Raw genomic sequence first — 132,288 nt, forward strand, 5'->3', positions numbered from 1 at the left:
CCTGGTGTATAAAAAAAAAAAGAAAATAAAATATCTTTGATGCACTTACCGTATTCATCTTCTGTCGGTTCGCGAATCGGATTAGAAAACCAACGAAACGGCTTTCCCAGCATGCTCTATCGATGATAAACTGGGTGACTATATAAGAGCAGAAGAAAGCGACGAAACTTTCGGTAATGCTGTGGCCCGAGCAGACGACGCCGTTCTCTTACGTTCACTCGCGGTATCTAGGTCCGCGCGACGCACCGCCGACCGAAATCATTGCAGTTGTCGTCTTCATGCCGTATAGATGTCTAAACGAAGTCACAAGAGCTTTTCGTGCGAAGCTTGTTGCGAAGCTTTTTGCATCAGTTCAATCGCGCAGCTGCTGTCGGTGGTGCAATCGGGATGCGACGTAATCATAAAAATGTTGAACAAAAACGGCGCGAAACACGGGGACAGAAAGAAACATGCACGACGGGACAGACGGTGACATGCAACCACGTGTATGTTCCTCTTTTGTCTTTGTATTTTGCGCTGTTTTTGTTCAGCGTGTATCGACAACCAACTAGCCGAGCTTTCAACTTTATTGTAATCATATAGAACTTGTTCCTCAAAACAAACGCCAAATATCTAAATAAAATAAAAAATAAACAAGAAAAGTACGCATTGTGCAAAAAAGGATAAAAAGGTAGACTTTTTTGGCTTTTGCCAAAGGGCCTTTAATAACATTCGGTATAATTTTATCCTTAATTACTTTCCAGAAATTAACGTTTTATTTTGTAAATTTAAAGGTATAGTTTCATTTAGTAACTTTCTGAGCATCATCGATATAAGAGCAAATATCGCTTAGTGCTGTGACCGAATAAAAAGTTTGAGCGTTTTACAATTCGATGTACAAAAATTTGTGTCAGAGCGTGTTTCTTTAGAATTCGTGGCGTCGAACACTGCTCTAATATATCCCAATACAAATGTATAGTACCTGTTGACATAGCAGACCGCTAATATAGGGCACGTATTTACGCATATATTGAATGCTGTGAAGCACGCAGAGTGAATCAGCTTGGCAAAACACCCAAAGGGTTCTAATATATGCCAAATTAAATAATCAAAACAGAGGGCAAGAACGAAGCATGGAGTTATGGAACGAAGACCACCTGCTGGATTAGTAACAAACTGTGCATGCATTTTTTTTTTTTTTAATAATAAAGCAGTAACGTACGTAGTGTTGTTGCTCTGAAATAAACACGATTGTCGTTGCTCTAAAATAACTAACTTTCATCTTTGAGAGCTTGTATTGACATATCATGCTGTACAAAAGAGACCTGGGCCTCAGTTTTTGCTAACTTAAACATCGCTCAATAAAAAAAAAATTAATTAAATACATTACACTTTTACAATGCGAATAAGGCTACATAGTACCCGTTACAAGCAAAGAAAGTGCGCCGACTGCTCTTATTCCCTGGAGAAGAGGAAAATATCACGTATGTTTTCCCATAGGAATACACAGAAAGGCTGGAAAATTAGATTGATTGCTGTCCGCTTCAATTTCCAACCGGAAGTTCGTTAGAGACTAGCGCCAGCCGAGCCTGTAGCGTTTATTGTAATAACTCTATGGGGTCAACTAGAGATATACTAAATGAGCTGCGCTTAGAGTATCGGCACTCTGTTCCGCGACATTGTCGCGGGCGCCGCCATTTTGGTGCTTGTGCAGTGCAGACACAACTGCCGATCGTCATGATTAAAAAATGCGACTTCCTCAGCATTCCATTCGGTGTTAGGAAGCTCATGTAATATGGAGGGCGGAAAGACGTTTTCCGCGACTTTAAATAAAGCTTCAGATAACTGGCAACCATGATTTTAAGCCAAAATATGGGCAAGTGTCGTTACTCTGAAGCGTAGCTTATTTAGTGTCACGGGCCAACGGCCGGTGCGAAACACGAGCAACGTACTTAAAAAAAAAAAAAAAAAAGTGCCTCCGATTTTTTACTGGTTCTGAAGTTGGAACCACGTGCACGTTCGAACCATTCAAACCTCTATTTTGTGAAAACCCTATTTTCTTATGTTGTTGTACGTTGGTTAGCACCCAGAGTTTTCAGCGTCTGCCAGTGCGTCATTTGTGTCCAGATGAAGTCACTCACGCAACTGACGCCTTGACATCTTGAATTGGCTTTGACGGCGTTCATCGCTTGTTTTTCGCATGGATTTCGGTTTTCGACGAATACGCGGCGCCGCGTTGTAATCGAGTTTTGCAGCGCGAATTTTGTAGTCAAGCTTTGCTCCACTGAGTTCAGCCTTTAGCTGCGAGCCTGTAATGACTAGCTTCAGATTACGCACGAGTCACGATCGTAGGTAGTAGTGCGACTAAATAAGCTACGCTTTAGGGTGACGGCACTTGCCCATATAGTGGCTTAAAATCATGGTTGCCAGTTGTCTGAAGCTTTGTCTGAAATCACGGGAGACGCTTCGTCCTCCACAAATGTTTAAGCAGTCCGCGACAGAGCAAAGCAATATTACATGAGCTTCCTAACACCGAATCTAATGCTGAGGAAGTCGCACTTCTGACTCATGACGATCGGCAGTTCATTCATTCATTCATTTATTACCCCTTAAAGGCCCGCCAGGGGCATTACATAAGGGGGGGGGGGGGGGGGCAATACAAAGAAGCACACAAGTAGAACGTTTATACAAAAAACAAAAAAACAAAACATAGAAACAAGATGGGGCTGAGCACTGGCCATAGGTAGGAGCATCGCACTGATTACAGATTAAATATAGACGATACTGCATGTCTGAAGAGGTCGGGGTCACTGATGAGCACTACACGGTCCGGTAGATTGTTCCACTCTATTATGGCAAGGGGAAGAAATGAGTTGTTAAAGGTGACAGTGGAACCATGGATGCGACGTACACTAAGGGAGTTAAAAAGTCGTCGGGATGAACGATGCGGTTCTAACAGTAGAGACTGCCTGAGTAGAGGGTGGTAATAAAAAATCTTCTGGAAAAGACAGATGCATGATATTCTTTGGCGAGAAATGAGAGTGGGGAGGCATAAGGAAGCCTTCATGGCCGACACACTGGCAGTGCGTGCATAATTAGAAAGAATGAATCGGGCAGCACGATTCTGAACTGTTAGTGAGGTAAATCTGGTGTGGGGACCAAATGGCAGCAGCATACAGCATAGTGCAGAGCATACTTGCGTCTGCTCTGCACTGAGCACCAAGATGGCGGCGCCCACAACAATAACGGGGAACATAGTGCCGATACTCTAAGTGTAGCTCATTTTGTGGCTCTATATGGAACTATGCATTGGCTTCATAGCAACGTGCCGCTTGCTTGAGACCGCATGCGGCCGAGGTCAGCCTCGCCCAACGGCTTTGCTGAAGAACTGCGAGATTTCATTGCCGCGTAGAGAATGATTTTGAGACGATGCATGTAGGACGAAGTGATGCCATGGCAACGCGCAACGCCTTGTTTACGCTGTCGCGTGACTGCCTTTCTCTTTCTGCGGACGGTGCCGCGAGTTATTCCAGAGTAACTATAACAGCCAGTTCAGCACCACGTGACCTAGAGTTCCGGGAATCGCAAGGAAAACCCGGACAATCACATCCACTCAGTGATAGATTGACTCTAGTGTAGGGTGACCACCCGTCCCGCGACTCGTGGGACTGTCCCGCATTGAGGGATCGTTTCCCGCGTCCCGCGAGAGAGTCCCTAACCTACAAAATGTCCCGCATTTCACACTGTTGTAAAATTCCCTCGGCAACTCACGCTGCTGCCGAAAAATAGGGCACGGGGAAGTGCAGAGGTCGCTAGTAATTGTGTGAATCGAAGTGGTACGCCATGTTCTATTATCTATCCAAGCATTGCGGGAAGCGACCGTCGTTCTTACAAGAGAACCGACGCGCATGCGCCGTTGTGCCTCTCCCTTTGGTGGGAAAATATTGTACGAGAAAGTTCTCGCCAAAAGTTTAAATATAAAATATTGTAATTATTTTCAAATTGCCGTGCCAATGCGAAAGGTGTGCTGTGGATTTCTTTTTTAATTTTTTTTTTAGTGAAGGCAGCCCCACATGCAACGGTCGAAAAAGAACATAATGTTAAAAATTTGTGTAGGACCATGTTGATAGAAGTAAGCGTGGACAGGAAACAATAACCAGAAAAATATTTACTGTTTCTTAATTCCATTTGATGCATTGAGTTCTGGTACAGTCGATTTTTATGTTTTCAACTTCGGCACACGCAATACCATCTTTGGCATTCAAAATAATCTATCACTGGTAGTGAAAATTATTTGAGCTTAATTGCTGTAATACAATTAGCAGGTGTATAAGCAGTACGGGTTAATATATGTGTTAACAGAGAGAGCCTTGGTTCATTGTGTGCGTCTTAATAATCCCCCCCTCCCCCTCTGCCCCGCGTGTCCCGCATTTCGCTAGCAGGAAGGTGGTCACCCTATGAGTCAATTGTGGAGTCCGCGCATTTCGGCAATTAAAGTGAGCTATTTTTTATGTGTTTGGGGATTACACAAACTTTTGCATCCCTCGGCAACTGTGCATGGCAGACGCCATAACATATATATTCCGTTTTTGTTTCCTCTTGTTCCTATTACTATAGCGCACTATATTATATTTATCGGAAAATGTGTAAAAGGAAATGAAAAAAGAAAACACCTTGCTTACGCTCTGGATCGAACCTGAGTCCACCTCGTGTGAAGGGGACACCTTTCCACTAAACTACTCTACAGCTTTCTCTTTTTTTTGCAAAAGGTATATTTACATGGTTACACACTATGACACTATTCTACAATGTATACATAAAATGAACAAGGAACCGGTTACACATGTCGCACACTACACTCAAGACGTTGGGGCACATCATTTTCTAAAGCAGTTATTTTCCATTGACATCAATGGAAAATTCGCCTCAACTAAAACCATAAATTTTCTCATAAAAAAATATTTTTTGTTATTGTATAAGCTAAATATTTTGAATATAACCTAAATGATGTCGGGTGAACGACTCAGGCTTTGTACAACTTCTTTCCAGTCATCATATTCTTCATAATTTTCGAGCATGTTTTGGCCTACGAATATGGCTATGTTTTTTTTAAGTTTACCCAAGAAGGTTTCGCCACACCTCCATTTGTATCAACTTTTCGAGTTTTCCGTAGGCTGTATAAACCTAACATGACGAGTGTGTCAAGGACTGAATCCAGTTGGCTTCCGAAATGCAAGTATCGAAGAATTCACTCTTCATTTTCGAAGTCCTTTTTCAGTATCCTCTTGAAAACGTCCCAGAAGAATACAGCATCAACGCACAGTACAAAAGCGTGAATGAATGTCCCAGTTGTCTAGCATAGTCTACTGTTCATGCTCCAAAATATGTCAAACCCACGGGATTCGCGCCATTTTTTTACAGGTATGGTTTGAGAGTGGAAACGGAAAATGAAAGTGTTCCACCTATAGGTGGTATTGGCATACGTTCAATTCGTTTCAGAACATCCTGCTTGCAACTTCGAAAAGCCGCCAATAAGCGATACAATTGTTCGGGAAACAAAAGAGATACTAAGCTCTTTTTGGAGCATGACTCTCAATAGGCCCTGAAGAACCGTGCATTGAAGAAATCGGTAGTGTTAGCAACTTCTTTATAGAAACTACGTAAAGTGATTGTATCGCTTGAAAACTTTTGGTCTACTGTGAATCTTGTGTACCTCGCCAAGAAGAACTCTTTGCAGCTTTCTAGAAACGGGTGCTGTAAGTTTCCAAAAAATGTCCATCTCGCGATTAGTTGTCTCACAAAGATGGCCAAGGCCGAGCCCGCCGTCCTCAGTTCGTCGAAAGAGGTTAGATCTCCTCATTAACGCATACGACGAATTCCCAATCAATGTCGCAAACATTTTGTTGAATTCACTAACGGTAACTGAGGAACAATGGGTAACTTGGAGCAGATATGCAAGTTTAGACAAAAGGAAAATATTACAAACTGTAGCTTTTCCTAATATAGAAATGTACCTTAGCTTCCACATGCGAGCAGCTGACTTAACATTAGTTCTTACATAGTCCTATATGAACCATTGTCCATAGCGCTCAGTGGTACGCATAAAAGTTGGGGTTTGTTCGTCGATCATTGGAAGTAATTAATGTTGTTCCCCACGTCCCGCACCAAGATCCGCTGCCTTTCTCCTTATTCATGGAGGCACCGGACAAAGAGCAGTAGTCTGCAACACGTGACATTGCTGTAGCGATGCTTGGCCTGTCGGTGCAAATGAGGACCAAGCCGTCTGCATACGCCAGGAGCTTTACTTTAAAGGCATGAATACGAAAACCTTGATGGATGTCAGCGACCCCGGAAGTGTATTCTACATGGGGGGGGGGGGGGGGGGGGGGGGGCGGGCTAGGGGTCGAAATAAAAAAAAAAGGGGGGGGGGGAGTAAAAAAAATTAGGTTAAAAAAAAACTATTTTAAATATTTTATTGTTTATAGAAATTTTATTATCTCTACCTATACGGTGAGTCCGTACATTCAGACTAGGACCAGTACGGCTCTTTAAAGTCATGAACATTCCAACCCGATATCGTTTCATGACCCCTTTAATTACTGACTTTTTTTCAACTCATTTATTTACTCCGATCTTACATATGTTGAACAATAAAGCAAAACATATAACAAAGTAATCTTGATGGTTAAAGTATTTAGGGCTGAAACCGCCTCGTCCAGCCTCTTCTAATAACTGAACTCTCGTGTCCCAAACTAACAGACTTCTCCATACAAATAGTTAAAGAAATACTGTAAACGACTTACTTTTCGCGGGCTCAATATTTCGCGTTTTAGGTCAAAGCTGAAGTTTTGGAATAATTCGCGGGTTCTAATTTTCGCGACGCGGTGGAATCTAAATATAGGTTCCAACGTGTTTACGTTTTACCGGAATTGTTCGCGGGACCTATTTTTCGCGAATTGGAGGCGATTCGCGAAATTCGCGAAAATGAGGCCCCCGCGAAAATTAAGTCGTTTACGGTAATTAAGAATTAATGCAATTGTAATATAGCAACCACTGTCATTTTGGGCACATTCACGGGCATCTCTCATGAAGATCAAGGAGGTATTTTCGAACTCCTCTCCTACATGCTGTCTTCTAAGTTCACAACATTTAGAGCTTCACAGCCATTTAGACGTATTACTCTAAGCCAAGGGTGGCCAGGCTGACCCGGCCTAAAAGTTGCAAACAAAACCACTAACTTCCAAAACCACCTAAAAACAAAAGGCAGAAAAAAAAAGCGGGGGGGGGGGGGGGGTTAAATTTTTTTAGACCATTAAATGAAACTTGAACTACTTTAGAACCATCCAAGTCAAAAGCAGTTCAACTGTACGTACGTATGGTAGCGGTAGTCTCGATTTAAAACTCGTTCCTTTTCTCCTGGGGAAGCGCTCATGTGGCCGGGAGGGAGGCGGGAAAGGGGGGGGGGGGGGGGGGATTGTTAGGTATACTATGAAGCCACGAGCCGCAGTAACACGCAAAGAGAAACAGCTTATCCACCCCTGCTCTAAGCTAAGAATAAAAAGTCATACCTCAGAGGCTCGAAAAGCAAATCGCAGCGGTCATATCACTCGAAGGCAGAGAAGGTGTCTCGCACTGGCAGATCAGACACGGGCTCAAGAGCAGTTGCTTGCAGTCACTGCCTCTCGAAAACTTTTGGGGGACATCTCAAGAGCCGGCTTTTCGAAACGCCTGTTAGTGGTTATAAAGGAATGCTTCGGGAGGTTCACCAATGTTTCTTTTTGCGTGTTTTCAACTTGTCGTTTCGGAGGAAACGTTCCATATGGAACTACACTAAAAGACCAAAGATATATTAAAAAAATAATGTGTAGCATGTATGTTGCTCGTGTAGCCTCTGGCAACACTTGCTTGCCTCGCAACCCACTATTGTCCGTACAACGCGTCGAGGGTGCCCAAGTACAATAGAGGACTCCGTGGCCGTCCTTCCGTCTGGTTTCAATTAGAAGAGACCTCAAAGGGACCGCCAGCGTCGACAGCTTTGCTCCCTCCGACAAGAAGGGTGGGAGGCAACGCTTACATTTTGTTGCTCTAGCACGGTCTTTTTACAACGAGCTCACAAATACCAGCTCGTCTAAATAGGGTAACTTTGTGGCATCCCTGTTTTCCCGTGGAAAAAATAAAATAAAGAGCGGTTGGGGTGGGGGTGGAGGAAATGGCACGACGTCACAAAGTGAGGGCCCAGAGGCTTTTCTGAGTTTTGTTCCACTTTTAGGTCCGAGCTATTCTAAACTAAAACCGACTAGCATTTTTTTTTCCAAATTTGCGGGGACCAGCACGGGGCCACCCGGGGCCCTGGGCTGCAGCCCCCTCAGTCCGTACTTTAATTCGGCCCTCGGGGAGAGGGAGGCCATGAACCAAATTTGCACGGGGGCTCAGCATATTGCCCAGCACCCCCTGGAAAATGACAGCGGGGGCTCAAGCCCCCGTTGCCCCCCCGGTTCCGGGGTCCCTGATGGATATCCCTGCAAAAAGGTTCTAGGTAAACATTGAATAGCAGCGGTGACATCGGGCAGCCTTGGCGTACCGATCGTTGAACCATGATGGACGTGGAAAGAGATCCGTTAATGAGTAGCTTCGTTGATATGTCCTTGTAACATAACTTCAGTCCATTTTCAAAGCTACTCTACAGCTTTGAATATTCATTTTTGCAAATCGTTTCATGCGAGACCCAATACGGGACAACTGCCCGAGCGATGTCTTCCTGCAAATCGGCTTGGTGGTCGGGCTTGTCGTACGGAAGGAATCCTAATTGTTTTGATCGGTCCAAAATTTCTCTTGTGAAAGAAGGCAAATTCGCCGGTCGAACGACAGTTCTCAAGTAAAGATCCCCGTCGTTCGCAACCATCGACGTCCATCGCGCGCGAGTCCCACGATACGCGATACGACGCCATGTTCAGTATTACGCAGTGAACGCACAGAATGCTTCCGGTTCTCTGTGCAACTTTTTTTTTCCTGCCCGTGGTGCATTGTGCCAGCTTCGTTGCTGCAACAGAGGCTCTGACGAAACCCTCCCTGGGGCGAGGCTTGAGCCCTAGCTCTGGGACTCCACTCAGGAAAGAAGGGGGGGGGGGGGGGGGGCATAGAGGGGAGTAGCGTCTCCTAGCCTTCCCCACTGGAGAGGGGGAGCCCCTGGATCGGAGTGGTCAACCGATGGTTGAGGTGGCCTCTTTAAACGAAATTTTAGCGCCGATCTTGTTGCATAAATATGGGCTAGGGACAGGCACCACCTCGGAAATATAAATATTGCGCTGTAAAACACAGGAGAACTAATTTTAAACATAATTAAACGATTTCAAATTCTCATCTGGTGGATGGGGGGAAGTTCTCGTGACATCACTTGTGCCAAAATAGCAGCGCCGTTCTGCGGCAATACGGCGTGCCGGCAGAATTCGCCTAGGCCTGAACGCGTTTGCAAAGCCTTGGCGGAGAAAGTCAAAGCGTAGTTGGCCACAGTGAGCTCGTTCTCGTTGCGGCTCTTTGCACGACACGGCCCGAGCATGCTTCTGGCACGGCCGGTATTAGTTGCTGCGAGTCGCGAGCTGCAAGCCGACGTTAAAAAGGATATGTTTGAACTACGAGGGTGTCAGCAAGAGCCACGCAAATGCCAAATACCTGTTCACACTCGGAGCGGACACGCGCGTTTGATCGAAGTGCTGGATTCGCTCTGTTAGACCGCGTTTCGGTAAGCGCTTCTGGACCGATCTTTTACGATTGCAACTCGATACTGACATGACACTCGGCAAAGAAAGGTTAGACCGACATCGCGTAGCTCCCACGAACTGCTATAGCTCGACACTGACGTAGCGTCGAGTCAGAATAAAAATGGCATACTAATAACAGAGTGTACATACCGAGTTGCCAAGGTAATCCGTGTGGCGTTTATTTGAGCTCTATATCACACAAAACAAGGAGATAGAATCAATAAGAGTCCCTTTTCGACGACAGCGTTCGTCACCGCTGTCTCGGAAAACAAGGAGATCGAGATGGCAAGGGGAAAATATTGACCTCTGAAATTTAGTTCAGGGATCAAACTACTCATCCGGTAAAAGTCCACAAGGGTCGCGCGGGCATATTCCATTCAGCAGGCCAGCCGGTCATGGACAGACGGTCTTGGCCAAGGACCGCCGGAGCAACGGTGCGCCGAGTCGATGTTGCTGCTAGGCCTACTATATTCTGCCGAGCTCGCTCGGTCGGCAGAATCGTGGCTGTTGTAGCTCTTCTCGTGTGTTTGTGGATCCTGCGTTCTTGATCGTCGTGGTCTGTTTTAAGTACTCCTTCCTTCTTTCTTGCTGGTTGAAGTCGGGACGCACGAGAAGAGCACGAAGAAAAATAAATGTCCGTTGGTGGCCGATACCAAGTAACTGAGCGACGCTGTCGGCCTTGTTGATTTGATCGTAAAAAGTGCGTAAGACAGCTTCGGAGCTGTCGTAGGATTCTGTCGTAACCTGCGCAAAGGTTACGACAATTTCGTTTCGAGAGCACGGGTTTTCTCTCAAATTTTGTCGTACGCAGTTTTTTCGTCGTGAATTCGCTTTGAGAATCCGGCCTCAGAGCTGGTTTTGTCAGTGCTGCCGTGGTTGCCGACTTGCCGTGGTCCCGTGGTGCAGCGTGCGTGCAGCCCTTGCACATCTCAAACGGCCACGTTGTCACAGGTCGTATATCGTCGACGCGCCACCAAGTGGCAACGCTCGTAACCACAACATTCACGCCGTAGCCTTTCCCGACCGGCACAAGTGACGTCACGAATGCGCCCAATATCCCAAGACGCATCGCGCTCTCCGATGGCCGATTTTTGAGCGCGCGCCCAATCGGGCCCATCAGGGTGAAAAATATAGCCATCCGTTCAAAATACAAACGCGCGATTATGATTTATGAATATCATTGATCATATTGAACCTATTTCTGACCATAATAGGTGTATTTCAAGTTTCGCTTCAGTATCCCTTTAAGGGGAAGGCTGGCATAAAGGGTAGCGTCCTCTCGAATCTTCTCAAGCAGGGTGTTAGGGTGCCTCGTCCCACCCTCTGTTTCCTTAAAAGGGCCCTCGCACTGGGGCACCCTTTTCGTGGGCGCCGAGAGATATAAAACTAATCACTGCGCTGAGAGCGCTCGGCGCATGGTTGCCTTGCGGGTCCTTCGAACCCACTGTGATTCACGCTCATGACCCAGTAGCGGGGTCGGACAGGGGTCGAGAACTGAAGGGCTCTTCCCCGCTGGTTTTTCCCAGGTTGTTCCTTTGGCCAGTCCCGCTTTTTTTCCCCCTTCACAATTGGCTTTTTGGTGAAATTCGCACTTGATCCTAGGATCCAATTAATTTAATTCGAATTGGCTTTAAATCGGCTGTGCCTTCGAGGCGGTACCGATTGAGGCATTTTTATTTTTCAATCTTTCTGTAAGGCCTCACCTTAAATAATGCCAGTCAGAGTACGTCGACGCCTTTGGATAAGGGCATACGGTCATCCATATCACTCGTGGAGAGAACCACATTCATGCCACTCGTGAAAGAAACCGCGTCAATATTACTCATGGAGGGAACCGCATCCATCGTTTTAAATCACCGCTATTACGCACCGCTATTACGGAAACCCAGAGCTAAGAACAACCGGCGACGGCAGAGCAACAACCGAGCACGCCCGCATTCCAGCGCGCCGCGGCGTGTCCTCCTCCCCGACCCTTTGCCAGCAATGAGCGTGACTTTGACGAAAGCAAAAGTGCTCGTTTTGACGAAAACCCGGCGGTGTCTGCCAGTTTGTCAGCGCTGTGGAGAGAGGGAGAGGTTGACACGTGCTGAGTTCAGCGCTTCGGATTAGTGGGAGCGTCGCACGCGTCACCCTCCCTCCCTTCTCCCTCTCCCTGGCGCTGACATACGAAAGACACCGCCGGGTTTTCGTCATAACAAGCGTTCTAATGCTAAAGCTTAAAAACAAACAAAAAACAACGGGGCTATGTGAACTAGCTTTTAGGGCCACTAAATAGGCGATATACGCTTCAGGGTAGCGACACTTCAGCCATCTTCTGGCTCAAAATCAATGTTGCCAGTTATCTGAACCTTTATCTGAAATCGGAGGAAGCGCTTATCTGTCCTCCAGAAAAGTTGAAACAGCAAAAAGCGGTATCGCCTGAATGTCTTGACACCACATCTAACGCTCCGGAAGTCATCCCGTTGCGCACTAAACACCAAAATGGCGGCATCCTCAAGATTATGAGGGAATGGAGCACCGCTGCCTTAAAGGGGCCCTGCAATGACTTTTTGACTGGTTTTAATTGGCACCGAACATGAACGCGCTGAACGTAGTAACTTAATCAAACTTTTCTTTTCTCAAATTTCGCTTTATTTTAAAAGTTATAGGCGAATTAGAATTACAAAAACAAGCAAAAAATAACCTCCTTGGTGACGTTGTAGGTCCTGGCTTGAGTGGCCGTGAACTAGAGGAGAGGTAGTGAGCTCATCGAGCGTTCACGGTTTCCGCACTCCGGGTCAACGGCTCGAGAGGGCGCCACTAAAGCATATGTTGGATAGGCTCTATGAAGCGGGCGGCCGGGGCGGCTCGCATTGCATTTGCTGCGCGATTAAAGACTATTTCGGCATAACACTTCATGGGCCACAAACGACAGCAAACACGGGGTAAAGATCAGTTCATAACGGGAGCCACTTCGCGCTGCCATGCCGCCAAATGGCCAAATCGTCAGCAGGGCCCGCGCCGAAGGCCTTCGGAACGCTCGGAACCGGTCGGATCGTTGAGCCGGTATACGACCGCAGCGCCGCCGCGTACATCCGGGGCTTTTCTACGCTGGCCGTTCGTCGTAGCCTCATCCCACTAATTCTTTCTAGTATGCGCCGTTTTTTCCGCCACTTGGTGGCGGGTATGTCGACGGGTCTTTTCTTGTTTCCGCACTTTATAAACTGCATTTGTTTCTTTTCTGATCTAAAATACCGAACAAAAACTTCGTTTATAAATAATTGAAACGGTTCGCGCCACTTATATTTTGTATTTCGACTACGAAAAAGCTTTTAGCGGCTCTGACCAGTAGTAAGCCTAGGACCAAACACGTCACATTTTGCGCGCTTTCGGTACCGCGGGTCGCCCTCGTCGGTGGAGGTGGTTTCCGCGCCGTCCGGTTAAAATATGACGCACTGATATTTAGTTACTCTCTCCGTGCCCGCTGGCTTGCCCGGACTGCTATCGACTGAGTGTATTGTGATCTCTTACGACGAGAGGACACACTGGCGCCATCTATCGGGTACTCTGGAACACTTGCAATTTTCATATCCTTGTTCATATATAACACACCAAAACTACACTTGAACATTGTTCACTAACGTCGAACCGACGATACTGACTTTAACGAGCGGCTTGATAGCTGTGTGATATAACTTACTAAGTAGATAATGTACGTATAAAAAAAAAAAAACAGGTTTTGCAGCAGGGCCAACAAAACGTCGTGTTTTTTCCTGTAGTCTTTAATACATGTATTAGCTATTTTTATAAGTGGTATCACTCGACTATCAAGCCGTTCGTGAAAGTTGGGATTGTCGGTTCGATGTTAGTGGACTGAATGTTAAATTGTGGTTTTTGGAACACCACAATTTCTGAGAGCTTACTTTTTTTTTGCGCATCATTCGTCCTTTATTGGCTTGAAATACTTTTAACAATGTTACGAACGACCGTTTCTCGTAAATAGTACGTATGTTTGATTTAGCAAATACCGCAAAACCTTCGCTCTGGTGAAATGCAGTTCCAGGCTCACCTTATGGATAGCGCTGCAGCGTGTTCTTTTGTCGCGTGAGATCACAACTCCGTCATAAGCAAAGGCAAGTGTATGAACCAGTAGCGTTTAGCGACTACTCCGAGCTATATACCTATTAATACACGAATAAAACGCAATTCCTTATTTAATAGAACGTCCACGTGTAAAAACACATTCTGGGTTTTTTTCTTTTTTTTTTTTTTGTATTGTATATTTATGTTGGCTGCTTATGGCGTCATCTCGAAACAGAAGAGTTCTCTGGGCCCTGGCGTTCATCACGTGGGTTCGCCTCAGGCACGGAGGAAACGGTAGACGACGCTGATGGTTGTGCCTTCGACGATGTTGGCGAACGGTCGTCGTCCGCGGTACTCGAACTCGGCGGGACTGGTTACGTCGAAGACGTGGAAGTCGAGCCACCGCTGAGTAATCACCTGCAATGCCGAAGACATCGAATATCGAGCGGCATCTCTGCACCGCTTAGGAATATTCACGTTCCTTGTGTAAAGTCAAAGGCTTTAATTGCAACGTTTACGAAAAGACAAAAAAAAAAAAACTTTTTTTAATACTTTTTAAAGTCATTTGTAAATGCATGCGACGATCTCACCACCTCAAACATCTAATACCTCGATTCACTGCTCTGGTCGTACGTGTTCTTACTGCGAAATAAACTTCCGTGCTTACAATGTCATGCCATGCGGAGCTCTCCGCGGAAGAATAACAAGAATAATTTCTGCAGCCGCTCACAGTGTCCCATATCCCAGTGTCGGCGACGCGCGACGGAACGCACTTTCGTTTTCTCAGACCGCTCAGCAGGTCGTCGCGGTCCGTGGTCTGCTCCTCGTGGTCGCCAATCTCGCCTTCGTTTCCCTCACGTACGCGGAGCGCAAGTTTGTCTGCTTCTTTAGCAGGGGTGGTGGTGACGTGAGAACGCCGAGCTGTGATTGGCTCTGGTCGGAGGATAGTGGGTCGGCCTCAAGGCAGCTCGCTTTGACCCATCATCCTTCAATCATCACCAATCAGAGCTCGGCGCTCTGACGTCACCACAACCCGTCCGAAAAAAGCAGGCGAACTTGCGCTCCGCATAGTGTGGGCACTGCGCATGCGCCGTGTCGACAACAGCGCCACCGCTGCGGCCTAACGCCAGGGCCATGTGTCGGTCTATAGCAGTTTTTACCTCTTCGACTCTAAAGCGTCCCATAAGCTGCTGATTGATGGCAACGTGCTTTGGACTGCGTTCCCGGTGACTGGAGTTAATGTAGTGTTGTAAGGACCCGCCGTCAGGATGCGCCGATAAGCGACATGGCGGCCTCACACTCACATCGGTGACTACGTGCGAGTTAAGACTGCAGATTCCGGCGAAGCCTCGGTCCCTCGCATCGTGCAGCATGTTGGCCACGAGCACCTGCACAAGGGCCGCGTTGTCGGCGGGACTCGTCTCCATGGACGTTCCCACCATGAAGCAGAGCAGCATCCTGTGGCCCCCCGTTCGCATGGCCTCCCGCAGGGTGCCCTCGAGCTGCTGGTGCATCTCCATGATGGCCCTGTAGCCTTCTGCCAAGTCATCCGACGCCTGCAGCGGTTGCACGTGGATCGGTTTTTATCGCGATCGTCTATGCACCAACGAACGTTATTATAGATCAAGTCGTTTGTGGAGCTCCCGGGGGGAGGGGGGGGGGGGGGTTCTTTTCTTTCCCCCTTAAGTCCGCCACCCCTCCTTTGAAACGTCCTCTAGATTCTAAAGGCTTCATTTATAACAATTAGTTTATTTCCCTCAATTATGACAGGGGGCCCAAAAGGGAAAAAACGCTGGACTAAACAGCCTGACTGGTCCTTGGTCACTGGTCAACAGCAAGCACGCCGAAAATGTACAAAAGACAACCTATACGGTAGAATCATCGCACATCTATGGTTGATGTGCATACCAGCAATAGGTTCACCTAAATACAAAACGTGAAACTAAAAAAAAAAATCACATACAAAAAAATAAGCGCATACTTTTGAAGTTAAGCTGTCAAAATCAATATTATGAATTCAAAACTATTTAAAAAATATCAGAGTGGAATTTACCATTTGATAGCCATAATTTGTTTGTTGCGCGGCAATCCTCCATTTCTTTGCAATACGTGTAGGGTACGATAAGGAAGGAGTCTTCCTAGAAAACCCAAGCCCCTTATTCATTCGCTCTTAAAACTAGCACAGAGACTCTGCAGGTACAACTTGTAGATATTAATTATCTTGCAGCTCTGAAATAACTTGGCAGAATGGCAGTCATATGGCACATTACATAATCCTCAATATTTTATTCTGCAGCATACTCACTTTTTCTTTTCAATATTAGTCGTTGTTGATGTGCCCCAAACCAGATGACAATACATTAAAACTGCATTCTTCTGAGACACTACGGTGAAGCGTCATCTAGACGGCGTGCTTCGAAACCTGCGTAATTGTAGTCACCGTAGCAGCTGTCCCCCCAAAAAACGGTGGCGGTCAGTTCCGTAACTGAGTTGATCTAATAGCAATGAGTGCAACTGGGCTTTCTGACATCACACCACAGAGGTGGCGCTGCTGTCGAAACTGCGCATGCGCAAAGCTTCCCCTCACTCAAATAAGTTTTCTGCCCACGTGCTGTGTTCCAATCTGGTGTTGGCAAACGTCGGTTTGTTTGTAAACCGCGCGTTAGTGTTTAGTTATAGAATATAGACTATTCTAGTACTCGCCTTCTGCGCGCTGCTATCTTTGTCTACTGGGCTGTGTAACGCGTTCTGAGCATGCGCACTATCTGTCTTGTGCGGAATAGCAGACGCTGCAGTTGCACCAGCCCAGTGACTCAGTATTTTTCGTCTGGGTGACAAGCGACGGTATACAGGAGCTCCTTGAAAGACACGGAGCCACAGCGAAGATACGTCCCAAAGTTAGTGCTATGCGTGAAGCAAGTTCGTCTGCTTTTTTGCGGAGGGGGTTGTGGTGACGTCAGAACGCCGAGCTCTGATTGGCTCGATTAAAAAATGTGGGGGGTGGACCTGAGGGTAGCTAGCATTGAGGTCTACCCGCTATACTTCCAATCAGAGCCAATCAGAACGCGGCGTTCTGACGTCACCACAACCCCCTCCGCAAGAAGCAGACGAACTTTCGCTTTGCATGGAACCCGCCAATTCGCCTTTTGCGTTGCGCTGTGGCGACATCCCACGGGGGCGACGAGAAACAATATAGTTGGCCTCGAAGTGCAGACGGCGCACGCGCAGTCGGACCTTGCGAAAGGCGATCGCCTTTTGCGTTGCGCTGTGGCGCCATCTGACGGGCGCGACGAGAAACAATATGGCTGGCCTCCAAGTGCAGACGGCGCACGCGCTGTCCGATCTTGCAAAAGGCGAATTCGTTATGCTCTACGGGAAAAGGCAAAGTGAAAGAAAAACGTGTTCGTTCTTGTTTAGGGAAAGAACCATACGCGCGAGCTTTTTTACTTTTGAAATACTATATCTTCCGCGGGAACATCTGCGCAGCGGAAGCATGCACCAGCCAGGTCTGCCAACTTTCACTGGTGGCCTTTGCCCAGACTAAAGCGAGGCAGAGAACAGTTGGATTTTGAGACAGTGCTCCTAAATCTATTGCGGCGTCGGTCTGTCGTCCTCTTGTCACATCAAAGCGGTGCCAACTTGACCGCTTTCTTCAGTTGGACAAAATTTTTGAGAGCCGTCCAGAGATGTCTCAAACCTGTAGTACTTGAAAGCATGCTTCTTTATCTTGATACGAGCCACACTCCAAAGCCAGACATGAAGCGACTTTATGGCGAACAGAATTTCAGAAACAATATGTATTCGTGGACCCTAACCCTGACCACCGGACTCTAAACAGTAGATGCGAAATCGGCAAACAAATTTTTGAAGCAGCCTCCCAATACGTAAGGAAACATTTCTTAACTTCGAGGCCCCCCTGAAGTTCTTGACACGGGAGGTAGATCGCTCCCTGTAGACGATTTCTGCTCATGTCTTTTCGTCAGTAGTTTGTTTGACTAAAAGCGCATGGAGAGGCGGTTGACCCCCGGTAGCAAAAAGATAAGCCCTGTGCGGAGGAGAAATCAAACTTCCCGTCTGTTCCGCCGATTTAAGGAAGCGACTTTTCTGCTGTCTGGACAAGTATCACTCCAATCAGCAGCAAAAAATGAGCGAACCACCTCCTCTGTTAATCATTCGCCATTAATGTGGTGGATACGAATCAGTTGATTTCGGCCATCCAGTATAAGGCCCTCACTCCAGAAAAGAGTGCTCCGGGCTCGCTCCAACAACAACCATATGAGCTAGGAGCTGCGGAATTAGATTGAGCCCATTACACAGAGTTTCAACTTACGATGGACTGCAGCGAACGCTACAAGCCATCCCAGCCAATACAATGCTCTGAACACATCACGTTACTGCGGGCTTCGCGGCCCGCGGTCTGCGCCCCTTCCGAAGATCACGTGACACTCTCGTGGATTAGCTCCGATGGTTTGTAGCGTCTGTTGTGGTTCATTGTAATGGCTGGTTCGCACACTTTCGACTGCTTATGACCGAGTACGTGACGGCCTTTTGGGATATCTTACGACGAGAGAGCATACTTGCACGCTGGCTTCATCTATGGGCTGGCCCTGGAACTACATTTGACTAGGGCGAAGTTTCTGCAGTATTTGCGATATCAAATGTATACACGTTAAATCTATCCCAAATTATGGCTTATAACAATGACAAGGTTTTCTATTCAACCAAGAAAGAATGGTGAGCAAAAAAAAAAAAGGAGGAAATATACGGATGTTGCAAATGCTTCACGGCTGCCGATAGATGCCGCCAGTCATAAGAAATCACAAAAGGTTTTCACGCACTCGGTCGTAAACAGTCGCAAACGAAGTACAATGATCGTCCACGCACCGTCATTTCAGAGCAGAGGTCCAAGCCGAGTGCCACCGCTGCCACGTGACCACTCTCGTCGAGAATGACTCTGGATGTTCCCTGTTCAACTATTAGAGGCCAGATGTGCTTGAGGGCGCGCATGTGCTGGTCCTCTGTGTTGCCGACGGCTAGGTCCAGTCGGTTCTTGGCCACGAAGCACTTGGCGAGAACCGAGGCCACGCTCTCAAACGACGTGGTCGCGTCCACGAGGGGGCAGCGCATCTGACGCGGTCCTTGCAAGACCAGGCTGCAAGCTGCACGCTCGACGACTTGGGACAGCGGCTTGGACAGCAGGTCGTCCGCGGACACCTGCAATCCAAATGAAAGGGCTCAGGAGCTAGTCCTGTACGCGCTATGAGAAACTTGGAGAAGAATGCTGAAAGCCTCAAGGTAGTGGCTGGAAGCCTCAAGGTAGTGGCTGGAAGCCTCAAGGTAGTGGCTGGAAGCCTCAAGTATAGTGGCCGATCAACATTTCGCTAAATTACGTACTGTTTCTCCGCAGCTCTGGAAGGTAGAGTTTCTTCGCGAAGCATCGGCTGACGCTCTGAGCCTTCCATCTTTTTTCGTGGTCTTCCTACGGTTACGGTTTCAATTAAAATGAGGCCATGTTTGCACTATGAAAAGTGCGTTCTTGGACCGCTTGTCTTTCCAACCTCGGAAATATTCAAAGGGGCGGACGCGATGCGGTGTCTAGAACAGCTCTTGATATCTGTTTTACACACGACTATAGCAAATACGACTCTGCAATTGAACTATTGAACTATTGAAGTTGGCGGATACGATCGTCCGGACATGTGTTGCATAAAATATTACAACATTGGCGACGTTCTGCTTGACGCCTTGACGCATTATGACGACCCAATGTACGGCGCGTCAAAGACTACCCAGGGGTAGAATGCAAAGTTGACGTTGGTTGAGAATTTTGTAATTTCAGAACGGCAAAGAAGGCAGAAGGAAAGCAAAACAAAGTACCTGATGACCTTGTTTCGTGTTCGTTTAATTTTTCGTGTTTTCTAAACTCGCAGTGGTCTGAAGGAACGGATAGTATCGGTTCCAGGATATCCAAAGTGTCCGAATCGGCCCGAGCGTGCATTGGAACAGACCCACAATCCCCTTCGCCGCGTAGTAGATTATGGGGTTTCCCGAGGTCTATTGTGCATCATCAACTTGAAGAATCCAAGATGGCGTGCACGTCCTTTGCAGTAAAGCGCTGGATAACGAACCGTACAGAAGCGTATTCCCCACTGTCTGCTCTAAACTTTCGTGAACTTTCGATCAAGCAGGTATGCTGTAGCCTTTCTTCACATCCATCAGTGCGGCAGATTCAGCGCTTGACTTACCTTTTAAAAAAAGGTCAACTGATTCCTCATTCGAATAACCTCATAGCGGGCTCGCTCAGCTTTCGCCACACTGCCAGTACAATGCTACCGTATTTATTCAAAAATAGGTCGACATTTTTAATGGACAGGCCTGCGTGTTTACTTTGCTAAGGAACCCACGGAGACCAATCATTAAAGGGGCCCTGCAACAACTTTTTGAGAACTTTGATGGCGGCACCCGGTCTAAGGACGCCGCCATCTTGCTCAGTTGGGGTGCGCTTGGGCGGCCATAATCCGATACGACGCCTTAGCAAGGTTTCGTAATCGGATTATGACGCGTCCAAGCGCACCCCAAACGAGCAAGATGCCGGCGCCCTGAAGCCGGACTTGCAAACGCGTATATACGGCGTGCAGATTCGCATGCTGCTCGCGCACCTTATGCGTTTGTTTACGCCCCCCCCCCCCCCCCCCCTCTCCCCCTCAAATGCTCCCATGTGCTTTTGTTTACGCCCGACATCAACCAATGACGGTGCGAGCTTGGCTACCTAGTTATCGCGCGTTACCTACCGGCTCTCTCTGTTTCCATTCGATCGCCGTGCCTTTGTTTACGTTCCGATGCGCCAGAGACGCATTTTGGATCACTTGCTCGCCGTGTAGTCAGTGACAGCTATTGACCAACACACTGTTTACAAACAAGCCGCGTTTGCCCACACCGTGTGTGGGCACTGCGCGCGCGAAGAAACCATATTCACCCGAGGCGAAGCATCTGCGCATGCGCAGTAGTGACAGCAGCGCCACCGCAGCGGCGTGGCGTTAGAAAGTGGAGTTAATTGGTCTCGAGGAAACGGAGGGTGTGGCATATTGGGTTCGTGCTTCTTGCCTTGTGATTGGTTCTTCGGCGATCTGACTGGCAAATAACGCATTCTGACTGGTTGCAGAGCGTCAATAAGATGGATGGGGGTTCGGGGGGTGCGCCACGCCCTTTAGGCTGTCAGCGACTCCAGTATGATGACCCAAGCGTATACTCCAACGAGGTAGAGGGGCTTAGAGTGATAAACCGGAAGTTCGGAAGTGGCACCCCCCCGGTTGCCGCCATATTTTACGCAAATGTGACCACTCGTCACGTGACCTCCCAAGAGCGGTGACGTCACAGGTAAGATGGCAGCGCCCAGAGCTGGCGGATGCGAGTTTGTTCGGTGCGCGGTAGCCGTGATGTGCAGCTGCTTTCCGACGACTTCAGGCTTCTTCGTGCTCGCTGACGCAGGTATAATGTGAAAATATGAAGGAATGAGACTTTATACCGTTTTTGCGCAAGATCACTCTGGATCATTTGGATATTAACGCCTGTGAGACAGCATCAGCTCTGCATCGCCGTACCGGTGCTCGGATTCCGGGATGTGTCCGAGGACCGATAGAACTTTGAGTGCTTTTAACATGAAATTTTCGAATTCTCTTAGCTTTGTTTCAACGTTGAAATATCTGAGAATCTACGCGAAATGTATACGTCGCGTTAGGGCCTAAGGGAAGTTGTTTCAGCCCTCCGTCACCGAACAACCATAGCAACTTTTAGCGAGGAAGCTCCTGCGATTCTTTTGTGCTAATCCACGATTCTACATTCGATCGCTTTTCTTCCTTTTTTTTTTTGTGTGTGTGTGAGTGCGAAGTGCACCCTTATTTTCAGCTACGAGCATACTTGGGTAGTAATTCAATTACAGTAATTAAATTACTGTAATTTAATTACTTTTCCTAGTAATTTGTAATTGTAATAATTACTTTTGGCTGAAAGGAATTGTAATTTAATTACTTTCTAGCATCAGTAATTGCTAAATTTCAGGCACAATTACAATTACTTTTGCAAGATTTTGCGGCGGTGGCGCTTTTCCCCCCTGGCCACGGCGACGAGAGCACAACCGAAGCAATAAAAGAGAGAGTCTCCCAACCTGCTCAAAAAAAGGGAAAAGGGAGGCTGGGATAGAACGGAATGAAGGATTTTGTAGACTGCAAAACGATTTAATGAAGAATTTCAGAAATAATTTGATAAATGAGGGCTTCATTCGCGTCCGTTTTCGTTCCTGTCGTAGTTGAATCTGACTCTTCGTCTCGTTCGCTTCCTGTTGCTCCTGTTTCTAGGGGTCTTTCTTATTTCTCATTCCCACACGGGGGTATGGGGGTCGAAGTCGAGCTGGTTGGCTCCGATCACATCATCCGGTCGAGGCGGGGAGGTTCGAAGTTTTCCTTACGCGTCTTCGCCGCTAGCATATTCGCTTACATATTTCAGTCAAGTTTGGGGACTTTTTTTGTTCATGTAATTATTCTCTTTTCTTTATGAGTTTTCACGTCTTTCTCCTCTATCTCGTATGTTGGTACCACTAACAGAGGGTCGTGCTACTCTAATATCGAGGCGAAGAAGCGCAGTTTAGCAACAACAGTTGGAAGTAAGGCAGGGCGAGTCGTGTTAATTAGACCTGCTGTTTCTTTGCTTCTTCGCCTGACATGACGATCCTAAATTTATTATATATCTCAGGAGCTTTTTTTTTTTTTTTGGTGTTACCGTGCACTGAATAACCCAGAATCCCTGGCAAGAGAGTTGCTGCTATTGTGACACTAGTTTTGTGGAAGCGACCGCAGTTCGCGTGCTACGGTTACCCACATCCGACATGTTACAAGTCCACAGACAGGGAGAGGCAGCGAATCATCGAGTTTTATGATACCAGTACTGTCGCATATTTGTTTCCTTGTATTATTTTTAAGTTTATTTTTTGTTGGTTTGACTTGGATACCATTTGCACAAGCTCTAAAGAGATTCACCTCGCACCTGTGAATTTTGTCGCCATTTATTTTTATTTTTTGAGAATATAAGAAATCAGAAGTTCATTACTCCAAACTATTAAGTTCTATAATCCATTTAACAAATTTCATAAAAGAAAAGTACAATGCGTGACATTTATACAGCGGCCATATAACTCGTTTACAGTTATATGGCCCAAGGTGGGTAACTCTCAGAAATAAGTAATTGTAAAGTAATTGCATTACTTTTAAAAAGTAATTTGTAATTGCAATGAACTACTTTCGCGTAGTAGTAATTGTAATTGTAGTTAAACTACTTTGGGGGCTAAGTAATTGTAATTGTAATTAAATTACATTTTGAAAGTAATTTACCCATGTATGGCTACGAGGATGGCGTTTTATTGAGTATGGGGAAGAATAAATCGTTGCAGGCACCTGCTTCAAAGCTATTCGACTTGCTATAAAAACAACTGTTTTGGTGCATGCATAGATTAACAGCGCATTTTTTTCTGTTTTGTAGGATTTATTGCAGCTATACTCTTTTCCATCAAGAGTGCATTGTATTAGTCGGTCAATTATTTAATTGTTCTAATTACCTGGATAAGATGATTCATATTTGTGTTCATCCCTTGCCTGGAGAGCAGTCTTGTTGAAAAATGTTGACTACCATTCCTTTCGGTCTCTTCAATAGACTCTTTTTAAAAGTGTGGGCTGTCTATACTTCGCATTACCGTAATTTGGAAAAGGCCAACCGCCACAGCCCCCTCGAGCCAATCAGAGAGACGGAGCGAAGGTGTGTGACAAATCTGTGCAGACGAGCACTCTGGTGATATGTTGTCATGTGCCTCTCTCCAATGTGTGTATTGACTCACCGAGACCGTAGCCTTTGCCGTCTGCCAAATTCTGATGAAACAAATTACAGTAGCTACTACTGTAATTACCCCAGGCTTTCAGACTTTGGGCATTTGTTCGACAAGAATGTTATGTCCGCCATCCCTGTGAATTCGGCTCAGCACCTATTGGACTCAAATGCTGCATTAGCGTTCGACGTGAACTGGGGCCCATTCGTGTGCTTTACGCCGAAAAAAAATGGTGACAGTTGTGTTGCTTGATAAGGTTCTGCAAAGGGTCTATTTTGTCATACATATAGGAAGTGTCATGCTATATAACAATGCATCAACACATATTATTAAACTATATGCTCAGAAGTGTGTTTGTTTTTCCAATTAACAAGTTACAGCAGTGTGCTTTAATGCTATTATCATGTGTGTAGTTTTAAGTATCCTCTCTGCAATGCCTACGAAGGCCCCTGGAAGGAATAAATTAATAACATTTTCACATCACTGGAGTTGGTTTTCGGATGCACCACATGTTCAGGAAAGATTGAACGAGTGCAGCCCCTTGCAAGAAGTCTGCCAGTCTGGTATGACCCCTTAATTAATATTGAAGGGTCAGAGATGGGAGTGTCCTCGTAAGGTCCAGAGCGTGCAGTGAGCAGAATTTTTGGTGTATCGACTCTCAAGGCGTGAAGGCAAGCGGAAATATGTTTATCTGGTTAGTGTATCAAATATGTTTATTTCCACTTGATTACATAATTATTGATTCTTAGTAAATAGTTCCATAACGAGTTCTTTCTGTGACAGTCTCGCGTCAGGCGTTCAGTCGTAGTACCTGTGGACCTTGTTGTCGGATGACGCTCCTGGCACGTCGGTGTTCAGTTTGGTCGAGTGGCAACTTTGACCGACTGATGCTGTCTTGTAATCATACGTCATGTGTGGTTACTGACATCTGATGCACTGAAGCTGCAGGGCTGTCTTCTAATCCGAAAATTTACCTGGTAGTTTTCGGCATCAATGCAGCAAGCTCGGGCATGCATTGCTTACGTGGCTGTGCCTTTTGCTGTACCGTTGACTTTATAGCTGGCAACAATTTTTGTTTGCTATTCAAGTCTGGTGATGCTTGCAGTTCACTTTTGAGAGCAACCAACCATTCTATTCCTTCAAGTCACTCAGGGGCATTCTCCCTCAAAGTTGGAAATTGTGTGCTTCGTGGAGTGGACACAGAAAATTGGTGTCAGCAAATTTTTAGGTATTGTCCTTGGACGACAACTGACACCAAATCCACTGTCACTGCATTGCCGCTCACCTGCTTTGTCGTGCTTGCCTCTTGTTGAGGTGATGGACATGAGGAGCTTCGGGGTAATCAGGGATTTAGAATCTTCGATTCAGCACCTTCGGCATCAGGGACAAAGGTCGCCGAAGGTAATCCTTAATCTCCCGTGGTCGCTCCTCGAGACGTAATCGAGGGTCGTTTGGCACGAACCCTCGCAGACCAATTCATTGGTACAAGCTGCTTTGGTAGACATGGTCGGCTTCATGCAGTGGTAGCAAAGTGGTTTTCGGTCGCACATTCGCATCACCTACGCTTTCCTCGGTGTACTTTGTTGAGCACAGACCTACACACGATGTCGGGAATGCTTCAACGTTAGAGTGTCTCATTGAATTGGCATTGAATACTAAGGGGCAGCCGGTGGCGGTCGTCGTGCCATTGTGGCGTAAGTTGCCCTTGGTTTGTCAGATGCCGCTTCGCTCGCAGAAGTCTCGGTTGAAATACCTGTCAAACTTGTTCCGAAACAATCTCGGCAATCAAAATAAAAGCCGCGCAACTGATGGCAGGAAGTAGCTTCCTGATCTCCTCCCAGACAATGTCGTGGATGCCTGGGAGGCTGGCGTCGAAGTAGTAGCTGGACAACTCGAGTGTCGAGACGCGGGAAGTTGTTCATAGTGGCAGGCTGGGGCATGCAGTGCACATTCCACGTTGGAAGCCTCGGTGATATGAACACTTCGACTGTTGTTGGAGGTTGCGGACAAGGCTGCCGAAGGTGTTGTCCCTCACGTGAGGGGCATGGGATTCTTAGGTTCTTGTCTTCTGTAGCATCAAGGTCGGCGTGGGCGTGGGCGCTCGATCAAGCGCAAAACATCCTCCACGAGTGCGGTGGCGCTCTCGCTGGGGCAGTGTCCTGGACAGAAGCAAGAATGCGGCTCTCTCTCGTTGATGTTGGCTGATGAATGCGCGCTTCAGCTCGATCTTGCAAACTTCCCATGACGTTAAGGAGGATCCATGGTTCTCAGACCAGCGCCGGCAGTTTCTTCCACGAGAAGTATAGGTTCTGCAGGAGCTGGTTGTCTGTAAACCCAATGTGGCGGGCGACACTCTCATATTGTTCAATCCAGTCCTTGAGGTCTTCATACAGCTTGCGTGAAAAAGCGCGGAGTGTGATTTGCGACGGGCATGCAAACAATGGTGGGAGGGGACACGGTTTGCTGCTACAGGTTTGTCATTGTTGGCTTAGTCAGCTTCGGGTTTTCTGACAGGAGACCGAATTCCGGTGGTTTTTCCTGGTAGCAGCAACTGGCTCGGATTTCAGGTGCTTCGTGGTGTATTTCCGAGGTTACTCCTTGTGGTATTCGGTCGTCTTGCGGTTGTTCTGCCAGGCTCGGGTCAGGACTTTGCTTACGGCTCGACGGGGGTATAAGACGCAGGATAGTCCGCCAGCCGTGTCCCATTATCGAGTAACTCGGCTGAAGAGCCGCCGGGTTCACACAGAGTAAAGGGCTATGGGTGCCCAGCACCTCCACCAGAACATACGATTACAGCTGAGCATGACCTGCAGTGTCCCAGAATAGTGAACATTGATAGAAGATAGGACTGGAACAAGGATCCGTGACAGTATAACAAAACTCGCAGAAGAGAATCTATCCTGACCACTGAAGAAGCTGCATTGCTTTAGTGGCATTCTGTCCGAATAAATCCTCTCCTTCGGGGTTTGGCGACTGCCCTGGACAAACTGAACTGAAATGGATGTGGGACCACTTTTCTGGTAATGAGCCACTGCAGACTGTTGCCACAAAGCGGCGTGAGCTGGGTACGTAACACGCTCGATGAAATGTCCGGACAGCTTGCAATTCGCGTAACGAGTGTGGATGAAACGTTTGTGTTGACGAAACGTGCGACACACCAGCGGGATCAATACCAACTGCAACACCTGTGCTCCGTGAAAGTGCACGTCTACGCCGGAACAATTTCGGAAGCAGCACAGCATCACCTAAAGCATGGCACAGGAACTACCAGCTTGAAGGCAGCTCTTCGGTGCGCCGCACACCTGTGCTCCGTGAAAATGCACTTCTACGCCGGAACAATTTGTAAGCAGCACAGCATCATTCAGCACGGGACGGGAACTACCAGCTTCAAGGCAGCCTTCCGGTGCACCGCACAACCGAAGTGAGCCCTCGGTCATTTGATCGAAGCTGCACCGGCTGCACCACGATTGCACACCGCCAAGCACGACTCACGCAATTTCCGTCGCTAAACTGTGTATCCAAATATATTGCACACGCTTCACTGCAAACCTCGAAGATTCCGATGGTCAACGAGAGCACAGAAACGTCGCCTTAAATTTTATCCTGGCGGTATCCGAATCAATCTGAAGTCCGAGCAACGTAGGTCAGATTGTCTCTTCCGTGGCAATGTCCCGGTCGGTCACCAGCGAAATGCACACCGCTTCTCCGTATTTTCACGTTATACCTACGTCAAACACCACGCTGAACTCTGAACTCGCTTTCGACCTGCCTCATATGACGGCTTCCGCGTCTGAAATCAAGTCGCCGAGACGAACGACGACCAACAAAGCATCCGACAAGCTCCGGCCCAGCTGGGGCCAGCCGCTGCATGGGCGCTGCCATCTTTCCTGTGATGTCACGTATTTGGTTTGGTCATGTGACGTGTGGTCAAATTTGCGTACAATGGCAGCCACCTTATGGGGGTCACTTTCGAGTGCAGACCGGAACCCCGGTTTATCGCTCTAAGCCCCTCTACCTCGTTGGTATACTCGCATGCAACACGAGAGGCCACGCAGCGTCTTTCGCGGTGCTATTTGAAGGATAAAAGCGTTACTGCATGTGGCTGCGAGTTGCAACTGTCTTGGCGTTCAAACTAACAAAAGAAACAAATATAACGCGTGTGTTTTTTAAGCTGTCCCCAATAATTCATTCTAAACGGTATTAAGTGAATGCACGAAAATTGTTCCACCCCTTTAGAGCTGTACACGCGCATTTTCACCCCCTACAGAAATGCCACAAGTGTTCTGCGTAGTACTATTATACTACTATAATATTAGTAGTCATCAGCAGATATTGCGTGTCTATATTAGGTGGTCTTCTATTGGTTCCGACTGTTAATTAATTGGGTGATGCGGTGATTTTATTGACTGCCCAGTGATGACGAGGTGATCGGTGGTGACCGTTAAATGTTGTTTTGTAGGTTCCAATAAGGACGGCCAAGAGTCGCTGTGCGTCATCAAAAATGCTACCGGCGCTTGGATGAGGTAAGGGTGAGGTAAGTCTCACCGGACGCCATATTTGAGAGCGATGTTTAGAGCGCATGCTCAGAACGAGCTCACATTAACGGCCTGCTAAGACAGGCAATCTTGAGGGCGCGGTGTGCACGTTACACAGGAACTGCGAGGTTCGCCGTCCGTCAGCACGCGCTCATCAGCCGCGCACACAGCTATGGCCGCCAGTGAATAGGAGAAGATGCCGAACCGGATCAGGCGCCGATCGGCCGCCGCGATTGGTCGGCCCCTGCTAGGACTCCGCAATCTTCCGGACGCGTGAATCTAGGTGTTCACCGCACGTATTAAAAAGTATGTTTAGCTGGTCTCGGCGCACCACGAAGGGAGGGAATTTTCGATCGGTCTTTACACACGTTTGTAAGCAACCACGCTTCGAAACCTTGTCTCGCGACCGTGGCTGAAAGAAAAACTTTGTCTTGGGCGCCACTTTGACAAATGTAGGCATGCCTTGGGAATCATGTCCACCGGTGGGTCCGGTGTTGGGGGGGACGCCGACATGGTTTGACCAGAGGAAGATTGGCGACCCCCTCGACGAGAGAACGACGGGCTGGGGGAACTTTTTGTTTCTTTTTGTCCGATCCCTTAAATTTCACCCTGGCGATAAATCTCCCAACCTGCTGATATATATTTACGGAAATGCGTTAACTTTAGAGAAGATGAAATATATTTTTTTTTGCTTTGTTTTTAGGCTAGGTGACGCAAGCTGCCGCCCGTTATAAAATGTGCAGCCCTTAATATCCATCCATCCATTCATGCTTGACTACCAGACAACCTATCTTCCGTCTCACACTAAAATTGACTGGAGCCCAAAGGCTGGCAAACAAAGATCTAAAGCAGCGGTCTCCAAACCCCGGCCCGCGGGCCAAATCCGGCCCGCAGAGGTCTTCCGACTGGCCCGCAGCTGGCCGCGGTACTTCCAATGGAGCCCTCCTCGCGGCCCGCTTCCATCATGGCCCGCTGTTACAGGCGCAAAAATAAGCGCGCGCGCAAAAGAAACTGCGCCGCAACGCGGACCAACCGCGAAAACAGATACCAAAAGAAGCCAGAGAAAAATGGTTATCATAAGGTGTGTCGTCTCGTCATATTATTAATCGGATATTGTCAACACTAGCATCACCATTCCAAGTCTCCTCTTTCTAGCTATGTATGTTAAGTTCTTTGGAGTTCCCGTGCATATTGGGCTTGCTGTACTGCGTCGTATAGGTTGCATATTGTCAGCATCAGTTTTATAATTATCATTGGTATTCTGCCCTGTTAGAGGCCAAAGTTCATGAACTTTTGTTTATGCCTGGTGAGTTTTCTGGGTCCGAATGATTTCGCGATGTCATAATTAGCTAAACATCGGATTTACAAATAAAGTGGTTGTATTCATCTACCTTCTATTATTCTTTTTTAATCTCTACTCTCAATTTTCAACTTTCAATTTTACTTGTTCTTTTTTTTAAATTTATATTCACTTATTTGTTTTCTGGCCCTCGAGGCAGCAATAGATCTCCAATCCGGCCCCTTAGCCAAAACCGTTTGGAGACCCCTGATCCAAAGAAAAAAAAGTTCCTTTCTGGTGAAAACAGTGTCCTCTGAAACAAATTGTAGTATGGCCAAAAAGATACAAATAACAACAGCACTGCCGTTTAATTTTGCTGCCATGCTCTTGTACATTGTTAACTCAAAGAATAAAATATTTATTTAAAACTAAATTTAGGGTTTGACAGAAAATATTTTTGTTTTCCTATATAGCCATTACAATCTAATTCAGTCCAATTGTGTGTGTGTTTCACGTGCATGGTGGAGCTCCGCGTTTTCCGCTTGGACGTTTTGTCGCTTCCCCAGTGGCCAGCGATTCTGATCGTCCGGTGTCTTGTCAAAAACTATTGACCGATTGCGTGATCTGCAAAGTTCAGTGCATCGCCAACAACTTCACCGCAAACTCGTAACTTGCATCGATAACCCCGATTCGTCAAAGCTCGGGTTTACGTTTCTGACATTCCTGCTACAGAATCGCATATATGGTGTATGAAAACGCACCTGGAATATGTCAGAAGCTATTAATATCCCCTAGAAGACGAAACCGTTCCGGAGCAGTGATGCACGCGTTGGAGCAATATAGCACGTGGTTTCTATCTCTTGTGATTGGACCCGGCGGCCCGTAGGTTTGGCGCTTGGTCTATCTATTATGGATGACAGAGAGGATGCACATGCCAGCAGCGGCGACAAGGGGCTGTGCTCCCACACGTCTATTGGTAGTCCGTCCACAGCGGCTCTCACCTGGTAGCCGATGCGGCCAATCAGCGAGGCCGCGCTATGGCACGTGACTGAGCTGGCGCCTTGGTTCGCGTAGCTTTGAGACAGGACCAGCTCAGAGACTCGCTTCCGCAGCATCCTGGCGAGGGCCACAAACACGTGGGCGGCCCGGTGCTTGTTCAGCTCTCCGCAGGCTTCCAGCTTCATCAGGGCATCGCCGTAGTCGCGCAGCAGGACGCTCGGCTCTGGTTGCTTGGCCGGAAGCGGCCCCAGCGGAAAGATTCGCGGGATCCAGCGCCGCGGAAGCTTTGCCGTCAAGGGCCTCAGGAGGTCTCCTGGAATGGGACAGTTCGCCAGAGAATCGTACGTCACCCTCACTTCGTATGTCTAGCCTGCGTTGACGTCACGTCAGCCGCCATTTGGAGCCATTTTGACGAGACTCTGAGAGGAATAACTCCCCCACTAGCCACACCCGTACGCAGTGGAAGAAGAGAGTGGTGTCCGAACGGGCACCGCCTCGCCACAGAGCAAGTGTGGCAAAGGTTCGCTCACATTTCTTACAAACGCTGTGAGATGGCGCAGCATGTAAGGAGCCGATGAGAGCCAATCCAAGAGCTGTCCTTACTCACGCACACGTTTAGAAGACCGCACGGCGTGCGACCGTGCTTGCGCGAAGGCCCCAAAACGGGCTGTGCTACTGCCGAGAGATACACGAAGCCTAAGCAAACTTTTCTCACCTTTGCTGGCCTTGTTCAGACACCTCTCTTCTTCCGCCGTGGACTCTACACACTGGACCTACGTGTTGACCCAGGGGGCGGTGCCAGCGCCCGACTCGATACTGAGGTCCGTGGTCACCTATGCTGAGAGCACGGGCCTCTTTCACTTCTAACATTTCATCAATGATATCTCACCACCATCGCCACTGTTTGATCATGCTAAATAGTAACCGTCCAGCAGCACCCTGTCGTTCAATAAACCTTTATTCACCATTCTGGCGTTCTTTAGCCCCAGGGTGGTGAACAGGAGGCGCCTCCATTGGGTCCAATGACCCGCTCGACCTTTTTCTTCATGGTGGATACGGTTGCCAAACCGCTTGTTTTGTACTTCATGTTTTTATCTTTCTCTTTTTTTTTTAGTTTTTTTTTAGCAATCACACGAATAAATTACGAAAAAAATGCATATAAAGATTAATAAAATCAAATTTTAGGTTTTCGTGCGCGTCACCATCGAAGACCATAGTACTTCAAAAACAAGAGAAGCAAGTATCATAAAGTGTACCAAAATAATATAAATAGTTTTCGCCATATTCAATTCACTTAAAACTGATTTCAAAAGACGCTTTTAAAGAAGCTGTGCTCTCCAAGAATAAAAATAAAATAGCTCGAGGATAAACGACTATAGGTTTGCAGCTAACGAGGCTCATATGGAGTGGTACACACCCATGAAGTAAACGAAGAAAATGGGTGCGCCGTTTCTCATGAGATTTTGAGGAAGCCATAACTGTGAGGCAATCTTAGGGTTTCCACGCCTTGTTCACACGTCGGTTGCTCTCCTTTACTTAAAAAATAAGTAGCTGTGTCGGCAGTGGCGTCACTATAGGGTCAGCGGCACCCAGGGCAGCAGCCCGCTGCGACCCCCCCCCCCCCCCCCCCCTCCCTTTCTCTGCACAGCTGCACCCCCCTGAGCGCTGCACCCGAGGCGGTCCGCCCCCCTCGGCGAGAACAATACGTAGGAACGACCACCAGCATGATCCGATGACTTCATGTCCAAGCCGTCCATGCTGGTGGTCAGTAGTGTTTTTCAGTGGATCGTTCCGATGACTCCGGTAACGATACCCGGTACTCCGCCGCCGCCTTTGCGCGTGTATATCGTATCGTTATCGGGGGCATCGGAAGTATTGAAACAATCTACTAAAACTCTCTATTGATGCCTATTGTTCTTAACGAGGAGAACAGATTCGGTGGTCCGGAATGTGGCTACCAGAACGGCAGCTGATGTGACGTCATGTGGAAGCCGTGTGGCAAAGTTTTACTTCGCCTTATACTCTACGATGGACTACAGTCAGAGCTACGGGGCGCCTGGTCCAGTCATGGGACACTTAGAGAAACCAAGTGGTGTATTCCTACGACCCTTGAATCGTTGCGCCTCTCTGATACGCACGCTAGATATATGTATACGACGACCTAATTAGTGGTTGCTCCTGTAGGCCCCCAACTTTGGCTATAGTCTATCGCTGAGTTAAAGCCAATTAAATATAGAAACTACTTCTCCAGGCGATCACCGAAGAAGACAGTTCAAGTCGATTGCAAGGTATAGCTCAAGGGAAGTTGATACTCCTCCTGTAAGTTACGATGATAGTTATGCGAAGTGTAATATTACCTCAAACCTTACTTACTAAGTCATACGTTTACATTCACTAAAAAATGCAATTTGTCTTTTTTTTTTTTTTTGCTCGACATTGCCAGGGACACGAGCCTGAGCGTGCTGCTTTTTCAAACACTTTAAACTATTGTAAGTGCCTGTGAGAAAGAAAAAAAAATTCCGCTGATACGTTCCTGTACCTATTTTTCACAGTGCTGAACAGAACTCGTTAAATTGACAATAATAATGATATCCAACACACCTTTTCTTCGCAGATTTTACCTCAAATAAACTCACCGTTTTACATTTTGTTCAGGGAAGTATTTTCTCAATAATTTTACGTGACGGTGCGTTTTATAGCAAATGCGATTATGTCTTAAACTCACTCGTTACAATCGCTATATTGGTGTGATATCTGCATTAATGGCTGCTATATTTTTGAGACAAACTCGCTCAATTACAATATGTAATTTAAGTAACTTAGATATCTCATTTATGATCATTTCGCACTCTATCATGTGACCATGAAGCGGACGTGTCGTATTAACTGACGCATTAAAGCAGCAAAAATATTCAGCCTTCCGAAGTCCAGGACCGATTGATATACGGTGGAATGAAGGCTGTACACGTGACTAACCCGATGTGTCCCCCGTAGTCGAACTCCAGTAGAAGGCAATGAGTGACGTTATTGGCTGGCTAAGGCACTCCCAGCATACCACTGTCCCGTCCACACCAGGAATGGCGGAGATGCACTTGGAGAGTACGGACAAGTCCACCTGCGAAGACACGTACGTGCACAGTGTATCTCGACAGAAAACACACGATTGGTTGCGAGTAGCCGTATACTTTAACAGAGAATAGAACCTGATTACGAGCGAAATCAGTTATCAAAAAAGTTGCAACGACCTTTATGTCTAAAATTCTATAATGCATAAAATGAGGTATTTAAAGAGTTATCGTTTCAATTTTTTAAAACAACCTAAACGGTCGTTTTCAGCGGAAAAAAACTATATCTTTTATCAATTTTCCTGATGACATCAGCGAAGAAATGAAATAGGCGTAAACGTCACTTGAGGTAATTTACCTGTTAAATTTAAAGGGGCACTGACAGGTCAACAACATATAGTTTTTTTTTATCATTATTCGATATGATTGAAAACGATACCTTGACATTATCCTCAAAATTGGGAACTTGAAAACTCAATATTTGTAAAGTAAAAAAAAAAAAAAAAAAAAAAAAAAAAAACAATTTCCAAAAGCCAAATTTGTGCCATTTGGGAATTCGGTATCCGTGAAGTAAAAATTCACTATTTATTTATTTTATTTATTTATAAATACCCTCAAGGCATGAAGCATTATAGAGGGGAGTGGTACAGCAAATACAATAAGTAAAATGGAATAATAATTGGGAAAGCATACACGAAAGAAAATTTAAAAAAAAACAAAAAAAAACAATGGTTACAAATGATTAATACACTTTGATACTATATTGTCCACTAGCCTGAAACCGGCAAACACAACGCCTTCTACTAGTACAGTTAAATAATCAATCAGATATATTTTTTAAGGCAGATTGAAACAAATCATAATTAGTAATAGTGGCTATCAGAGAGGGAAGGTGGTTCCAGTCACTAGACGTACGTGGGATGAATGAATAAAAAAAGGAATTAGTGTTGCATGAAATGACTCCTACTTTATGTGGGTGATCCATCCGTGACGACATGTATGAAGGTGATGTTAACAGTTCACCGCGTAAAGTGGTGTGGTGGAAAATTTTATGAAACAAACAAAGTCGTGCGTCTTTGCGTCGTGACGCTAGGGAAGAAAGACCTAGGTTAGATTTCATGGAGGATACGCTAGCAGCTCGTTGGTAGTTAGAATATATAAATCGAACCGAGTTATTTTGAATCATTTCCAACTGATTAACGAGAGTTCCGATGCCAGGATCCCATATCGGTGAAGCATATTCTAGTTGTGAGCGCACAATTGTTTTGTAGAACAGTAATTTAATAGAAGTAGGGGCCGAGTAAAAGTTGCGTTTTAGGTACCCAAGCATACGGTTAGCCTTGTTAGTAATGGAGTCGATGTGAATTTGCCAGCTAAGATTAGAAGTAATATGGACGCCTAAATACTTGTATGATTCGACAGTTTCGAGTAGACTACTATCAAGGTGATATGAAGGTAAGTTAGCGGAACAACGAGAGATTCGCATGAATTTGCACTTGTTAACATTTAGTGTCATATGCCACGTTTTGCACCAAGAAGTGATAGCGTCAATATCAGATTGAAGTGCATGCACGTCATTGATAGAGGTTATTTCCCGGTAAAGAACACAATCATCTGCGAATAGATGAATCGAAGATGATACACAGTTTGGTAGATCGTTAATATAGACAAGGAAAAGTAATGGCCCAAGTACAGTACCTTGGGGTACGCCAGATATTACAGGGTGAAGGAGAGAGCTGACTTCATTCGCGGTTACAAATTGCTGACGATGTGTGAGAAAGCATTCAAGCCATTTTAGTATGTTAATATCAATACCTATTTTTTTTAGTTTTAGTAGCAGGAGCTGGTGAGATACCTTATCAAATGCTTTCGCGAAATCCAGATATATACAGTCGGCGGATGATCGGTTATCGAGTATAGATTGCAACTTATGGGTGAATAAAGCCAGTTGTGTCTCGCACGAAAAAGATTTGCGAAAGCCGTGCTGTGCGCGGTGAAAAAAAGAATTTGATTCCAGATAGTTCGCGATATGGGAGAAAAGTATGTGTTCTAGAATTTTGCAAGGAACGCTAGTGATTGATATGGGTCTGTAGTTGTAGGGTGAGTGCTTGTCGCCAGATTTGTGCACGGGAACCACCCTCCCTATTTTCCAGTCCTGCGGGAGCTCACCAGAATTGAGGGATTGCTGAAAAATTTTAGCGAGGGCGACAGAGGTATAGGCTTTCGTGTTTTTTAGGAACATGGGAGTAATACAGTCAACACCAGAGGAGGAGAAAGGTTTGAGAGAGTCAATAATTTTGGCAACACCATCAGTCTCAATCTGCACAGGATACATGGGTAAATACTCAGGGTTACTAAATGAAGGCAAAACGTCAGAAAAAACACACGAAAAAGCGCTGGAAAACACGTTGTTAAGCGTATCTGAACCCTGTTTGTCATCAATTGGTTCACCGTCCAAATTCGTTAGTACAATTCGCGAACTATCAGCCGGGTTCACTACATTCCAAAATTTTCTTGGATTGTTCAGCAACATATTTGGTAATGTGATGGTTAGAAAATTTTCCTTCGCCGATTTGACTGCCGAATTATATTCATCAGCCGAGGTACGATATAGAGACCATCGATGTTGGTCACTAGACGTTTTTGCACTTCTATACATGCGTTTTTTTCGATTGGAAAGGCGCCTGATAAATGAATTATACCATGGTGCTTGCGGATTATAACAGATTACACGAACTGGAATAAAACGGTTAGCAAGCTCTGTCATCTTCGTTTTTAGAAGCTTCCAATTATATTCAACTGAGCGTGCTTCGAACCCGTTTAGAAACGCTTGTAGAAATAAAAACAGTTCATCATTGATTTGGTTAAAGTCAGCATTAGGATAATTACGTATCACTTTAGTTCTATTAGAAAACTTTTTTACAGGAATAGTCACAGAAAAATTTAGTAGAGAGTGATCACTTATTTTCGGCATGTATGTTACTTCTGAGCATAACTCGGGACAAGTAGTTAATACCAAATCTAACAGGTTCGCACTTGTCGGTGTAACTCTGGTTGGTTCGGAAATAATCTGTGTAAAGTGAAAGTATGAACATAACTCAATAAATTCCTGGCAAACAGACGAGGACGAATTTAGTGAAGTAAAAAAAAAAACAATTTCCAAAAGCCGAATTTGAATTTCCCGCGCGTTTCGCGCCATGCAGTGACGTCAAAGATTGAGTCGTCCTGCAACTCGAGTTTCTCTCACGTCTCCGTGTCGTGTTCGCCCGCGTCCCGTGATCAACCGCTCCTTGTGAGCCGCCTATCGCTGTGAGCACACGACGCTTCACTTTCGAGTATGAAGTTCTTTTAGGGCCCTTTCAGCGATCTCAAATTCTTTGAAACGGTGTGAAACTTCGAAGAGAACGCGCAGTGGACTTTTGTGAGCGACGTGAGGAGCCACGTCGCGCCGGTTCTGCGTGGAAGGCTGCCCCGGCGGAGTAACAACCGAAACTACGGTCCACGGCCACCAAATTCAGTTGTTCTGTCCGTTTGACAATTTCCTTTTCGAAGTCTGCGAGGATGAAGGGTACCTAAGAAAAAGAACTTCGTCCGATTCCTCGATTCCCTGATTCACCGATCATCCTCAGTGCTACATGCGTCGAGCGCCGCCATGTTTTCCGATTGCGGATAAGAAGCCAGGAGGTGACATCACGCCGGACTTTGATTTTCGGTATTTCAAAAAAAAGAGTGTAATGCGTTCGCAATTGCGTTAAAAAAAAAAAAAAAACATGTTTTACGAATGCCGTTGTTAAACTCTATAAAAATGTCGCTTTCAAAGCTTCTAAATTTCATAATCGATTACATCACAAATCAAAAGAATCGAGAAGGTAAAAAGCGGGAAAGAAAAACGACAAAAAAAAAAAAAAAAGGCACGTGCGCGCGTGGGTAAATATTTTTTTCTGAAAGTTTATGACTACAACTTGCATCGTGTTTGACAACAAAAAAGCTCGAGGTACGCCTAAACACATATTATGAGTTGTGAATGCGAAAGCATGCAAGCCGCTCGTCCGCTCTCTTTTTCGTCTGCTGCGTGCTTTTCGTCGCCGGTCAGCGCGCGTGCTCCCCTGGGCACGCTGACCTTGGACCATAGAGTTATTATAATGTACGCTAGAGGTTCAACTGGCGCTAGTGTCTATGCTACTTCCGTGACGCAAATTGAAGCAGACAGCAACCAGTCTACTTTTACGGTACTCCTGTGCATTCCTATGGGAATACGCACGTGAATTTTGTCTATTCGCCGTAAAATAACACGAATAACTTTTGTTATTTCGGTTGTACCGGATAGTATGTACCTTTATTGATATTGTGAAAGTGTAATTGATTGAGTTAGCGCATTTTTCTTCATCAGTGAACGATGCTTAACTTCGCTACATTTCAGTCCAAAACGTGTGTTCCGCAGCAGGTGTAAAAACAAGCGACGATTCAAAGCAAAATTACAATCGAAACGAATATAGAGTGTGTTCAAGGCTCGCCAGCATTCCGGTGACGCTTGTATATTGATAATATGCCAGTCCTGTCACTATATGAAAATGATCCCGTTGTGCATGAGCGGATAAAAACCTTCAAAACGTAGAGAATAAAGTTTGTGGGCTATGAAAGGTGTCTCTTCGTATTGTTCTCTACCGGGCAGCTTTTATCGCGCACTTCTTCTCAAAGATATCGACCGCGCGGGTGATATTTTGAACGTGGAACAAGCAGCTTCGCTCAGGGCAGAAAGAATAAAGCAGTATACTTACTTACTTAAAATCGGAATAGATTACGTGGCCTTCAATTTATATTGATCGTGCATGCACTGCGAGTTACTGATCCAGTGTATACTGCGTAGTTCTTGCCGCCGCTCTTCATTTTCAGGTGTCCTTCGTTCGTTTGGCATCTAGTATATCCCCCATGCTGGAAATCGCCGACGCCGCGTTCGCGCTTACAGTGTCCGACAGTGCACATAAATACACGTACGAAGCCGTTTTAGCACCGTTTTTAATGCGATGAATTCGAAAGAAAAACGCCATAACTGACCAATTATTTCGTCGGCCTGACTGAGAAATGTTCCAAGCTACGTAGTACGTACGAATTATTTGGGATATTTGCTCTTATGATCGAGCGCAGAGAGCAAATGCACTCACTTTTTCCCATAGGAATGCATTACCGGAAGTCAATTTTCGACTGGTTGCTGTCTGCTTCAATTTGCGTCAACACACTAGCGCCACTTGAACCTCTAGCGTACATTATAATAACTCTATGCCTTGGACGCTCCGTGTTAACGGCGCGTTGATGGACACGCAGCGCCATGGGGTGAGCGGTCGTGGAAACTGACTAGCGCAACGGACAAAGGGAGCCCCGTCGACGCGCGCCAGCCAATGGAACCGAAGACGAAATCCATCAGCTTTAGTTTGCTCCTTTGGGATCGGGGAAACTAGGTGCCGTTTTCGCGCCTCAAACTGATGACGTCAGCTCGCTCCATGGGACAGTAAATTCCTTTGTATTAAAACAAATATAACCTTAGGGGTATCTGTGCTTTTTTAAGCGGAAACTAAATTGCCGAATAGGCCACGTGACGTCTATTTTCCCGTTTAACTTAGCGGGGAACCTGAATCAGTGCATAGGTCACATGACGTAAACATGCTTGCTAAATTTAGCGGGGAAATAGAGTTTCTGTGTAGGTCACATGACGTCAGGTCATCCGACGTCAATTTTCCCGCTAAATGTAACGTGAAATGCACGGACGGATGGACAGTCAAAATTTTTGTTAAAACATCTTTCCGTCAGTTTGTGGACCTAGTTATCACCTAAAAAACATAAAACTAACTCTACTCACAGACATAATAAAAGCAGAATGTTGGTAACGTTTATAGCGTTTTACTATCGCCAACTGGCAATGTACTTACGGATGCGCTTTAAGATACGAGAAGAAATACCTCACAGCCGCTCTTCGTGGTCCCATACCTTGCGTCCACCGAGTCTCGGCGTCGTCATGGCGGTGAGCACGAGGTTTCCCTCCGCGTTGACGAAACCCGAGTCCCCCGTACTGACGAGCACATGGTCCGCCTTTCCGCAAAGGTTGATGGACCCAGTTTCTCCTTGCGCGCAGTCCCGGAGAAATTCATCCCTAACAACGACATTGCACAGACCCACGGGCTTTCCGAGCACCACCAGGTCACCCTCGAGTATCGTGTGGCATTGGGGTTCGCAGTCACTGGGGGGACATTGGTACGCGCAGCACAACCCCGCGTGCTCGTACACGTAGACGAGCCGAGCGTGAGGAAGGACGATCCGGAATAGGCGCACCAGGGGCGACGTCAACAGACCTTGCGAACACTTTACCAGGGTCAGCTGGGACAACGGAGCATGTCGGTGCTCGAGCCAGGCGCGCCTCAACAGGGACAACAAGCAGTGTGGGCTGAGTTCGAGCCTAGTCACGGCTTCACGCGACAAGAACTTGAGCAGCGCCGTGGGAGACCGCTTCTGGGCAGTCGTGGGGATGACCAGGGTAGCTCCCGCAGCCAAGACCCCGACGACGTCCTCCCAGAAGCGCGCAGAGTCCACGTCATTGACTACGGCCACCACGTCGTTTTTTGCAGCGGGGTGGGCCTTCCACTCCCATCTGTATCGACTGAGGCACTGGTCGGCCATGAGCAAACATCGCTCTCCTTCTTCGCTGAGGATCTGAAATAGCGGTCCCGGCAGACTGTAGCTTTGAGGAGGTGCAGGTGTCATGACGCAGATGTCGTCTTCGGACTCGGACGCTGAAAGAGACGCTAGTAGACTGCCGATGTCGATGGTTCTAGCCGGCTCGAAGCCCGAGAAGCGACTCTCCGTCTTGCTGTCCACGACTACGCAAGACGGTGGCACCTCGTCCATGACCGCGCCCAGGACAGAACAGGTTGGGGACACGGGTATGCAGCACGCTGAGAGTCGGAGAGTGGCTAGGGCTGCTACGATGGCGTCATCCGGGCACGACACGCAGACGACGACGTCGGTAGGTGCCTTGGTGTCCGCGTTCAAGAGATGGTTCGCCAGATGTCCCGACAGCCGATCCAGCTGGGCGAAGCTGCGGGTCCTCCTGCCACATTGTGTCGCCACTTTCGTATTGGATCGTGTGGTGTGAACATCCAGGACCCGGATGACGTCTTCATAGGTAGATACTGCCATGTCCTCTGCACAAAAATCAAGGAATGAAATGGCATCCCTAGTACTTTTGAAACTTGAGATACTGTAGGTCACATGATGGAGGTATTTATGTTCCCTGTAAGAAACACAAGGCAGTCCCGAGAATCTTATTATTGTTCCCCAACCAATCGGCGGTATTCACTGGGTGCCATACTTGAGCGCAACATTCAGAGCCCATGCTCAGAACGAGACCCCCTAACCTTCTAAAAAATACCTACACTGTGCGTGTGAAGGGATAGTTACGGAAGTCTTGTGGAAGCTCATCGTAAGCTCACGCTCAACAGCACCGGACTCAACTATGGCTACCAGTGAATACTGGCTATAATATCCCGGTATCAACCGCTAGAAAGCCAATACAAAACTTGAAAGTATAAAACAGAGAGGACGAGGACGGGAACAGGACATCTTTCAAAGATGTCCTGTTCCCGTCCTCGTCCTCTCTGTTTTATACTTTCAAGTTTTGTATCTATTAACCAACACGCTCGTTTTCAATTGAGAAAGCCAATGCAACATTCGTTTTCAGTAAATACCGTTTAGATAATTATTTCTTGATATTTATAACTAAGAAACACTCGCTCGGTTGTCGTCACCTCGGGTGCCGTGCGCGAGAAATACAAATCCCGACTACGTAAAGTTTTGCGAAGGAGAGACTGAAAGAAATCACCCTCTTTTATCCTTGAAATTACAACGCGGCCGAACAGCTTCTCGATCAGTGGCGTCGCGTACGAGCATATACTTGGGTCCCACTAGTGCCCGAAAGCTAGTGCAAAGCGCGAAACATACTCGTGCGTACTTAATACTGTTGCACAGACCCTTTGAGAACACTGAAAGAAGGGTAGCGAAGCAGTATGCACGGTCATAATATGCTCTGCCCTACGCTTCTTAATCAAGCTTTCACTGACTCTCGGAAATCACGCCGTGTTCAATTGATACAAACTCCAACAGCAATCATAGACATTTCTCATCAATATACAACTTGGCAGTCAGGCCTTCGATTGCCAGGGGGCTATGTTGCACGTTTTGGACTCTTAGGAAACTAGGGAGCAGGAAGTGACTTCCACAACGCTCTTTGGATGTTGATTGGTGGAGTCGATGATGACGCGTTGCGTGGTGCTGCTAAGATACGTTCATTCACACCTACGTCACTTCCTTCTCCCTAGTCGCCTGGGAGTCCAAAACGTGCAACATAGCCCCCCAGCTGAAGCATCTTTGCATAGGTCGCACTCGAACTAAAATCCAAGGTTAGATCTCCACGCTGAAAGCTAGAAAGCAGCTGGTAGTAATTGTCGGTATAGTGAAAGCGAAAGAAAAAATACATATACAGGTACCGTTATCGCGGCTTTTGGCGCAGCACAGGGCTTCCATGATCTCCATCATTCTGAATCGCTTGCTGACGCGGCACTACCGAACAACGCCGACGGCTCTGGAGCTGAGATCGCGTGGCGCGCGGAGTCCGAGGCTCGATGGCAAGCACGCGGCGTATGCGCGCGACCGTCAGCTCAGGAGCCACCTTAGCTGAAGTAAAAGCAGAAGGGCTGAAGCGGGCTGAAGTATGCCACCATAGCTGTAGCTTTCAGCGCGTGCTAAATTTGATCCGCCAGTGCTGACCACAAAAGAGCGCGCGTTCATTGCTGTGTCTGTGTGTTACGCGAGCGATGGTTGGACTGTGGTTTAGCGCGTGTGGGCTGTGATTTTTTGGTGACAACGGAAACGTGCAGAGTCGCGAACAACCTTCTGTGGCGTTTCAGATGAAGTGAAGAGCGCGCATGCACGCGCAGCTTTGATCGCCACTCATGGCACGTGAGCGCCTCTGCGCCCACAGCTTTGACTGCTGCAGCCACAGAAAATTATTTCCGAGTATAGAGAGTATTCACTGGCGGCCATAGCTGTGTGCGCGAATGTTGAGCGCGTGCTGATGGCGAGCTTCCACAGTTCTTTTGCAACGTGCATTCCGCACCATCAAGAGTGCCGGTCTTAGCAGCCTATTGATGTGAGCTCGTTCTGAGCATGCGCTCTAAACAGCACCCACAAATATGGCGTCCAGTGAATACTCCCTATATAGACCCACTAAGCGCTTCAGGGGAAGGACACTCAATCAGTCTAGTTGCTTAAAATTATGGTTGCCAGTTATGTGACGCTTTATCGCAAATGGCAGGAAACGTCCTTCTCTCACCCGGAAATGTTAAAACGGTCCGCAACAGAGCAAAACGATATCGCCCGAGCCCCCGTGAGACCGCACATAAAGCTGGGGAAGTCGCATGCTGGAATCGATCCAGCCTGCGCTAAAAAACAAAATAGCGGCGACCACAAGAAAAAAAAAAAGGAGAACTGGAGTTTCAATACTCGAAGTGTAGATTGCTCAGTAGTAGATTTTAACCGAAGCGCGGGCAAAGCCGATGACAAGCACGAGCAGGTTTTGAACAGCGCTTTCATTTCACGGGCGATGGCAGCTCAATGGGTTGCGCTTCGCTTACACTTTTGGCGAAACCGACTATTGGCGCGGAGCGCGACCGTAAGCGTCGCTGCAGTCAGCCATCCGTGATTGGCCACAGGCCCCCTGTGACGCCTTTAGCAGTATGTACTCTAATGTCACCTACGGAAACGAGGGCGGTGGCAGAAAGTCACGTTCGCGACGTTGTTGCAGTAGAGCATTAGACGACTACGCAAGCTTCCGTCGTGCTCATGGGCGTACCAATCGGGGGGGGGGGGGGGGGAAGAGAGAGAGAGGCAAGGGGGCGCTTGCCCCTCCAGATCTCAGAGCGGGGGGGGGGGGGGGGGGGGGGGGGAATGCAAAGCATGTGTTTTGCCCCCCCCCCCCCCCCCCCCCCCCCCCCCCCCCCCGGCCTAAAACAGCCGCCACGGGCAAACACTGGCCGGCGGCGCCCAAGAGGTTCTAAGGGCACCGCTCCCCGGCCCAGGGAAAAGGGGGGGGGGGGGGGTCTGGTTTGCCCCCCCCCCCCCCCCCACTCAAAAACAAGTTGGTACGCCACTGGTCGTGCTCTTTCAACTCACCGTCGAACTGATGATTAATGATGAGGGCCACAACTCTTGACGTCACAGCGAGGCGAATTCTAGTAATAACGTCACGGAAAGTAAATATAAGAAGGCTCCACCGAAACATTGCGTCTAAAGCCCCTCGATAAAAATTAATCTCTGCACTAATCGCTAGTACGGGTACAAACTGAGGGAGGAGACGAAAGAGTGCAGGGACCTTCAGAACACCGAGCTCTGGTCGGAATGATTCGAGGGTAGCCGTATTTCTAGCTGCCTTTTGTCTCTGCTCAAGGCTGGTTCACACACTCGCGACTGCAGCTTGCGACAGGAGAGGCTAAAAAACTGTATTTAAGTCTCTCGTGACGGTTTATGATCGGCTGCAGTGCTGCGCAGCCGGTCGTAAGAGGTCACAAGTGGTGTAGAAACCGGTCGTATTGCAGTCGGTCGTTTAGTCAAAAGCAAGCGTGCGAACAGGCTCTCCCTCGTCGAACGCGTTCCAACAGTAAGAAGTGACAGCTACGCGGAGAGCAAGTCATCTGCTTCTTGCGCAGGAGTTGCAGTGACGTCAGAACGACACCGAGCTCTGATTGGTTCGGATTCAAGGACAGTGGGTAGACCTCAAAGCAAGCCATTTTGAGGTCTACCCATAATTCTTCATTCAGAACCAATCAGAGCTCGGCGTTCTGACGTCACCACAACCCCTGCAAGAGAAGCAGACAAACTTGCCCTCCGCGTACCTTCGCGTCTACCCTCTAATCATTCCAGTCAGAGCTCGACGCTCTGGCGTCTCCGCGCGCTCTCTCGTCCTCCTCTCCCTCGGTTTTTACTACCCGGTTCACAGACTTGTGTGAACTTTAGTGTCATTTCTGTGGTGTGCCACGCGGCTTCTTCCTGAAGAACACACTTTACTTCATGTGAGTTTGACCAGTTTGACGAACTCACTTCACTCGATCGAGCGCGTGGCCTCGATGGCAGTTTTTGAACAGTGAAACAAAGCAACATACAAGTCATCAACGCGGCGTAAATTTTATTTTAAAAAGAACAAGAAATTCGTGAAGGAAAAAACAAAAAGCAATGTCATTGCAAAAAAAAAAAAATAGTTGGGTGGATTACGGTTGGACTGAATACGCGCTCGCTGTCTTATGGCCTCTCCAGTGAGGCTTGATAACAGCTATGTTTCCGAAGCAGCACTGGCACGTAGTGTGCCCTAAGCGTCACTGGGTGGTCGGGTGCTGCGCCACACCGCGGCCGCATGATGTGTCACAACTTTCTGCAGCTATGCATGCAATCAAAGGTGTATCGTTCTATTACGAGCGCCTACGGATGATGGACTGTACGCCAGGATGAGATAGGAACCATAGGAACGACTGACTCGTCGTCGTCTTTTATTCCCGCACCGCGAGGCTATGCTCGTGGTACATCCTCTTTTCTCTGCATTTAAAAAAAAAGTGCAAAATTAAGATGACACAAAGACGCTAGTCAAAAATAAAAAAAAAGGGACAAGAGAGAGAAAAAAAGAGAAGAAAGAAAAAAAAAACTACGGCATTTGCTGGAACGACTCATCATAACTTAGTCTCCGTGGAGGCTGTCTGCTTCTGCCCGATCGGCGTGATGAGGGCCCCTGCTGCGTCTGAGCTTGCGGTGCTTCCTGGTCCTCTGTCTCTTCATCTGTACCGTCTGGTCCAGGCGACTGCGGTCCCCCATCGTCTTCCGATTCCGAGTCGTCGTTTTCTTCTGTTGTCCTTGAATCATATTCTTCGTCAACTTTCAGGAGATGTTGCCTGTTGCGACGGAACGTCCTGCCATCTTCTGTGACGACGCTGTACGATCTAGGAGCGACGTAGGACTCGACAGTTGCTTTCGCAGCCCATTTTCCATCGTTTAGGATACGGACGGTGTCTCCTGGCTGCAGCGGCTCTAGATGTCGTCCTTTTTTGAGGTTCTGGGTGTGCTTTTGAACAGGCGGTGCTGGATCCGAAGAGAAGTCTGGAAGCAGGCTTCGAATACCACGACCCATCAAAAGCTCCGATGGAGAGCGACCGCCTTCCAGCGGAGCCGTACGGTAGCTAAGCAAGCCGAGCCAGAAGTCCTCTTTTGTTGATTGTGCTTTTCGGAGTAGCCGCTTCACCACCTGGACGCCTTTCTCCGCGAGGCCATTGGAGCGGGGATACCCAGGGCTTGACACTGTATGAATAAAATCATACCGCGTTGAGAAGTCTTTGAATTCTTTTGCAGAAAACTGTGGCCCTCCGTCTGTGCAAACTTCTAATGGTATTCCATGACGTGCAAATATTTCTGACAGTTTGGAGATCACACCATTAGCAGTTGTGTCACGAAGCTCCTCCACTTCGGGATAATTTGAGTACGCGTCATACACCACTAGGTAATGTTTACGACCAAGTTCGAACAAGTCAGCCCCAACCCGACCCCAAGGATGACCAGGCACCTCACGTGTATGCAGAGGCTCATCCTGGTGTCTGTAGGTGAAAATTTGGCATGTCTCGCATTTTCTGACTAATGCAGTAATATCCGCATTCATACCTGGCCAGTAGACTAAGTTCCTTGCTCTTGATTTACATTTGTTGAGGCCTAGGTGACCCTGGTGTATTCTTGTAAGTATTTCTTTGCGCATTGCTGCTGGTATTACAACTTTGTTTCCTTTCAACAAGACTCCATTGATGACCGAAAGCTCTGTCATAACGGACTTCAGCTCACCCCGAACTGGAGTTCCAGCTTCTAAACTGGCAATTGCCTCCTGCAGGACGGGATCGCCTGCTGTGGCTGCCTGCAGGCTGCCCAGGGTCCGGCTGCCTACCAGTGTTGAAAACACTGCATTTGCATGTATTTCGACGTCGGTCGTGTCGTCTTCTGCTTGGGAACCACCGGAGATTCGGGAGAGTGTGTCCGCGATCACCAGCTTCTTTCCAGGGACAAACTGTAAATCAAATTCGAACTTAAGCAAACGAAGAAATAGTCGTTGCAACCTTGGTGGCAGGTCGCCTAAGTTTTTCTTTGCAAGAGCGATCAAGGGTTGATGGTCAGATTCAACGAATATTTTTCTTCCGAGTATGAATTCGGTAAATCTTTCGCACCCAAATACAATTCCCAGAGCCTCCTTTTCGATCTGAGCATATCTACGCTCTGTGTCTGTGAGTACTCGTGATGAGTACGCCACCACTTTCCAATCTTTTCCATCATGCTGGAACAAGGCAGCACCGAGAGCAAATGCAGAGGCATCTGTTGAGACTTTGGTGGGTCGAGAAGGATCAAAAATTGCCAGGACCGGTGCCTCAGTGAGCAATTTTCGCAGTTGTTGCCACTCAGTTTCATGAACCTTCTGCCATTCAAAAATAGTGTCTTGTCGAATAAGTTGACGCAACGACTCTGTCTGCGTTGACAGGTTTGGCAAGTACTTTCCAAAGTAGTTAACAGCTCCTAGCAACTGCTGAACCTCTTTCTTACTCGTTGGAGTTGGTAGGGCTGCAACACATTTCACAAGTTCTGGATTTGGCTCAATGCCAGCTGCGCTTATTTTATCTCCTAAGTAGGTGATTTCTGTGACCCCGAAGATGCACTTCTCCAAGTTAAGAGTTAACCCTTCTGTTTGTAGAGCATGAAGCACAGCACGCAATCGTTGGTCATGTTCTTCCCGTGTTTCGCCCCAAATCAGGACATCATCAATATACACCCGCACACCTGGAAGTCCATCCAACAGGTAACTCATAGTGCGCTGAAACACCTCGGGGGCTGAAGCGATTCCAAAGGGTAGTCTGAGAAACCTGTAGCGACCAAAAGGAGTGCTGAAGGTGCATATTCGAGATGTACTGTCGTCCAACGGTATTTGATGGAAACCGCTGTTGGCGTCGAGCCGGCTAAAGTATGCGGCATGTGCCAAGTCTGCTTCAATTTCCTCTCTCCGAGGCAGCTGAAAATGCTCTCGCTTGAGTGCTTTGTTTACGTGACGGGGATCCATGCATAATCTTAAGTTGTTGTTTTTCTTTCGTACTATAACCAAGGGGCTCACCCAGTCGGACGGTTCTGGTGCCTTCGCGATGACACCTGCTGTCTCCATTCGGTCGAGCTCTGCCTTCAGAGGCGCACGTAGCGCGTGCGCCACCCGGCGTGCTGGCTGGATCACCGGTGTGGAGTTGTCGCGAAGAACCATCTTGTAGGCTCTCTTTGTGCAACCGAGACCACGAAAGAGACCGGGGAACTCGCGCTCTACTTGTTGGCGCTGCTGGTTCTCGTGCTCCACAGTGTTGACCCGGTTGACGAGGCCAAAGTGCTCGCATGCTTTCAGGCCCATGATGGCTTGCCTGCCCTTCTTTACTATAAAGAAATCGATGAAACCTTGTTTTCTGCCGACAGATACCGACAGGCGGACTTTTCCCAGATGTTGTATGATGCCACCTCCGTAGCTATGCAGAGTTGCAGTCGTGTGTTGAGGCCGCTGCTTTTGTTTGATCTTCATAAACAATGTTCGAGGGAGCAGATTGGCCTGTGCACCGGTGTCCACTTTAAGCTCTACCTGCTTCCCTTCTATCGTAGTATTCACGGTCCAGTCACGGTTGCCGACCGAATGCACGCTGCTGGTTGACAAAATCTCAAGCACATCAAAATCGCTGCTTGCCTCACTGGTTTCTTCAACGTCATGTACGCCAGACTGCTTAGTCTTGCAACATACTGCAAAATGATTTTTCTTCCTGCATTTTGAGCATGTCTTTCTGTAGGCTGGACATTGCCTTGGCGCGTGAGCTTGGTTGCAGAAGCGACATCTCGACTTGTCTTTCTGCTGCTGCTTGACTGTCTTAACGATTTCCACCTAGCTTGGCCGCTGCTTCACTTGACCCTTTAACTGCCGCGTCATTCCATGTTTTGTTGTGGACATTGGCTGTTTCTTCGGCCTTGCAGCATTCAACTGCTATTTCTAAAGTCAAATCCTTTTTCCGCAGGAGTTTCTCTCGAATCTTCTTGCTTGACGTTCCATACACGATCTGGTCTCGTAGCATGGAGTCCTTTAGGTCGCCAAATCCACAGGTCGCTGCTTTCAGCTGAATATCGCGGTAGAAATGTTCGAAAGCTTCTCCTTCCTCTTGTCGCCTCGTTCGGAACACATAGCGTTCGAACGTCTCATTGCATCTCGGAAGGCAGTAGGCTTCGAACCTCCGTACCAGGACATCGTAGTCTTGGGCTTCTTCAGCTGACAAACCAAACGTGTTAAATACCTCAATGGCTTCTTGCCCAGCGACGTGCAGAAAGATAGCGGCTTTTTGTTGCTGGTTGCGACCTTCCTTGGGCTCTGTAGCCAGAAGGAAGAGTTCCATCCGCTGCTTGAATTTTTTCCAATTCTCTGCAGCGTGCTCTCCCAGCCGCAGCGGTTCTGGTGGCGGAAGATCAGTCATGGTGCGTGGAGACTGAAGATCACTTCTGACACCATGTATCGTTCTATTACGAGCGCCTACGGATGATGGACTGTACGCCAGGATGAGATAGGAACGACAGACTCGTCGTCGTCTTTTATTCCCGCACCGCGAGGCTATGCTCGTGGTACAAAAGGTACAAGAGCGCGCGCTTGAGCGCTGATCAAAGCTGTGCACGCGTGTTGTCTTCTTCCTCTCTTAAGAAATGACCCAGAAGAAGCCGACAAAGAAGAAGCGAACGCGTTAATAGTTTGAAAACTATCGCGGAGCCGGCTACCCCCTATTCCTTACGTTTGCCGGAAATGCGACATGCGCGTAAGGTGCCGCTAGTTTCTCGGTGACTGGCAGTAACGTTATTTCTGACTAGGAACTCTGAGAATTACTAGAGGAAGCATACTTCCTCTAGTAATTGAATTCCTCTAGTAAAACTGAAGAGCGCGAGAAGAAGAAGAAGCCTGTGAATGGGGCCAGCTGAACATGGAAAACACACAGAGAAAAAATATAACATTCGCACCGCTGGACTAGCAACATTTAATAATTCCTCTTTTTCCTTTTCTGCTAATCCTTGATTCCGGTTTCCTTTTTCTTTACACTTAGATTTTTTAATTCTTTACACTTGATTTACGTTTTCTTTTTCTTTACGCTTAATTCGGAATTTCTCTTCCTTAAACGCATTGTCCTTTCTGCCTTCGGAATGTTCTCATCCTCTCCTGGAAGCCCTAGCCTTCGAAGAAAAAGGCGAGGACTGTGTTAGTGCCCCTTCCGTCGCACTACACAACTCCGAGAAGATTTTCCTGCGGAGTGACATGAGGACCAGGCAAAAGTAGAAGAAGAGGAAGACCGTTTAAGGGAGACAGAAGAAAAGGGATGAGAACATTCCGAAGGCAGAAAGGACAATGCGTTTAAGGAAGAGAAATTCCGAATTAAGCGTAAAGAAAAAGAAAACGTAAATCAAGTGTAAAGAATTAAAAAATCTAAGTGTAAAGAAAAAGGAAACCGGAATCAAGGATTAGCAGAAAAGGAAAAAGAGGAATCATTAAATGTTGCTAGTCCAGCGGTGCGAATGTTATATTTTTTCTCTGTGTGTTTTCCATGTTCAGCTGGCCCCATTCACAAGCAATGAACCAACATGCTCAGCTTCAGCCAATAAGAAGAAGCCACCTGGGCGTAAGACGTGTCTTTTCGATCGTCAGAGAGCCAGCCAAACCAGTGCCACAGACCATGTCTTCGATCGACAGGGGGTTCTCAGGCTGCCCAGTTACAAGCTGGACCGCAAGCTGGGACACTCCAAGGCCCGCTTTCGTAAAGACCGCCGCCTGGCCAACACCGGCGCCAACCCCTGCGGGGGTGCTGGACTCCCTGCGCCGCCGGTAATTCGGCCGGCTCGAATGCAAGTATGGCACGTGAAGAGCCCTCTCCAGGCGCTTGAGACCGGCCTGCCAGAAGTAAGCAGCCCATGGCAGCACCGCGAAGACCATCACCGCGAAGATTGCTGCTAGGCCTAACACACCATAACTTTCATCTGTACATTACACCATCGCATAATCACCATCACTAGACACGGCACCGCGGGCCTCCTTGGTACGGGCTCTTGCCTTTCTGCGGTGCCGCGGCTCTCCTGAGCAAATAAAACATTACATTACATTACATTACTTACAGCGCTGGTTGAAGACCTGAATGCTGACTCTCCTTGAGGTAATGCTACGGCACAAAATCGCGGGGTATGAGCATTTGCTCGATACTCTAAGCGTAGCTCATTGAGGGGCTCTCGTCTTGTCGTCTCAGACAAGCCCGTGCACAACTTCGTCTTCTTTAACGGTACGTCATCACACTCTAATGGCGCTCACCCGACAGTGCGTCTTTCGACGCGTTGGCTGGACACGATTTCCAGCCGAACGTTGACGCTGCGCTCGGGTCCAATTTTTGTCTGCAAATTGGGATGACATCGAAATTCTAGTGCACAGGCTCTGATTGTTTTAGGCGGGTTTATTCAGATTCTGTAGACGGCAAGAAAATCTTGCAGCTATCCGGAAAAAAAAAAAAAGAAACGATTTCGCCCGCGTCCAGTGTTAAGGTATACGGCGCGTGCCGTGCACCATTCTCTTAGCACAAATGTAGCACAACTTTCCCTGGCTATGACGCCAGTGCTACAGGCGCCCGTGCAGTCGCGCAGCTTTGAACGTCGCTCAAAGCTTTACACACGAGTTCTTCACTTTTTCAGGCTCACTAAAGCACACTATACTGCACTATGGCACAATGGAAAAAAACTAGAGACGCTGTACCATCGAGGCGATGCGTGTAATCACCGGTCTACCAGCCTTCACGGCTCGCCCAAGACTCAAGGACAAGGCTCAATGTAACTCGTACTACGACATGGTGCAGGCACAGACTTCGGCTCATTGAGACCGAATGCAGCACATTAGACAAGGCAGAGAGATTTTTTGCCGATTCGAAAGAGAACAGGAAAATAGGACAGAGCTCATTGAGCAACTTCCACCCTGGGAAGATCTGCTGGACATCGTAGAACACAAGGCCCTGGGAAAGCTTAAGAAGGATGACACACAAAAACAAGAGAGACTTGTAAAAGCACACAACAAGATGATCGGACGCTGTACCTATCCAAGCATTTTGCTCGCACCCTACAGAAATCTCGCCGTCGGCGACGACAGTTCCGGGGCGGCGGTAGCCTGCTTTCCAGAAATCCGGTCCGCTGTGAACATGCAACTCCCAATATGTACGACAATCCGACAGGCACGTAGCCAGGAATTTTTTTTTGGGGGGGGGAGGGGGGGGAGCTGTATGAGGGGGAGGGGGGAGAGGAAGTTCCAGCAAAATGGAAGATTTCGGGGGGGGGGGGGGGAGCCGGGCCCCATCCCCCCCCCCCCCTCCCCCCCTGGCTACGTGCCTGCAGTCCGAGGAGGCGGACTAGCACCCATTCAAGTGGCCCTGGAGTCTATCCTGCAGAACTACGCTAAAAGACCTAAGGAACTGGGCATCTTCTCCAACGGTAAGGAGGCAGTCATTGATCGCAAAAAAAAGCCAACAGCCTCTGCCGACGGGTGAGGAAATTAAAGAAACTTGCCGCTCGCCTTCTTTTAGAGGGGATGAAGACCGTCATCAAATGGGTTTTGGATCATGACGGGATTCAGGGTAACGAGGAGGCACATCAGCTCGCTCGCTTCGCCGTTTCATTTCTCCGCAAGCAAGCTGCTATGCCCTCACACCAGCAAGACCACGGGTATTCCATCACTTGTAATCAGGCACAGGAACCAGTGGGAGAAGATCACTATGACCCCGGTGAAGGAAAACTTCGCATCAAAAAGCACTACAAGAGCCGACTGTGGGAGTGTTTGCCCTCAAATCAGAAACTCGGAGGAAGAGGACGAGTAATCCTCAATCGCATACAAGCCAACGCCAACCCTACTCCGGCCCGGATTGCCCGGTGGGGTAAAGGGCGAAGGTCAGGTATTTGGACCTGGTGCAACAAACTGCCCAGACAGATACTATCCACCTTCTATGGGACTGCTCATACTAGCAAGATAACAGAAGTAAGCACAAACCCAGATATCACATCGCTGGAGGAGTGGGTGCGCCCACCTCCATAACTACCACCACCAGAAGAGCGTCTTGAAGAGTCTCCTAGAGTACGTCTTTGAAGTGAAGCTGGATGTTCACATGTAGTGTGTAGTGTGTAATGTGGTGCCAAAGTGTCCATGCCGCCGTCACCGCTGACACCGCCTCCCCTTATTCTCCATCCCTAGTATTTGGCTAATAAACGTTTTCAATCAATCAATCAGCACGCCCACCCACGTTACACGCGAGCAATAAACGTGGAATAAAATGCGCTAGCACGACTCCTGGGAAACCGCACACACGTCACCTTTTGTGAAACGCTACCACTCACCCCTTCACTTTTCTGTTTTCGGCTTTCTCTTCTGCTTCTTCTAGTTTTTGTTGCCGGTTTTGGATACGCGCAAGACGCTGGCGCATGCACAGAAAGGGCACGTCGCTTAATTCGTCTTTAGAAAAGTTCAATTGCACATGATTATAATGCAATTAAATGCAAAGGTGCAAGCGAGCTGGACAAGTATGACGAATATAATCCCTGGAGAAGGGGAACAAGAGGGACAAAGGATAAACACAAATCTCCAAACGCAGATAGGTGACTGGTGCGCGACCAAAAAAAATAAATTCGCATGCTTGCTGCCACGCGCCTCAGACGCGGCCATTATGGTTTCCCATAGCGAGAAAACCATGTAGATATAAAATATTGGTTAGACGTAGGATCTAACCTGACAAAGAAGGATCGAATGTTACGGTAGCGAAAGCGATAGTCGCGCTACCGTTACTGACAGAAAAATAATAAAAAAAATATGACATCATAATGAAAGGGGGAAAAAAAAGTATATAAATAGAGTTCTCTTCCTCGTTGAGGAGATAGCTCGAATATCGATTACTCCTTTTTCATCCTCATCTTCCGCGCAGCCGCCGATAGAACGGTTGCACCTCATTTGGAAGTCTGAGCGCGCATTATTCGGTTACCACGGAAAGAAGCTAATACTTTTTTTTCTTTTTGGTCTTATTATTCTTTTTGTAATAATTCCAGCATTTGAAAGAAGGATCCCCCCAAACAGGGGTTTATTGGTTGATGAAGGGCTACATTGAGATATTTATTTATCTATTCATTTATTCATTTACTCATTCATTATTATTTTTTGTAAGGATGGTTGTTTAAGGATATTCCTTTGCTTTGAGAAATATATTTCGCGGGTGATCAAAACTTTCTCCCACTATACTGGCGAATCCAGCGAAATCGACAGCGCCTAGCGACTAGAACAGGAAGCTGTTGCGGCAGGATTGCTGGACAGCCTTTTTGAGCGAATCGAATATTTACAGCTCGTGGCAGTCCAGCGACGAAACCGTAAAAGTAGGTTACAAAAAACATGTGGTGGAAATCGCTATTTCTCCGTTCACCCCTAAACTGAAAGCAGGGACTCAGACCGTAGAATATATCGTTTCGGTTACGGTTACCGTTTCCTGTTCATAATGGTTTCGTTTCGGTTTTTACGGTTTTAATTTTTACGATATCGGTTTCCGGTTGGTTACACGTTCGTAAAGACGTGTTTTTTTTCTGTTTCTCCAATAATCTGTTTTATTGAAATGTTAGACAACCGTTTTATAATAAGCGGTTTAAAGTAGTCCCAAATATCCAGCAACGAGACGTTCACTAAGAACAAGAACTCAAAAACGTCTTAGTATACTTCTAATTGGTAAAAAGTTGCACACGTTTTTAGCTCCAACACTTGTTCACCACATCTATTTGCATTATATAGTTTGATATCCGAGCACACATGTTTTTTTTCCGCTACTCGTGAATCCATCGCATTTTATATAATAAAAATAAATATAAAATTCGCTACTTTGTTGTTCGGCAGCGTTTGTAAACAACCCCCAGGAAGTTCCCACTGGTTGCTGGAAGAACCATTCGCACCTTAGTGTCGCTATAGTTATTTGCAACCTAAGATATGCAGAAGAGGCACCGTCCATACTGAAAGAAGGAGCAGAACTATAGCCATCTTCTAGTAAATACCGCTAAGTGGAATAAAGTAATAATATTGAGAGCTGGTCTAGTTGCTGAAAGGTAAAAATAATGTAAGTGCAATAGCATAGGAGATGAACGAACAACACAGAAGGCTGTGAAGGTATGACTTGCGTTGTTCGTTCCTTTCCCTAGTCTTCCTTGCTGTACGCCGTTACACGTGACCTACGTCATGTTTTCTATTTACAAGCAAACGTTTCTTGCTGTCCGATTCTGTGACCCTAGAAATCATTTTCTCGAAGCTTCTCCTACAGATATGTTGCAACTAGGGATGTCACGAACTTTCGTCGAGGCGGATTTTTACGTGGGACTGCAACGTTCAACTTGTGGACAGTATGGTTCTACAAGGTTCGACTTTGGGGACAGTGTGGCTAGACTTCAGTGCAAGCACGTCTTAGTTTGGAGAAAATGTTTTTACGGAACAAGTTGTTTTATTTTATAGATATATAGTTTCAATCAACGGAACATAATTTTAATAACTTAGAAGTTAATAATGCTTAATGTGGTCCCTCAAATTCCGCCTGATGACGTCGTAGAAGTGTCGTGCTGTCGCCAGTCCCGATCATGGTGGCGTCCCAACAGCTGTGATTAGGCTTGTCGCGAACTTTTGTCGAACCGGATTTTTAGGTCGAACTTTCGGGGTTCGACTGGGTTCGACTGGGTCGAAACGGTTCGACGAACCTTCGAAACTTTTCACCAGATTCGACCGGTTCGACTTTGCGGACAGTCTGGCCAGACCTTGATAGACGCATGTCTAGGTTTGGAGAATTTATTTTTATGCAAATGGTTATTTTATTTTATGAACAGTTGGAATTAAAATAAACCACTTCTAATCACTAAAGACGTTAATAACTTAATTTTTCTTTTGTACTGTATTAACTGAAATAACCAACCAGCGGTGCCCTGAATTCATCCATTAGCCATTACCATCCAATCCGAAGCCAACTGGCCAGCCTGTCGCGCATGCGCACACGAGTCGAACCTCAATACAAGGTTCGTCAAAATTTCCACGAAAAGTTCGAAAAAGTCGAACCAGGTCGAACTCGAACCTCGGCCGGTTCGCGACACCCTTAGCTGTGATGTATGTGGCAGACACCTGTTCTCCTGCAGTTCGCTCTCCAGTGTGGCCATCCACGGAAGCTTCGGCAGCCAGAAGATGGGACGCCGTGACGACAGCGACACTCGCCTTCGGTTGTGATACTCGCAGCTTCTCGTTGGCATTTCTATGACCAACCGCCAGGATCGCGACATGCAACAACATAGCACTTCGGCTTCTGTGTCGCCACCACTTTTGATGTATGGATGCATGGGCAAGTATTAGCCCCGAGAAGTTCGCGTGGCGCCCCCTTACGGCGAAACGGGGTGACGTCACGGCGAGGAGAGAATTTTTCCCCGACTCGGCCCGCTCGCCCTGTGGAGGCTGTGACGACGCTAGCTGACGGCGCGCTCGTTTCTATTTAATTTTTTTTTGGCGTGTTTTTCGTAGGAAGTGTAAATTTTTATATGAGCCTTTATTGAGGTATGGCCTGTAGCTACAGGCGAAACTTCAACCAACATTTTAAGCATGGTTGACAGGGCAGGCAACGCATGAATCACAGCTGGTATATGAAAATAAAGAAATATGGCCACAATTGCAGGATCATCACTATAGATTTACATTTTGCACAATAAATGCTGCTTATGGTCTGAATGAATTGGCAGGATATGCATATTATTTTTTTTTTTTTGTATCTCTGTTTTTAAACAAGATCGCCGAAGCAGAAAAGCTGCATGCTGCTCGAGCAACATGTTAAATACAGTCTGGGCCATGAAGAGAGAATTACAACTAACTGCCCAAGTGCAGGGGCAAAGTAAAAAAAAAAAAACAAGGAACATTTATTATATACATTGCTCGCATTTGACCTTTGCGGAATTCGGGTAGTATTTCAATGGACTACACTGGTGGTATCTGTGGACTTGTTTATATCAACTCTCAAGTAATGTATAACAAACGTAAGCGAAAGTGTCTAGCTCGTTATTAGCCCCTTAAGCCCTAAAATTGAAATTTTACTTAAATCGAATTGTCCTGAAGCTAAAATACCAGAAGCTTTTCTCTCGCAGACTGTCGCCCTTCACAGGTTCCACATTTTCTGCTGCTAGTGCTGCATCTACCACTGGACAGACGTTCGAATGCTTGCTTTTACTCCTGTTTGCCTCTGATGTCAGAGAGTCCAGCTGTACGGAGTTTGGAGGTTGAGGAAGCTTTTGGGGACCTGCAGCAGTGTCTCTTTCAATTGGAAATGACAATTCAGACTAAACGGTATATTTTCTGAATACCCAAGGCTGGGAATAAAGAATGTCAGGAAAAAGTATAAACATTGCATATTACGGCACTATTGCCGTGCATAGTTTGGCAGTTCAATACATAGCATACAGACAACTGGGGGCAATTCGGCCGTTTTTGCTGCTACCATACAAACTAATTTCCAGTAATTGTGCAGCTTCTAAGAAATATGCCTGCATGCGTGTGTAAACTATATAATTAATTCACGAAGAAGCTACATTTATTGAAAACAACCCTGTTCCACGAACACTTTCAAGATCATCAGACGCAGGGCCTTTAAAACATCTGCGAACCAGCGCATGCAGAGTGGCAGCGCAGAGTCAGGGTCGCGAGCTAATTTGCCGACCACTCAAAGGCCCATGATATAAATGCCACTTCAAATGCCTTGAAAGTGGGATGTAATATCGTCTTAAATCATAAACGTGCAAGGAACAGAATTCCAGCGTCTGAAACACTCGCGCCACCGCTTCACCGACCCCTCGCAAGATTGCCTTGTGTCGTGTGGACGAACGGGGAGGTACATTGGCGGAATTGCGTCCGCCGATAGCTTTCGGGATTTTTAACCCAATTTTAAAGTTAAGAGGGACAAGCAGGCTTATAAAATGTACGGAAGCACGTCAATATCGGCTTAACTCAACGTCTTGCACACCAGGTAAACGAAGTCCAGCTCCTCCGAAGAGCTTGCGGCACACAACGCCAAACCAGGAAACCGGTGCTGAGAAGCGAGCCGGTGCGAGATCGCGGAGCGGAGTACTCCCCCTGACGTCACGGTACACCTCACCCAATCCGGGCGCGGCGACCGCAGCGACGCTTGTGTTCGCTCTCGGGGCTAATAGGACGCTAAACACACCAGTCGAAGACGCGCTTCAGGCACCATACTAAAATTAGAATGATTGACTTGATCATTTGGTCATCACCATCCAATCCAAACCCAAATGAGCCAGCCCTTCGCGCATGCGCATAACAGTTCAACCCTATTCAAACTTTCTCGAACTTTTCAATAACTGTTCGAAAAAGTCGAACCTGGACGAACTCGAACCTCAATCGGTTCGCGACGTCCCTAGTTGCAGCAGGAACATCGGTGGTTTTGAAAGAACCAAGTTGGATGGGCATCTCAGAATTCTAACTTATTAGTTAATACCATGAAGACTACACGTCCTGAATGCATGTAGCGATTGTAGGAGTGTGGCAGATTTATAAATATAGACTTTTCATTATAAGCTTAACCACTGATTTCAACGAACAAGTCTTAATCCTCACTTTAGATTGATCGGAAATGTATTACCAGATGCAACACTCGCTGACGAAAACTCTGTCAAACGTCCACGACACTTCAAGATCCGTCCTCGAAATCATTCTTGAGAAAAACTAATAGGTTTAGTTTTCAGTTAATATCGGTTAACATCGGCTGCCTGTAAATAAATTACGGTTACGGGTTTCAAAAATTTCAAATAACGGTTTCGTTCCGCGGTTATGGCTACTGAAAAAATTTCGTTCCTAAACGGTTTTTGGTTTTGTTTACGGTTACGGTTTGAGTCCCTGGCTGAAAGTGCAGTGAGATTCACTTGCTCGCCGGACCAATCAGCCGCCTCATCGCCTGACCCCGCCTCCCGGTGTCAGTATGGGCCAGAGTGTAATCACGTGACGATAGGAATGGTCCGACGAGCTCCTTGATTACACCATGCACACTGTCAGCTTAGGGGTAAATGGAGTACTTTAAAATGGCCGCATGGGACGTGTTCATTCGATGATAACCTTATGGATTATTACAGAAGGTCGTGGTCACGACTGCGACTAAGTTAAATGTAGAAAAAAAAAAGCTTTCTGAAACAACAACCACACATATACGGCCGGCTCCAGACAGGTCATTTTACTCGTCCTGAGACGTCTTACACGTCCGGCAGGCATACTACAATTAGGAAAGTACATCAGTGTTCACTCTGACCGGATGATTTAATTTCGATTGATGCCAGTGAAATTCGAGCCTCCTATAGTCGGTTACAAGGGGGGGGGGGGGGGGGGGAAGGGGGGGGGGAAGGGAAGCTGATCCCCGAAAGTCGTATTTGTTTTTATCGGAGGGGGAAAACTCTAATCTTCTCTCGTGGCTTGCACAATGCTAAGTCAAAGTCGAAACATAAAGCAAATATCTACAAAAAGGCAAGACCCTCCTCGCGCGTTGACCGCGACGTCACGGAAACGATGGGACGCTATTGGATGCAGAGGTGGCGGGAGGGATATATGATTCCCTTTGAGGAACATTTGCCGCTACCTTCTTGACCTGCAACTTACTATAGCCATGTGAAGACCGAGTGGAGTCTGTTGACACCTGCCTTCTGGTACGCTTGCCTGCGGTTGTTTTCTTTCGTTCCTTTCTTTTACGCTGCTCAAGTTACTTTGACAAATGAACAAGCTCTTTCGTAATTGATCAGCCGTCGCATTTTGGGCCCAGTCACGTAGATTCCCTGTTGTCAAACGGCATACTCCTCGAGAGAGTGATCTCTAAAAGCACCGTCATTTTACGGCAAAGCTGTATGTCACTCGTTGGTCGGATTTTTTTTGTCCGTCGACATAACAGTAGTTGACAGAATAGTCGACAGAAAACCAGCGCGCGTGCCTTTATCACCGTTCGCGGGCGCCTTATCTCTTTTTACGTGGTTTTGACACCTGTTTCAATAAGAAAACCACAAAACAAGTGTCAAAACCACGTGATAGATGATAAGCATGTAGCGCTGCCCGCATGCGTTTCGCGGTAAAGATTGCGGTCGCATAAGTTGCCGCTGCAACGGCAGCGTACGAAGTCTTTCTTGTATAAAAAAAGTTTTGGTACAGTGCATTTACTTTTCTTTCGTCAGTCGTTTAGTACAGACCCTTTTGCTGTTTACAAACATGAACTGCCGCTTGCGTCGTAGCAACTTCTGGTCGCACCGTCTTTGCAAGCCTGTGGAGCTCGCTTATGTCACCAGTACTACACGGACAACAAAGTTTGTGATTTAACGAGGACCTTCGGCCGTGCAATATTACATCTTGGAAGAGGCAAGTTGGTTTACGAGAATAGTCGAAACATTTTAACGTATCTCGCACTCCTTTGTTCTTTTAGCGCTCACCTGGAAAATCGATGGTTTAACGTTTCATCCACATTTCAAGCAGCGGTGTTAAGGTGGCCTTAGTGTATGCTTTTTATAAACCGGAAGTTCTCTGGGACGTCAAAGACTGGAGCACCACCTGGTGGCGTTCGCCATAAACAGGGTCTATAGTGCATGCGCAGTGGGCAATCGCTGCAGGTGATACCACAGCTTCGCTGCCCATCCACCTTCGCGGCGTGGATTGGAGCCTTAATTTTTTTGTTATACGCCGACACGCTGATTAACAAGCAGACCCGCGTTTTCCCCGCACCAGGTGCGTGTGCGCAGGAACCACATCCGGCGCCAGAGGAAGCGTCTGCGCATGCTCAGTGGCAATAGCAGCGCCACCGCCTGTGGCACTACGTCAGAGCGTGGTTTATTGTGTTCACGCTTCTCGCTTGGTTCTTTGGCAATCGTATCGGTCGGCCGATGCCGCAAGCTGATTGGCTCCGGAGAAAGAATGTGAATCTGGGGACTCGCCACGGCCCTGCGTTTCTTATACTGTCAAAAGACGGGAAAAAAAATAAACACAGAATCGGCAATAAAGAGTAACCGAAAACACCGAACCCTATTTAAAATGCGTAAACAATGAAAGAGCTAGGTCTTTGTTTCTTTGTGCGCCACTTATGCGGTGACCCTGGAACTGCATTTCACTGGAAGGAGGGTTTTGGTTGTATTTGCGAGATCGAGTGTACAGTGCTACTTTGAGAAATGTTCGTTTTTTTAACATTCACAAAAGTTTTTCGAGCTAAGGAAGAAAAAATGATAAAGAGTAATCAAATATACGGGACGGCCAAGTGTTCCGCTCCTTCCCGATAGGTGGTGCTAAGGAGGTTTCATGGCACTCGGTCATATAAGGAGTCGCAAGCGTGTGAGCGGGCCTTGAAGGCCCGTTCACACACTTGCTTTCCAAACTTAACGCTGTCACTCAGCTGTCTCTGATCTATTGCCGCCTACCCGAAACTTTAATCATTTGCCGGGACCGGCTGGGAAGCCCTCCTGGGCCTAAGTGGTGGTCGGAGAGGTAAACTATCACCACGTATATAGTCATTAGAGAGTTTGCGAATAGTAGATCTTTCCGATGACTCCGATAACGATACCCGATACTCGCCGCCACCATTTGCGTGTACATCGTATCGTTATCGGGGGTATCGGAGGTATCGGAACGATCTACTAAAGCTTGCTACCGATGTTGAACTCTTTGAGAGTCCAGCGCGAGCTTTCCCTCCTTTGATAACACTTCGACACATAACACTCGCGCGTGCATGCGCTGGCAGCACGACGGAAGATAACGACCGCACGCTAGAAGACCGGGCGTTCGAAAAAGACGGCCTGCCCTTCTCAACCTATTAGCACCTATTGCGAGAAAGGTAGCACCAAAAGTTCGAGAAGCGTGCCGTCTCGTGGCGGCGTTACGTTTGCGGAAGAACCCCGCTTCATCGCTTATACCATACACCCCGTTTCACCTTACAAATAAGCCGCGCTAGACGCTACGAGCCATCGGAGCCAATCCAATTCAGTCTAAGCGTCACGTGAATTTTAGGAGGTGGGCACAAAAACTCCGGTATATAGCGTAGACCGTGACATGACTTCCTTTGATTTCCTTGCTCCCAAAACTCTGACTGACTGACGTTCGCAGCGTTGGATTCGCCGAAAGGGAGCTTAGTTCGTCTGCTACAGAACTTCGGCTCTTGTTCCCCCGTAAAAAGAACAAGAGAAGCCGAACAAGGTCGGGCGTTCCAAACATCCTACGAGGATACGACTCACAACACGGCGCGAATAGAGAGAACATCTGCTGACCTGACACCGAGGTGCTGCAAGACGTGTCTTGGGCGCTTGCCTCCATCGCGCGAGGAGCTCGCACGGCCACTGATGTAGTTTCGACCGGTGAGCCAACGAGCGGTCGTCTGCTACAAGCGACGCGCGCCGGCTCTCTAAGAGAGCCTCTTTCGCATCGACCATAAGAAAAAAATAAGAGAGAGAGAGAGAGAGAGAGAGAGAGAGAGAGAGAGAGATCCGCGGCTCTCTTTACCTTGATTTCGTTCGTTCCCTCCATTTGGTCCCCTGTTTCATCTTCCGCCTCTTCGCCAGTTTTCTTCTTTTTTTTTTTTTTTTCCATACTTTTTGTTGCCGCTGCGCTGCAGTGTCCGATCGTCGACTTTACTCTGTGAAGCTTTACTCGACTCGAAAACTCATCTCAGACAGAAAAAAAAAAAAAAAGTACAATGCAAAAGAATCGGTGAAAAGAACCGGCCATCTGTCTCCATGGGCAACGTTACTTTTATTTATTTTATTTCTTTTCATTCCACTTCCTACTTGAATACTCCGCATCATCTCGCGACGGACCGCACCGAACGCTACCAGCGATCCCAGCCAATACAGCGCTGTGACTGGACCTGACCACGCGTACCTACAGCGTACCGTTGCGCCCTCGTCCTAATGGTCACGTGACAGCCACGAGGCACGGGATTGGCTGGGATGATTCTTAGCGTACGCTGCCTGGTCCACCGCAAGACGAAACGGGGTATAGTAACCGTTAATTTCCGACGTAACAACCTTCCGTGTAGTTATTTTTCTTTCTTTGTTCTCCGGAAGGGTTGAAATTTGTTTGCTGGATTCATCGGACTTTCCGCGGAAAGAGAGAGAGAAACAAAAAAAGAAATAGTAAAAAGAGGCATAGATATCCACGAGTGTTCCCTCTTACCCGGAAGCGACATTTGGGCTCGATCGATTTTTGGATTGGCCACAAGGTAGCCCCTTCTCCGCATTCCTCCTTCCTACAAAAACCATGCTCCCCCTCCTCTCTCTCTCTCTTTCGCATCCTTCTTCCTTTCTATTGTAGGGTTCTCTTTCTATCTATCTATCTCAGCCCGATTCAACGAGTCGCTCGACGCCCAATCGCCCGCTTAAAACTATACCGGCCCACAGCGTTTCTTCCAAACCGGGAAAAGCCCAGAGCCAGGGAGACCCTAAGCTGACAGTGCGGGGGAAGCTACGTGCTTGATGGACCAATCGTATGCCTATCTTTTGCCACGTGATCACGCTTCCACTCTACCCACGCATAGAGATAAAGAGAGAGAGAGGGGTCAGGTGATGAAAGGGAGGCTGTTGATTGTCCGGCGAGCGCGTAGCTCTCACCGCACTGTCAACTTGGGGGCGAGCGGGGCGTGGTCATCGACAGGATTAGAACGGCGGGGAGCCGTTTCAGTTGTCCGGCCTGCAGCGCGAGCCTCCTAGCTTTAATGAAGCTCGCGCGCCTCGTGAGCTTCGAGGGTGCGCGCGCAGCCAATGCACGGCCGTAGCCTCCTATGTATACTGGCCAAGTCTGGCAGATCGCTAGGAGACGCGGCCGCCGAAATGGAAAAAGTGGAGTGGCAGGCAACGGATGAGAGGAGAGCCACGTGACTGGCGCCCCGCTGCGGCGAGACGCCGATACACACTTCTCCCGAGCGATGGAGTGTGTTTCGAGTCCTCGCCGCTGCACAAGCTGTGCGCTGACGTCCAGGTTCCCCGAGAAATGGCTCTTTGATGCTCTGTGCTAGCAGATCCTCGCACTCCAAATCTGCGACCGGGCACTCTATGGCTCCGTCGTCGAACTGTTATGCTTTGTGAGTATTAGAGGAGGCTATATGGCACTGCGGAACGCAACGAGCGCGCGCGATCGAGCAATTGGAAACTCTCTGCAATATGTAGGCTCTCTATACGTCCCAACTCCTGGCACACCGAAGTTCCCGTAGACTGTCAAGCTGGAAAGCGACCTACAGCAGAACAGGCGTCTGACACATTCACCGCCGCTGCTCTGACACCACCAGGATCGCGGCCGGCGACAGTGTGACACTTTTGTGACGTCATCAAACGGAAATCGAGGGACCACTATTTTTTTTTTTTTTTTCAGACACAATCAACACTCCAGTCGGAAACCGCGTTCCCTGTACCGCACTAGCAGACAACGTTTTCATGCTCGAAGACGCGAAATCACCACGTATGCAAAAGTTAAAGGGGTCGATCATGAAACGACATCGGATTTGAATGTTCATGGCTTTACAGTGGGTCCTAGTCTGGCCCAAGTATACTCGCACAGGCCGCCACTGATTCAGAGGCTTCTTGGTCGCGGTGAAATTCCGAGGATAAATGGGGACTATTTCTTCCAGTCTTGCCTTCGCAAACCTTGATGACGTAATTGTCGGATCGAAACCGCCCGCCTGAGGACAGTCGAGCGCGGCTCATGGATGGGATACGAGAACTGCGTGAGCGCTCGACTTCGGCTCGAAACAATCAATACCTCGACGGACACTAGGTTAGTGGCTCATATCCAACCACTGCGGTGATGAGAATAGCCGAACTCTAAAGGCCTGTTCCCACATGCAGCGGAGCGCTACAAGCATAGCGCTTACCTCGCGCTAAGCGCGTGCTGATGGGAGCGTTCACCAGCTTTGTATCGCACCGTAAAAACGGTTGCTCATGGCAGACGATAAGTAGCTGACGGCACGTGAGGAGCGCTACATCAGCGCTTCGCTGCATGTGAGAACCGGCCTTAACAATGCCTGGAGCCAGCACCCGTTTTCTACTTGGCCAACCCCAGCGCATGGGTATGATCAGTGGGTATGATTAACGTTTCCTGTATAGGAAACGTTAATCTCCGCCATCTTGGTGCTTGTGCAAAGCAGACACATCTGCCGATCGTCATGATTCCAAAGTGCGACTTCCTCTGCATTAGATTCGGTGAAGCTCATGTAATATTGCTTTGCTCTGTCGCGAACTCTTTAAACATTTGTGGAGGACGGAAAAGCGTTTCTTGTGATTTCAGATGAAGCATCAGATAACCGACAACCATGATATAAAGCCAAAATATGGGCAAGTGCTGTTACTTTGAAACGTAGCTTATTCAGTGGCTCTAGTTGGCGGCATAGGATAGGCACCAGGCCACCACGTGGCCGCTTCTTCTAGCTCCGAGTTGAGGGGACGAAGGATGCTATTTCTCGAATTCATTTACCGACTGCCATAGCTTAGAAAAAAAAAAATAAGTCTCCAATTTACGCCGTGAAAGTGGTCGGACAGCAAAGCTGTGGTATTCCCTGCAACGATTGTCCACTGCGCCAGAGACCCTTTTTATGGCAAACGACACCAGGTGGTGCTCCAGTCTTTGAAGTGCCAGAGAACTTTCGGTTTATAAAAATAACAAACAAGGGCCACCTTAATACCGCTACTTGAAATGTAGATAAAACTTTTAACCACCAATTCTCAAGGCGAACGACAAAAAAAAGAAAAAAACGAAGTTAAAATGTTTGGAGTATTCTTGTAAACTAACTTGGGGGGGGGGGGGGGGGGAGGGGGGGGGGGGGGCTCTTCCAAGATGTAATATTGTACAGCTGCAGGCCCTCGTTAAATCTCCAACTTTCTTGTCCGTGTAGCATTTACGCTTTCTAGCACTGGTGACATAAGCAAGCTCAACAGGCTTGCAAAGACGCTGCGACTGGACGTCGCTTGGGTCACAAGCGGCAGTTCGTGTTTGTAAACAGCAAAAGGATTTCTACCAAATGATTGACGAAAGAAAAGTAAATACACTGCACCAAAACTTTCTACATATAAAAAAAAACTTCGTACGCTGCCGTTGCCGCGGCACCTTATGCAACCGCGATCTTTACCGAGAAACGCATGCGGGGAGCGCTACGTGCTTATCATCGTTCGCGCGCGCCTTATAATCTATCACGTGGTTCTCACTATTGCTTTCTGGTTTTCTTACTGAAACAAGTGTCAAAACCACATGATAAATGATAAGGCGTGCGCGAGCGGTGATAAAGCACGCGCGGAAGTTTGCAGTCAACAAACACACACACAAAAAAAACGATTTTGCGAGTTATATACAACTTTGCTGTAAAACTAAGGCGAGTTCATTCGGTTATTAACGTCAGGGAGTGATTCTGAGTAGTATTTAGCGAAAGTAGAAAAATCGTTTCATTACCCTTTTAAAGGGATGCTGATCCAAACATTTCAGTGTCTGTAATAAGTGGCGCACTATCTTTCTATGAGTCACCAGCCGCCAGTGTGCGCGAGCACACGCAACGAAATTGATGTCATCATATATCCCCATTCGTGCTTATTAAGCGTGAATGTGGGATATGATGACGTCAATGTCGTTGTGTGTGCTCGCGCACACCGGCGGCTGGTGACTCATAGAAAGATAGTGGCGCCACCTATTACAGACACTAAAATGTTTGGATCAGCAACCCTTTAACGCGCATGGCACCACGCTGTACTCACTTCAGCCCTTAATTGACAGTGCGGTTGGAGTTACGCGCTCGCCGGGCCAAGCAGCCTCCTCTCTTTTATCGCCTGCCCCGTTCTCTGCACCTGGGGCTTAGCGAGACCGTGATCACGTGAGGAAAGATGGGCGTATGATTGATCCAACGAGCACGTAGCTTCCACCGCATTATCAGCTTGTATACCGTATAGTTTAGCGTGCGAACGCTGTAAGCAGAGCTGCCCAATAAGCTGCGTTCAGACCATCTTCACTCCATCCCGCTTTCTTGAGGGCTCCTCCATTTTGGTGCAGGTTCAGAGCGGCGCCCACAAGGAAATCGGGGAATTAAATTTAGCGCCTTTAGTCCAGCAGAACATCGTCCGGTGACAAGAACACAACTATAGTATGCTGCAGGTTAAGAAAAGAGGGTGAAAGGAAGGAAAGTGGGAGAGGAGGAAGCGGATGCAACGCTAGTGAGGGGAGAGTTTTTCCTCCCCTCGCTAGCGTTGCGTTCATTTCCTCCTCTCCCAGCTTCCTTTCCTTTTCCGAGTTGTCAACTAAATGTGTACGTATTTTGTTAAAGAAAGAAACAAAACTATTTTTTTTTTTATACTAACTCTGTTATGCTCACGTCTGGAATCTACCGTGAGCTTTCGTGGGATTTCTTGTTCTTCAAGGTCAGTTGGACTGTTCTAAATTGGTAAACGCTCCAATCTCCATCTGCTATTAACATGTTCATGCATTTAAATATTTCTAAGAACTCAGCGATGCCGGAACTGTTATAGAATAAGTGAATTTTTACTTTGTTCAGTATGTTATCTATATAGTGTTAAACAATTTTGAATGTTTCTTTTGGCCTCTGTTGTGATGTATCGATGATCAAAAGAATTAAAGGTATGATGCCCGTTGGTGGGCATCGTCAATAAACAAACAAACTCGCAGGCACTACTCGTGATCCGCTAAGTGGAACACACAAAAACGCACACACTTTAATCGAAAGTTTCACTGTAGGAACCTGGCAAATGACTTGACCCCTTCCGAAAAGCGGGTGTGCTGTCCGATGCCCAGGTCCCGCAGCCTGCCGCACTCGAGGCGGGAGTCGTGCGGCCGGGGGGCCCCCTGGCTGGGAGCCCGGTCTGGACTCAGGTGGTCGTGTCCGAGGTTCAGGACCTCCGCCATGATCAGAACCATCTGGAACTTGGTCAGGGGCTCCAGACCGCACCAGTGGAAGACGCCGGCCACGCCGCTGTCCTGCAAAAGTCACTGTGAGCACTGCCTCTGATCCCAGCAGTTGCACGGAGCAAGAGAGGATAACATACATTTCCTAACAGACTGAAACCCCAAGACTTAAAGGGGCCGTGCAACGACATTTGCTTGGAATGGTTTTCATCGTGCACAAGCTAACTGGCAGTAGTGCACAAGCTAACTGGCAGCTGTCCGGCCCAAGCGCGAGCGCTCTACCTACGTTAACACTGCGGCTCCTCGGAGGCTTGGAACGTGCACGCGCAGCCAAAGCACAACGGAAGGCAAGGAGCGCATGCTCGTTGCCTTCGGTCGTGCTGGCCATTAAACGAATCTTCTCTTTCTGCGTTGACGTCCTGCGCCGCCGCGTGAAAGAGGATTCGAGAAAAGGCAGCAGCCTTCAACTGCTCGTTTCGCTGTCAGAACAAGCGGGCAAGCGATCTGGGTCAATCATGTGTCATCCGCGTGGCGTCCAAATCACTTGCTCCAGACGTTGTCAGCGGAAGGACGGGAAAAATTATATGTTTTTTTCTTTTTAGACTTAGGCTGGGTGGCGCAAGCCACCGCCCGTTACAAAGGGTAACATCCATCCATCCATTAGACACGATGCACGTGATTTGATTCGAGTCCTCGCCGAACGCTGACGTAACGCTCGTTTTCGAATACGAGCCGAGCCGAGTTCACGCCGAAGGCTGACGCACGAGGCCAATAAAAGTTTTTCATACGAGGTCATCAGCGAGAGCTGCAGGTAAAGTAACTTATCGTCTGTTGTGAACGACTGTTTTTACACGAGATATGTAGAGTTAACCATAGACGAAATGCGGTTAATTAGGAAGAAACCCCACGGATTACCAGGAGTCGCCGTTCCGAAAGTTGCACAACAATGGAGGCGATGTCCTGCGTGTGCGATGGGTAGCGAATTTCGTAGTCGGAAACCTTGGTCTTCTTTGTGGAGTCTTTGAACAGCTGCAAGAGGACGGACACCGCGCTTTCGGCGTCGTATTCTTCGCCGCCGTAGAGGACAGGTATCCGCAGGATGATGGCATCTGAACGAAGAAAGCATTGCGTTTTTCATAAATCAGGACGAAGCCTCTGCTACGTTTTTCGCAATGAAGATGTCGCGACGGCGCATGTGCGCACTAGTCTTGACTCTTGACAGCAGAGTATCCGAATCTCCTAGCGAAAACTCCCCAATAGGGACTTTTCGTAGATCGTCTACCGAGGACTTCGTGGCCTTGCGGGCGCGTGGTTGGGGCCACGGCCGCCCACGTCGCTACTGCCTTGCCGCTTCACCAAAAGATGCATAAAAAAATGAAAGCCGTTTACAATTCCCTGTAACGCTGGATTAGAGCGCAGCTCTTGAGGAGGAAGATGAAAGCGTACTGAGGGATAAATGACACCTTGAGGTCTAGTGACCTCAAGGGGGTCACGTGACCTCAGGGGCTCACGTGACCTTTGGGGGTCACGTGACCTGAAGGGGTTACATGACCTCAAGGGGGTCACGTGACTTCAGGGGTCACGTGACCTCAGGGGGTCACGTGACTTCTGGGGGTCACGTGACCTCAGGGGGTCACGTGACCTCAGGGGGTCACGTGACCTCAGGGGCTCACGTGACCTCGGGGGTCACGTGAGCTGAAGGGGTCACATGACTTCAGGGGTCACGTGACCTCAGGGGCTCACGTGACCTCGGGGTGTTACGTGACCTAGGGGTGTCACGTGACCCCTTAGGTCACGTGACCCCAAGAAGTCACGTGACTTTAGGGGGTCACGTGACCTCAATGGTGTCACGTGACTTCAGGGGGTCACGTGACCTCAGGGGGTCACGTGACTTCTAGGTGTCACGTGACTTCAGGGGGTCACGTGACCTCGGAAGGGGTCACGTGACCTCGCGGTTACGCCGACGGCGACGGCGACGGCGACGCCGCTCAAGCCGGAAACGGGCCCCTAAGAGCTGCGCTCTAAAAACAGGAATCCAGATGGATTTCCTGAGTTCGTCGCTGGAGACGCGGCCTAGCGGACAGACGCGAGGGTTGCCCGGGCCTCAGCTCCCGGTCGTTCGACGCAGGCTACGTTGGCCGCTGGTCAGCGCCACCGGGCCCAAAACTACTCACTGTGGCCATTCTAACAACTTGCGCTTCCCTGGCAAAAAAAAAAAAAAAATCTTTGAGTCGGTTGTTAATAGCGGATCCGGAACCAACCGAGCGGCCGAGCTTGAGCAAACCTCGCGCGTCTTGCCCAATGTGCGCTTCACGAGTTCGGCTTCTCCACGGTGCACCTGTGTGATGCAGGAAGCGGATTCAACGGAGCTTCCTATCTATGTATAGGGTTCTGAGTGCTATCTCAATATTGGATACGGGGACATTACTCGAGTCACTAAACTCGTTGAATTGTCCCAATCAGTAGAGATTCTGCCCAACGTATGCCCGAGAACCAAGAATGCTGGGAACGTAGACGCACACACCGCGGGCACTCGCCTTATCGGCACTATAAAATATTTGAAGTAAATAAAAACAAAGATGCGATGACGAACCCACGTGCGAAGTGGCGCCATTTGTTTTCAGCTTTTAATTTAGAACGGTAACTGCCGCGAACGCCGGCACATGCAGCGCAAGTAACCACAACCACAGCACGCTCCTCGGTGATTGAGTGATCTAGCAAAAGGTCGATATCTCAGAGTTCTGAATAGCCGCATATGTGCACCGTAACGACGCGGCAATTAAGCTGTGAACAGGTTCCTGCGTTCGGTTCTAGGAGGAGGAATTACGTTCATTGCAAATTTTTCAGTTCTTATTTTATTGTTATCACAGGTCGTTTTTTTTTTTTTTTTTTTTTGTTTGCGAGCAGAAGGAAGCAGGGTGAACGTCGTGGTACAGCTTGGCGCAAACAGAACAGTAATCAGGCCACATGATAACACAGCCCAGAATTAGAGAGGCGGGTACAGTCTTTGAGCACCTCGACTTTAGCGTGGGAAGCGCACGTGCACAGCGCAACGCTTTTATGACGAAAACGACATGGGCGCTATATTTCGCAGTATATTTCTCAAGCCTACACGCAGACCCTACGTTTTACCACTTCGATTAGTGAGCTCAATCGATCGCCTTTCTCCAAACTAGCATTCAATCATTATAACCTTTAAAGTTCAAAACAAAAAACAAAAAAGAAAAAAACAGAAGAAATATACTGCATCGTTGCCGTATCCCGCAAATGAACTGCGGCTACGACCGAGGCACTTCATACTCTGCTGCACTGAGACTGCACACAATCAAACTAATCATGACATCAGAAGACATCGGCTTCACGAGACGTAGTGGTATCGCGTGCCGTGACGTCACGTCATAGTGCCACGCGACGGCACGCGACGTTTAGCTGAAACATTTCGCCGCCAATTTTAGCGAAGTGTTTTCCGCTAAATGTAGCTGAGAAATTTTCGAGCCACGCCGACCCCACGGGAAACACACCCGGGGATCCGCCGCAAAACATCGCCCCCAAAGAGTTGTAGTAGAGCGTTCCGACGCTTCCGATAACGATACTCCGCAGAGTACCCGCCGTCGTTATCGGAACGATAAACGAAAACGCCCCAGCAACGGCGGTGGCTGTGAAAACCGGCGATCGCGCCTGTTCACGCTAGAGTGCTTCGGCGTCGCACAGTGTAGTCGTGTGGCGCATGTAAGCAGAAAGCAAGTTCGTCTGCTTCTTTTGCAAGGTGGTGGTGACGTCAGAACGTCGAGCTCTGATTGGCTCCGACTGACGTCAATCAAAGCTCGACGTTCTGACGTCACCACCACCCCTGCAAAAGAAGCAGACGAATTAGCGCTCCGCATACACTGTGCGCCAACAAGTGCACAGTGTTTCGTGCGCCCCCGCGAGCAGAAGCGTGTCAATATGGCTGAACGAACCTGGCTTTGCGGCGAGCACAGCTTTCTCAGCTTCAGCCTTGGTTTTGCCGTACTTGTTCAGCGGGTTGGGCTCGTCTGCTTCTTGATAGGGGGGACTCCGGCCGTCGAACACGTAGTCGGTGCTGATGAAAATGAAGGCAGCTCCTTCTGCGTCTGGGAGGGGAGATTTGTTATCAATGCGTACCTGCATTCTGTTTGCCGGTGTATCTCCCGGCGGTTCACTCCGTGGTGTAGAGCAAAAACCATCTCTAACGTTCCGCGCAAATAACTGCCGTGAGTTCGTCCTAACTTCGATGATTCAAGGCCGATTTTGCGCGCAGAAATAGGATGAACAGGCTCGAAATGTAAGTGAGATGAATCGCATTCATATACTTTAGAAGCGGCATGCAGTTATTACTAAAAATAAAAGTCGCGTTGAACGAGAATAAAAAAAAAAAAAAAAGGAAAAGCGACAGGAAAGGTTAACGGGAGTCGGTTGGAACGCCGGAGCTTTCTCCCCACGGAGCCGGTCACGTGACCTCAAAATCCGTAATGATCCGCATCCATTTGCAGACGTACCGGCCAAAGTTGCTAGATTTTTGGACGCCGTCACGTTGAGCTCGTAGCTAGCGGCGTAGTCGTTCTCCACCTTGTCCGGGAACCGTTGGGCGGCTGAGTGGACGATCACGTTTGGCTGTGGCCGAAAAGAAAAACAATTACACCCGCAGATGCGTAGCACTGAAAGGAAAAGTCGACACCACTGGTCGCTAACGGTGTCAAATATATATATATATATATATATATACACTTTTTTCTTTTGCGCGCGCGCTGAGAAAATTGTTTTTGCGAAAAGTATGCATTATACGGAAAAAACGTCGATGTTTTATTTGCTGCCAAGGGGGTTTTCCTTGGCAGTGGCCAATGCATCAACTGTGCAGTGTGTGTGTGTGTGTGCGCGTGTGCGTGTGTGTGTGTGTGTGTGTGCGTGTGTTCTAAAAATGCCACCCCCCCCCCCCCCTTTTTTTTCTTTTTCGCACGCGGCTACATTGCAGCGAAGTGATATGTGGACAATCACAACTTCTACTCCGCGGGTGTCGCTTCGCCGCAGTGCACAGGCGCGCTGCAAGAAGCGCACTCAACGGAGCTAGCCAACTCGCCCGAACAGATAACTAGCAGTGCCATATAATAATCACTGTGTGCTGTCTGCTAGTATATTGGAACGAATGGAAAAGTGTAAACAAATGTGAAACTGAACCTAAACTTTCAGTGAGGCGAATCTTGCGTCGAAGACGGAAGCTTGACAATTCCGGAGAAGCACGTTACAGTTGGTACGTTCAGGACCGTTCTGTACTGGGTCACACGCTGGCAGTGAAGAACGAGCTGGCTTGCCAGAAGAACATTGACCGATAAAAGGAAGCAACCAGGCCGGGCGGGGTTCGAACCCCGCGTACGTTGGCAACGCCGCAACGCACGCGGCAATATTGCTTGTGTAAATAATATTAAAAAAAAAAAAGAAAAAAAATTATATCTTGCCCGTAAAGTAAAAAATGCAAGAAATATTTAAATTCGATATCTTCAAAATACGATTTAGCTGCTTTATTCGTGGTTTCTTATTTATTTTCTCCTGGTTTCAAATAGCTCCAAAAATAATTGGTTGGCCACGCTCTAGTAAACTTTACAAACACGACCAATAAATGCTAGAACGAGGTTTCTTTCTTCTTTTTTTTTTTTTTCATAAAAATAATGATTGCTATTTTCTCACTAGCTATCTCTCACCATATCACTAGCACGAGGTTTGGGCAAGGGGGGGGGGGGGGGGGGGGGGGGAGGGCACGATAAAGAAATTAATACATAATCAGTGGGCAGTTCGACGGATTTCATTACGTGGTAAATTAGGTTTATATTCGTTTTAATTTCACCTGCCTGCAATTTCTGAAAGGCAGGTTAATTAATTACGGAGTCCTCGTTGTCACCTATTTTCCCGAATAAACCTAACGACAAGTTTATTCGTGGTTCGACACCGGGTTTGCTTTAGTAGTTCGCTAGGAAAACAGAACACGTTCTTGCGTAATTTATAACACACACGGATCCAACTGTAAATAATTGCGCGCTATTTTGTATTTAATTAAGTTGTAACAATATTTTTTTTTTAATTTTTTTTTCGATTCGCACACCAGGGACCTAGACATTTTGCCAAATTAGCCAAGCAGCAAGGAGAATGTTGGGAACGACAGCTACACGCGCTTGCCCTATCTGTGTTAGAAATTCGAATGAAATAACCAAAATGAGGCGTTGACAAACGCACGTGCAAAATGCCTTTTTTTTTTTTTTTTTAGATAAAAAAGAAACTAGAACAGTTATTATTGCAGACGCGTTAGCACGCGCAGCGATTGTAACTACACCCACGGCATGCTTGGATAATTTAGCAAATATTGCATGAATCGTTTAAGGTTTCTCCGACTATTTTTCGGTCACCGCGCATCATAAGAATTCGCACAATACCTTATATTTCTGGACGATGCGTGCGGTGTCCTGCACGTCGGTCAAATCGGCCTTCACAAGCTGACCAGACACCCTGCTGTGCGCCAGCCCGACCACGGTCCACGACGCCGCCGCGTCAAAAGCCCTGACCAGCGATCGGCCGAGCAGTCCCGAAGCCCCCGTGATCAAAACGCTCTTCATATTTCCTGCAAAAGACCCAAACGTCGACAAATCACACTTCTCTAACGATTCGTCCCGTCCAAACTTCCCGGTTTTCTCACGCGTTGACCTCGAACCGCAACGTCATCGACAAAAAACGCAGCGTCTCCCTCGTTATTATTTTCAGCGAGAGACAAATTCGACTCGGTAAGCTTTCCAAAAAAAGAACTAGTACGTTTTACGCAGCCAAATCTGACAGAAGAGCCCACCTGTACCGAAACCTGAGTGCATTGTAGGCTGACGCGGCCGCTCCAGCCGCTCGCGGAGGAAAAACCGTAACAGGGCGAACAGGAAGTCGCCCGTGGCTGTTACATTTGGAGGAATTTCCGTTTTATGAAAGGAGGAAAAGAGGCCATGCGTCTTTCTCCCTCTTTCTCTCGCCATCCTTTGCGGGCGGCTGCTGTGTCAAATTTCGCCTCTAGCCAGACAGGATTTTGCCAGCCGATGGCTCCGAGGACTAAGGTCGTTCGTTCCTCGCAAAACATTCTCTCAAGATTATGATCAGTGCAACCCGCGGGGCGCGTCAGACGGGCGACGAGCGGTGCAACGGTCTCGACACTTCTCCGCGTCTCCAACATAGGCCGCGGCTCGCTCAGCTGTGAGTACGACCCCTCTGTTCTAAGCATGCACGCTCGTCACAAACGCCGCGTGCATTCCGTACGGTCAAACGAGTTTCTACAAGCTCGCGGACGGTGTGGCCGAGTGACGACGGTTCGAAGTTCGATCCCCCTTTGTTTAGAGAACCGCATTTGTTTGTTGTTGTGCACTGTTGCGAGGCGCGGGCAGGTGTGTAAATATAACGCGCCAGTCCCAGAACTAGGCTAATAACGTTTGGCTGGAACCGTCACGGCGGCATCGTGACATCACCGACGTTTCCGTCGGTTCTTGGACGAAAGTCAGGAATAGTTCGTCGCGTTGTTAGTTTTTTCTCTCTTTTTTTTCTTTCTTCTTAACTTCTAAACTATTTCCTTGTGGCTACGAGAGACACGGAACTTGACTCCGTGGAGTTGAGGACTTACAGATTTTCCGTGGTTCGAAGACGATCCTGTCACTTTTGTGAGTCGAATGTCCCCACTACCGCTTCCCGGCTTTTATGTGTGATCGGGTTTATCAGACCCACGTGGTTTGACGGTCGTAGCATCGCCAGACAGCAAACGTAACTTGCAAAAAAAAAAAAAATAAAAGAGACAAAAAAAAAAGTAAGTAAATACGGTGTTGAGGTGGGTTGTACATAGAAAAACCGAGAAGACGCCCATGGGTGTTTTCGCAGGATAGTTTGGACAGGGACGATCTGCGGGGCGTTTTCCTACATTGCGAGCCTTTTTTGTTCTTTTGTGATTATGCTAATTTCTTAATCGCTCAGTGCCACGAAGTTGTTCTACTAGAAGCGCTCTTGTGCGCGATGCATGTCGTGGATTTAAATGAGAACAGGCAATCAAATATGCGTTGCTAGCTTTTTTTTTTTTTCGTTATAATTCTGGTGCATCGATTGGGAGCTTCATTGTTGTTCTCGTGTAGTGATAGGAAATAGCTGTGAGCGTGCAGTTTATACGCTGGGTTTCTTTTTTTTGTTTTTTATCATCTGTCAGTGAAGGACAATTTTGGCAACCTGAAATAAAAATTGTCAAAACATATATATTGTTTGAGCAGTGCCAATGGACACAGTCATAGCAGTCAGCAAAAGCCACCAATTCTATGTACCTCTGTAATGTTGACCAACTCACATGCTCTCAAATTGGCCTGTAAATGTTGAGTTATGCTGAAAACTAAACACCACTGCTGAACACATTATTGTAGTTTCAATTGTATGAGCCATGAGATCACTTGAGGTGTCGTTCCGATTTTTTGTCAACTTCCAGCCCCAAAAACACTACAAAGTGGAAGTTAAGATTGTTAGACTTTCTCAGGGGTTTTGGAAAGTTTTATGGTCAAACCGTTGGTGGCTGTTCAGCATTAATCCTGAGTATTTATTTTCTTGTACTCAAGATACTGTCTTCTAGTCTTTCCATGCTCTTCTTCTTGCCCATGAACGCAGCCTATGCAGAGAGCAAGTCGTCTGCTTCTTGTGAAGGAGTTGCGGTAACGTCAGAACGACGCAGAGCTCTGATTGGCTTTCATTGAAACGATAGTGGGTAGACCTCACTGCTAGGTGCCTTAAGGTCTACACACAATTTTTTTTTTTTTTTTCAACCAGCCGATAAGAGCTTGGCATTCTGACATCATCACAACCCCTGTGCAAGAAGCAGACAAACTTTTGCTCCGCATTTCAGAGTTTCAAAGGCCTCATTCTCAGAAATTGGAGATATCATTTTCCATAGCCACTGCTTCATAATGACAGAGTGGTCAATCAGTAGCTTGCCACTAACTTGAGCCAGCCACTTTTCATATAAGACCAGTTTGCATATACATCGCAGCGATAAAGGAAGACTATGAACCGCTCTGGTGCAGCGCTGATTTCAATGTAACTTAGCACTGATGCAGTGCTGATCAGCACCCTACTGCTAATATATAGAGCCCTGCACGGGTAACAGTTTAATCATTCACATCCGATCTGCATCCACAGACTTCATAACTGCATCTCAACCGCATAATTGTATCTGACCCACATCCGCAGACTTTGTATCCGCATCCGAACCGCATCCGCAAAATTCGGAATTGCGTCCGAACCTCAATCCACGCATTCACTTTAAATCATAAAATCAAGCATGAATAAAAATTAAAAAGAGCATCTGGACGGTATCATATAAGCCGTCAGCTTAGCTTTGTACAAAAAAACTCGTGTCAGAATACAATGAAAGTCATTTTATTGTATTTTGTTTTTTCGTATTTATATAATAAGCTGCCACCTTTCCATAGACACTTTGCATTCCTGGAAAGATGATTGCAGTTATGAGGTCGTCTTGCGAGTCTGTGACACTGACACTTTTCCCAGAAGATGCGCTCAAAAGGAAATAAATTTTTATATTTATTTTCCTTTTTGCATTGTAAAACTCACATCAAGCAGACACATATTTTATGAACATGAAAATTAACAAAGGACAGACTAATAACATTGTGTTATAGTATTTAGGCCAAACAATAAAAATGTGGAAGAGGAAAGGCGCTCACTCACCGCAGCAAAGTGCTTGCGTATGTGTGGCAAGGGGCGAGTACACGACTGGAAAAATATCACAGTGTTCAATAATGGCAACACCTCCTATTGTTTTCAGTTTAATCATGAACCCTCAACTGCATGCTCGGAACCATATACTTAAAAACAACTCACTACCAACTGTCGAGAAAAAGAAAACACACACACACGCAACATTTCACTTGTCGAGGTTGCTGTGTAGAAGAAACAGAATATCGTCAACATGAACAAATTCAGACTGGTTCACCTCTCTTAAATTAATACCTGCTAATAAAAAGTCTCTTCCGTTGGTGCACTTGATGCTGGGACGGCATGCACGAACTGCGCTGCGAGAATGAGGTGCGAAAACTCATGCTGGCACAAGTTCCACCACTTTAGATGATCGGAATCAGTCTCCTCGATCTACTTGTAGGTAAACAAGCCACTTGCAGGCTTCTTCTACTTTTTTGTGGCTTGTACGTTTTCGGTTTTCTTGGCCCAAAAGCATTTTCCACTCTTTCCCTGCCAAACAAGAACAGGCTTTCCCGGGACGACTGATACTCCTGCATTCTTTAATTTTTCTGGGGACAGCATTTTTGGTGAGATAGAATGTTCTAGAGCGATCCTTGGTGAGAATCAAATTTTTCTTGACATAACAGTTTTTTCATCGATTGACACCTTTTATCTAATACATTCGATGATGTACTTCATAGTATCACTTACTTATTCACTCTACACTGAACGATTGCACGTGTTCATGGGCTGCCTCGTCAAAAATGTACATCTGAACCCGCAGATATCCGCATCCGCAGCCCCTGGCATCCGCATCCGATCCGCAATCCGCCAAATTTGCTTCATTTTTATTAGTATCCGCCAGTCTATGGCGGATATCCACGGATATGCAGGGCTCTACTAATATAGTATGAAGTCAGAGTTCCATCAGCAAGGGTGGTGTGTCTGTGAACAGGCCTATAATGTCTCGACTGTGCGTGCGGGACCAAATCTCCAAATACGACCAAGTGTCGTCAAAGGTTTCCCTACTTGTTGAATAGCTCGGACATTACAGTGGCGTTCCAAGGCTGTCGTTGTGCCCAGGGGCGGATTTAGAGGGGGGGGCCTGGATGTCCTCCTCCCCCCCCCCCCTTCCACATATATAAAATTTAGGGCGTGAAACAAGGGAGAGGGGGAGGGGTTTCATAAACATATGGTATGCTGACCAACACCTGACCCCCTCCCCCCCCTCAGGAAATTCCTGCATCTGCCCCTGGTCGTGCCCAGCATCGGTAACGCTACCACATTGAAAATCTTGCAGGCCGTCTCTTCTGCTGGGATGACAAGATGGCAGCGACGGACGAAAAGTCTGTGCTCGAGGCCCTCATGCTAAAGCGTTCTCAGAGTGCCACCCGCCTCAAGTCCGTCAGCTACAAGCCCCGGTGGTTTGTGCTCACCAAGGCTTCTCTGCGATACCACGACGGCAACTCGGATGCAAGTTCTTTTTCCTGTCGTGTCATCACCTCACATCGGCTTACTTAGCTAGCAGACGAGAGATTGTTTCTTGCTACCAGCTTCCGACATCCAAATCACACTCTCTGAATTTCATTATGCCAAGTGTACAACAATTATATTTATAGCCATCTGCATCTCTGGAGTACTTTCCAAACTCGTTAGCTTGATGTTGGTATTTTGGGCTATACACCATTCACCCCTTAGCTGACAGTGTGGTGGAAGTTGCTTGCCCTTTGAACCGGTCGCACGTCTATTTTTTGCCGTGTGATGATGCTCTTGTCTGTACCCGTGTGCAGAGGGCAGGGTCAGGTAATGAAAGAGAGGATGTTGATTGGTCCGGGGAAGACGTAGCTCCCGCCGCACTGCCTACTTGGGGGCTGCCGGGGTATAGTAAGATGAGTACAAAACATGCGCCGACCATATATAGCTCATTCTAGTGGTCCACAGATCTGTTCTATTTCACACTAACTTCTCTTAGAAATGCCTCATTGCGTACTGCCCATTGTGTACTTCACTGTCAATGTTAACTGCCTGTAAAGCAAATTTCCTCGTCCAGCTTGCAGTCTTTTTGTTTCCGCTGTGCGTTGACTTCTTGGAATTTGGAGAATAAACGTTGCGTGTTAGAGTTTTGTATAATTTCGGAAGTATATAGTTTCTGACGAAATAAGTTGTTTTGGTTTGCAATGGTTTTTGTTTTCGCCGCAGGGTAAAGAAAAGGGTCGTCTTGATCTGCGCACTGTTAGGTTGGTTGAACACATCGAGGACGGCTCACTCGAGAGGGACAAGGCATTTCAGGTGAGTGGTTAGTGTAAAATTGTTTATGATCTGTCATGGAGCAAGTGGCATAGCTCTGATCCTATAGTGTAAATACATTTGTTGATGTTACGGGTCACTTTCATAACCTTTTGTGGTCCTTACAGAGGGGAGAGTCAAAATATGCAATTGAATTAACCTTAACTGATAGAACAGAAGGAATGTTACGAAGTTGCCAAGAGTAAAAAATTTTTGGCAGTGCCAGGATTCAAACCCTAGATCAAATATGCTAGCCACTTCATAAAAAAAAAAATGTTTTATTGCATTGCAATACATCATTTTGTCTCTTGGCATTCCCTATATGGCTTATGAATACACTCAAATGGACTGCATCCAACCAGAAACATATGAAATGCTTTATGTGAGTGAAATGTAAAAAAAGACATTCATCATCTTGCATAGTGACTATGCTGATCAGTGTCGGCTTGCAATAGCTGAACACAGTCACCCGGTTTCCACTGCCCTATCGAGCCAATCATTGTTCCTTGCATCATTTGCTTTAGTGGAAAACAGTTGAGGCTGGATTTGAAGCCTAAAACAGAAACATTCAGGATGAGTTGATTGAACTGCCAGTGCCTGCTGTTGTTTTGCCTGTTATTCAGTGAGGTTTAAAATTTTAGTGAAAAGTTTCACTATGAGTAGGGTGACCATAATCTCCACTGCTGTAAACGGGACATGGGGCAGGGGTGGATGGGGCAGAAGGATTGTTACGAATCAGTTCAGCGTAAAAAGGCGCATTTTCTGGATATCGTCGAGAACAATAGTGCCTTCCCACTTTCAAAGACTGCATGGAAAAGAAATGTTGGCAACCAAAACATGCCAGATTTGGTAATGTAGAAAAATTCTTTTGTACATATGTCTATGCAATGAAGAATTCATAAAATGTTTGCGGATGGAATCGCAGAAAGAGCTTTACGATAGCTAACGTTTTGATTTACTTTGTTTCACCTGAAGTATGGGTGCTGCCAGCGCTACAAGGTGGGTGGGACCAGTCAAATAGCGTCAGACTCAGGACTCAGGTCGCTGGGCCATCCCTGTACATGAATGATTCAGCGAAGATGAAACATATACAGAAACGGTGACAAATGCCATGATGGTGCACTTTTGATGCCGTCTGATTGGTCCCATCAGCTTGTAGCATTGACTGCGTCCGGACTTATTAAAACACTGAAAAGGGAAAAAATTTTTTTTTTTTTTTCAAACTATTTGGAAAAATTACGAACATTACAAAATAAATTTTCCGCAAGAAAGATTTTTTTTTTTTTTTTTGTAAAATTATTTACAGCGCTAACCTTGTTTTAGTTTACCTCTTTCAAACGCGCGTGCCAGAAATGGGTACGTAACGTCATGACATGTGCACGCCAAGGGCAGCGTTCTCATTGGCTACCTTTCCTCCCTTGGCCTCTCCGGCGAGTGATTTCGCTACACGAAGGAAAGGTAAGGGGAGGATGAGAATGCCATGTAACATGCAGTGATGTGGTGGTGATGTTATGTACCTATTTATGGCTTGCGCAATTGAAAGCGGTATACAGGCGGAACAGCGCACCCGCAGAACAGTCATTCAAATCAACATACACACAAAAGAAAGAAACACTTACTCAGCGCTGAGTAAGTGTTTCTTTCTTTTGTGTGTATGTTGATTTGAATGACTGTTCTGCGGGTGCGCTGTTCCCCCTGTACATCATGAGCAACCAGCTCGCCCGAACCTCTGTGTTGAAAGCGGTAGACTAAAACAAGTGTAGCGCCGTAAATATTTTTTTTAATATTATTTTTACTAAAAAAGTTTTTTGTAATGTTTTTTCAACTTTTTTAGGCTGTTCAAGATTTTTTTTTTTTTCAGTGTTTTTAAGGTGAAACTTAGTATATAGTATGTCTTTTTAAAATAAAATTTCAGCTGTGACGGTACATTCTCACGAAAATGGGACCTGAGGCTTTTCTCAGCAAATACGACGAGACGGCAGAAGTGAACCTCTAAAACGGGACGTCTAGTCACTCTAACTACGAATAAATCAAGAACAAAAGTAAAGAGTTATTGTGAGATTTGTTTTTGGCTGTATTAGGCATTACACTCCGTTTCAAAACAACTTAGCAAACGGTGAAAGCTACAGCTCCAGTGAGCCAATCGGAGTGTTGGAGCGAGACACGTGACAAGATGTCCCTGAAGTGGTCTCCTTTTCTGGAGAGCAGTGACACACGCTTCGCTTCGTCGCTCCGATTGGACAGTTCGGGTCGTCGTCATCTGTGTGTGCACATTTCATTTTGCCCATTGTCGATTGCTAACTGCTTGCTTCTCTCACAGATCGGCTACAAGGATCGGCTGATGTATATAGTGGCGTCTTCCGAAGTGCAGAGAGAGGAGTGGATCGGTGCCCTCAGGAAATGCGAGTTTCATCATTTTATAACTAATTCAAGCGTTCGTTAAAGTACTACAGTCGAATCTCGTTAATTCAAACTTACGGATAATTCAAACTAACATGCAGGTCCCATCCTATGTGTCCCCATGGGAGGAAACTCCCGGTAGTTCGAACTTTGTTTTATCCAAACAAATTTTCGGTCCCCCTCGAGGATGAATTAACGAGATTCGACTGTACGACGACTTTGGTGACAGAAATGCGAACGTGCCACAAACGCATCTACATTCCTGGCCCTATTTTGCAATTTGTTGAAAGACCTTCGAAATGCCCTAAAAAGAAGTAATTTTTTTTTTTTTTGTGCAGAATACATAAATATTGTGCAAAAACAAAAGACCATTTCACTTTTGACTGTAGAGTTACTTAATTTGTTGGTGAAACCAGACGAATTAGGACCGTAACCGGGAGATCGGCGCAGAGTAACAAAGTTCTGGGCCTCCCGGAGTCACGGGTTGTATTCACTCCGCGAGACTACACGCGCTAAATATTAGGAAACCAACATGTTTTTGGAACCATTTTGTTCTTAACCCGAGACTGAGGCAGGAAAAGAGGAAAGTTTCAAAGTAGAAGAAAAATGAAGTCGAAAAACAAAATGGTTAACATCCACCAGCTTGTCTGCGCATTCACTACGTTATCATGTTTTTGGAGTTTCCTTTACCATAAAAATTATGTTCTATGAATTTATCTATATATCAATGTATATGCGCCCCGGACAGCTTATGACTTCTGAAATGTGTAGTGCTTGACATCTTGTCACACTTTTTTTAATTTTTTTTATTTATGAATATACTGTTGACCCAGAATTGGGTCGCTACAGGGGTGATTGTAACAAAACCTTACAAAATACCAACATATGATGAAATATACTCTTCAATCAAACATAAAAATTGATAACAGTTACAGTGCAGCAATAGCAACAGAAGGTAAAAAGAGCAATATGCAGATGGCTTAGGAAAATGTTACCGTTGAGTTTAATTACAAAAAACTAAGCTTCTACAGTTGCCACAAAAACAATACATCAACTCATACATAAAACATTATAATACCATAATCTAACAAACAAGGCATCAGCACTAACTCAGTGATATGATCGAAATAACAGTTCAGCATACTAAGATGTTAAGACTCTGTAGACAGGTTGAGCAAAATATTCATAAAACCATCAATGCTATCACATTCAAATGCTCTGTGGGAGGTTGTTCCAGTCCAGAAATGTTCTGGGAAAGAATGAGTACAGGAAAGTGCAATTCTTAACCCTTTCTACAACAAGTTGCACGGCGTGGCCTTTCCCAAGTGTTCTAGATTGGCGGGGGGATAAGAACTTGAGAGGATTGATGTTAAACAAGTTCTTTTTAAGCATAAAAAGAAACTTTAATCTTGCAGTTTTCCACCGGCAAGAGAGGAGTGGCAGATTGAGATCATCCAGCATACTTTTAAAGGACTTAGCTAACATGAACCTCACTGTCAATCTTTGAACTTTTTTTGTTTTATCAATTTTGTATTGTCTAAACAGTTTCCAAACAATTAAAGCATATTCCAAGGTCAGCTTTATTAAAGTTTTATATGCTAAGGAAAAGCTCAATCGGCGGGTTTTTTTTGCAAAACAAAAGTGGGTCTCGGAGAAATGCTCAAAAGTGCAGGCGAGCCGGTGTACATATTGGACAACGCTGTAAACCTGGAGATAGGGGAGACACAGTCTGTTCCTTTTCCTCCGCCTTGCTTACTGTTTTTCCGCTTTTCCACCCCGTTCTCGTTGTTTACCGGCACGTCCAGATTTTTAGTAGCAAGTGCATCCTTCTTGGGTTTAGGGGTCGTGCTTCCTTAAAAAGTCGAGGCACACACAAACGCCCCGTAGAAGGCTCTTTACGACACGGCTCCAAGTTGCCAACCTTACAACCTTGGATTGACGCGTTGCCTTTTCTGGCCGTTGCAGTGTGCGTAAACAACGAGCAGTTGGCAGACAAGTTCCACTCCGGGGCATGGTCGGGGGGCCGCTGGGGCTGCTGCGGCAGGGGTCCCCGCCTGGCCCCCGGCTGTAGGAGCACCTGGGTCACTAGCCCTCTCAGCTCGGAGTCCTCCCTTCCACGTGGTAAGACCCGCCATCTCCGCGCACGTGTGGCACCCGCCTTGTGATGCTGCAACGCTGGGGGGGACAGTCTTAAAAGGACTCGACAGGGTATTTATGCTCGCCGAGGTTTTTATTTGTACGTTGCATATGAGGGAGCCCAACTACTCGGAACACGATTTGTGGATTGAAATTCGTTTTCTTTCAGCCCGAATACCGCCGGTTGGGAACTGTCCACTTTGAGTCGTACTCACTCTCTTCTTTGTGGTCACGTGACCGTTCTCTATGGTTTAGGCACACACATCAACTATAATCAGTCGTGGGGCATCGACAGCACAGACTCGGTATTAAAAACAAAAAAAAATATGGCTCCCATTTTTTGTGGCTTTTAAAAAACTGCAAATATGTTGATTAAAAAAAAAAAAAAGAAGCTGCACGGAGAATCAAAAGCCTTCTGTGTATTCTCTGCACGATTCTCAACATGGTGTCGTATCGTGGGAGTCGCGAGCTGGACAACTCAACGAAGCAAACTAAGCGATGGCAGCAAATGAGGACATCGCAAAACTCTAAATAAATCTTGCAATAAAAGCATGGGGCCTGTGCTTCAGAACTATTGCTCGAGGGTACTGGTGAATCTGTCTTGCTTCGAAAGAAATTTTTTACTGATTGAAACAATTAGGATTTATTCCGTACAACACGCCCGGCCTCCCAGCTGATTTGCACGAAGACGTCGTTGAGTCGTCGCTCCTTCTCCTGGCCTAAGGCATTGCTCGTCTTATGACCACTAATTAGTGAGAGCTTGAAAAACGCACAAACATTGAGCACAAAGTGCTTGACTATTGTGCTTTTTCGTGCAACGGCGACGTGTGTGTTTTTTGTCTGCTTTGCACAGCAGGAAAAAAAACAAAGGAAAAAAGAAATGTGGTCGGGTTATGTTACGTGACTTTTTGCATTTTTCTCCTCTACATTTCTTCTTCCTCCCCAGTGTAGTTTAGGTTTTGAGCAGTTGCGTTTTAGAGCGCAGCTCTTAGGGGCCCGTTTCCAGCCTGAGCGGCGTCGCCGTTGGCGTCGGCGTCGCCGTTGGCGTCGGCGTCGCCGTCGCCGTCGGCGTCGGCGTAACCGCGCCCCTCCCTCTCCTCCTCCTCCCTCTCCTTCTCCCCCTCCTCCTCCCCTCCTCCTCCTCCCCCTTCTCCTCCTCCCCCTCCTTCTCCTCCTCCTCCCCTCATTGTCCGGCTTGAGCGGCAAGGAGGAAAGCAGTACGAAGGTGGAGGAGGGTGGGAGGAGAGACGAGGAGGCGAGGGGAGGGGAGGAGCTTGAAGGACGAGGAGGTGGTAAAGGAGGGGGAGGGGGAGCAGGAGGGGAGGAGGACTAGCAGGCATGATCACGAGGGAGGAGGAGGAATATACCCTCCACTCCTCCTCCTCAAGAGCTGCGCTCCAATTCGGCGTTACAGGAAGTTGTAAACGGCTTTCACTTTTTTTTACTTTAATTAAAAAGTATGTGACACTGAAGAAAAATATTAACTGAGGAGTCTTGTTACACTATAACGAATCACATGGCAAAAAATAAAAAAAACAAGCTTTCTTGGGGGATGTCAGCATCCCTTTAAAAACCAGTGTGCAACCTCGGATTCCTACTCTCTCCCCCCTTTCAAAAAAAAAAAAACGTAGCGCAATATTTAAGTTGCACGACTGATTTTGAGTGAAGAGTGATTCCGAGACATGCTACTCTTTCGGCATGTCACCCCGAAATGGGAGGGCATCGCAAAGCTCTAAATAAATCTTGCAATAAAAACACTGTGCTAAAAAGAAAAAGAAAAGAATGTATTGAGAAAGCCGATTTTGTGACGTGTGTTTCCTATCCTAACTCTACATCAACCCATCATCATCGTCATCATTCATACAATTCATTTGTACTGTACCATTTCATCATCATTAGAAGCGGTGCCGCAGGCCTTCAAAGTATGGGTGATTTGCCTTTCTGCGGCAGCGCTGCTTTCCTGAGCTAAACTAAACATATTTATTTATTTATTTATTTATTTATTTATTTAAGTACCCTCAAGGCCCTGGGGCATTACAGAGGGGAGTGGTACAAGACAAATTTGGAACACAAACAATATACAAACAATAAAAACCAAGCACGAAAAATGTTAAAAAAAAAAAAAATGTGCAAACAAATTAAGAAATGTATAAAACAAGGCAAACAAACAAAGAGAAATATTAACATAGGTAAGTAGTCAACACACTTTTAAACAAGTCAAAGGATGGTATGTTTACTAATTGTGCGGGAAGGCGATTCCACTCTGAAGATGTCCTTGGAATAAAAGAGTTATAATAGGCTGAGGTAATGCAATGAGGAATTCCGACTTTAAATTGATGATCTACGCGCGGCGAGATGAAAACAGGATTTAACATTAGTTTGTTTTTTAGCGAAGTATTGGAATGATAAATTTTATAAAAAAGACACAAACGAGATATTTTTCGGCGTAATGAAAGAGCAGGAGGTGATAAATTAGTTTTCATAGTTGAGACACTAGATGTGCGATGATAGTTAGTAAATATAAAACGGGCACCGCGATTCTGTAGGGCATTGTATTGTATCGTATCTTAAGAAAAACTTTTGTTAAGAGTTCGCTTTCCCTTTAATAGAGGCGGCAAGACTGCCCGTACCTATGAGCAAAGTGGAAATTTGGGCCAGTTGGTTCATGGTCAGAATATGAAGCGTCAAAATAAAACGACAGGACGAAGAGGAGAGTAAAAAAAGTGCCTCGTCTTGTTTACTCTCCTCTTTGTCCTGTCGTTTTATTTTGACGCTTTATATTCATACCTATGAGTTTCGTTTTAGAATAAAGAAATGTGATTTCCAAGAAGTTACACACCTTACAAGAGTGATTTTCGGCCTCTAGCACTTCGGCCGTCTTTTTAATGCGAAAGCATTACCTGCTTGTCCCACGGAGCAAACCAGCGTTATTGGCTCCCTTGCCTGGCACTCCCCTTGCCTGACACGCGCCCTATTTTCAAGGAACGCCACTCCATGGCGCTGCGGGCCCCCGCCCCGGTAAAAGGAACACCGTGGCATGCGCTCGGCCGATTCTGCTCCTCTGGGCACCGACGAACATGGTGCCGCCTCAAGCATCTACAGTCAAACGCCTCTACAACGAACGCTTCTACTACGAAATAGCCTGTACAACGGGCTATTTCATTGCTTATCTGCTTTATTGGGTTCATTAAAGTGCGCGACGGATATAACGAAGTGACATGTATAACGAAGAATTATCGCGGTCCCACACGCTTCGTTATACAGGTGTTTAAATACATCGTCGGCGGCCACAAATTTCCGTGGTACACTCCGCAGCGTTCACTTGGACATTCATGCTTTCGCATTCACAGCTCATAAGAAGTGCTTAGGTATCCTCGGATTTTTTGGCTAGACACCAGAAAATCAAGGGAGAGGAAGAAAGACAAAACTTGTATACCAATTCGACAAACTCATAACGTCACTGATCGTCTCTGAGGTGTCGGAACGATTTCCGAGGCGAGTTGGCGGTTTTCTGGAGGAATTTTCGCTTCCTTAGGTTCACATTGTGGCGTATCCTGGTGCCGCGTGGTAATTTTCTTTGCGGTTCTCACTCTGTGTTATGCAGAGAAGGAAAAGCCGAGGAAAGGTTTCGAACCTTCTCTTCTTTCCAGGCTCTCAACTCTGCATTTTTCATATTTTTCCAGGTTCTATTTCGTGTGAGCCAGTTCCCACAAGGACAAAGGAGGTTCCATTAGTAAGTCTGTTGCCTTGGGAATGATTTTTGCTTAGTGCATATTCTGGTCCAAGCATGGAAAAAAAACGATCTCCCAAATCTCAGTAATTTTTTTTTTTTTTTTCGATTTAAAATTAGTTTGACGTGCGCTGAGCAAGTGCTACAGATTTTAACACACTATAAACTTTGTTGGAACACGGTAAAGTTGAACACGGTAAAGAGCATAAAATAATGTACAGCTATACTGGGACTTAAAGTTGAACAAGAAATAGTTACCAAAAATAATGATTCTTCACCTTTCCTGGCCTTTTAAGGACAGTGTTCTTTGCTTGACGTTGCATTGCAGGTGACCACCCCTGCTCGAGTGGTGACCGCGCTTTACTCATTCCAAGCCATCGAGAAGGGAGACCTGTCCTTGGAAGCCGTGAGTTTGCACTTGTGCCCAAAAATATTTGAGCAGTCCTCAATTGACCCTTTCAAATGCTACGTACACAGATTTGTACATCTGAAACCCTCACTTTTTTTTTTTTTTCAGAAATATATTTTGTATATTGAGTCATTTTAGAAATTTTAATGGGATTCATATAGTCCATGTTCTGGCAACCAAAGTTTGCAAAAAACATTTCAGCGAAAATTTGTTTGCGGACAAAATGTTTTCCACGATAAAGGGCGAGTGCTATCTGAAATTGTTTAGGGATTCGTCTGGTGGGGCACAACATGTGGCATATCCTGCAGGGTCGGGAGTATGTGGTCTTGGACGATTCCGGAGAGCACTGGTGGCAAGTCAGGGATGGAAGCGGGTAAGTGCGTCTTGTGTACTTCGCTGCTGCTTGCGCTTGTGGTCTGGTGCCCTTTTCCCTCTGACCCTTTCCAAATTTCTCTCTCCTTCCTCTTCTCTGAAGCATGCAAAGTGTGGCGCGTAAGTCTCCCTTCTTTGCTTAGCTGCAGCCACGAGGTTTAGTAGTCGGTAGTTGTACTATAGAGTAGTTGTTTTGTCCGCCACCTCAAAACACCGCTTTGCACTGACTTCTCGGAGAAGCAACTGACTTGGGAGAGCTTTTCAGTTAACTTGGCAAGCTCTGAAGTTTGTTGGGGTGGGCTTGACATGGCCCTTTGCCTTTACTATTTCAAATGTTTTAAATTAGATGGGGCGCTCGTTGGAACGCGGTTGAATGCTGGGCATGATACGGTGTGTTTGGAAATTGGTGCGCATTTGAACTACAGGGCTTGGTTGCTGAATGCTGTGTCCTTGCAGGGCCGTTGGCTTCATCCCGAGCAACTACGTGGAGCAGAAAGCGGGCCTCTGGCAACACGAGTGAGTCCTCAAAGTCACGTTGTAAGCGGTTGCTCAGCTAGGCACATAGTAGTTTCTCCAGTAACGCCACGGGTTTGACAGGCACGACATGCTTCCTCAGCATTACCCAAACTAACTCGTCCGTGCGAAATGTTGCTCTCTAGCACACTCCTGACATTCTGCTCGGAAGTGTCTCTTGCCAAAGGTTTAGACAACTCTGGCCTAACCGTTATGAAATATGTGGTCTTAAAAGTATTTTGCTGTGCAATTGGTGATGCAACTCTTCACCCTTGCAGCATTGCAGGTGTTAAAGAGAGGCAGCTCTTGCTGCAGAAGCAAAGCCTGCTTGTTTTGGAGCCACGGGTAACCTTTACAGCAACATTAACTTAGTCAAATCAGTGCCCCCCCCACCACCCACCCAACCCACCCCACCCCACCCCCCGAAAGGCTCGTCTCCTGTCTTTTGAAGTGCCGCGATTTGGGAGACGGCTGTTATGGGAGCTTACAGTGTCCTTCATAGAATGTAAAAGGTTTGAAGCACAGCGTCAGGGTGGCGCTACTGCTCTAAAGTATACGGTTTTGGAGGGCTGTTTCTAGATGGCACTTCAGTCAACAGGTGGTTTCCATGGGTGGAAGAGGGGGGGGGGCATTTTGCAGCGTTAGTTCTCCAATTGAGTTGATCTAGCAAGGTTGCTTTTTAACCAGATTGCACGTATGCTCGTGGAGATGCCACAACCTTTTTCGCCCACTGCAACATTGCACTTAACGAGAGCTGGCTTTGCAGGTGGTACGCGGGCGACATGTCCCGGCAGCGAGCCGAACAGGTGCTTCGCCAGGAGACCAAGGAGGGAGCCTTCGTGGTCCGAAACTCCTCCACCCAAGGTTTCTTCACCTTGTCTCTGCTGGCCAACAGGTATGAATCCCTTGTGTTTATTATCAAACTGCATAGTTTGATGATAAACATGATCTGATGTAGTCTGATGATATGCAGCACATACTCCCGATACGCACTACATAGTCTGATGATACATAGCACATACTTACTTTTGATACATACTACGTAGTCTGATGATACGTAGCACATATGTACTCCCGATACATACTGTGTAGTCTGATGAAACGTAATATCATCAGACTATGGAGCACACCGGCTATTCTTAAAAGACTTATGCAAAGGAGAAAAGTTATTTTTTCAAACAGTCCTAAAAAATTAACTTACAAATGACACCCCCCCCCCCGAGGTCACGTGACCCCCTGAGGCCATGTGACCCACCATGAGGCCACGTAACCCCCCTGATGTCGCGTGACCCCCCCCCCCCCCCCTCCTTCCAAGGTCACGTGACCCCCCTCCGCCGAGGTCACGTGAACCCCCTGACGTCACACGACCCCCTCCGAGGTCACATGACCTCAAGGAGTCACCTATCCCCCAGTACGCTTCCATCCTCCTCTTCAAGAGCTGCTCTCTTACCGGCGTTACAGGGAATTGTAAACTGCTCTCATTTTATTATTTCATTAAATGTTTATTAAAAAATTTTTTATTAAAATTAAAATTAATATTAATAAAATTAGTTTACAACAAAATTTTGTTTTTGTTTTTTAGAGCTATAATTACGGCGCGAAACAAATTTGTAGTTGGTGCCCGCAGGAGCCCGTGGAAAAGGGGCTGCTAGAGTCACGTGACTGGCTGCTATAGTCATAGGGTGCTTGCGCTCTTTGGGGAGCTTCCTATGGGCTCTGAAAGTTACCTATTAATTTTCGTTTTTTTGTTGCACTTAAAGCGAAGATTAGTAAGTAACTATTAGAGCCCATAGGAAGCTCCCAAAAGAGTGCAAGCACACATGATAGACCTGCGCACCAGTCAGAAATTGACGGCGGCGGCTGCCATGCCAGAGTGTTCTCTTCTGGCGGCGCGCGACGCTGAGCATGTGGCGGCGGTGGCACAGCATGGCGGTGCACAGGTCTGCCACATGACTAGTCGTGGCTCCCGCAGGTGTCAACTACAAATTCGTTTCGCGCCGTAAATATAGCTCTAAAATTTTTTTTTTTCTGTAAATTTAATATTTGATTACTTCTTCCCATACTGGCTGTTTAAAAAACAATGTATATAGTTCCTTTGCCTATGTCTTTTAAGGCCTGTTCGCACACTTGCCAGCCCGCTGGTACCATCAATGCGGTGACCTTTGAAGTTAATTTCACTAAAGCGAAGGTTATGCGGCATTTGCGAGATCGAACATATGTACGACCTACAAGAATTGCTTGTTTATAACATTGGCAAAAGTGTTTCAAGTCAAAAAAGAAAGAATGATCTGCAAAAAATATGGGAAGTATATGAAACCACCAAGCACTCCTTGGCTAGCCGATAGGTGGCGTTAGTGTCTTCTCGCATCGTAATAGATTTGAAAAGGTGATGAAGCACACGGTCCTGAGCAGTTGCAAGTGTGTGAGCGGGCCTTTAGGATCGACTACACCTGGTCTTTTCGACGGCTCGTTCATGTGTGCCTCGTACGAAGCCTTGCTTTGGGTTCTGCAAATCTCGCAAGCTTAGATGGAACCCCTGAAACAGGAAGAGGTCGGATTTGACGCATAGTTGTTGACTCTTTGCCCAGGCAGACACAGTTGGGGCAGGTCAAAACTATGTATAACATTGTTTGGCATCGGCGTTGCAGCAATCGACATTTCGCAACAATGCCAACGTTGCCATTGTGTACCAACGTTTCACGCTTCCAAACAACATCAAGTTTGCATCATTACCTGCGCAACGTTGACGCGTAGGGTGCGGCATTACTCGCGCAACATCGATGCATAGGGTACAGGCAGGAGGTACACCGCATGTCCAGAGATCCTCTGCAGTACTGCCAGACATGCATTCCGGATGTCTTTTCTTCTGCAGTCCGACGGGCGTGTTCCAAGTGAAGCACTATCACATCAAGAGCCGGAGCCCCGGCCAGCTGTACCTGTCCGAGCGCCGAACATTTGCCACGTTGGAGGAGCTCGTGCGGTACCACCGCCACGACAGCGGCGGCCTCGCCACTAGGCTTCGTCACTGGCCCACTCGTTTGCGGAGGACCGCACCGACCGCGGGGCTCGGGCACGGTAAGGGACCTGCTTCTTTGCTTCACATTCTGCACCATTATGACAGTCCCAAAAGATGCCCCCTCCACCCAGTCTTGGGTAGTAATGCGTTACTGTAACTCCGTTACTTTTTTGGTAACTTGTAACTGTAACGAGTTACTTTTTAAAAATTTAACTCGTAACTGTAGCTCTGTTACTTTTCCTCAGGTAAAGATGAAAGTAACGACGTTACTTTTGTCGTTACTTCTCAGTTTTTTTTTGTGAATAATACATCATTGAACAAGTACAATCTAGGTATTCCTTGCAATTTCCAAATTGTCTGTTCCCACATTTTGAGTGCCAAGTTGGCCTTGCACAAACTTCTGAATACATTCTTTCTCGCGAGTCACAACCTGAATATAGCCACGTGTAGATGTGATAAAAAAAAATCTAGTTATCTTTACGCCCGCGCTTGTACTTTGTAACTGAACACTTACATCTTTGTAGCTTGAAGCACTATCTCTGTTCCGGTTGTTATTTTTTCTGCGCAAACGCTTTTTAATCGGATGAATCAACCGTGAAAAAACAATGCAATACACACGGACGGCACTGCAAATGTTTCATATTTTGATTAGCGCCACTACTCCGGCGTGGTGTCAACAGTCGAGGCAAAATTCACTGCCGTTTGCTTGGGGTTTGCTCGTTGCTCTGGTTGTGTGGGGTCTGTTCAAAAGGGGCAGGGACATGTTCACCATGAAACGAGGGAAACTTTCAGGCACTAATTTCAAGAAGCAACTGCTGCTAAGTCATAATATGAAGTAAATAGCATACTTTTTAATTTTATGCTATAAAACTTGGTAAGGGGAGTTTTTGAGTTTTTCCTAAATTTTTCGTGTTATAGAAAAGTAACCGAAAAGCAACGTCATTACTTTTTAAAAGTAACTGTAACGAGTTACACTTTTGTTGCGGTAACTGTAACGGTAACTTAGCTACTTTTCTCTGAAAGTAACTGTAGCAAATTACTTCTTAACAGTAACTTACCCAAGATTGCCTCCCCCCCCCATAAAGGGGGCTAAAGTGAGTGGAAAAAGGAGTGGAGGGAAAGGGGTATGATGTCTTTCTATGTGTGACTTGAAAATAAAAAGGCTGAAAAGAAAATGCTCAACTTGGCTCTTCAGCTGCAGAGTGTCTCCCCCAAAAAATTTCAATTTTTTTTTTTTTTTACGAACAAAAATAAATTATGCGTTGCCGGACGTTCATTTTCTGCCCAAATGTGGTGCTAGTGGTTCGAACCAGATCCCGAAGAATCAGAATTAATTGTCACCTTGCTAAAAATTCTAAGTGATTTTCTAAAATCTTTTATGGAAGAATGGTGGCTGGTTGGCTGGCTGGTGCCAGTAAACCAAAAAAACAAATCCCATTTTCCCATTAAGAGTTTTTTCTAAAAGTTTAAAAGTTTTTTTTAAACAGCCATATTGGGGACAAGCATGTCACAAAACAAATCTTCTGCGAAAAAACAAATTTTTTTAGCAATATTCACGCCACAGGACGCAATTTAGTCGGCGTCACAACCTCTCCACATTTGAAACTCCCGCTCTTTCGACGCGCGCGGAGTGGCTGGAATACGTCACTCCGTGACGTATAATACCAACTTTGTGGCGCGCAATTTAAAACGGACGAAATAGCCGCAAACTAAAATCAGTCCAACGCAATAAATAATGCTCTAAAAAATTTTGTTTTTGTTGGAAAAATTGTTTTGTGACATGCTTGTCCCAATTAGGCTGTTTAAAAATACACTTTTTTTTTCTTTGCAGTTACCCTTTAAAAATATATATATATATATATATATCGTAGAATACCAGGCAAGCGCCCACTCAAAATTTAGACATAATCGCCAAAAAAGGGGGGATGGGCGCTTTTCCGGTCATCAATTTTACATATAAATGTACTGTGCATATTTTTTCATATCTTAGAAATTCGGATATGGGCGCTTAATGTGGAATGGGCGGATGCGCGGTATTCTACGGTATATATTTTGTTAGCTTTTCTATAAGATGTGGTTAATTCTGAAACTCTTGTGCCTGGTTCAGAGCAACATAAAAGCAACAGACGCTGCTTTCATGTGCAGTATGCCCACCCCCTCTTCCCCAAAGGTTCGCTTCCTGTTCGAAACACCACGGCTTTGAAGACTGTTGTTATGGTGACTCAGTAGAATACGCAGGTTTTAAAGCACAACGTCTTGATGGCGCTTGAAACAATGGGTGGTGGCCTTGGAAGGGGGAGGGGTATTTGCCCCTGTGCGGGAGTTCCATCACTGAGTGGATCTACTAACTTAGGTTGCCATCCAAGTCGTTAAGGGAATTCATGCTACTATCGTCAGAACTCCTGTTGCCAACCCGATAGCACAAATTACCCGACTTTAGATGACAGGTTTTCTAAGGGCACACTCTTTATGTTTGTCTCCTCAAGCAATAGAAAATTGAACAGAAAACGGCAGTGGGTCTTCTTTTGAGATATTATGATACGTGCCAATGACTTTTCATGAATCCAGTCTAGGCTTAGCCTGCCTATAACAGTAGCCTGGCAGCATCGAACTGTTCTGATTTTCGAGTGTTATTTTACTGACACACAATCATAATTCCTTCATTTTCATGTAGACAAGTGGGAGATTGATCCTTCTGAGCTTGCACTTCTGGAAGAACTGGGCAGTGGACAGTTTGGGGTAAGTTATGGACGACCTCTCTTGTTCTGTGCATAGGCTAGCTTTGCAGAGAGCAAGTTGTCTGCTTCTTACGCAGGAGTTGCAATGACGTCAGAACGACACCGAGCTCTGACTGGCTTTGATTAAAGGATAGGGGATAGAGCTCAATGCTAGATGCCTTGAGGTCTACCCACTATTTTTTTTAATCAGCCAATAAGAGCTTCACATCCTGACATTGCATCTCCTATGCAAGTAGCAGACGAACTTGCGCTCTGCATTGTTTGTGAACATAAACCTTCTACCCGCGGTTGTGCAACATGTGGCGCACCTGCCTTGTTGCAGGTGGTGCGGAGGGGCAAGTGGCGTGGATGTCGCGACGTTGCTGTCAAGATGATGAAGGAAGGTACCATGTCCGAGGATGATTTCATCGAAGAAGCCAAGCTCATGACGTGAGTTGGGACAGCAATAATGGCTCCGCTCTTCTCGTGTGCCCCGTTTGTTGTCAATCGCTTAACAATATACAGTGGAACCTTGTTAATTTAGCCCGATAGGGACCAAACCTTTGTTTGAATAGAGCCAGGTTTGAATTACCGGGAGTTTCCTCCGGTAGAGACGCGTAGGACTAGACTTGCATGCTAGTTTGAATTATCCGCGAGTTTGAATTGCAAGGTTCCACTGTACAGGGATATTCAGACAGGAAGGAGCAGATTTCAAATTTTTATTCCAGGCACATTGCGCACATCACTGAAGAGAGGAAGGTTCATAGTTTTGTCCCACCTACGCCTGCTGCTGTCCAAGACCTGAAACATCAAATTGCCAAAGCTTTGAATTCAATAAACTAGGGACCAATTGATTTGTGTGACGAGGAATGAACTACCATTCTGATGTTCGTTGCATAACACTGCTCATGTTGAGTGCAAAGAACTTGAATGGCCGTAGATCTTTGCACCCTCCTTTATCCGGTGATGTACGGAATGTTTCTGCCATTCATAGTTTGTTTGAAAGAAAAATATGAAATATGTGAATTATTTATGAATAGCCCTGTACTATTAGTAAAAGGGTAAGCTTCTAATATTGTTACTGACATCTAAAGTATTTATGCAGGTAGTAGAAATATACCACTGGAGTAAAGTTTTCTTAGTTGCCTTTGGGGTAGAAAGGTTGTACTCTGTCACTATTACGACTTACATCCATTTGCTGTCTGTGTATGAAACCTCTCGGTTGGTGTCAGTAAGGTTGGAAATGACCTATTAAATGAGAAAAGTTTTTCTTGACTGGCAGGTTCTAAGACACGCGGCCCTTGTGAAACATTTGGAAACTTTAGCCATCGGTAGCCTTGGACAAAAATTTTTCTGAAGCGCAACCCTCTTTTTTCTTCCATGACTGACCATGGAAATCTCAGCAAGCTACAGCATCCCAACTTGGTGCAGCTGTACGGTGTATGTAGCAAGCACAGGCCCATCTTCATTGTGGCCGAGTACATGAAGCATGGTGAGTCACTGCCCCTCTTTTCGCAGAACATGCACTCTTTGTTGTGCTATCATGTGACACCATCCGATATCTTCATTATTTAGCTTGAAATGATAGCTGGTATTTTTCTTTATTGTACCTTCATTCTTTAGATTGTGTCTTTATTAGTAGCTGGTGTTTTTCTTTATTAGATACATATCTGTAGCTTATGCCAAAGACTGAAAAAGAATGTCTGGGCACTAAAATTAGACACAACACCAGGCTTTTTGTCCTCTCCTTAATTTGTATTGCCTCATTCCTTCTTTAGTTTCCCGACAAACATACCGGAAAATCCTGTAGGGTGCCCACTTAAAATGAAGAGATGAATTGTGAAAAGCAAGAGGTGGGCTATTTTTTTTAATCGGAGAGAAAAACTTTATCAAAAATAAATAATAAACACTGGGGCACCCGTTAAAACCACGTGACACGGGAACTGATACCGCAGGTCGTGGACATGGCAAATGCACATTTCACAATGCAAGAAACACGCGTGAACTCGCTACGAATTTGCATGTCACGGGAGCCGACATTGCGCCCACGGGTGGCAGACAAAAACGCAGGAACCCGCAACTATCGTTAATCGAATGCCATTTTACCATTTTACCGAAACACTTTTTGGAGAACAGGCTCGTTTTATCGAAGCTCGGTTCAGAGAAAGCGGAGCTTCAGTCTAGAGAAATGTTGTTTATCGAAAAGGAAACGGTGCTTAAAAAGTTTGCTTGCTTCGCGCGTGTATCACTAGGGTGCATGTTAACCCACCTGGACCCCCCGTTCACGCCACTCCGCAGTGACAGTCTGCGGCAGCTCACTACAAAAATGTTAACCCACTTGCGCCACCTGTACATGCCGCCTTGGGGCAGCCGAATCCGCTAAAAGAAGGTCGTCGCCGCTACGACCTGTGGCAGCGTTCGCTAAAACTAGCGTCGCTAAACCGCATGCCTCCGTCTGCTGTGAACCCGCTTGTCACGTGTACCGGTACTGCAGATCGTACGGTCGACACGATTCCCATCGTGCGATGTTTGACGGAAACCTGGGGGGTGTGGGCGACGTTTCGGAATGTTAAGTCACGGACATGTAGCTGGAAAAATGGGACGGGCAATCCCTCGGGGTAGGGTCTCTTGTGGGACTTTACGATACACATCTCCTATTTATTTTCAATCTTGCCGAAATGGTTTCCTTCAGCAAATATCTTTATGCGTCACATTTTGTTTTTATGCGTGCAGGAGGCATGCACGTCGAGGCTTACCTTATTCCCGTGGATTCGGAAGAGCTTCGTATAACGCGGTTTGGTTGTGCAACGCTGTAGTCGCCGAAAGCTTGAGCGACGGAGGGCGCGACGAGCCCCGGGCATCTCATTATCGCTTTGCAGCCAATGAGATTGCACCGTTAGCCGACGAGAATGCCAAAGAATGAATTGCGTGGCGAGGGTCTTGGGCATTGTAAGCCGTACCCCGCGTTCTTTAAGCCGTCGGCAACCGTGGTGGCGACAGGGAATAACAACGATGACGACTACAACACAGGCTCACTGCTGCACTTCCTGCGTCGCCACGAGAAGGCGCTGAGCGAGCGGGGCCCACTGCTGCTGCTGGACGTCTGCCTGCAGGTGGCGAGCGGCATGGCCTACCTGGAGCTGCACAACTACATCCACAGGGACCTGGCCGCTCGCAACTGCCTCGTGGGGGAGAACTATGTGGTCAAGGTGGCCGACTTTGGCCTGGCCAGGTGCAGTCCTGCTTTGCTCTTTCCCGATCACTTGTGCCTCCCCGTCGGAGCACCGTATTTATTTGAAAATATGTCGACCCCTTTAGGAACAGTGCCTGTGCGTGTATTTCCCTGCAACGTTCGAGAAGAGCCAATCGTTGCGATTTACGGAAGACGCGTGGCGAATGACGAGGCACCAATGAAGTCGGAACATAAAAATAAGTTTTGTGTGGATCACCCTTTTGTTTTGTTTCAGACGTGATCTTTGCTTCGCCAACCAATGGCACCTTTCGTAAGTCTGAATGATTGGTCTCTGTGGGTTCTGCGGGACAGTAGACACGCATGTCTGTTCGTAAAAAAGGTTGACCTGTTTTTAAATGAATACGGTAGTTGTGGACGGCTTGGATGCGAGAGCAGGCAACTGAACGACGAAGCGGTCTAAACGAGGTTGAAGTCGCACAACCGGAGCCGATGGCTTCCTGTTCGAGCGGTCGTGGACTGCTCAAATATGGCAGTCCACAACGGACGACGGACAATGGACACAGCGGACGACAAAGAAGTCCACACAAAGCCAAAGTTGCAACCTACAACGCTTTGTGTGGCAACCTACCACGTTTCACCCTATGTTTTGCAGCGTTCTGTCAGTAGTTTCGGGTAAGGGGACAGAATTTACGCACAGTTTGTAAATTGTGTATGGCTGTGAGTCACGTTTTTGACAGTTCCATTTTCGGTGTTCACCGGAAAGAAAACAACTGCATTCTGCACAATGGTTTGACCGAGGGTAAAAAAACTGTGCTCGTGGGGTGCTGACCTCGTGGGGCGCTACTTGCTCTTTATTCATTTTACCATCAGGGCGTGCCGTTCACTGCAGTGTGCTACGTGCAATTTGCCACCGTGCATTTGTGCTGATTTGCAGATTGCGATCATCATAATCGTAATAGTTGTTTGTGCAGATAAAAAAAAAATATTGTAAAAAGAGAACACAGAATGGCACCATGCTATGGCTACAGTCGGCTCAACTCGTAACAAACTGGGGTGTTGTTGATATCACGGTTGTTGCGTCTTTGTCTGGCGTGGTGGGGTGCTATGGCTCTGAATGTACCGTAGTACAGTAAACTTTCGTTAACTCGACCTCGACGGGACCTTGAAATTTGGTCAAATTTTGTGAATGATCGAATTAAAAAAAAAGGACAGAAAAACTGTTAAAATTAAACTTCCTTTCATTGTCCGAAGTACTCACAGATTTTCTGCTGCTGTCTGCATGCTCCGGAGAGCAGCCTCACTAAACGTCACATCCCAAAAAAATCGCGCGCTAAAAAAAAAGCTTTCCATGCCGACTTTGGCACCAGGCAGCCAGACCGTCGGCGGCAGAGAAAAATAGCAAGAAAAAAGGAAACGATAACCCGCACCTCCCAGCGCCCAAGACCGCACACAATCCTACAGAAAAGCGCTTTGAGAGCGCGCTGAGAAAGCTTTACGAGCCGACTTTGGCGTTGGGCGGCCAAACCATAGGCAAAAAAGAAAAAAAAAAAAAGAAGAAAAAAAAAGAAAATAATTTGCGGTTTCCCGCACGGAAGATGGACCGCACACGATGCTACAGAAAAGCGCTGAGAGCGCGTGTTGTCTCCGCGCTACTCCACGCCAGATTGGTTGTGCTGGCTCGTGTTATTTGCTACGGTCCATCTCAACGGCGTAGAGGAGCAGGCGCATATTTGCGCACGTTCGACCTTGCAGCAAAGGGCCCGTGTTTCGCCGCACAGCTGCAACGGAAAAAGAGTAGCACAAGTGACCGAAGACCGGAGCGGCAAAATCGTGACACGCGGTGCTATTGTTCCCGAGTGTGCTGATAGCGAGAGTGCCAGTCTCTTTGCATGCCTCAATGCGGGGCTGGCCGGCAGAAAATTGAGGGGCAAGATAGCTTTTGAAATGGTGGGCTTTAGGATGGGCTGCTTTCTGCCTGCCATCCCCACGTTGAGACGTGGAACGTGACTTGTACTGTCGCTATCGTCGCTCTCGGGAACAATAGCGCCGCGTGTCGCGATTTTGCCGCTCCTGCCATCGGTCACTTGTGCCACTCTTTTTCCGTTGCACCTGTACGTTGGTGGTTTTTCTGCCGTGGTGCCGTGCAATGTGAGCTCGCGCGCATTCGCTCCGTACAAATTATGTGATGCGGAGGCTTTCCGAGTTCGAACTATCAAACTTTGCCTCCCCTAGAAATGTATGAGCGCTCGCCGGGACTTTTGAACTCGATTAAATTAAACGAAAAGTCGAATTAACCGAGGTCGAAGTAACGAAAGTTTACTGTATCCCGAGACATACAGCTCGCCCAGAATCGAAAGCAAATGAAGTGAAAATCGGGGGCAAGCTAACTTTTGGTGTGCCAAAAAAAGAAAAATTCCGAGGACACCTAAGCACTTCTTAAGTGTTGTGAATGCGAAAGCATGAATGTCGTTCTTCCTCTCCCTTGGTTCGTCCGCGGCGTCGTGGCGTGGACGGCCATGTTTCATCGGTTGACTGCCGAGCGCGCGCTCTCGTCAAGTGGCCGCGCCGCACTAAGCTCGGCCGTGCGCCCTCTCCGGAGTTTGCCCAGGCGGGCTATGCGGCCAGACGCCAGGCCCGCACTGCCGCACCTCGCCGGGCCGCTACGTGCGCTGCGCTGCCATCGAGAAGGCTTCTCTGGTGGTGTTTTTTTGGAACTACACCGCGCGAGAGCCAGTGGGAGCCTATCCACCAGATTTCTGCTAGAGACGACATGGGACAGGGGAAGGTGCTGTTTAGCACGGCTTCAAAGCTGGTGACGTCGGTTCGCTCCATGGGACAGTTATTGGTTTCGCATTAATAAGTTTGAAAAAAAAAAAAAACTAGTACATTAGGTTTTGTGACTTTCGAAACTTGTGATCGCTGGGAAGGGCGGTGAGCCAAAGATGACTGTCCTTTCCAGTCAGCAATATTCGCTTATTTCCTGCCGGGGCTGAGTAACATAATTTCTGCCGAAGTCACCATTGGCCAGGTCCCTGCAATCACTAGAAGCTGGCTATATTTCAATGTTTCTGGAAAAAATAGCAAGTCATGCCAAAAATAGAGGTGGGTTATCTTTCGGGTGTGTGGAATCTCTTGGCGTATTACGATAAGTGGACCCCCTGTTAAAGTTTAAAACAATAAATGAATAAATAAAAATGGGTTGACCTACAATTGTGTAAATATGGGACTTTCTCCACATCCTCCTCGTCACAGAGTGATAGCAGTTTACCTACAACACTGTTATCGCAAGGAAGAAGGTGATGATAGTGGCTGGAAAACTTGAGGCGCAAGTGCCACACCAGTGCTATCCAGTGCGAGTAATGTGTGTTCCTTGTCTCCGAAGGTATGTCATGGACGACGAATACACCAGCTCGGGAGGGGCCAAGTTCCCCATCAAGTGGGCCCCGCCCGAGGTGCTCGGCTACACACGTTTCAGCAGCAAATCAGACGTCTGGGCATACGGTGAGCCTCTGGTCTTATTGATTGCCAACGTTTGTTCGATGAAAGCTAGACTAATAATATTTACTGGAAGCCAAGCCTTGGATAATGCTTTGTTTTTTGTCAAAAGTAGTTTTTTTTACAATCATCCAAATAAAATTAAACCAAAGAGGATCAGTTAGCTCGTATAGAAGCTGTGCAATTAGGAAATTCAAAACAAAACGATTAGCTGATATGTTGCAAGAAGCGAAAGTACCCTATGCAGGCAAGCTGGCTAGAAAACATGAAATAGTGCAGTGGTGTTTGTTCCTCCCTCTTGTCCGTCTCTATGAGTACAACCATGTTTTCGAAAATAAAACAAGGAACTACACAATTTGAGATATTGTGCCATGTTGTTTTCTGCTTTATTTCTCTTAGTCTCAGGGTTTAGTAGATCAAAATGTAGCTGATATGTATATACCTTTGTAGAACAAGTGAAAGAACATAGAGAAAAGGTCTTCGTGATATGCGCATGCATAGCTCTAAGCACGCTTCTTTTCGTGCCGCCGTCAGACTTGAAACCCACGTTTGGCCGACGCTTGCGTCAACTTGTTTTTGCTGTTTCTTACGATGCAATATGTACTGTGCGTACGGGTGAATGCATTGGGGTATCTGTGTGTGACTCTCTTTGAAGTGACATGTTTCTGTGTTCTGCTCGATTGCCAGGGGTGCTGATGTGGGAAGTGTTCACATGCGGGAAGATCCCCTATGGGCGTGCAGCCAACGCAGAGGTGGTGGAGCAAGTGCAGCAGGGGCAGCGGCTGGCCAGGCCCCATGCATGCCCCTCCGAAGTGTACCAAGTGATGCGGTCCTGCTGGGAAAAGGTCAGGCATCACATTCGACGGAGAGTCCGCATGTGCCTTGGTTGCATCAATTTCGGGATTTTAAACCTAGTTGCGGGGAGTGTCTGGACATCGCATTCCTCGGTGCTGATCCTTTAAGTTTGTTTCATTTCTTGAAAAATATGCGACTTTGTAGCAAAAAGATAATTGGGTGCTGTCTTAACACCGTAATCTAGCAATTCGTGTGGAGAAAGCGATTTTTCTTCAGAGCTGCCGGGGCCCCTCGAAACCTTTTTAAGCAGGTCTATAAATCTTTCCTTTTCTTGCATTCGTGCTCATAAACTAAAGAGCAAGGAAGCCTCCTTTTTTCCAACTTTTGGGGAGGTGGTGAACAGAACTGGGCACAGAACCCAGATTTGTTTGGGAACTTGGGGAAGGTCATTGAATATGTCCGCTTACCTGTGGCTATTGAGAAAGGGAAAGTCAACCTTCCTAACAGCAGATCAATCTTGAACCCTTTTGCAATCAAGCTTTTTTTTTTTCTTTTTTAAAAGAAGAATAGCATTAGGAATAAGTCAGTACACAGTGTTTTTTTTGTTTTTTTCATCTAACGTACAGTGCTTGCAAGCTGTCCAGACTGAGAAAGCATCGAACGGAAGCATTATGGGTGAAAAGTTGTCGCCTTTCTTCCATACGGCCTATTTTCGTGCGTTTGCTTCCAATCAACATTCTGGCGGTCTCAGACTCTGAACCGGAGGCACTTTGCAGAACTTCTGCATTGGATGATTTAGTTTCCATCCTCTGACCCGAACTCCAAGATGCACTGGAAGTATAAATAGAAAGAGCCAGCAATCCGATTGCCACTGCCACATTAGCAACCAGCGTGCGTATCAGTCCAGCAAAGTGTTGAATTTTGAAACTATAAATACCCCATCAAAGTGAAACACGGCATGAACAAAATATGAGCGGTACACATAAGGTTACTCGACATCTAAAGCTTTGTCCGGGGTTTGCCCGTTTCTTTCTGCCTTGTTGTCGCAGAAGCCGGATGCGAGACCTTCCTTTCGCTCCGTCAAGACTCAGCTGGAGAAGATTATGGACAAGGACCATTGACTGCCAGAACAAAGTTAAGACTCGACCCTGTTGCAAACTACTTCAAGTGGCTCTTAACGGAACTGGACACTGTGTTCTCATGCGCCGCCGGAGCAAAACTGCCAGCTAAACAGATATTTTTGTTTGCATAGCATTCACAAACTAGGACCGAGTGGTTGTATGCGTCTTCGTCTGCATGTGTACGGTAAGCGTAGCGTCGGCTAAAGCCAATCTCGTTTTTTTTTTTTAGCTGTCTATCCAAGTCATTGCCAGAAACCTGTGATTGAAGAGTTAGGTCTGCTCAGTTCCATGACATTTCTTGTGTTGTTGTTGCAGCTTTTGTTGCATTTCTTAAAAAAAATATAGACCCTTTTGTGTGCCATAATTTTAATTTTTTTTTCTTTTTTTATTGAGCGGTTGTGTTGACACCGGCTCCCCCGGTGTCGTCTATCACGGCGAATTTTCGTAGAAGGGTTTTCATTTTTTGTTTTTTTATATTTTCGTTAACATTTGTTAATGAGCGTTTTGCTTAAAAGGGGTTCGTTTAGCCATGACAAAGTTTTATATTTTCAGGTGTTCCTTAAACGGAATGCTTCGGCCCGCTTTTGGGATGTACGCGGACGAAAGGCGGAAATAAAAAGAAGCGGTTATTCCGAGTACTTTGAATGATGTGCTTTGGGAGGTTCACCATTTCATCATTTTCAAATACTATCGCATTTTAGTGCATCCCCTAAGAACCCAGATCTGCCTAAAATGGTGCACTGCATCGCAAAATTAGCTTCTTAAACGGACACCAATGCCGCGAGACTATTGCTGCACCGATAAAAATATGTAAAAAATGAAATAAAAGAACTTTTGCATCATAGTGACATTGCCCTGTGCTATCCAATAATGTATATGTAAGCCATTTCCATAAAAAAAAAGGGAGCATAATTATTGTTTTTGTTTGGCAACAGTAGATATGTTACATATAGTATTTTAATACTCAGTCTTTTTTTTTTTAAGTTTGGACGTTGCGGGATTTGCTAGCTACTAACAGAGGTGCCGATAGAGTAACCAAAGGGTTAATCTCAACAGCGGCGGCAATCTCGAGGGAGACATCAAACCGGAAAGTGGTCCCCCTAAGAGAGAGTGAGGGAAGGGCCGTCCAAGAGGGAAGGCCCTCTGCTTCACGAACAGGTCGAAGCTCGCGGCGAAGGAGGCCGAGCGTTCCAACCCGCGGCCGTTATCACAGCCATCGGTCGAAGGGAGACCACTGGAATCCCCGCAACATGTGTCTCGGGCGACCAGCCTCCATTACGTGCCCAGTGTCTTCCATTATGCTCGTGCTGCACGCGCACAATCGAGGCACATAAAGCACCGAAGTGTTATCGAAGGTAGGGAAGCTAGCGCCGGAAGTGGGGCAACTGAAGGACCAAAGTTTTAATCCTCTTGACCATTGTGGTTTCAACTACTCGTTGTGTGAGGATGGGACACGGCTACCTTCGGACATGGGGTGGGGGAGCAGCTTCGCTTGGTTGGTTATCTTACCTGCCAACATCAAGGGTCCAGCTGCAATTCACCACCAAAGCAAGAGGTGGGAAGCATTTGAGCACGTATTACGACCTCTCTGAAAGTGCCCACAAATCGGATAGTTTGCAGCTTGCTCCTTTGCATGCATCGCTTTTTCCTCGACCTATTGAGACACTGAAATTGAAAATTAACCTATTTGCCTGAGTCTTCTCCGGCATTCCTGTCAACTAAGTTTGTGATTCATCACGTCCGTGGGACACCAGAATGCCACTACTGCATGACTGAGGAACGAGTTCTACTGTTCAAGGGACAAATGCATTTTTCTTTAAGTTGGGCAGTCTACTCTATACTCCCGTGTCACCAGTTGTGCGCAGTACAGGCGAAGGCAACGCCAGGCGAGCTGAAAAAGGCCAAGCGCTAGGAAGGCTGGGGAAAAGGAAAGAAACCTCCTATCTTCTCTAGTGTTCCTAGTGCCCTCTCTCCTCTCACCCTCCGTTGCCCTCCTCTGCTGTCTTACCTTCGTAGTACTTGCCTTTTCTCTCTTCGCCTGCTCTGCACACAACTAGTGAAGGAGTATAGGGTGTTTCCACGTTGAGTCGTGCAATAACGGTTCGGGTCATATTTTGAATGCGAAAGCATTAACTGGTCCCATGGAGCGAACCGACGTCATCAGCTTCAACACCACGCCAAACGGCACCTAAAACCCCCTTTCCCAAGTAAAGCCGATTTCTGAGGGATTAGGCTCCCATTGGCTCTCGTGCGGCACAATTCCGAAAAAGCCACCAGGGAAGCCCCTCTCCATGGCGGCGCGGCCGCCGGTAAGAGGAGGAAGCGGTGGTGGCAGAGACAAAGCCCGTCCCGGCAGACTCCAGAGTGGCCGCATGGCCGGGCTCAGCACGGCGCAGCCACTTTACGAAAGCGTGCACTCTGCCGTCTGCCGGCGATGCGTGGCTGTCCACGCCACTACGCCGCAGACACCAAAGAAAGCGGACGAACGACATTCATGCCTTCGCATTCACAACTCCTAAGAGGTGCTTAGGTGTCCTCGGACTTTTTTTTTTTTATATTTATGTAAAAAATATATTCTAAAGCATGTTCTTGGGAGGAGCACTCAGGCATATGTGAACGCCGTAGCTGATTTTCTTAGAGATATAAATTTTCAAAGCTCGAGGCGTGAAGATTGCCAAGGTTTTGCTATGGTACTCCGCACAGCCGTCAATTTCACACTAAAGCATGCACCGAGTAATTATTTTTCTACTTATTTTATGAACGGTTTACAAGATGTATGCGTAATATGAAAAATTACAATATAAGATTTCGATGCAAAAAAATTTATGAAGCATGTTTTATAGGTGCATTAACACATTATTTACCAACAAACTTTTTCATTAAAACGATGCCAAAAATATATCAAATAGATCACCTTCAGATAATTTTTATCAATATATGATAAAAGTATGCTTAGCTATTATTGTACCGTAGAATACCGTGCATCCGCCCATACAACATTAAGCGCCCATTCCCAAATTTGTAAAATCTGAGAAAATATGCGCAGTACATTGATATGTAGAATTGATGACCGGACAAGCTCCCATCCCCCATTTTTTCATGATTATCTCAAAATCTTGAGTGGGCGCTTGCCCGGTATTTTACGGTAGTTTTTATTAATGCAGAAATGCAGCTCACTTCTCTGAATATGGCGAAATTGCACGTAAATTTTTTTAAAAACTCCACTTTTTACTTAAACTCTCCTTAAACACCGACAGTCTATTTATGCTCGCGAATGTTTTGTTTTTATTTGTACATGACACGCGAGAGCCCAGCTACCCAACACACAATTTGTGGCTCAAAATTCACGTTTTTTTCTGCTGAAAACTACCGAATGAGAACTGGTCGGTTTGAGTCTCGCTCGCTCTCTTGCTGTTCAGACTCTCGTACCAATGATAATCAAAGTCGTGGGTCATCGAAGGCACACACTCAATATTAAAAATAGAAAAAAAAAAAATGAGACCAATTTTTTGTGGCTTCTAAAAAACTGCAAATGCATTGCTTGAAAAAAAAAAAAAAATTCCGAGGACACTTAAGCACTTTTTACGAGTTGTGAATGCGGAATCACGAATGTCGTTCCTTGCGCCATGGCCGCTTCCGATTCTCTCGGCGCCGCGGCCGTTTCTGCTCCTTTTGGGGGGGGCCGGAGCACCGTGGCGGAGGGGTGGCGTTCCTTGGAACTATGCTGTGGACCAGCCAATGGGAGTCTATCCATCAATTCGCTGTTACAGACTACAGGCTTCGCTCCATGGGACAGGGGAAGTTAGGTGTCGTTTGGCATGGCTTCAAGGGCTGATAACGCCAGTTTGCTCCACAAAACGGTTAATGCTTTTGCATTAAAAAAAAATTTGCGCAGAACACCAAAGTGCATGTACTGCATAATGGACATTTTTCCAATAAGCTTCTGCAAATGCACACACCTCCTCCCCTGGACTTCTGCCGCTATCGCCATTTGCGCAAAGCAAAGTTCCACTCATCCGACATATTCAGGACCTACTTTCGCGTGCATTTCGTTTTTTGGGGGGCAATTCTTGCTTGCGTAAATGGTAGTATGAGGTATAAAAGGCAACGAAAAACAACACAACAGCGTGATGCCAAAGTAATTTTGATGGGCGAAGGCAAATTGGGCTGCCCTTCGATTGTGGTTTGAAGACAACTCCGCAGACGGTGCTCGTTACTGGAAAAAGGTCCATTTGTAACGTTGCGTTGTATCGCTGGAGTCGCGGGCTGGACAAAGCAGACCAAGCGATGGCGGCGGACGACGGGCATGGGACCTCTTCAGAACTGCATTTCCGTATTAATAACCGAACTACAATAGTGGCTAAGCATATTTTTGATATATTCGTAAAATGCATTTACAGGTAATCATTTTTATATACAGTAAAATACCGTGGAAGTGCCCACTATTAACATTTCCCAAACTTGGGAATTCTGCAAATTATTCCTTAAGTGCCCGATTTGACCAGACAAGCCCCCGTGTCCGAATTAACCGAGTTTTCAGCGAAAGTGGGGTAGGCGCTCTCCCGTTATTTCACTGTATTTTGCGTTGCTTCACATGAAGTAGTTTGTTGGTAAATAAATTGTGAATCTGTATCAAAGACAAGTTTATTGACGTGTTTTGTAAATATTTTTTCGTAGAAATCTTATTGTATTCTTTAATATCCTGTTCACATGTTGTAAACCTTTCATAAAATATTTGGGAAAAGTTAATACCATACGCATGCTTCGGTGTGAAGTTATCAGCTGTGTAAAGTGCCATAGCCAAACCTTGGCAATCTCCACGCATCAAGCTTTAAGATTTTATATCTCCAGAAGAAAAGTAGCTACGGCGATCGCACAGTGCCGAATGTCCCTCCCAAGAACACGACTTTAACATATATTTTATATATAATTATAAAAAATATGACCCGGACCATGATCCGACGTGAAAAATCCTACTATTTGCTGAAGGTGGAAAGTTTTACATTAGAGGTGCTCTTGCACCACTACACGCCGAGATATTCAAAATGAGGAGATCACACTTGCTTATTTTTGCGTCATTAGTTACTTTCAACTACAGTTGAAACTTGGAGCTTTTTTTTTCATTTTTTTTTTTTTTGAAAGTACTCCATTGCCAAGAAGATGGCACTACTGTGGCACAATAGTTCACAGGAGCTCGTTGGATACTCTATTTAACACCATGAAATACACAAGAAACACTGAGCTATTTTGTAAGGCACCCAGTAAAATTATGGTTTGAGAATCGTTTTCCCCAGCCTTCGGGCCGACGCCGTGCTCCTTGCCTGGTGGTGCAGCCTGATCTTGCTGTAACATGAAGCTGTGCGTTTGGTCAGCCGAGCAACATGGTTGTCGGCTGGCTCGGTGTCAAACATGTGCTTGTTTCCCTCGAAGAATCGCACCTGTCTCTCAAGGAGGTCGTGAAGAACGGCACACCCAACAGCCACTTCTAGACGCTGTCGTTTGAACACCCCTTTGGATGTGCTGTCTCTGGCCTTCAGCACCCTGAGGCACTTTTCTGCACTTTTGCAGATGGCCACCAAACTAGATGAGGGCATGGGTGGGTCTCCGGTTCTTCGTCGCTCCTGCAGGATAGCCAGGCAGCCTGGGCAGGTCTCGTCTTTCTGCAGCATGCGGGCAACATAACCAGCTAGGTGTTCTGCGATGTTCTCCACGTACAAGGAGAGAGTTCTGTCATTTGGGACGTCCAAATAGTCATGCTCTTCTATGCGCAAGGACAGAGTCTTTATGCTCGGAACATCCGCATAGTCGTGGTCCTCATCCCTGGGTAGGACCATCATGCCGAGAAATCTAACGGTTCCGCGATCGTTTAGCGGGGCATTATGGTCCGTATCTTTGCAGAGGGCTGCGTCCCTCATCTGATTCTGCGTCGAGCAGTTTCCACTTGGCTGCCGCAGTTTGGGACGCACAAGGAGTGTCTTGTAGGCATCCACAAACTGCCGAGCCGTCGGGTTGTCGTTCCAACTTCCTCTGCGCCTTAGGGAACCGAAAAAGCGCTTTAGGTGATCCCGACTGCACTTGTAGGTGAGCAGGTACCTCATGAGGGGTTTCTCGCCACCCAGCAGCTTGTTGAGGAGACCTTCGAAGCTCTTTATGGCCAGAAGAAAACCCACAAAAGCGGTCTTCATTTTGGTAAGGTGGAGTGGCTGGCCATGGATGTCCTTCAAGCCAAGGATGTACACCTCTGCTTCAAAGAAGGGCTTCCACAGGTGCTCCGTAGTCATCTTCAGGGGTGCCTTGAGGCCTTCGGCCAAATGGTTTCTCGAATTCATCATCGTAAACAGTGTGTCGAAGATCCTCACGAACTTTACTGTTGCCTCGCTGTCGGCAAAAGTTTGGATCTTGAGGTTGGTTGTGCAGAATTCTAGGGCGTCGGCAACGCTCGAGCTGATTGCTTTGCCTGCAAGATCCATTGGCTTCAGTTTGTTGCCTTCCCTTGGACCTTGTTCTTGTTGATGCTTCTTAAGCTCCTCAATGTAGAGCCACCTTATGGAACGTCCGTCGGGATCTTGGATGACCCGAAGAGACGACAGCGTGCTACAAAGTAACTTTAGCATATGGCAAAGGTCACAGAAGACGAAGACCTTTTCTTGGCTGTTGGCGGGATGTCGGAACCAGGGCTTCATTTCTTGGGGGGGCACCTGCAGCTCAATTCCGAGCGCTTCAAACATGGCCCAATTCGAACAGAGTCTGTCGCACGTCAGGGAGCATGCAACAACACCAATGTCGTATAGCTTCGTCAGGCAGATGTTCACCAGGTTGGCCTTCTCTCTTCCAGACATGCCATGGATCAAGAAATAGCCACAGGGAAGCTGCCAGTGGTTGTTCAGGGACACAACCATGAACACCAGAGCTTCAGCAGCGAGAGGCTGGCTGTCGTCGTCCACTTCAGCCCCGATATCCATCAATCCTCGGATTCGCTTTCCGTCCCACTCGACGTGCTTCCGGAGGCTAATCGAGTCCATCAACAATGCGCAGAGGACTTTTTCTCCTTTCTTTTCGCTTTTACGGACCTTGACCCGCAGCGTCTGAAATGCTTCAGAGGCGAATCCGGGTTCCATGTGAGTCGAAGTGCACCACGATCGTATCAGGGTTGCATCGGGAAGTTCCAGCTCGTACGCATTCTGAACGTACTCGTATGCGTCAGTTGAATAGGAGTGCAGCGTAATGGCAAAAGACCTCAGCTCCGGCGGGCACCGTTCCTTTGTCACTGGGCCTTTGGTGTTCTTCAGTACTTCGAGACAGAGCTCCAGAGGGGTGCCACAGAGCGACTGACGAAGGATGGCAAGGGCGTCGTCGCCGAGAAGCTGTCGTTGCCTGAGGTCCTCGAGGATCTCATCCACATCGGGAACCTTTGGTATCGGCCGCCTCTGCTTTTTTCCCGTCAACCACTTTTGTTTTTTCCTGACACCTCTTGCAGGACGATTAACGTCTTGCGCCTTGCGCTTCACGGAGCACGGCGCTTCTACGGCGTAGGAGTAGTCAGCAGGCTGTATGTTGGGGGTATTGCTCACGGGAGCACTAGTGCTGGCACCACTGTCGTTTTCTGTTCCGCTTGTACGGTCTCTTGGAGGTTTTCTTGTCTTCTGTGGTAGCTGAGGGAAACACCAAAACGGGATCCGTTTTCTGATTATGGCATTATTTGGAACAGCATGCATGCACAAATTCTGCACTGGAGATTGTTTGCAGCAAAATCGCGAGTTTGGGATATTGAGATGACGGGCACAAAAGAGGACCTTGTTTTTGTCATTTTTGGGAAATCCTTTGCTTTCAGCTCAAATATCTGACGGCATTTATATTTATTTTATTTCTCGTGCTGGACGACCAATTAAGCTTTTGGGAGCTTCTAAAGATGTTTCCAACCTTGGACACGCTGCTTTGTGAAACACACAGTTCGACTAGTCATGTTTCGGAATATCACCAAAATGCTCCGGGCCATTAACCATGGCAGAAGCAGTCCGTTAATATTTCATTATCTCATAGTCAATTAATTTGCACTTGATTAGATGCTTCCTATGAGAAGTGAAACTACAAGATGATGGCAAACCTGGGGGTTCAGGCAATCAACTTAACCATTTCTGATGCCTTGTAATTTAATAAAACAGACAGCAAAGCCATACATTCATTTGTCCACAAGTTTAAAGCACTTACCTTGCTGAACCAACAACCACATTTATCTTCTAATCTCAAGTCCATATCTTATACACCTGTACAGCGTGTGTGTCCGTCTCGTTCCTCTCTCCTCCCCCTCGCTCCCTTCCTTTTCCTCCTCTCCCCCCTCCCTTAATCTTAATCAAAATTAAGAATTAATTTTGATTAAAAATAATTTCTTAATTTTAATAAAAATTAAAAAAAAAATATTTTTAATTTTGACGAAAAAAAATGTTTTGGGGGCCTTTCTCAAATGAAGGAGGGCACAAACTGCATGTTCCCCAGATTTACTTGTTCTCAAGTTACGAAGCATGTGTGCACATACATACATACATACATACATACAGACAGACAGAGACAGACAGACGTTATATAGTCTGTATGAGTGGTTCTCAAAGGGGGGGGGGGGAGGAGGAGGGGGAGGAGGAGGAGGAGGAGGAGGAGGAGGAGGAGGAGGAGGAGGAGGAGGGGGGGGGGTCTGCAAAGCCCCGTTTCATCAGTCAAGCCCGGCGATATCACATTGAGAAGATTTTAATTTTCAAGTGAGTTCTCTCGTGTGTTTGTCAATGGGATAAGTCTACTTCACACTAGCAATTAGTTTTATTCATTTAATAAATCATTATCATGATTAACCTATACCTTTATATTTCCCTCACCCAGAGTGAGGTCCTCCATCATCTCCGCCTATCTACAAGGGGTCCGCAAATCATCAATGGTTGAGACCCACTGTTCTATACAGATACACATTTCTAAAACCCAAGACAGAAGCTGCGAAGAGGGGACCAACATAAGATGTTTCGGAAGGTACAGGCAAAGGAGCATGGCACGGAGCAACGGCGGCTGATGTGACGTGAATGCAAGCCATGTACAGTCTATGGCTATGGATACATTGACCGCATTTTCTAAAGCCAAAAGATATATTACCCTGCCCAGGTTTTTCGTGGGGATAGCATCCGCTCTCAAGCGCACGGTTTGTCCAGTCCTGTCGAAGCAGTCTTCTTCAAAATGGTCCGAGCAAACCACATTGTTCACGGACGGCTGCCAGGTTCCTCTCCGGACATTGGTCACCCACTGTTGATAGATCTCTGGTCGACTTCGTGGAAACCTAAGGCACAAATATTGATTAATATGAATATTTATTTGAGCTCGGGAGAGCCGCGGCGCTACATCTAATGACGATGAAACGGTATACATGGCTTCCATTGACGTCACGTCAGCTGCCATTGCTCCGCACCATGCTCCTGTGCCCGTACCTTCAGCAGCACACATTTGGCATCATCGAATCTGATCTTCTCGCCAAGGCTTGCCAAGAACAAAAAATTCAATGGTGCGAAATGTATGCTGCAAGGGCACGGGCACATGAGCGTGGTACGGAGCAATGGCAACTGGTACAGTGCCATATGACGTCACATGCGAAGCATGTGTTGTACAGGGTTGTACGTATTGTACCTCTGGGAGGCAGGCCAGCAGACAGACACGTGTACGTGCTTTTGCCTTTCTGCTTTGCCTTGCATGCCTCCTAGAAGATAGCTCATACTCATGCAAACAAAAATTATTATCACTCAAACGTCAACCCCCCCCCCCCCCCCCCCCTAAAAAAAAAAGTTACAATGTTTTTTTTTTAAATTTTTTTTTATTACAAAAATAAACTAAGCTTACCGAGCGCTCATTTTCCGCCCAAATGTAGCCCCAGAGGTTTGAACCAGATGCCAAATTTTTAAGACTAAGCGTTACCTTACTAAATGGTGGTGTTGTGAGGGCCAGGGGACAGCCGCGTGTCACGATTCTTCGGGATCGTGGGCGAAGGGCGCCGAAGCACCCGCCGAGAAGAGACGACTTGCAGCCTGGTTGTGAGGGTGAATGATGACTGACCGGGGCGGCGTGTGCTCCACGGTGTTTGTTGGCGCGGTGACCAATGTTGCCTGCCGAGCCTGGCGGTCACATCGCAAACTATCAAAATCGAAGTGTCGCCTATTTGATGGCGCAATTTCCCTGTTCGACTTCCTCAACAAGGCGATAGCATTTTGTGGTTTATAGGTTTTTTTGCTGCGTGCACGAGGGTTCTGTGTTTGAACTCGTAAGAAAGTGAAGCCGCAATCATATTCCTGAAAACCTGTATGATGTATCGCTCTTCAAAATATCCCGTTCACTATAAGGAAGTTTTAGAACAATGTATGCAAGCACTTTGGGTAACCTAAAAATAGAGTTTCGATATAAAAACTAAAGGCCCGTTCACACTCTTGCAACCGAGTACGACCAAGAGACACGAGACCTGTTGAAACATTTTAAAATTTGTTAGGACGAGGGAACACATTTGCACTCTGGTGCCATCTATGCAATGACCCTGGAACTGCATTTCACAAGAGCGAAGGTTTTGCGGGATTTCCGAGGTCAAATGTGTGTAATACCTATAAGGAAGGCTTGTTTATAACGTTGACAAAAGTTTTTTAAGCCAAGAAAGAAAGGATAATGCGCGAGAGAAATAGAAAATATGCCGGACCGCCAAGTTTACACTGCTACCCAATAGATGGCGCCAGTGTGTCCACTCTTTGTAAGACGTTTCAAGGCACCCAGTTCGCAAGAGTGTGAACGGGCCTTAAGGCAACGCTAATTTTTGCTTACTCAAAGTGCTTGCCTACGTTATTCTAAGACTTCAATATTGTACAGAGTGCGACACTGTTAGCGCGAACAAGTGATTGTTGGTTTTTGCTGTTTGTCTCAAAGCATCAAAAGATTGCCATCAATATTATTAGTGTCCTTGCAAGTGCTCATCTCGGCCACTAACCCAAGCAGTACAATTTGGTACCTTCTAGTACCATCTCGAACTAAAATTCGAAAGATTGTCAACATGGTGTTCGCGGTAATGTTGTTGTGCAGTGCACATAGTCTGTTTCGTAGTTACACAGTTTGGGGACCATCTTCAAAAAAACACTTTAAGTGTTTCAAGTAGAAATATATTTCGTCGAAGCTTGCCTAAAAGCGTTGTCTATTTTAAAAATATGTTGACAAGCAAAAATATTTCACAACATAACTAAATACCTCGCCTGCACATTTGCATTGATTGCATTAGCATCATATCGGGACATATTCTTAAGCAGAAAAAGTCAGCCAATCAAGGTTCGAACGATGGAGACTTTTATTGAAAAGGTTGAGATGTGCAAGGCTTTATACCAATGGGTTCAAACGGGAAGGGCTCAAACCTAAAGGGTGTATGGGCTAAGGGTTCAAATGGCATGGGCGATTCGGGAATGGGTCGAAAGGGGATGGGTTCAAACGGGAAGGTTGTTTCGGGAAAGGGTCAAAACAGGATGGGTGAAAACTGGAATAGGTTGTTTCCATGAAAATAGAACGGTAGGAGAGGGCATGACGTCAGCCGCGTAGCCTCCACAAGCCATGCTCCCTTGACGCCTGGCCTCTTTCTCATTTTCCTCCTTACTCTCACCACATCACGTGACCGTAGCTAGCCTTCGTCTAGCCTTCGATCTGATAAAACCTACCGGACGGAGCGCACGCAAGCCTGCAAGGAATCCTCGTACATTCAACCATCCATCTTGCACGTGACATGTCACGCGCACCAATCGCCAGACAGATCTGCGGTCACGCTGGGCACAATATCAGGTATGTTCGATTCGGCCAGAACGTTCTGAACTAGTTCTGTCCGAGTTCAGACGAGTGCAGGAGTCGTGCAGCGGCGGCGCAGAACCAGTGCAGCCGCCGCGCTAGGACTGGCGCTGTGATCGGCATTCCGAGCTATTCCGAGCGGAAGCGCAGGGTGTCGTCTGCATTTTGTTTGCTCTTGTTTCTCCACGCCACGTCGTATGCTACATTTAATTAGTCGCGGTTTGGTGAGACCATTCGTGTTTCCTTAGTTTTGAAGTATAATAACGGAATCTTTTCTGTGAATATATTTTATTCGAGGGTACTAAAAACGTTTCTGCACGAAATTTGTTTCTGTCTGCATTTTTAATGGCCGTTCGGTTCCTGTCGTTTCCGTAAGCGTTCGTGTCCTTCATATTCATTTAGCAATAGTAGATTCATTCCAAGTCTTTCGAGTTTCGCATTTCGACGATAGGTTCGCGGTATCAGGATGATTTTGCGTCGGGAGCCACTGGCGGCAGCGCGCGGTCGTTAGCGGTCACCTCGAAGACGAAGGCCAAACGAGAGCGTTTGGGCCAAGACAGTTATCGACCGTAACTTTGGCGTCAAGCTGAAGCGTTTAGCCTGATTCCGAAGAAAGACCTGCGTGGAACTACCAAGCCAATGCCTATTCTCGGCGCTTTCCCCAGGCCAGCTGAGTGGGCGTCCACAGATACCAGCGGACAAAGCATGCAGTATTATTCTCAGCTACGGGGCATGCGAGGGCCAATGTACTAAATCCCAGACCTCTGCGATGTATCGGAGTCGTCAGTATGCATCCAAGAGCAACTGAAGGCGGGGACTATCAAGAGTGCTATACCTTTCTCCGTGCCTGCAAGGAAGAATATCAACACTGTGGATCTCCATATAACATCAAAGAGAAACAATTTGCGTGAGCCAATATTTCGACACTTACCGCAGGAAGCCAAACCTATGTGAGCAGGTGCCTAAAACGCTCTCAGAATATCATAATCAAGCAAATTCCTACCCTCGATTATGATCTCGATTCCGCGTCCACCGAGGGTACGTTATTATCATGAATGAGAGGAAATGCAACCTCCGTATTGGCGTTATTGTTAAACATCGCAGACATTTGAGCAAGAGCTGCGAAAAATGGTACCGCGAGCAGAGACGGACGAGGAGTGTCGTCTGCTATCGCCGTCTGCTCTTATCGTCTGCTTCTGCACCGACGCTGAACTGACTCCGGAGCCGGTGTAAGATTTTGAGGAATTGGGTCTGAACTCGTCCAGAACTGGGATGAATCGAACGCGCCTGTGCAGCGGCCGTGCAACTTCCGGTTGAATCGAATGCCCCAGTTCCTGCACTGCTGAACTAGTTCAGCCAGTTCAGGCGAATCGAACAGACCTATCGTTTAAACTTGTTATGACTAAGCTTCCCCTATATTGCAATGTGCCCCCACCTAGTACTTCTAACCTTCTTGGTTGTTTCGGCCTAGATCCACTAAAAAAAGTCCCCTTGAAAGACTGCCCTCTGTTGGCAACTGTAGAATCCCTGCACAATGGCGGACTAAAACAGTCAAGTCACGGCACATTTTATGCGTTTGGTTGGATTAGAATATGTATAAGCACAGCCACAGAAAAAGGGTAATGAGTAGTGACGTTGCACTTTCGACGCTGTTTGATTGGCTCGTCGGCTCTTAGCGTTGGCCGCGTTCCGAAGTTCGCAGTGGTTTCTCCATCATTGTGCAGTGGTTCTGACTTTTTAATGAGCGGCACGTGACTTCCGAAAGGTGTCTGGCGCCGGTTATGAAAATGAACCCCATTTTCTTATTGAAATTTTCACAAAAACACCCATCTTTTGATTGGGATAACGGTTTGTAATGAAACTTTCGCATCTGATTCAGACCACTAGCGCTACATTTGAGCGGAGAATGCGCGTTCGGAAACTTTTTATGGGGGTCATACCGGTACCAGACTGACAAGAAATTCACGGTACTCTCAAAAGATTGGATACTCACGAGTGATAAGTCGTCGACTTCCCTTTGCGACTCTCACGGTTCCTACCGCGGTAGTTCTGACAGGAAAGTACAGAACACGACATGCCTCCAACCACTGCCTCCAACTATCACATTTGACGCTTGAAGGATAGTAAGATGGCTGATCGAGCCAAGTTGGTCAAGCCGGCCAAGCTAAGCCAAGCCGAGAATAACATTACGGACTGTGAAAGCGCGACTCTGCGATCATCTTAATAGCAACTTCTTTTATACTATTTAGCCTTCGCCTTTAAATTTTGTCAAGATAGTTATTGAGCGTGTACCTGCCCAGTTTGTTGACGACCGCTAAAAGTAGCGAATTGGTAAACTTGGCAAACGCGTTTGACAACACTGACAACAAAGGCGGCCTCGTAGGCGGTCGCTGTCGCTTGGGCCGCCTCGGCCGCCTCGTCTCGTAAGCAGCGAAGGTAGAAAATAGCTTCGGTTGTGTGTTTAGCTAGGCTTCTTCCCGTCCGTAATAGCGAGTAACAGAAACGGGCTAGGACCCAACGCCCCTGCGACAGATTGAATTTTACCGCTGCCGCGGATAATCCTCCCCAAGAGTTCTTCCAACTGCATCTTCAAAGGTCTACAAAACTCGATTCGCGACCAAATCGACTTGGGCCCAAGTTCTCAAGAGTTCCCACGGGGGCTTCGGTTGCTCGGGTAAGTTCGTCGCGTCTTCTAGACGCAGTTTGCCCTGCTTGACTCTCCTTGGGTGAAGTGAAATGTCGACTTGACGGTCTCGTAGGAGTCCTAGTTCTCTGGCGATCCAGAGGCTTGTTCGCTCCGGCGCGCTGGCCGGGTCCGCGTTCGCCCATCGGCGACAGCAGCTTCGAACGTCGTGCAGCGTAGGCGATGAGAAGCAGCAGAACCGATATGCAAGGTATTATCGTCGAGGGTAAATTATACGCGTGCTTTATCGCGTTCCTGGGGTTCGCGATCAAATGACTGCGGAGCGCAAGTTCGTCTGCTTCTTGCGCAGAGGTTACAATGATGTCAGAACGCCGAGCTCTTATTGGCTGTTTGAAAAACTAGTGGGTAGAGACTTCTAGGCAGCTAGCAATGATGTCTACCCACTATTTCATTTCGTTTCATTTACTTCAGTCCAGGGGAGACAGGGTACAGCAGATAGGCCAAAGGTGGCCTGCAAACACCCAAACTACAAAACAAAAAAAGGAACCAGGTTTTTTTTTTTTTTTTTTTTTGGGGGGGGGGGGGGGGGGGGGAGGGGGTAGATAAAGTTGGAACGGAAATGAAACGCGAACAGCAGGCTGACGGCCTCTAGGGCACCGCCAGCGCCACGCCGAAGCCCAGGACCTGCTAAGCTAGGGCCGAACACATACTACTTGAATGTGCTTGACCCCAACCTCGGCGGTTCCCAAGAACCGTTGACCAGCTGCTGGTGCCCCATCCTGCCCCAACTGTATATATACAACAAGGATTATGACAGCGAGTGGCGGAAATGACCGGTCACTTCTCGACGGAAGAGTTCCATTTCCTCACACGACGTGGGTGTGCACAGGGTGAGGGTACTAGGCAGTGAGCGCTAGTGTGTAATGGCCCTCACCGCAAAAGACTGACAGTGTCTTTCCGTCTTGGCAAACACCGACTGCAAGATGCCCGACTGGTTTTGACGCAAGGCGCCAGGGAGCACGCCAGGCTGCATTCTCAAAATGTTAGCCAACAGTCTCACAGAGGCCACCACTTGTCATAGACATAGATGCTGCCATCCAACGGCTTGTAGCAGATTCACAGTTCACATGTCCCAGTAAAGGGCTAGGTTGAAGTGCCTCTGCCTCTTCAAGATGGCATAGGCAGCCCGACGTTGCACACTTTCCAGCGCCACCACAAGGTGTAGTTGGTGCGGGTTCCATATTGGACAGCAGTAGTCCAGCTCTGGGAGCACGAGTGCAGTGAAGAACTGCTGCAAGGTCTCGGGTCCAGCCCCTTTAGATACACAGAGACAGAAACCCAACTGTCAACGTGCTTTCGAGGTCGCCTCCCCGATGTGAGCGGAGAAGCGAAGCTGAGGGTCCAAAGTGACACCAAGCAGCTTCGCACTTGGCTTCCAGCTGAGGGTAGCACCGTCGAGGCGCAGGTCAGGGGGGGCCAGAGAACGTCGGGCACAGGAGAACATCATGGCCAAGCACTTCTCAGCGTTTTGGGAGTAGCCTTTTCTGGCAGGACCAGCCGTATACTGCCTCAAGGTCGTGCTCATCATCATCGTTTACAAACACGTTGAAGAGGGTGGAGCCTAGTACGCTGCCCTTGGGCACTCCAGATAAAACTTCAACAGGACCAGAGGTAGCATTGTGAAAGACATTGTGCTGGGTTTGCATATACGAAAAGTCTGCCAGCCAGTCAAGAAGTTCCCCAGAAACGCTGAAGCACTGGAGCTTTTGAATCAGAATTCTGTGGCCGACCCTCTTGCCTGATGTCTAGCTGCAAGAGCGCAGTGGGAGTACGACTATCCAAGTACTTGCTGGCAGTATGAGCGACCACAGCCAGGACCGACTCACAGTTGCGACCTGGTCTGAAACCTTGCTGCTGCGCTGACAAGAGGTTATGCATTCCAAGGTGATTAATTAGTTTACTGTTGATAACTCGTTCCATAGTTCTGCAGACGATGAGGTCGTTGAGGTGGGGCAGTACTAAGGTTGAAAGCTGGGCTAGTTGGTGATCGTTGTACGATGCGCTGCCACTGTGTCACTGTGGCACTTTTCCATTGTCTTGGAGCTTTCCTTGCCGACAGAGAGCAAGTGAACAGCAGGGTGAGGACTGGTCTTCATCTGCTGCTGCTGGCACGTAGAAATGCCGGGTGAACGCCACCAGGTCCTGGACCCTGGGAGGCATTAATGCAGTGCAGTGCCTCTGCCACATCCTTCTCGGCGATGATAGGAGTGGCAAGCAGAGTGTAGTCTGATTCTTGGGTTCTGGGTTGGTCACACTGTTGTACTGGACTACCGTAACCAGCCTCTGGACTACCGTAACCAGCTATCCTCTCAGTCAAAGCCAATCGGAGCTCGGTGTAGTTCTGACTTCATTGCAACCCCTAAGCAAAGAGCAGATGACTTGCTCTCCGCATGACAATCAGTCACAGGCCTGCCTTCTTTGTTTTTTAAAGCTTTTTTTTTTTCATATTGTTGTTTAGGCCGGCGGTCGGATGAAAAAGCCCAGCTTCACTAAAGAAAAGAAACTTACAAAAAGGAATGGTGTTTTCAGTTTACGTGCATACTGTTGGTGTTGTGCAAACAATCGAACGAGGAAAAATGAAAGCTCACAAAAAGCGTAAAGTTTTCGTTTTTTTTTTCTTTTTTTGTCTTTTGTTTTTTGTTTTTTTGCTGGAGCGCTGCCACGGCTGCTGACAAGGTCGCCCCTGTGCCTTGTCAGTCTTTGGCTGCATAATTTTTAATTGTCGCGAAATAAAAAAAAATAAAGTAAAGAGATTGGTTATAGGGATGTTTATCCATCTCGGCCAATATCGGTTGTCCATTTCTTAAAATAGTTTAAAAAAATACTCTTTAAAATTTGGGAACACAAAAATTCACTTTTCAGCAGACACTTCTTGCATACAGTCTGCATATAAATACTAATGATTCGGTGGAAATCCTCAAGGTGGAGATGGTGTACTTATGAATAAATTGACCTTCACGAGGAATTATTGGAATTCAGGGAATTATTGGAAGCGTATGCAATAACAAAAGAGGGGCAAGATGCATGCGTCAGCCAAACATCGGTTTTTCTTCACAAAAAAGAAATTGCCTATCTTGACACGTGCTGAAGCGATAGTGCGGTTTATTTCGTTGGTGTTTTTTCAATAAATGTTTAGTTGTGAGTTCAGCGCTTGTGCCGTTCACACCTTCCTTTCGTCCTGTGTATTTTTTGCGCGCTGTTTATTTCCGTTACCTTCACCCAAGTGGGTGTTTGTTGCACTTTATCTCGGGTGGAAGTTAAATTTATGCTTGTGTATTCTATGTACAGTCATGACCGAAAGAAACACGAACGGCGAAGCACGTGCTTTCTTGAGTACGCGGAACCATCTGCGGAACTTGCTCACGCTTCTCCGGCGAGATTATATTGGTGTTTCCTGCCGCAGCATTATCTTCACTCTTGGCTACACGTGGTGTGGCACTCGCTGTTTTGATGGCTGTTCTTCGTAATCAAAGGGCCGTCAGTGATCGGGTGGCAATGGGAGCATGCAAAATTTAGTATTGTCATCGGTAGTTCAGAGTGGTGTCACTACGTGTTTTTTGTTTCAGTCAATAAAGATAGTTTTTAGAGCGCAGCTCTTAGGCGCCCGTTTCTTGGTTGAGCGGCGTCGCCCTCGGCGTAACCACGCGTTGCATTATGAAACGTTTCCCATAATGACAACATGTGTGATGTCACGAGAGTAAAACTTTTCCGCTAAATTCAGCAGGGAAATTTTCCCGCTAAATTTAGCGGAAACATTTACCGCCAAATTTAGCGGGAAAATTTTACCCTCCTGACGTCACTCAACCCGTAAAATTTTTCCCGCTAAATTTAGCAACAAGATTTCCTGCCAAATTTAGCGGGAAAATTTTATCTTCATGACGTCACGTGAAATTTAGCGGAAAACTTTCCCCGCTGTATTTAGCGGGGCAATTAAAGTCACGTGACCTTAACACCAATTCAGTTTCCCCGCTAAATTTAGCAGGAAATTTTCATTAAATTTCCCGCTAAACGGGAGGGGAGGGTATGCATAGGGAGGAGGGACATACCCTCCCCTCCTCCACAAGAGCTGTAACTCTAATTCGGCATTACAGAGAATTGTGAACGTCTCTTTTTTTTTTTTTATTGAAACCCAATGACTGCATTGATTGTATACAAGTCACAGTGCCAGTGGAATATCAGAGAACTATGCCGCTTCTTAACAGAACTGAAACAGCTTCAGCTAAATGACTAAGCGGAATCTGTCAATAAAATGAGCAGCTCTTGTGGCTACACGATAGTCTCTGCAGTGCCACCAATTCTTATGAAGGAGTGTCATTATTTTCGAAGCCGACCACTCAAGAGCACAACATAAAGGGAGCACTGTTGACGGTGAATCACAAAAATTAAATTTGTCGCAAGGAAAAAAAAGATGAACCGGTCCCTTTCTTTAAAAACGGCCCACATCTGCCGCTATGTGGCACCCTAGGTATTCCGTCGCCACTACGCTGTTTGTATTTCTTTTGGACATGGCTGTATGTATGCGTATGATCAAGAGAGAAATACTAAAGGATGAAACACACAACACGGCGTTCAACTCTTAAAAAGGTACTTAAGTGGATTCTGAGATCATTTATTTCTGGTGATAACTTAGGCTACGGGCTTTAAGTATCCTAAAATACCCGAAATTACACTCATAGGTGGCTGGCTTTACTATTAAAAGTCTAATCAGAGATTTGACACGCCCCTTTTTATGCACCTTGGAGCAGACGTCTGGGGGCGCCGTCAGATGGCTTGCGACGTGACGAGCGACAGTGAGAAATCTTTGTCGCTCGTCTCGCTTACATGCGGTTCAGCCTTAATTGATAACATTCAGAATCTCCAAGCAATTGACTATTTTCATTGGTTAAATTTTATGGAGGTGTTGGGGACTCGAAGATCCCCACCCCACACACACCAGGAGAAAATATTTTTTGTTTATTTCTATTGCTGCGAGTCCGCTCTGAGCATGACGGACAGCGGTCATCATGTCAACATTTGCAACACTGCTTGATTGGCCGGTATTACCTTGAAAGCAGTAACTGTTACGTTTAGTAGAGGAGCACTTCAGCTGTGTCTCATTGTTTTCAATCTTTTCATTAGTCACTGCGTCGAGGTTTGCCGTTTGTTTAAAAACATCTCGTTTGTGACCCTCATCCAGAGCATGCATGAGCGGGGCAATATAATGTCGGTGCTTAGAATGCATGGTGGTCAAGCGAGAACGCCACATTAAAGGGAGGCTGGACTCCCAAAAACCTTTTCCTTTGTCCAGTTCCTGGATGGGACATGTGTCTTGCAAAGAAACCCCCCCCCTTCAAAAAAGCTTTTTTTTTTTTTTTTTTTTTTTTTTTTTTTCTTCCTCCAGTGCAATATTTATGTTGCAAGACATGTTTTGAGTTGGGAGCAATTTTGATATTTCGGCATGTCGAACCAAAGTTGTAGGAGGTTTCGAAATCGCTCCTAGACACACTGAACATTGAACACCCCAGAATTCAGAAGTCCCCGAGAACATTTCCTAAATCCCCAGATGTCACAAACGGACTTTCCCTAAAAACATTTACTTTGTTACTAAACTTTTTAGGTGTACTCTAGCCAAGACCGACGTTTGGTCACTCGACATCGAAAGCTTCATCCGGGGTTTTGCCCCTTCTCTTTCTGCTTTGTTGTCGCAGAAGCCAGATGCGAGACCTTCATTTCGCTCCGTCAGGATCCAGCTGGAGAAGATTACGGACAAGGACCACTGACTCCCAGAACAAAGCTAAGACTCGACCAAAGACCACTGACTGCAACAACAAGGTTAAGAGTCAACCGTGTTGAAAACTATACTTCCAGTGGTTCTCACGGAACTGGACATCGCTCGTACCACATTGGTGGGGTGTGGGTGTTCTCGGACACCGCGGGAGCAAAACTGCCAGCTAAACAGGTATTTTCGTTTGCATAGCATGCACGAACTAGCACCAAGTGGTTGCGTGCGTTTTTGTCCGCACGTTAACGGTAAGCGTAAACGTCAACTAAAGCCAATCTTTTTATTTAGCTGTCTATCGAGTCATTGTCAGAAACCCGTGATTGAAGAGTTAGGTCTGCTCAGTTCAACGACATTTCTTTGGTGTTGCTGCAGTTTTTGTCGCGTTTCTTAAGAAAGTATAGACCATTTGTGTGCCGTAATGTTGTTCTTTTTATTGTGCAGTTTTTGTTGCACAATAAGAGCAGGGTTGTCGTAGCAGGGTTTTTGTTTTTGTCTTCCATATTTTCGTTAATGTTCGTTAATGAGCGTTTTGCTTAAAAGAGGTTTTTATAGCCATGACAAAGTTTTACATTTTAGGTGTTCTTTGAACGGGATGCTTTGGCCCATTTTCGGGATGTATGTATACAAAAGGCAAAAATAAAAAGAAGCGGTTATTTTGAGTACTTTGGACGATGTGCTTTGAGGGCTCTTTATTTATTCATTCTCGAGTACTACTGCATTTTAGTGTGAAACCCAAATTTTCCAAAAATGGTGCATCGCATCGCAAAATTAGTGTCTTAAACACGCGCCAGTGCCATCAGAGTATTGCGGCACCGATAAAAAAATGTAAAATAAAAATAATAAAAACAAAAGTTCCTATGTAGTGATACTGCCCTGTGCTACCCAGCAGTGTATGTCCTTTCCATAGAAGAAAAAGGGGGGGGGGGGGGGGGGGAGCTTAGAGTTTCTGCCTGCAACATAGATAGGTTATATAGTATTTTAAAACTTCTGATCATTTAGTTTTTTTAAGTGTGGAGGTACATCTCTTTCGGGTGACCAGCTTCCATAACGTGCTTATTGCCTTCCACCATACTTGGGCAGCACGCGCACAATCAATGCTCATAACTAGGATGGAATGTTTTCAGAGTTTGTTTTGTGAAGTTCGGAGGGTGCTTTTCGGAGTTTATTTTCCACTGGAAATTCTGAGTTTATTCTTGACAGATTTCCAGTTCTCCAAACTTGTGAGTTCAGTTTTACTCTGTTTTTTGTTTCTTTAAAGGGAAAATAAATAATATGTAGACATAAGCATACACTGCATTTTTTTAAAAAATCAATCTGGCATTGGTGTTCTTGCAATTGGCAGTACTAACCGTCTTACGACAAATCTTGAAAGCAAGTGTTTCTTCAATAAACATTGGTATTTAAAATTCTGGATGCATAAAACCTTCAGCTGCTCTCCCCATCCTATGAAACCTACAGGTGCACAACTTTCACCGTTATGAAAACACAACCTGTCGTCCCTGTAAGAAGCAGAAATAGTACAATCCTAACTGGAATAGTGGCTTTTGTCGTGGTCCGGAAGTATATTGGCCTATTGTACTAAACAAACCTTTGACAAGATAAACTGGAAACTCCCCTTTGTCAATAGTCCCAAATAAAAGATAAGAAAAATTGAGCGTGTTGGTGTGTAATTTACGATAACAAAAGAGGGACATGGAATGTTTGTCTTCCATGTCACTCTTTTGTAAAAGAAATAATTTTTTTTTTTTCTGTGCTCCGATCAACTTTTTTCATAAAACACTGTCTTTTCTAGAGTTTTCAGTTTGCCATTGTGACCTCGAAATCCTGAATCTTAAGGCCCGTTCACACTCTTGCGACCGAGTACGACTGAGAGAGACGAGATCTCTTACAACTTCTTAAATGTTTCTAGAATGAGGGAACACACTGACATTGTGGCGCCATCTATGCGGTGACCCTAGAACTGCATTTCACAAAAGCGAAGGTTTTGCGGGATTTCCGAGGTCAAATGTGCGTAATACCCATAGAAAGGCTCGTTTATAACCTTGACAAAAGCTTTTCGAGCCAAAAAAGAAAGGATATTGCGCGAGAAATAAAAAAAAATATGCCGGACCGCCGAGTTTACACTGCTTCCCAATAGATGGCGCCAGTGTGTTCTCTGGTTTAAGAAGTTTTAAGGAACCCAGGTTTAAGAGGTCGCAAGCAGTCGCAAGAGTGTGAACGGGCCTTTATGGATAAATCCGAATTGTTGAAAAGTTTACCAGCGAGTGTTTGTCGGATTCATCTGAAAACACGGAAACCTGGTCATCAGGCACCGAAGTGTTGTCTATGTCATGCTGCAGGTGGGACAACCAAAGGACTTCCCTACCGTCCTCATCCTGTTGGGGAGAATGCTAGTGATTGTCTTGACCTCTGCATCTCTCTGCATGATAGGTGGGGTTCTGTGTTTTCGGATAAATCCGAATAACTCGGAAAAACACCCGCCGGTAAAATTTTGATCAATCCGGATTTATTCGATAAACTCTGAATTTCGTGCGAATGGTTGTCCCCCCCCCCTCCCTCGCCCTCCCACCGCCAAATAAAGAGAAAGGATGGTATTTGACAATTAAGTTCGATCAGCGCACGGGGTCAATGCTTGTCCTAGGAAAACGCCACCAGTTATCTTTCGAATCTAGGACCATTGTCAAAAGGGTTCTTGCCCTTTTGACAATGAACCTTATCTCATCAAGGTTCATTCAAGACATGCCGTTCTACTTTCGGGTCATGGCAAACGCTGCTTTTTTTCCTTCTAGTTTGGGCCACACTATATGTGCTTTAGAGGAAGGAAAAGTTGTCTTTGTAACAGCCAAAAAGGAGATTGCAGCCATGGAGATTGCATAAAATGGGGAAGAGGGGCAGTTGAAACTTCTCTATTCCTTTACCACTCCACGTCGTGGAGCTGCAGGGGAGGTTGATGCAATGGGATGGGATGAATACGAGCTTCCCAGTGACTACTTCCAGGAGTTTATCGATTTTAAGGTATCCGCATTTGTCGAAGCAATGCTTGTGAGCAAATATTGTCATGGAACATATTAGTATTGCCAATAGCACTCGCACCAATGCCTTATCTAGCTAAAAAAAATATTGATACAAGCACTTTTTTTTTTTATCTAGCATATGTTTACACTTTAATATTTATTTTTAATAGAAAACCCCGAAAAATTAAACTCTGAATTTTGGAGAATTGGAGATCATACCCAAATAAACTTTGATAACCTTTCAATTTTCGGCAAAAAATAAAATCTCAACCCCCCCCAAATCCGACGAAAAATAAGCTCAGAAAACACAGAATCCCACTGGTAGGACATGCCTACCTTTGGATATGGGGTGGGGGCAGCTTCATTTGGTTATCTTACCTGCCAATATCAAAGGGCCAGCTGCAGCTCACCACTGATGCAAAAAGAAGTGTGAAGCATTTGAGCACCGTATTATGACCACTCTGAAAGTGCCCAGGAATCAAATCATTCGCAGCCTGCTCCTGTGCGTGTATTTTGTTCCTTGGCCTTTCGAGACAGTGTCAGCATTTCTGTCTACTGGGTTTGTTACTTGTAACAGGCGTGGAACACCAAAATGCTATAACTACACGACTGAGGATTTGTTTTCTTCTTTAAAGGGGCCCTGCAATCATAATTAAGAGTCTACCTTTTATATTGTTTCCACGTCTCTTGTGGCTCGGGCAACCCAGCGAGTGCGGAGAGAGTCACTAAATATCAGTGCACCATATTTTAACCGGACGGCACGGAAACCTTCTCCTGCTATGGGGACGTAGTGCCGAACGCGTGCGGCATGAGACTAATTTGTGACGTCGTCGGTCCCGGTCAGATCCTGCCTTACGACTGGTCAGAGCTGCTAAAAGCTTTTTTTTTTAGTCGAAATACAAAATATAAGTAGCGCAAACAGTTTCAATTGTTTATGGAAGTAGTTTTTGTTCAGTATTTTAGATGGAAAAAAACAAATGCAGTTAGAAAGTATGGAAACAAGAAACTGCGCGATAATCGTCGACATACCCGCGATTCCACGGCGAAGGCCGCACCTTCGAATCGCGGCTGCGATACCACATTTCACGGCGCAGGCCGCGATATGGCCTGCGCCGTGGAAGAGGCGACGCAGGCTGGCACAGGCGCCCCCGCGATTTCTAGCAGAAAACGCACGACGCCAGCAGCACATTTTGCAAGAAGCGAAAGTGCAAATTTGTCTCCTGTGGTCTTGCGCCACAGGAGACCCACCCAGAACTTGCCTAGAACTTGAGCGTCATCGAGTTGGGGCCAAGAGGCCTTGCCAGCAAGCTCCCGACGCCTATGAGGAGTGTTCTCATATGGTACTGCTCCCAGCTCCGCACTTCTGTCGAGGATTTGGACCTCCAACTGTGACAGACCCAGCAGATCCATGCCGACAAGCACGGTGAAAGGCTGAAGCAAGCAACGAGCCATTGATGCGCATGTGGCTGCAGGGGAAGCGGCCATCAACGTAAGCTGCAGTCGATTGGCGAGTCGCTTCCCTTCTACCATTGGCCACCCAAGCCAGGACCAGGGGCGTCATGAAGGAGGTTATTTTTTGCTTGTTTTTGTAATCTTAATTTGCCTATAACTTCTAAAATAGAGTGAATCAGTGCACTCAGGTTCAGTGTAAATTAAAAACAAATCAAAAGGTCATTGCAGGGCCTCTTTAAAGTTGGGCTGCTCTCCATTTGCTACAGGTAGAAACTTCTATGCCACAGACACTCTTGCTCATACTGCCTAGATGTTCATAACGAGGAGATTACACTCCCTTATTTTTGCCTCATTACCTACTTTCAACTACGGTTGAGAGTTTGAGAGTTAAAGGGAGGACCTTTTCTTTGCGGAAGTACTCGATTGCCAAACTAAGTAGGGTTTGCAATGAGCACCAACCGAGAAGGTGGCACTACTGTGGCACAACAGTTCACGGCAGCTTTTCGGATGTTTTAATGAACACCACAAAATGTGCAAGTAAAAATGAGCGATTCAGTAAGGAACCCAGTAAAATTACGGAGTGGGAACCATTCGGCCTCGTTTTTGGGCCCACAATGCACTCCTTGCTTGGTGGTGCAGCCTGATCTTGGCGTAACACAAAGCCGTGCGCTTAGTCAGCCGAGCGACGTGGTTGTCGTCTGGCTCGGTGTCAAACATGTGTTCGTCGAGGTCCTCGAAGAATTGGACACGTCTCTCAAGAAGGTCGTGAAGAACGGCACACCCAACAGCCGTTTCTAGACGCTGTCGTTCGACCACCCCTTTGGATGTGCTGCCTTCGGCCTCCAGCCTCCTGAGGCACTTCTCAGTGCTTTTGCAGATAGCCACCACACTAGATGAGGGCATGAGTGGGTCCCCGGTTCCTCGTCGCTCTTGCAGGACAGCCAGGCAGTCTGAGCAGGTCTCGTCTCTCTGCAGTGTGCGGGCAACATCAACAGCTAGGTGTTCTACAACGTTCTCCACATACAAGGACAGAGTTCTATTGTTTGGGACGTCCAAACAGTCATGGTCTTCTATGTGCAAGGCCAGAGTCCTTATGCTCGGAACATCCGCATAGTCGTGGTCCTCATTCCTGGGTAGGACCATCATGCCAAGGAGTCGAATGGTTCCGTGATCGTTTAGCGGGGCATCATTGTCCGTATCTTTGCAGAGGGCTGTCCCCCTCGTCTGATCCTGCGTCGAGCAGTTTCCACTTGGCTGCGGCAGTTTGGGACGCACTAGGAGTGTCTTGTAGGCATCCACAAACTGCCGAGCCGTCGGATTGTCGTTCCAACTGCCTCTGCGCCTTAGGGAATTGAAAAAGCGCTCTAGGTGATCCCGACTGCACTTGTAGGTGAGCAGGTACCTCATGGGGGGTTTCTTGCCGCCCAGCAGCTTGTTGAAGAGACCTTTGAAGCTCTTCATGGCCAGAAGAAAACCCACAAAAGCGGTCTTCAATATGGTGAGATGGAGTGGCTGGCCATGGATGTCTTTCAAGCCAAGGATGTACACCTCTGCTTCAAAGAAGGGCTTCCACAGGCGCTCCGTTGTCGCCTTCAGGGGTGCCTTGAGGCCTTTGCCCAAACGGTTTCTCGAATTCATCATTGTGTACAGCGTGTCGAAGATCCTAATGAACTTTACTGTTGCCTCGCTGTCGGCGAAAGTTTGGATCTTGAGGTCGGTGGCGCAGAATTCTAGGGCATCGGCAACGCCCAAGCTGATTACTTCAGCTGCAAGATTCGTTGGCCTCAGTTTGTCGCCTTCCCTCAGACCCCGTTGTTGATGCTTCTTTAGCTCCTCAATGTATACCCACCTGATGGAGCATCCGTCAGGATCCTTGATGACCTGTAGAGCCGACAGCGTGCTACGAAGTAACTTGAGCAGATGGCAAAGGTCGCAGAAGATGAAGACCTTCTGGGAGTTGGCGGGATGTCGGAACCAGGGTGTTATTTCTTGAGGAAAAACCTGCAGCTCAACTCCGAGCGCTTCAAACATGGCCCAATTCGAATAGAGTCCGTCGCACGTCAGGGAGCATGCAACAACACCAATTTCATGTAGCTTCGTCAGACACATGTTCACCAAATTGGCCTTTTCTGCTCCAGTCATGCCATGGATCAAGAAGTACCCGCAGGGAAGCTTCCAGTGGTTGTTCAGGGACACAACCATGAACACGAGAACTTCAGTGGCGAGAGGCTGGCTGTCGTCGTTCACTTCAGCCCCGATGTCCATCAATCCTCGGATTCGCTCTCCATCCCACTCAACATGCTTTTGGAGTCGCATCGTGTCCATCAGCAACGCACAGAAAATTTTTTTTCCTTTCTTTTCACTTTCTAGGACCTTGACCCGCAGCGACTGAAATGCTTCGGCGGTGAATCCGGGTTCCGCCTGAGTTGAAATGCTCCACGATCGGATTGTGGACACCTGGGGAATTCCTAGATCGTACGTGTTCCGAACATACTCGTACGCGCTACTCGAATAGAAGTGCAGCGTAATGGCAAAAGCCCTCAGCTCCGGTGGGCACCGTGCCTTTGTCACTGGGCCTTTGGTGTTCTTCAGTGTTTCCACACAGAGCTCCAGAGGGGTGCCGCAGAGCGACTGGCGAAGGGCGGCAAGGGCGTCGTCGGCAAGAAGCTGTCGGTGTCTGAGGTCCTGGAGGATCTCTTCCACATTGGGAATCTTTGGTGTCACCGGCGCCACCGCCCACGAGGTTTTTGTTTTTTTCCCGACACCTCCTGGAGGACAATTAACAGCTTGTGCCTTGCGCTTCATGGCGCACGGTGCTCCTACAGCGTAGAAGTGGTCAGCAGGCAAAATTGAAGGCTGTTCGTCGGGGGTGTCGCTCACGGGAGTATTAGTGCTGGCACCACTGTCGTTTTCTGTTCTTGCTCGGTTCCTTGGAGGTTTTCTTGCCTTGTGCGCTGGCTAAGGAAATACCAAAGTGGGATCCGTTTTACGATTATGGCATCATTTGGGATAGCATGCACGCTCAGATTCCGCACTGTAGTACATTTGCAGCAAAATCACGAGTTTGGGATATTGAGATGACAGGCACAAAAGAGGTCCTTGTGTCTGCCATTTTCGGGTTTCTTTGTTGTTTTTTTTCTCTTTAAAATCAGATATTTGAGTGCATTTTTTTTAAACGTTAAACGACCACCCAGCCGAAAAAACTCATTAAAAACCAATTGGAAAATTTCCAATTGGGAACCAGTTAGGTTTTCGGACTCCAATTGGACGGTGCCAACTGGTGCCCATTAGGTTGCCAATGGGATCCTACTAGGATCCAGTTGGTCTGTAATGGGTTCTCATCAGATTTCCAATGGGGTCCTACTAGTACCCAATTGGTCAGCAATGGGCTCTCATTAGACTGCCAATAGGATCCTACTAAAATCCAATTGGTCTGTAATGGGTTCTCATTAATTTCCAATGGGGTCCTACTAGTATCCAATTGGTCAGCAATGGGTTCTTATTGACTTCCAATAGGATCCTACTAGGGTCCAACTGGTCTGCAATGGGTTCACATTAGATTTTTAATGGGGTCCTACTAGTATCCAATTGGTCTACAATGGGCTCCCATTAGATAGCCAATGGGATCCTATAAGAAAACAATTGGTCAGCAATGGGTTCTCATTAGACTGCAAATAGGTTCCTACTAGGATCCCATTGGTCTGGAATGGGTTCTTATTAGATTGCTAATGAGATCCTACTAGGAAACAATTGGTCCACAATGGGTTCTCATTAAATTGCCAATGGGATTCCATTGAAAAGCTGACGGGTTTTTAAAGGTCACCAAAGGGATTCCACTGGGAAACTGCAGCAAAGCTAAGAGGGCCCCTTTACATCGGCAATGGATCTCGCTAGGAAACCATTGCAGGGACATTGCTTTCTATTTATAGGGAATGGGTTTCATTAAAGACCAAT

At 46.8% G+C, this 132,288-nt stretch overlaps 5 protein-coding genes and 1 pseudogene across 6 annotated transcripts; 1 reads left to right on the top strand and 5 right to left on the bottom strand.

Moving 5' to 3' along the window:
* Window positions 1-14,075: 14,075 nt before the first annotated feature.
* Window positions 14,076-40,736, bottom strand: LOC8037947. The gene is made up of 6 exons (XM_029984405.3): window positions 39,531-40,736; window positions 33,460-33,598; window positions 30,486-30,796; window positions 18,684-19,013; window positions 15,104-15,355; window positions 14,076-14,216 (listed from the first exon to the last, which is right to left on the bottom strand). The coding sequence occupies exons 1-6, from the start codon at window positions 40,734-40,736 to the stop codon at window positions 14,076-14,078; spliced, it is 2,379 nt and encodes a 792-aa protein (XP_029840265.3).
* Window positions 40,737-45,285: 4,549 nt separating this feature from the next.
* On the bottom strand, window positions 45,286-48,528 carry LOC115312911. Its single transcript, XM_040223314.3, has 3 exons — window positions 47,773-48,528; window positions 46,464-46,683; window positions 45,286-45,932 (listed from the first exon to the last, which is right to left on the bottom strand). Exons 1-3 carry the CDS (start codon window positions 48,217-48,219, stop codon window positions 45,286-45,288), a joined length of 1,314 nt encoding a protein of 437 aa, XP_040079248.1. The 5' UTR covers window positions 48,220-48,528.
* An 18,868-nt stretch (window positions 48,529-67,396) lies between these two features.
* On the bottom strand, window positions 67,397-75,368 carry LOC115323826 (methionine adenosyltransferase 2 subunit beta). 2 transcript variants are annotated; one of them, XM_040223379.3, is made up of 6 exons: window positions 75,290-75,368; window positions 74,073-74,257; window positions 72,150-72,264; window positions 71,592-71,744; window positions 68,548-68,741; window positions 67,397-67,704 (listed from the first exon to the last, which is right to left on the bottom strand). In XM_040223379.3, exons 2-6 carry the CDS (start codon window positions 74,250-74,252, stop codon window positions 67,456-67,458), a joined length of 891 nt encoding a protein of 296 aa, XP_040079313.1. In that variant the 5' UTR covers window positions 74,253-74,257; window positions 75,290-75,368; the 3' UTR covers window positions 67,397-67,455. The 2 variants fall into 2 exon arrangements, with proteins under 2 accessions (XP_040079313.1, XP_029840132.3); XM_029984272.4 differs by lacking the exon at window positions 75,290-75,368 and adding an exon at window positions 74,480-74,654.
* LOC8038841 (tyrosine-protein kinase Btk29A) lies at window positions 74,695-104,418 on the top strand. Its single transcript, XM_029984270.4, has 18 exons — window positions 74,695-74,868; window positions 78,692-78,864; window positions 79,591-79,680; window positions 81,998-82,079; window positions 84,043-84,198; window positions 87,897-87,946; window positions 88,272-88,349; window positions 88,661-88,725; window positions 89,181-89,240; window positions 90,004-90,132; window positions 92,110-92,312; window positions 94,928-94,992; window positions 95,314-95,420; window positions 96,374-96,462; window positions 98,001-98,202; window positions 101,546-101,664; window positions 102,346-102,503; window positions 103,503-104,418. Exons 2-18 carry the CDS (start codon window positions 78,718-78,720, stop codon window positions 103,572-103,574), a joined length of 1,872 nt encoding a protein of 623 aa, XP_029840130.2. The 5' UTR covers window positions 74,695-74,868; window positions 78,692-78,717; the 3' UTR covers window positions 103,575-104,418.
* Window positions 104,419-112,341: 7,923 nt separating this feature from the next.
* On the bottom strand, window positions 112,342-117,537 carry LOC120850736 (THAP domain-containing protein 1 B). Its single transcript, XM_040223367.2, has 2 exons — window positions 117,397-117,537; window positions 112,342-112,887 (listed from the first exon to the last, which is right to left on the bottom strand). Exons 1-2 carry the CDS (start codon window positions 117,477-117,479, stop codon window positions 112,467-112,469), a joined length of 504 nt encoding a protein of 167 aa, XP_040079301.1. The 5' UTR covers window positions 117,480-117,537; the 3' UTR covers window positions 112,342-112,466.
* Window positions 117,538-118,855: 1,318 nt separating this feature from the next.
* Window positions 118,856-119,638, bottom strand: LOC115323898 (annotated as a pseudogene).
* Between the last annotated feature and the right edge of the window lie 12,650 nt (window positions 119,639-132,288).

Source organism: Ixodes scapularis, unplaced genomic scaffold (assembly GCF_016920785.2).
Source record: "Ixodes scapularis isolate PalLabHiFi unplaced genomic scaffold, ASM1692078v2 PGA_scaffold13__105_contigs__length_92229423, whole genome shotgun sequence".
In the NCBI taxonomy this organism is placed as follows: domain Eukaryota; kingdom Metazoa; phylum Arthropoda; class Arachnida; order Ixodida; family Ixodidae; genus Ixodes; species Ixodes scapularis.

What these genes read in the sequence shown, in the direction of transcription:
- LOC8038841 (XM_029984270.4), top strand. Translation starts at nt 78,718, where the DNA reads ATGGCAGCGACGGACGAAAAGTCTGTGCTCGAGGCCCTCATGCTAAAG. An exon ending in ACCACGACGGCAACTCGGAT is followed by an intron (nt 78,865 to 79,590) that starts GCAAGTTCTTTT and finishes TTTTCGCCGCAG; the next exon opens with GGTAAAGAAAAGGGTCGTCT. An exon ending in GACCGCGGGGCTCGGGCACG is followed by an intron (nt 92,313 to 94,927) that starts GTAAGGGACCTG and finishes ATTTTCATGTAG; the next exon opens with ACAAGTGGGAGATTGATCCT.
- LOC8037947 (XM_029984405.3), bottom strand. Translation starts at nt 40,736, where the DNA reads ATGGCAGTATCTACCTATGAAGACGTCATCCGGGTCCTGGATGTTCAC. An exon ending in GACTACGGGGGACACATCGG is followed by an intron (nt 30,797 to 33,459) that starts GTTAGTCACGTG and finishes GTCCCATTCCAG; the next exon opens with GAGACCTCCTGAGGCCCTTG. An exon ending in TTGGCCGCATCGGCTACCAG is followed by an intron (nt 19,014 to 30,485) that starts GTGAGAGCCGCT and finishes TTTGGATTGCAG; the next exon opens with GTGTCCGCGGACGACCTGCT.
- LOC115312911 (XM_040223314.3), bottom strand. Translation starts at nt 48,219, where the DNA reads ATGAAGATCAAACAAAAGCAGCGGCCTCAACACACGACTGCAACTCTG. An exon ending in CACCAGAACCGTCCGACTGG is followed by an intron (nt 46,684 to 47,772) that starts GTGAGCCCCTTG and finishes TTTGATTTACAG; the next exon opens with TTTGTCCCTGGAAAGAAGCT. An exon ending in AGCTGGAACTCCAGTTCGGG is followed by an intron (nt 45,933 to 46,463) that starts GTGAGCTGAAGT and finishes TTATTCATACAG; the next exon opens with TGTCAAGCCCTGGGTATCCC.
- LOC120850736 (XM_040223367.2), bottom strand. Translation starts at nt 117,479, where the DNA reads ATGTCGTGTTCTGTACTTTCCTGTCAGAACTACCGCGGTAGGAACCGT. An exon ending in AAGTCGACGACTTATCACTC is followed by an intron (nt 112,888 to 117,396) that starts GTGAGTATCCAA and finishes TTTGTGCCTTAG; the next exon opens with GTTTCCACGAAGTCGACCAG.
- LOC115323826 (XM_029984272.4), bottom strand. Translation starts at nt 74,654, where the DNA reads ATGGCGAGAGAAAGAGGGAGAAAGACGCATGGCCTCTTTTCCTCCTTT. An exon ending in AAATCTAGCAACTTTGGCCG is followed by an intron (nt 71,745 to 72,149) that starts GTACGTCTGCAA and finishes CTCCCCTCCCAG; the next exon opens with ACGCAGAAGGAGCTGCCTTC. An exon ending in TTTCGGAACGGCGACTCCTG is followed by an intron (nt 67,705 to 68,547) that starts GTAATCCGTGGG and finishes TGACTTTTGCAG; the next exon opens with GACAGCGGCGTGGCCGGCGT.